The sequence below is a fragment of the Phoenix dactylifera genome, chromosome 9 (genome assembly GCF_009389715.1).
Source record: "Phoenix dactylifera cultivar Barhee BC4 chromosome 9, palm_55x_up_171113_PBpolish2nd_filt_p, whole genome shotgun sequence".
Lineage (NCBI taxonomy): Eukaryota > Viridiplantae > Streptophyta > Magnoliopsida > Arecales > Arecaceae > Phoenix > Phoenix dactylifera.
This window is the reverse complement of record NC_052400.1, coordinates 18,104,084-18,216,515: the sequence shown is the minus strand read 5'-3', so window position 1 is coordinate 18,216,515 and position 112,432 is coordinate 18,104,084. Positions and strand designations below refer to the sequence as shown.

The 112,432-nt window shown below is 38.1% G+C and overlaps 7 protein-coding genes across 23 annotated transcripts in view; 5 read left to right on the top strand and 2 right to left on the bottom strand.

Moving 5' to 3' along the window:
• The first annotated feature begins 9,246 nt into the window (after positions 1-9,246).
• Positions 9,247-14,430, top strand: LOC103706088. Of its 2 annotated transcripts, XM_026805758.2 has the most exons (7): positions 9,247-9,350; positions 9,433-9,570; positions 9,985-10,048; positions 10,168-10,249; positions 12,285-13,179; positions 13,436-13,864; positions 14,043-14,430. In XM_026805758.2, exons 1-5 carry the CDS (start codon positions 9,264-9,266, stop codon positions 12,610-12,612), a joined length of 699 nt encoding a protein of 232 aa, XP_026661559.1. In that variant the 5' UTR covers positions 9,247-9,263; the 3' UTR covers positions 12,613-13,179; positions 13,436-13,864; positions 14,043-14,430. The 2 variants fall into 2 exon arrangements, with proteins under 2 accessions (XP_026661559.1, XP_026661579.1); XM_026805778.2 differs by lacking the exons at positions 12,285-13,179; positions 13,436-13,864; positions 14,043-14,430 and adding an exon at positions 10,340-11,622.
• Positions 14,431-14,812: 382 nt separating this feature from the next.
• Positions 14,813-31,704, top strand: LOC103706399 (long chain acyl-CoA synthetase 4-like). 2 transcript variants are annotated; one of them, XM_008790523.4, is made up of 20 exons: positions 14,814-16,282; positions 16,431-17,379; positions 17,656-17,719; positions 17,809-17,898; positions 19,998-20,054; positions 20,340-20,388; positions 20,929-21,005; positions 22,934-22,973; positions 23,058-23,152; positions 25,452-25,619; positions 25,791-25,901; positions 25,972-26,059; positions 27,025-27,091; positions 27,450-27,525; positions 27,635-27,752; positions 28,126-28,371; positions 28,761-28,900; positions 30,713-30,895; positions 31,030-31,149; positions 31,375-31,704. In XM_008790523.4, exons 2-20 carry the CDS (start codon positions 17,237-17,239, stop codon positions 31,408-31,410), a joined length of 1,968 nt encoding a protein of 655 aa, XP_008788745.2. In that variant the 5' UTR covers positions 14,814-16,282; positions 16,431-17,236; the 3' UTR covers positions 31,411-31,704. The 2 variants fall into 2 exon arrangements, with proteins under 2 accessions (XP_038986238.1, XP_008788745.2); XM_039130310.1 differs by lacking the exons at positions 22,934-22,973; positions 23,058-23,152 and having other exon boundaries at positions 14,813-16,282.
• A 3,434-nt stretch (positions 31,705-35,138) lies between these two features.
• Positions 35,139-43,877, top strand: LOC103706194 (plastidial pyruvate kinase 4, chloroplastic). 4 transcript variants are annotated; one of them, XM_039130308.1, is made up of 5 exons: positions 35,139-35,379; positions 37,256-37,349; positions 39,863-40,344; positions 40,463-42,109; positions 43,375-43,511. In XM_039130308.1, the coding sequence occupies exons 2-5, from the start codon at positions 37,290-37,292 to the stop codon at positions 43,382-43,384; spliced, it is 2,199 nt and encodes a 732-aa protein (XP_038986236.1). In that variant the 5' UTR covers positions 35,139-35,379; positions 37,256-37,289; the 3' UTR covers positions 43,385-43,511. The 4 variants fall into 4 exon arrangements, with proteins under 4 accessions (XP_038986236.1, XP_008788492.2, XP_038986237.1 ...); XM_008790270.4 differs by having other exon boundaries at positions 35,150-35,379; positions 43,393-43,877; XM_026805190.2 differs by having other exon boundaries at positions 35,376-35,490; positions 43,393-43,877.
• A 1,376-nt stretch (positions 43,878-45,253) lies between these two features.
• On the bottom strand, positions 45,254-66,081 carry LOC103706485 (cyclic nucleotide-gated ion channel 1). 5 transcript variants are annotated; one of them, XM_008790855.3, is made up of 9 exons: positions 65,858-66,080; positions 65,369-65,693; positions 63,639-63,763; positions 62,507-63,038; positions 60,274-60,486; positions 51,554-51,831; positions 48,462-48,573; positions 47,602-47,838; positions 45,254-46,319 (listed from the first exon to the last, which is right to left on the bottom strand). In XM_008790855.3, the coding sequence occupies exons 3-9, from the start codon at positions 63,665-63,667 to the stop codon at positions 45,621-45,623; spliced, it is 2,100 nt and encodes a 699-aa protein (XP_008789077.1). In that variant the 5' UTR covers positions 63,668-63,763; positions 65,369-65,693; positions 65,858-66,080; the 3' UTR covers positions 45,254-45,620. The 5 variants fall into 5 exon arrangements, with proteins under 5 accessions (XP_008789077.1, XP_008788996.1, XP_008788928.1 ...); XM_008790774.4 differs by lacking the exon at positions 65,369-65,693 and having other exon boundaries at positions 63,639-63,805; positions 65,858-66,078; XM_008790706.4 differs by lacking the exon at positions 65,369-65,693 and having other exon boundaries at positions 63,639-63,790; positions 65,858-66,078.
• A 4,723-nt stretch (positions 66,082-70,804) lies between these two features.
• Positions 70,805-78,352, top strand: LOC103706780 (probable protein phosphatase 2C 52). Of its 4 annotated transcripts, XM_026805623.2 has the most exons (10): positions 70,805-71,922; positions 72,421-72,548; positions 72,627-72,725; positions 72,844-73,002; positions 73,870-73,956; positions 74,445-74,536; positions 76,975-77,049; positions 77,407-77,456; positions 77,629-77,697; positions 77,877-78,352. In XM_026805623.2, the coding sequence occupies exons 1-9, from the start codon at positions 71,648-71,650 to the stop codon at positions 77,690-77,692; spliced, it is 1,029 nt and encodes a 342-aa protein (XP_026661424.1). In that variant the 5' UTR covers positions 70,805-71,647; the 3' UTR covers positions 77,693-77,697; positions 77,877-78,352. The 4 variants fall into 4 exon arrangements, with proteins under 4 accessions (XP_026661424.1, XP_008789334.1, XP_038986234.1 ...); XM_008791112.3 differs by lacking the exons at positions 77,407-77,456; positions 77,629-77,697 and having other exon boundaries at positions 70,809-71,239; positions 71,401-71,922; XM_039130306.1 differs by lacking the exons at positions 77,407-77,456; positions 77,629-77,697 and having other exon boundaries at positions 70,809-71,315; positions 71,401-71,922.
• A 3,645-nt stretch (positions 78,353-81,997) lies between these two features.
• On the bottom strand, positions 81,998-92,763 carry LOC103706913. 5 transcript variants are annotated; one of them, XM_039130304.1, is made up of 9 exons: positions 92,487-92,757; positions 88,090-88,732; positions 87,799-87,963; positions 87,609-87,714; positions 87,121-87,303; positions 84,183-84,348; positions 83,008-83,327; positions 82,607-82,696; positions 81,998-82,402 (listed from the first exon to the last, which is right to left on the bottom strand). In XM_039130304.1, exons 2-9 carry the CDS (start codon positions 88,123-88,125, stop codon positions 82,326-82,328), a joined length of 1,143 nt encoding a protein of 380 aa, XP_038986232.1. In that variant the 5' UTR covers positions 88,126-88,732; positions 92,487-92,757; the 3' UTR covers positions 81,998-82,325. The 5 variants fall into 5 exon arrangements, with proteins under 5 accessions (XP_038986232.1, XP_038986229.1, XP_038986230.1 ...); XM_039130301.1 differs by having other exon boundaries at positions 87,609-87,963; positions 92,487-92,763; XM_039130302.1 differs by having other exon boundaries at positions 87,609-87,963; positions 88,565-88,732; positions 92,487-92,762.
• Positions 92,764-105,822: 13,059 nt separating this feature from the next.
• LOC103706986 (DEAD-box ATP-dependent RNA helicase 31-like) overlaps positions 105,823-112,432 on the top strand; it is a 9,731-nt gene continuing 3,121 nt past the window's right edge. The window contains exons 1-8 of the mRNA XM_008791334.4: positions 105,823-106,974; positions 108,881-108,987; positions 109,536-109,591; positions 109,731-109,955; positions 110,049-110,255; positions 110,328-110,414; positions 110,499-110,594; positions 110,689-110,904. Of these exons, the coding sequence (XP_008789556.2) occupies positions 106,010-106,974; positions 108,881-108,987; positions 109,536-109,591; positions 109,731-109,955; positions 110,049-110,255; positions 110,328-110,414; positions 110,499-110,594; positions 110,689-110,904 (1,959 nt within the window). The 5' untranslated portion in view covers positions 105,823-106,009. The remainder of the gene's footprint in view (positions 106,975-108,880; positions 108,988-109,535; positions 109,592-109,730; positions 109,956-110,048; positions 110,256-110,327; positions 110,415-110,498; positions 110,595-110,688; positions 110,905-112,432) is intronic.

Genomic DNA, 112,432 nt, shown 5'->3' with positions numbered 1-112,432 from the left:
CTTAGAGCCTTTGAGGTGAATCTCAATAAAGGAATAAAACAGGGTGAAGAATCTATCCTTTGATTTTGTGTAACACCTATGTATCATTCATTGATTTTTGCAGGATTGCACAAGTATGGAAGCTCTTAGAGGCTTTGAGATGAATCTCGATACAGGAAGAAAATAGGATGGAGAATCTGTCCTCCTTAGATTTTGATATTACGACTATGTATCAGCTTCGTGTTATCAAGAACGTAATGCCATAGGACTTCTTTTCTGATGTAAGGTATGTCGCAAGATATCCCTTCTGACATACGGTGGGTAAGGCTGCATTCCATTTTTTAAAGGAGAAGATTATCTTTGTTTTAATGGTTCTTTCTTTAAGCATTGGTTTCATAGTTCCATAGCTTCTGGCGTGTACTTAATGGAAAGTAGAAATGTCTCATATGTTTCAACATCTTGAGTGGCATGACTATGACACATGCCTAACATGGTACCATCTGATCAGATACAGCTTGCTAAGGACATTCATAATATCAAATGTTGCCGCCAAATTCTGAACTAAGATTGTTGTCTACATGTTGTGTACTAAGGTTGGTGTGACCTCAGGAGAATAGAGGCTGGGTGAGACCGAGGAGAATTAGGATTGGTTGTAGCTGAGACTAACTTGCAAAAAGTCTGCTTGCCGAAAGGTTTTCAGTGGAAGATTTTCCGATGCTTTCATATATAGGGATGACCCGAGGATCCTCAGATAAGTTCTCATAGACGTCTCTCAAGTCTATCAACACTATTGCTTTAGGTTAGTCTATATTTTGATCATAGACTATTACTTTAATCTCTCATAGACTCCAAGAAAGAAATTTCTCACTGCAAAACAAAAACTCTATATTTTGATCATCTGGTATTCGCCACTTGTACAGAAAGCCACCGAGTTGTTGGTGGCCATCTGGTATATAAACCAAACTAGATTTGCAACCACCTAGAAGTTAAAATAGAGTTTTCGTTGTATAACCCACCCACCCGCCCCCCCAAAAAAAAACCCCGAAGAGCTCTCCTTCTGTTAGCTCCATAACGGGCTATAAATTTTTAGCAAGGGATGAGTAGCTCAAAGCCGACAAGTCATACCCCTCTTTCACTCTTTGGGAACAAGGGCATATCAAAATAAATAGAGTCAATTCAATATATTAACATTTTTCCTACAACAAATCTATAGACAGCCTCATAGTTATATCCACTAGAATTCCTGACATGCTATTAAGATTTCAATTTGATGGTGAAATTGGTTGGCTGCTAACAATGTGAACTAAAACCATGGAGAAAAGGTTTTGGGCCATCTCCTCCTCTAGGGTGGAGGCTTGCTTGAACGACATGGTAGAGTGGCACTCAAACCTAACCGACGTACTTCCCTGAGCTTGACTGAGACGTGAAAGAAAACTATACAACATACCAATATTTTCAGTAAAGTAGAAATGCCAAAAAGATGCGGGCCTAAACATAGGCCCGAATGAGTCTTTATATATTTTCTCCGTTTAAGGCTTTGATATTATCATCAGGCAAAGAGGCCAAATCTATTTAAATATAAGCACAAGCACCATAATCAACTTATGTCAGCCTTTATGAACCTATGCCGCAATATCCCATAGTTTATATAAGCTATGAGTTCGGTTTGCTCTAATATTATTTGTAGTAATCTACGGCCTCACTTAAAAATACTAGCTGAAAAATGTTATATGAGTTCTTTAGTATTGTACAAATATTCTAAATCTACTTAGTGTATAACTAATGAGGGACTAAATATATGCCCGCATAGGTTCTCACACCATGAACTTTCGGTCACCCACATCCCATTCAGAAGCTCCCAGGCATGGTTGACCTCATAATGGCCTGGTGTGAGAGTCGACCCAAACTCGTATTTCAATTTTAGAAAGGCAAATGATAACCATCGCCCCCGGGGCGATGGTTAAGAAATATTAATTGCTTCAAAAAAAAAAGCTTGTTCCAAGAATATTAATTGCTTCCAAAAGGCAGCTTGTTTCAAGAATATTAATTGCTTCCAAAAGACATCTTATTCTAAAGATATTAATTGCTTTTAAAAAGCAGCTGGGAGAAAATGTAATAAAGGTGGTTGGAGATTAATTATTATCCCTTAACTCGGGATGATTAGCGGGATTCAAATTATATTACACATAGTTGCCTGGGATGATTAGTGGGATTTTAATTGATTCTGCTTTTTGATTGAAATTTTAAAGTGGAAAAATTATTAGTACAGTATTTATTGGCTATAATGGTGTATCTCCATTTGTTAATCGAAAATTACTAAAATAGCATCATGTCACCATGGGCAGAGTAGGCACAAAAGTAGTCATAATAGTATGCACCGAACCTTGCCATTTCATTTTTATTCTCTCTTAATGGGTAGAGTAGGAAATGGAAAAAAGATGGAAGTATTTCTTTATTCTCTTTTAATAACTAGTTACTTTTATGATTATTATTTTTATTTTCTCTCTCCATCTAATATAATATTTGAAGGATATATTACATTAATTGAAGATTCTACTTTATTTCTTGAAAAAAAAAATGTAGTCAAGGTAGTTAGAGGCTAATTAATATTCCTTAACTATCGCCCCCGGGGCGATGGTTAGCGGGATCCTTTTAGAAATAATGACAGTGGTTGAAATCTGTGACGCTCAAATAATAACAGTGGTCGAAATCTATAACGTTCAAATAATGACAGCGATTGACATATGTAACGGTTGATAAAGACAGTGGTTTACATCTGTAACGTAAATCGCGGTTGAAATATTTAATGCTTGCCTCACAGATTCGAGAAGTAAAATAAATCTCGTTGCGCATGACGCATTGACACGGTGACAACTATTGAATTCTGTAATGCTCGAATAAACAACGGTTAAATTTGTAATGCTTATGTTACATGTTCGAGGTAACTCTTCCTGTGGAAACAGTTTGATGATATATATATATATATATATATATATATATATATATATATATATATATATATATATATATATATATATATATATATATATATATATATATATATATATAAAGAAGATTGATAATCTACTCATTTTGTAGGTTATCAATCTATCAATTTTTTATGGACAAAAAATATCTTTACATTTTATAACTCTTAAAAATATTTTATATTTTTTTACAATTCCATATTAACTCACACTCTCAATCCTCAATTAATACTTTCTCTTAAATATTACTAAGCAATTGATGATCTAAAATATTTGGCAACCAATGTACTCCTTGGCTGCCTACAATATTTCCTATAATATTATATCAATGCTATCAATTATGTGACAAAAAAAGCTAGCCACATCAATGTTCCCTTGCACTCAAATTAGATTATAATAAATGCAAATTTATTTATATGTAAATATTTAATACAAAATTTCTAAACATAAAAGTTAAAATTCAAATCTTTTCAAAATACATTAAAAAAATTTAATATCATTGATTACCACCAATTTTTTCAACAAGACTGCCTACATATAAATAGAAGCACCACCCCCTCTTTCAAAAATGTCTTTCTTGAATTCCCTTGCATTGCCACCTCGTTAGCAAAAACTATGGCTCGCCTTATGCTACTTCTAGCTCTCCTATCAGTAGCCTTGGCATTGGTCTTAGCCGAGACGCACTCGAATTGCGGGGTGGCACAGACAGCGTTCGCCGAGTGCATTCCTTATCTGAGAGGCACCGAAATGCAACTTAATCCTACGTGCTGCGATGCCATCCGGTCTGTGAACAACCTGGCACCCTACGTAAAGGACCGACGGGGTATCTGTGACTGCCTTCGCAATATGATGCTTCAGTTCAACAATCTAAAATGGGGCCGAGTTGCTAGCCTTTCGGGCAAGTGTCACATTAGTACTGTCGTTATCCCACCTAGCCCCACCTTTGATTGCTCCAAGTAAATCTCTCTCTTCCTTCTTTTCTTTCTCTGTGTATGGACTTAGGATCCTTTGCAGTATGCCTTATAGGGAGCGATAATATCCTGGATGCCTGCTACATCATCTGATCATGAAGATAAGCGGCAATCAAACAAGCTGTGGTGTATGGCCACAAAATATGCCATGAATAGCATGCAATGTCTATCCTGTTTGATAGCCATCCATCTCCATAATCAAATGATATGGGGCCATCCAAGATCGTGTCGCTTTCTACGGTGCAAACGATGCACCACAAATGACTCTTTGCTAGACCCGACTTTTTTGGTGGATGTCGGTGCAATATGTAGGATATTAGGAGGTGTTTTCCGGATCATGATGCCAATTTAACCTCCAAAGATTCAAGAGAGTAATCTGATGTCCGCTCTTTTCGAGTATGCACTGAGTACATGAAGCATTTTTTATAATTTGAGAATGTTGCAGTGAGATATGAAAGCTAATGAGATTACCACATGATTTGTTAGACAAGTTAAGGTTGGGGCCGTCTTGCTTTTCAATCTATTAGGACTATGTTTGTCTCTGTGAAGGAGATTTTGGCTAGGCATCTTGCCTCTTGTATCTTCTTCTACCCTCTTTTTTTTTTTCTTCTTTTCGTTTCTTTATTCTCCGATCATTTCTTTAAAAAATCTTTCTAGGCACTTTTTGATCTTTGTTTCTTGCTTATTTTATTTGCCAAGAAACGATGGTAGATCTTTCGACCAGTTTTCTCTAAAAAGAAACTGGTGGCTAAATGATGCATCTCTAACCCTTCTAATACATCATTTTAGTTGAACTGATCAGCACAAATTTTTGCAGCGGGTATCATTGCCTATTGCTCAGATTTTCTTTTCTCTTCTTTTTTTCATTTCTCTACTCTGTCTTCAAGTTTCATATATTGATGCTGATTTTGGTCATTTACTTATTTTTGCAGGCTTGAATAACTATGGAAGCTCTTAGAACCTTTGAGGTGAATCTCAATAAAGGAATAAAACAGGGTGAGGAATCTGTCCTTAGATTTTGTAAACACCTATGCATCACAAGTATGGAAGCTCAGCTTCGTGTAATCAATTAAGTCATAGGACTTCTTTTCCTTTTTTTCGGATGTAAGGTATGTCACTAGACATATCTATCCCTTCTGACATCTGGTGGGTAAGGATGCATTCCATTTCTTAAAGGAGAAGATTATCTTTGTTTTAATGGTTCTTTCTTTAAACATTGGTTTCATAGTTCCGCAGCTGCTGATGTGTACTTAATGGAAAGTAGAAATGTCTCATATGTTTCTACATGCCGAGTGGCATGACTATGATACCATGTAGAATCGTATGCTGCCCAGAGTAGATCAATTGTGTCGGCCCAAGATCCATAACAAACATTAAACACAACAAAAATTACAAAGACTTGCAAGAAGAAAATAATAGTGAAAGAAAAAATTAAAAAAAAATAAATTTATTCAAAAATAAATAAAGGCTTCTGGTTCCTCCTACAAAGACACCTCATTAAAGAGGCTCAACAGAGAAAAGAACTCTTCCTTAACTCTTCATGTTTATAAAACTATAATCTCTCTCTCACTGCAAACAAAAACATCATTATCTTGTCCCAACTAGAAAACAAACTCAAATATATTAAACTTAAAGCTCAATTTAACTAAAATGGACTGGCACTAAAAGGCAAACTAATTCAACTAGTACTGGAATACAAAACAAAGATAAATTAGAAATAGAATTCAAGTACAGTTAGGGCAAGCAATAGACTTCTAATAATAACTTAGGATTATATTGCCGCCCTCTAAATATGAGTAATTAGATCGGATGCAGCACTTTCCCTTTTCAAATGATACTATGTACAAACAAGCACGAGTTTGGGTGAAAGCAATGTGGAGGGCATATATTATTGCATACACAACCTAATTTTGATATACCTTTTGGACCCACTATTTGAGTTGCACTCGTATTAAGAACAATCGGATGGCTTTCTCTAGCCAATGTTCTTTCATTTGCCACACGAGCGATGGCATCTGTCAACTGAATACTATAACTTTGGCCTCCCATCATGTAAAGACCTGAAATTGGGCCCGTCCTTGGCCCCAATGAACTGAAGTCGGCAATGGATGCTGACTTCAGTCTGTTCATCGTGGTCTTCCCACGATGACCACGCCGGCCGAACGGCCAGCAGATTTCTCCCCCTCCCCTGCAAATCTCTCTCTCTCTCCCTCTTTCTCTTCTCCGAGAACCCCATCCCAGCCCATCCCTTCCCCCCCATCCCTCTAAAAAAAAATCCAACCTTTCCTCCCCTCCTCTTTCCCCTTTCTTGAGAGGATTGCCGGAGCCGTAGTCATCGCCGGAGCCACCATCGCCGCCGGAAACCCACTTGTCGACGACCGGAGGTGAGAAAGGCAACATATGTATTATTTTTTTTGGATCTAAGGGGGGAGAGAAATGAGGGATGCCAACCGGTTTTCATTCCCCTGTTTCGGAGGATTTTTTTTATGGGATTCGACCGGCCGACGGTGGCCGGCCGGGGTCAATCCGGCCGAAATGAGTTCGACCGAAGGTGGGCGTACAGGGGGGCGGGCTTCCCAGCCCCAGTCTCTCTCTTCCTCCCTTTCTTCCTCTCCTTCTCCTCTTCTTCTTCTTCTTCTTCTCTTCCGCCGCTCGTGACAGTGGGGTAGCCGACAGCGGCTAGCCGAGCGCCGCCGCCGAGGGCCACGGTCGACCGCCGAGGGCCGACCGGAACCACCAGCCACCTCCCCTTCTTCCTCTTTTTCTTGTTCTTCTTCTTCTTTTTTATTCGTCCTGGGTTTTTCCTTGCTTTGAAATCCGTGCCTTATTTGTGAACCAGACCTTGAACCGGATTAAATTTTGAACCGGTTCCACCTATTTCGTGAATTGGGTTTGATCCGAGTTTGAGTGAATGGGTTTTGGTTAGGGCCTGAATCTGAGTCAGGAATTTGGGTTAGCCTGATGTGAGTATAATCTGGTTCGTCAAGATTTGATCTGATCTGGTCTGATCAGATCTGGTTTGGGTTGGGTTGGGGGTCTGTGTTGGGCTGAGTTGGACCTAATTGGATCTGTGGGCTGGGTTGGTTTGGGTCTGAGATCTGATCTGGACCTGTAATCTGGTTTGGTTCATTTGGGCCTAATCTGTGTTGGGCCACAATTGGTTTTGGGTTTAAAGGATTCTGATTTTTGGGATTTAGTTTACTTGTTCTTAGGATCTATGTTTGATTTTGGGGACCCATTCTTGGATCTATGAACTTAGGAGTTTAAGAGGTTGGAATTAGTTTAAATTATGTTTCTTAATTAATTAAATAATTAATATTTATGTTTAATCAGGGGTTCGTGATATCTGTGGCAGGGATTTTTAAGCGAGCCCAGGTAGGTGACCTATTGCTTTAAAGTAGAATTTTAACATGTATCTTGCATATGTTGATGTTATGATTTATTATTGGCATTATGTGTTAGAATTAGAATTAAGTATTTAATTTCATAAACTGTTAATTTATTATTGGCATTATGTGTTAGAATTAAAATTTAATATTTAATTTCATAAACTGTTATGTACTTTACTATTGGGAGTATGATCATGACTTGATTTGGAAAGTTGATTATTGATTTTTAAAATCCGCGTGACTATAGTCTAGGCCCCGCCAATGGGATGATACGTTGGCCCTGTCGACTTGTACTGAGGAACTAGTTCCGACACCGCGACCACCGGTGATAGAATAGTGGCGGCACAGGGGTGCATTTTTGCTCTTCGGAGCGGCTCGGTGGAGCGTGAGATTGGCACCAGGGGGTGCAGCACAGTGGTGCATTGGCTCAGTGGAGCGGCTCTTCGGAGAGTTGTATTGGCACTACGGTGTAACCATGCCACTGGGTGATGTGGCTGTAGTCATGTGGTTGAGTTATTTTGAGTCTCGGATTGGGTTTACGGGTTATCGTGTGGATTTTGAATTTATGAGTTTTAGCCGCTTTTCATATGTATCATGACATGTTATATGATGACTTTATTGCATGATGTTGCCTATTGAGCTCTTAGCTCACTCCTACTATTTACATTTTGCCGGTGATGACATATGATTATGGGGATTACAGGATGGAGTGATCAGGATGTAGTTAGCTAGTAGATGTTGACTTTTTCTTTTGACTTATGTATATATGGACATTTGATATGAAAACTGGAATTTATCTTTAATTAGTTATTGATGCTTGATCTGATTTATCTGCCTTGCGTGCCTGCGGGGTCCGCCCTGCGTGCCTGCGGGTGCGCGGCGTCTGCTCGCGCCCCGGGCCCCGGGTTCGGGGCGTGGCACATCATTTGACCAATGCATGATATATAAGGACGTGCTGGCTTAGAACAAGTAAAAGGACTTCTTACTAATTCTTCAAATTAACAAACCTAGCTAAGGAAGGAAAGAGGTAGCTATTTGCACATATATGCCTCCTACTAGTACACTGATTTAAATTAATTAAGGCCAATCCAAGAGATGACATGAGATAGAGATATTCACTAACCTTTAGCCTAAACAACAATCAATCCTTATCCAATCCACAAGTTCATTATTTTTGCATGGTTGCAATACAGTCCAACCTAGCCAATATCATTTCTAGCATACAATCCATATAAATAAAAGGGAAGGCTATTTGGATAGGATTTTGAAGAAATGAGATGACAATAGAAAAATATGTGCATTAGAGTTGACAAGATTTTTTAGATTTTCCACCCTCTTTATAGGGTGTTATTTTGATTCACAATTTTTGCTACGGTACAATTTAGGTCTTTGCTAGGGTTAAGTAGATTTTAAAATTCATATCCATGCCCAAAAGGTTGTACATGGATGAATTATTCTCCGATTATAATTTTCAAGATGCATATATCCTGTGGTTTTTATTATATAGCATATTTAACTATCCCGTAATCTACCTTACTTAAAAAATTCAAGATAGTCGTTACAAGATTGGAAAGAGAAATCTATCAAGATTACAATACTGAAAACTAAAATAGTAACCAAAACAATAGCCATTATTTACTATTACAATGAAAAGCAGCAATACTTATTATTTATCAAACAACTTAATTTTTAGCTAGTGTAAATATTTGATTTCAAAAGTAATATCTTTTTTAGGTGGATGATGCAAATATTAAATAATAGGTGCTATTTTGTTAAAAAAAAACAGAGAATGTTATTATTTGAATATCTGATTATAAATATCACAGCCGACTTTCTCCGAAACTGTTATCATCCTGGTGGTTGTAACTATATAAACGGCCGTTATTTTAAACTCCGCCTCCATAAGATTTTGCCTCGGGCCCTTAGCGAGTTTTAAGATGACCGAGGGATGGAAATCTTCTCCCAAGTTCCAAGAACCCGCCCGTCTTCTCCTCTCCTTTTCTTCCGCCTCACGAGCAGAAAAGGTCCCGGCAAAATCCTTCCGCTCTGTTTCATAGGTCTTCGCTCGCTTCTCTGTTTTTAAAACTAAAACTCTTGTAGGATTAGGCGTGGAGGGACGGCGGAGATGAAGCACTTGATGGAGGTGGAGGAGGGCCATGGAGGGCGGCGACGGCGAGGCGTCTTCGCCAGGGGTGGCAGCCCGCCGCCTATCCTCGGCTTCGTGAGCTGTTGGGACGTTTTCCGGTTTGTTTCTTCTGATCTCTTCTTCTATCAAGAAACCTCGCGCTACATGTATTCTCTGAGACGATGGGTGTCGATAATTATTTTTTTTCCGTTTCTTCTTCGTCGTCTTGGGGTTCGTCGTTCTTCTTGATCTGGATTTCTGATTCGAAAATATGGTTCTTGTTTTGTGGGGTCCTGATGGATGGTCCAGATCGGTTTTAGACACTCAAATGTTTCTTTAATTCGATATGTTTCGAGGATTAGCTATGTTTCTTTTTTTTTTTGTTTTTTTAATTGTTATTAAATCTTGATTGGGTGTTTCGCCGGGAAGTTATTCAAAATAATATGGTAAAGGTAGCCTCGGAATTAATTCCAAGAAGAAGATTTTGGTGGGGTCGGTTATCGGTTTGAACATGTTCCTTTTTTCTGGTTCAGCATCTCTGTGGAGAGAAATCCCAAGAACCGAATACTTGGCCGTCGCAAGATTGTAGACGGGTTGGTGAGTTCTTTCTATCATTAAGGCCACTGGACATGGTTTCTTGATATCGAATTGTTCTTTCTTTTCTTTTGAGAGAATTTTGTTCACTCTTCTTTCTTTCTTTCTTTCTTTTGATGCAGCCAAGTATTTTTGGTTGACTTACAAAGAAAACGATATCATGATGAAATTGGGGCCTCCATCCGCAGTTGTGGAGTTGTGCAGGTATAGTTATTATTATTAATTTTTAAATATGTAGGGCTAACTGTGATGTATTTGTTTTCTGTAGTTTTAAAACTTTGGTTTTATTTCTAGTTGGTCATCTTGATTGTGCGTGGAATGGTGCTGTAAAAACAGTTATTGGTATGTGAATCAAAGAGTTGGTTAAAGCTTTTCTAATATAAAATTTTCTGTTGTTGTTATGAGTTTCTAATGGCACAATAAAGTTTGTATCCATTCATCGATGAACTGCAGGAAGGATTTGCAAGAATGAAGAAGAAAAATAAAAAGGACAAAACTTGACAAGATCTTAATTCAGAAAGCCAAACAATAAACGTATATATACATATATATATTTATACATACACACACATGTAGTATTTATCTAGACACATCACGGTAACTGCAATTGGCTAAAATATCATATACTAGGTTGTGAGGCAGTAGAAAGTCAGGAGTTCAGTCCAAAAAGTATGTATACACCTCTCTCTATCCTGCAAGAGAGAGATTTATGCAACCTTCCTTCGAGCTTGCAAAAGCTACTAGTTGCATGAGCTAAATTATGAACTCTGCAAAGCTAAGCAAATCCTTAAACCATCAGGCCATAGTTCAAGTAGTTAATGAGGACTAGACAAAGAAGCATGCTATGGGTTAGGATTAGGTGCTTGGATCTTCCAATAAACGAGCTGATTGAATTTCATGATAAGATGGTCAATGACAGATTTCCTTCATCAAAATCCCTGATGAAAAAATAAATCAAATACTTGCCCTGCTGGAAGCAGCTGAAAGAGCATGAAATTGGGGATACTCTTGAGAGGTCTTGGAGCTTGGTCCTATGCCATTTGCCTTCTGAGCCAGCTTTCAAACATAGAGAAGTGTTTGCTAATTTCAAGTTTCTAAGGCCACTTTAAAGACAACTTGTGTTTGTATTGAAATTGTCTTAATTATGAAGCAAATATATAGTGTTTACTGAATATTAAGTCAGACTCCTTCACAATTATTACAATATTTTAAGAAACTTTTATTGTTTCTTTGTGTCCATGTGGTTACTTTGATTTTATCTTGGATTGATACTTCGCTGATATTGATTAATATTTAAATTATTTTAGGAGCTGTTTCAATCTTCTGAGATTGTTCTGAAGATCTTTCCAATCTAACACTTTTTACATTAAAAAAAAAGATCTCATTGCTTTTATTAAATTTGAATCGTGACTTCCAATTTATTGAAACTGAGGATGGGTTTGTCCATGTTGCTTGTGGCAGAGTTATTCCGTATTTCTTGAATAGAAGTATCTTTCCATGTAGGCTGTTTTCATATATTAAGAAGAACATATATTGAAAAATATAGTGAAACTCCGATTTGATTTCTTTAATTGCTTGTCCCAGGGTTGTCCTTGTGTTATCTATGGTGCCAGCTGTCCTGAGTGGGTTTTCAGTATGGAGATACTCTTTGTTTATTTTATTATTATCTTTGTTTAAAGCAAATTTCATTCTTGGAACTTTCAACTAGCACTATCACATAAGTGTGTTTTTTTTTTGCTGTTTCAGACTATATTTGTTTCATTGAAAAATTATCTTTAACATTCATTATTTCACGTGGTTTCATGATGCAGTCAAAACTAATGTGCTGATGTATATTGCTGTTCTCTCATATTTCTGGTGTGAATGTTATATGACTTATGTTGGCTTGAAATGCTCATGTGTGTTCCCTTGTATGATACTCTAGGTATGTGGTTACACAAGCTTAATGGATTTGTAATGCATGTGAAGTTAACTACAATTATGATCTGCGAACATTCTCTTTTTGAATTGGCCCTTGAACTTTGGGAAAATGTTGGTTTCAGTTTGTCCTCCTTGGCTGTGGAAATTGAAGTTAAACTTGATCTTGATTTTTGTTGAGTCATACTCTCTCTCTCTCTCTCTCTCTGTGTGTGTGTGTCTGTTTCTGTGTCTGTGTTTGTGTTATCTCTTTTCTTGGGTGCTTTCTGTGATATTCTGATATGGGATTTTTTTGGCATGTTAAATATTTTTTTCTTTTCAGAAGGATGAACCCTGACAGTGGAAGCAAGTTACTTGGAGGTTTCAATTTGCTCTACTTTATGCTGATAATTGCTGCATATAATGATTCAACTCTGTCATATCTTTGTCTTGATGTAGGTGCAGGTGCTATAGAATTCATTATATGCCATGCAGAGATTCAGGTCGCTTTTGTGGAGGAAAAAAATGGAGATTGTTGGACTTCAATCTTACGCCCTTCATGGGTACTGTACCTTAGGTGCTGGCCCACGCTATCAACTCTTTTAACTCCCAAAAGATTAGAGTCCCTCAGTAGTAGCAACTGCCATCTTCAGACTAAACACCGCAACTGAATTGGTCAGGTTAACTATTTTTCCTGACTAAGCACAATAATCAGCAATTACCTTTCTCAAGGTAGTGCAATCACATGCCTTTGTTCGTGAAAGAAGCAAGCAGTCATCAACAAATAGAACGTGAGTAACATATGGGCTAGCATGATTGGGTCTGTATCCCTGAATAGAACCACCTGTAATCTCCTCCGTAATGGCTCTTGACATCATCTTTGTGCAAAGGATGAAAAGGAAAAGCGAAAGGGGCCCCCTTTCGCAGCCCCATAACTGAATGAAAGAAATTTGTTGGGGTTCCATTGACAAGGATAGCGAATGAAGGGCCTTTGATGCAGCCATTTATTCATCTAATCTAAATCTCTGAAAATTGGAAGTGTCTCATGGCAGCTTCAAGATAGATCCATCCGACATGATCATAGGTCTGCTCCATTATCTAAGTTGATGGCCATCAGAGGTTGGTTACCAGAAACATGACGCATAGAGTGGATGGCTTCTTGAGCCAGGACAATGCTGTCGGAGATACTTCTCCCAACAATAAAAGCACTCTGTTCCTAAGGCTAGAGTCCATTCGAGGTAAAATACGTTCTCAAGACATTATGGGGATATAGTGAAAGCTTAAACTGGTCTTGTTTGTCTATTATATATTATTATGTGGTGCCTGGTAATGTAATTTCCAAGATAAGCACTTTACGTTGCAAGCTCATAAATCTCTCTCATAGATTTAAAATATCTAGTCCTAACTTAGATATGTCAAATTGGTCTTATTTTCATATTTTCACTTTGATTTGATTATCTTTAAAAAATCTGATAACACTTGTTTTCATTTTAGGGCTAACAGAATGTTGTGGGAACATTTGTCTCTCCATCAAATGACTTCTCAATGATTGGAACTGTGGGCCCTTCAGTACCAAATGTTGATGTGGCCCTGAGTCTGTTCTTGAAATGGGATATGATTCCCTCGCAAGCACAGCCACGTGGAGAAAGGAAAAACCCTGTTCTCAGGATACGACAAATGGGAAGGGCCGATGGGTGTTTTCGAACGGGTTTTTTATTCTTATAATGCACCTGTCATTTCTATGCACATGATATAGCATGCCTGCAACTAGCCATTGATATAAATGCTCTCTAGATTAAGGTTAATATCTGCTTATCAACTTTTTGCTTGACAAGGTTGATCTGGTTGGGCATTTGTCAAACTGTTTCCCTTTCTATCAAAATCAAGCATCAACTGAGCATATTCGTACTTGGATAAATTAAGGTACCTATTTATATGGTTAGCGTTAATGGATAAACATATATATGCATATTTTAACATTTGATATCATACTATGTGTTTAATTTCATGCTTGGATCTTATCACAAAATCTACATGCACTACTTTTGTGTGCATCCATTTTTTAGTGCATTATTATCAACTTGGTACTGTTTTACTGCAGGGGACATTGACGAATGGCATTTAGATGGAAGCATCAAAATGATTGATAGGAAGAACAATATTTTCAAACTTATGCAAGAAGAGGATGTTGCAGTTGAAAATCTGGAGAACATCTATATTCTATAGTCTTATTTCTGATAGAGACTCGATATTTCTTGTGAACAAATATCTTGTAGAAGAAACTATGTTCGTTATTTCCAGTTTTCTGGGGCACGTTATTGTGTCAATTTTTTTTTCAATTATATCTTCTTCTTTTTTTGATATATAGACTGCCTATATAAACATGTCCCAGATTATCTTGTTAAGGGTATGGTGTAATAAGTTATGTGTTATTTTCAGTAAAATTCTATCATTTTCACTTCATGTGGAACATGATTGACTTTCATATTCATTTATGTCATTTATCTAATAAACTCCTTGTATCAGGGGAAAAAGATACAGACATATCTAATAAGTAGATACAGTTATTTAGTTGAAAATATGCTTCTAGAGTATTTTGTGATCATTGCATGCAATGGATTCTTAGAAGAATTTTTTGTCTAATATTTAAATAAAGAATTGCAAATTTTGCTTGGATTGAAATGTTTGGTCATAGTATAATATTTAAAAATGAACTGCTAATTTTGTTTGGGTTGAAATGTCTGGTCATAAAGCGAGGTTTTGAAAGATAGTGCGGGCACTAACCATGAGGGTGGTAAATATGTGGATGCCACTATATACTGGATCAGTAAGGATGGTAAAGGCAAGGAGTATTTAGCAAGTGTACTGAACCTGTGAGAATTCTGGGTGGAAGGGGAAAAAGAAGTTGTCGGTGTTGTTTCTCTTATGAGCCTTTTGAATGCATCTATGAATTTTTTTTTTCATAAAATACAATTTGTGTGCTTGTTAAGAAAGGAAAACTTGTCGATGATATAGGCTTCACATCATGTAAGAAGGCTTCATCCTTGGTGCATGACAATGTAATGCAAGTATGGAGCATGCGCAGGGCCAGCCATGCAATGGTGAAACCTGATATTTTTTCCCTAGAAGTGCTTTTGGATTAAATAAATTCACTGCCGTGAAAGCAAAATAGACTTTGCCTATGTCTCTGTGAAAGTAGCCAATTCCTACTATCGAGTGTATCTATCAATAAAAGGGTAGTTTCAAGTGTTTTTATCAAGTAGATAAGCTTCTTGGATGGTGCAGGACAAAGACATTCTGGTTATATATAGGAGAGAGGGGCTGCATTGAAGCAAACTCAGACATCACATTGGTAGAAGGTAAAGCAAATAAAAATGGCATTATGAAGTGCAAGAGACACCAAAGGTGGCTTTTGAGATATTGAGGAATTTGGAGTCATGTTAAAGCGCCTACCTGGAAATGTAGTTGGAGGAGAGGGAAAATTGAATCATTCAGCAAGGAAAGATTTCAAGAGCTTGCTTTGATATGTATAAGTTGTAAAGAATTTTCTGAAGATCCAGATCCCAGATAAGGCTTATTTTCTAGTTTGGGCAATTATTATTTCTCCGCTTAGATTATGACAAGTTGAAACATTGAACAGCATTTTCCTGCTCAAATTACAGGTTGTTTCATGTAGTCATTAGTGCATGGCTACCTACAAAGAAAGAACTAACGACCAGTCATGATTCTTTTGGAAGTCCCAATATTAAAGATTCATTCACAATTTTAGTTTCTTCTTTTGAGTTGTTATTTCCCTCAAATATTGAAAGCCAGCTTCTGTGTAAGCTGCCATTGAATTTTAGAAATGTTGCTTGGAGGTGCAAGCAGGGGTGGCAATGGATTGCTCTATGGGCTCAAAGTGCAAGGTGCCACTGGGTTGTGGAATGATAATAACTGATGCATTATAATGACTTTATATGTTGACGTGTTTAGCATGTAGCAACTACAATAGTACATTTTGCATGTGGCAACTACAATAGTAAACTTAACATGTGGCAACTACAATGGTAAATTATGATGGAATAGGGTAATATAAATCCTCAGAATATGTGGTTCTGTTATTTATATTTCCTCATAATTGATCTCTCTGAATCCTTTGTCTCATTGAGTAATTGAGATGATTCTGTTCCAGTATATGGGAGTAACGTCTAGTCTTCCTTGTTGCCAATGCAAATCCCAAACAAACAGGCTCTTGAGCATTGGGCTGAAGAGAATGGAATGAGTGGAGATTATCCTGTCCTCTTTAGAATCCAGAGCCGAAGAAATATTGGCGGGCTATCAAAGATTGCAAAAGCAAAGAAGGTCCAAATTCATAATTCACACTTAGTTTGCTTATTTCTTCACTTTTTTTTTTTTTTTTTGAATTAAGAATCATTCCCTTTTGCTGGCTTAAGTGGTTTTCAAGCTCCTGGAACTCAGACTATATTGTTTCTTATATATGTTCTTGCAGTTGAAAGGTTTTGAGTCCATAAAAGCTGTTCACCTTGAACCAGTAGCATTTGAAGCGGCCACATTTGCTCGAGTACTGCCATTATTTGTAGCAAGAGGATGTTGTCCAACTCCCTGTTGTCTGGGATTTTTTGCTTGTGTTGCCTGCTTAATGATGGTTTTGCAGCAATCTGATTGTCTGTTAAACCGCTCATGATTCTTCCAAGACAAAAGAAGCTGTCTTTTTTTTTAGAGAATCTGATTGTCTGGTGGAAGCCTTAATTTGCGAGAAGCCTTGTGCCGCCCATTCCATACAATTTATTTTGTAAAGTACGTCTTTTTAACTGTGCCGAGGTTCTTCAGAAAAATCCCACCCGTCTGTTTCAGTCATTAGTTTTATTTTATTTTATTTTATTTTGTGTTATCATATCGGAACTCATCCAGATCCCGCGTTTTTTCACGCATCTCCTGTCCATGATTTTATCCATCTGTATGCAAAACGCTTGATAAAAACTCCAAACTCAGCTCATTAGTCTTGTGCCCCATTTTGCTTCTCCGTCAAGCCGCCCATCAGATCTCGGTCTTCGCCCTTAAGAACTTGGGCTAAAACGCCAGGCGTTGGACCAACAGTCCAACACCTGCTTTCCTTCATCCCGTACGTAGTAATGGAAAAAACCAACGGCCCTTTCCGCCAACAAGAAGGAGAAAAGCGGTGGGCATATCTCCGCAACTGCGGTATGCTTCAAATCCGTAACTGCCTTCGCTTGTGTCTCCCTGAGTTTGATTCGGGAATCAGGCGTGGACAATCGGAGAGAGTTCGTGTTGGAGATGAAGCACCTCGTGGAGGTGGAGGAGGGGCGGGAGGGCAGCGACGGTGGGCCCTCCGTCGGCCCCGTCTACCGAAGCGTCTTCGCCAAGGACGGCTTCCCACCGCCCAACCCGGGCTTGGAGAGCTGTTGGGATGTTTTCCGGTATGGTTCTCCTCCTCTCTACCGTTCGTTCTTGTTGAGACGAGAAACCAGTTCTTTTCTTTTCTTAGTTTTCGTTGTTCGGTGCTTTCTGTTTGGAAATTCATCGATCTTCGAAGATTTTCTCTTTTTTTTTTCTCGGGAAAAATATGTGTGAAACTAATTAGGACAACAAGAAACCGGGATTTTAGCGTCCATATATCTTGTTCCCCCCCGCCCCCTGCTCCCAATATGATGTTATTGATTGTTGATGCTGACTTGTCTGTAATTGTGGTTCAGCATGTCTGTGGAGAGGAATCCAAAGAATCGAATGCTTGGGCGTCGCGAGTTCATCGATGGGAAGGTTAGTCCTCTTTATCAGTAGTATATGCCCCTTATATAATTTCTTTGCATTGGATTTGTTCACTTTGTTTGTTTATTTGTGGCTGGCAGGCGGGTAAATATATCTGGTTGACTTACCAAGAAGTATATGACATTGTGATGAAAGTTGGGGCTTCCATTCTCTACTGTGGAGTAAAGCAGGTAATTTTTTTTCTTCTTAAAGAGATATTGTTTGTTATATTTGTGCGTGCATGCGCGTATCAAATTAAGTACATGGCTCAAACAAGTTCTAGCAATGAGCAGGAAAAACTTTTCAATACACAAAGTTATGTATGTATTACGATATTGAAAATTCTAAAAAATAAGCATGTGGTCGGTCCCTCTCGCATGGAATTTCCATTTAATTTGGAAATCTACTATCATCTTTTTCTCTTTATGAGCTTGTTATTTCTAGGACGCGAGTAACAGTACATCTGTAGGGGAGGAAATGAAGGAATAAGAAGCGAGGGTAGCATAGTATATACGCTTCATGATGGGTAGCTCATTTTCATAATCAGTTGTAGGTGATATGTTCTCATACTGTGCTAAAAGTGCTTGTACCTTCCTTGTTGCAGTTTGTACGTGTGTTTGATTCTGTAGAACTTGCTTGATGCTGATATATGCAACCACAAATTTATGATGCATGTATGAAGGGATACTGGCAACTTGTGGATGTAAATTTATAAAATCTAAAAAACTACTTCAGCTCTACTGAATTTCTCTACTTGCTTAAAACTACTGGGCTATAACAGCTTGCTAAATATAGAAACATTGAAGTCTGTAGTTCCTTGATAATGTCTAACCAAGAAGTGACATCTTCTGGTACAAGTTCTTTGTTATCTGCTTTTGCCTTAGGATAGTTGTCTTCTGTGTATCAGTAGAATTTTCTTTCTTGTTATCTATCAATGTTTAAGTTAGAAACACCTAGATTGTTCTTGAGGACTAACAAACATAAATAAATGGAATAAGTATAGGGATTTAATATGTAGAGATCTTACAAAAAGAATTTCATATTTGTAAAATTTCTTTACAATGCTTAATGGAGAGTTTTTAGTTTTTTTGAGAAAAGATGCTCATTAGATAGTTTTCTAATGAAAAATTAAAGATTTATCTATGGTTATGGTGTAAGAAAAAGATATTGAGGAGAAGGAGAACTACATCAGGGGTAAAAGACTACCATTTGGATCCCATGGATAGTGAAACTTCAGAAAGCCGAAAATTTGAGAGAAATAAACGAAAGTCTGTTAAGCCTGTATTATCCATCTAGGCAGGTGATGGAAACAACAATTAATTAATGTATCGATACATAAGGTTGAAAAGTGATTGCATGGTAACAACCACTTCAAATGGATATATGCATATTTCCAGCTGGTGCAAGAGAGATGTACCCAGCCTATCCTCAAGCTTGCACTAGCTAAATTCTGATCTGTGCAGCTATTAACACTGAGGACATAAAACCATCAAACTGCATTTCAAGTAATCAATATGTGTTGAGAAGGAGGAAAAAAACAACGGGCTTAGGTGCATGGATCTCCCGGTAGTTGATCCAATTGAAGTTCTTGATAAGACAGCACTTGATGGATTTATCTTTTCAGAGCATGTGATGCCATAAATTATTGCCCCAATTTCAGCAGCCAAAAATGTATGGAGCTGGGGCTATGCTAGAGAGGTTGGGAAGTTGGCCCTACATCATCTGCCTTCTCAGTCAGACTTCCAAAGGGACCACTCAATTTCAAGTTTTGAGAGCCAGCTGACACACCTGCAGCTATATTGAAACAATGGTGTTTCTCAGACACATATAAGATGATCATTAAATGTCAAATCATGTTCTTGTACCTTTTTTTTCCTGTGAGTGGTTATTTTGAGTTTGGCTTGGTCTAATTCATTTTGGGATGTTTAATAAGTAGTTGAGCTATTCCATGAGTTCTTTTAGTTTTAGAGCTTGCTTAAAAGAGGTTCCCCTTGGTTATTTTTATGTAAAAAAGGCTGCATAAGCAAATCACTTTTATATTGGCATTCCAAATTATATAAACTGAGTATGACTCTGTCTATGTGTTTCTCCCTTTTTTATTCACATTCTTGAAACTTCTTTTGGTATGTATGACAAAATTTTATTCATTGTGAAGATTCTTTTCTGTATTTCTTGTAAGACATTGTCCTTCATCTAAACTGTTTTGATAAATTAACATTATGAAATATTCTTATTAAAAATAAGAATACTGTGAAAAGCACTGTTAATCATTATAGTTTGGCTGTTCCAGGGTGGTCGTTGTGGCATCTATGGTGCCAACTGTCCTGAGTGGGTCATCGCTATGGAGGTATTCTGCTTTTAATTACTTGGTGATTGTTGTTTTAAAGCTAATGCCATTTATATTGATTCTTGAATATTTCAGCTACCAATATCAAATAGTGAGGCTTTAAAAGTATTTTTGCACTTCCATAGACAAATTTTGTTTTCATGGAGTCCTAATCTTTTGACATTCGCTGTCAAGCATGCTCTATATAATATTTTTATGAAAGGTTTAGATGCAGAAAAATTATTGCGTTGATGTGTTTTGCAATTTATTTCTGTTTATCTTATGAATTTTGTATGACTTACACAGGCTTGCAATGCTCATGGAATTTACTGTGTTCCCCTGTATGATACCCTTGGTATGTAGTTTTACTGTTCTTTATGGATTTGAATGAGCATGAATGCATTAGTGCTGACAGCCACAACCATGGTGGGTATTGGGAAAGCATCCTCTCTTTCTCCTCAAGTTAAGCAGAATGCTGACTTCAGTGGATCCTTTTGATTCAAGGGAGCTGAAATAAAAGTTAATATCGTTTTAAATTGGGACATTCTGCCTTTTCTGTTCCCGTCTTTTTTTATCTTACTTGAGTTTCTTTCACCCTTTCTCATTGTGACAAGGAGTTAGAAATCAACAGCTCATTATTTTTCCTTCTTCTTTGCCTGATTATAAAGAAGAAAGTATCCTCCCATATTCTGACATAGACTCTTTCAGCATATCCCAGTCTTTCAAGGAAGCAGCCTGATGCTTGCCAGCAGCTAATGTGCTTATGATTCATTCAGATCCTTAGTTATGACTGTGGATGCAATTTACTTGGAAAATTCAATTTCCTTCAACTTTCTTCTGATAAGTGCTATGTATTAGATTCAGCTTCACTTGTTATTTCTTTATCTTGACTCAGGCGCTGGTGCGGTAGAATTCATTATATGTCACGCTGAGATTCAGATTGCTTTTGTTGAAGAAAAGAAGATTGTGGAGGTATCTTATCCTTTTCACATGCCTGTGAACAAATTTGTTAGTTTTTCTACTCATTTTATATAATTTATTATTAAGATATTTTATGAAGTATTGGAAATTCTTCATTACCTTCCAAGAACAACTTCTAAAGTGAAATGTCGAGAATGTTATAAAATAAGTCTGTATTGTATAATTAATATCAATTTATTAGTATATATCTTTTTAATTTCGCCAACCTGTAATGCCATTCAGCAGTTTGCTCATCTTTCTGTAACCATGTCCTCATGTGAACATCCATGATTTTTTAAAGTTCTGTTCCTCTTAAGCATGTCAAACCATCATATGGGCATGTATTGGTCATGGGTTGGTACACATGCACTGCAAAGCAGGCCTGTACATATCTGCTTGTGGTTTGGCCATTATGGGATACCCATATCAGAACCGATCGCTTTGAGGTCAATACAGGCTGGTACAGGCATTACCTACCGGTCGTGTACTGCAGTTTTTGAATCCTTTATACTCATATTTTTTCATGATTTCTTTCGTATATGCCACTATTCTTAGCTACCTTCCATCTCATATTTTGTTTTATATCTAAAAACTATATTCTTTTAAAGTTCAGGTCATTCTGGTATCTTGTTATTTCTTCCATGGTTTACTGTTACTTTTTCGTCTTATAAATCCAAATATCAGTTATTAAAATCTACATAGCCTTCTAGATTGATGATAATCTGGGATTGCATATGGACAATTACATTATAGTATAAGGCCAATCATAAAGGATATTGAAATTAATTTAAATCTAGAGACTAAAAAATCTAATTCGAACTAATTGTTCTGTCTATTCTATATAACTATATTATATGATTTTTTCAACCTTTTCAATCCCATGATCTGAAATTAGATTTTCATATTTTTGTCACCAGATCATTGTCTTGGACTGTCTTACTTTTTTGAGTATGAAAAGACGCTGGATGCTAGCTTCAGTTCTCATTTAATCTAGCTGTCTTCCAAAGCAAATAGAAAATCTATGCCTAAGTTCTTTAACATGCTAAATTTCAGTTAGAATCTTTGTTATTTATTGGACCCAGATCCTAGAATACATGTTTGATATGTATCTGAATCAGATATGCATTAGACACCTGGAAACTTGCCAAAATTTTTTTTGCTTACAGCTTTTAGAAATTTCTGGACTCTTCGAGCAATGAATTCGCCCCAATATAACAATGTTAAATTAGGTTTTGTTCTTTTTAGAGATTGGTAAAGAAAGTAGGTACTAGAGTAACTATGCAAAATTTTATTTTTCATAATATCCTTTAGCTTATCAGAGAGTTTGAATGAGAAACAAGTGTACTGTAAGACCTTAACAAATAATATCTTTTAATATTTTCTTCATATATATTTACTTAGATTTTTTTTTTTACTTAGTAGAAATTTTCTGCATATCCTCGTGTCTTCTTTTTTTATCTTACCCAAGTCAAACACTTGGACATGTATCTGAATCCGAATCTCATGCCAGTGTCCAAGAAAGGCATTAGCTCTTTGATGTGTGAGTGGTAGAGTAGCAAGACTGCTAAGTTTTTGTTCAGGCAACTTTTGAGTTTTCCTTAATTTATACAATCTTGTTTGGTTTCAAGATTTTTATATCCCTGATTTTCAACATTTTTAGCCAGATTAAAAAAACACTCCACATTCTAGCAGTAGATGTGTGAAGGACAGGGTGATGCTTTAAAGGTTGCTCTGGTGGGTTGTTATACAAGTTTATACTTATTTCCCTTATTTCAGTTTAAAGCATTTAAAAATGTGAATCAGCTATTCTTGCATTTAATAGGAAAAGTACTTTCACATTGTTGTTACCAGTCATGACAATATTGGTTTTATATTGAAATATTTGCACACCATTAGAATTTACTGCGTATACTTTGACCAACTTTTTGTGATTCTTTCAGTTGTTGAAAACCTTACCCAATTCAACCAAGTTCCTGAAAAGTGAGTATTATATGTTCCTCCCTTCTATTCCAGATCTATTGGTGCACCATCTATGTTGTCTTGATACTACCATTTAGTTTACAGCAATTGTAAGTTTTGGGAAAGTCTCTCATGAGCAGCGAGAAGAGGTTGAAAAGTTTGGTTTAGCAATATATTCTTGGGAGGAATTTTTGCTTGTGGTATGTCCATTGCTTTGACTCCTGAGATTTATTGTGTAAAATAATTTGTCATGCTTACTATTTCTTGAGCAAATAATCTGTGACAAACTTCAATATTTTGCACCGGTTACTTAGATGCACTATTCTTGTTATCCGGAAATCATGTTCAACACCAAGTTAATTCATATAATAATATTTCCATGGGAATCAAAATTTTTGTCGACTTTTTCATGTTTGGCTCCAATTAGTGGCTCTAAACATTCTAAGATAGGTTTTAAAAACAACTGTTTAGAAGCTGTGTAAAAATCAAATGGGACCCTTTGTATAGCTACTCCTTGTATTGGCTCCAAATGCTTATTAGGTACATTTGTCTTGCATATGTTTATTTTCTTTGTTTCTTCCATCTTCAATGTGATAATAAGTTGATGTGAGCTTTATCACACCAATTTATGACCTACTTTAGTCCGTAACTATCCTGAACCGCCCGGTTCAGAGCGTACCGAGCCATACCGGCGGTGGACTGGAATGGTTCCAGCAACCAAAATGAGAAACCGGCGACGAAGGAGGAGGAGAAGGAAAGAGAGGAAAAGAGAGAGAGAGAGAGAGCGGGGGAGGAAGGGAGAGGGAGAAGGAAGAGAGAGGAAGGTGGAGGCTGGCCGACAGAGGGTCGCGGAGCTGTGCGGAGGGGCAGAAGAGTGGCTCCACCTCCAGTTTGCTTGTTTCATTTGAAATAGGAGTTTCGAAGTAAGAAGTTTGCCGACTTCACTTAAAAATCTCGAAAATAAAAAGGAGATCCCTCAAGGACCCTTGTTTTGAACGAAACAAAAAAACCGGAGGCTCCGGCCCCCGCCGGCCCTCCGTCGGCCTTCGCCACCCTCCTCTCTCCCTCCCTTTCTCCCCCTTCTCTCTCTTCCTTTCTCCTGTCATGCTGACCCCATGCCATTGCTCTCCCATCTCCTCTACTGTATTGGTACAAGCCCGGCATGCAACGACATGGGGGTGTACTGACCCGTGCCGCCGGACAATCGGTCTAGGCCCTAGTTTTGGTACAATAGTCTTTGGTCCATTATGACTTTCATAGAAGAATCTTAAGTTGACTGCACACAACTATTAATAAAATAAAATTGACAAAAGCAAAATTGTCATCATGGAAGTTATTTGACCAGATGCAGTGAGTAATTTAGGAACTGGTAAATGGCCTTTGTTGTGCAACACTAAACTGTGGATGCTGAGAGTTAACATAGACATATAGGAAATTGATATCTGGAAGAGAGAGTCCTAGAAGGATAGTCGGATACTTCAGATTGCATTCTGTGGCCATGTTTATACATATCAGATATTAATATGCATCAAAAAGAATACGGTTAGGAAACATGTTGAATTTTCCCCCCTTTTATACCCTATCTGTTAGTACTTGAAGAAGGGCTTTGGATACTTAACAAATGTGTTTGAGGATGGTGAGATGGGCCTTTTTTTAAAAAAGAAATGATGAATGCGAACCTCTTAATGATGGACATGCAGGATGGTCAATTTTAGAATGTGATGTTGATGACTTGATGTTACCTTATGGAGTATGGACTATGTTACCATGGAAACACATTATGCTTTATGGGTGCTTTTCTAAGTATTTACAAAAAAAGAGAGCATATTTTGTATTACTGGAACCAGCCATGTGCTGCTTCATACTTTTTAAAGATTCTTGTATTGGAATGCCTATATTATTGTATATTTGTATCCATGTTTTGTGGGAGTCGTAGACATCCGAGAACAAAACTTATTTGTCATCAGTTATAATTTGGTGAGATGTAATGGTCAAGCTCAAACTTGGTAATATGCACTTGAACACTTTAAGCTCTATCAGATGACGCAATGCAGCCTCTTTAGCCTATTCTGCGCTAACTTGTGAAAATTGTGGAACGTTGTGTTCTTTTGGAAGATGATATTACCTAATCAGATGTGAAATGCAGAGTTTATTTGATGCCGACATCCTAGATAGATGTGTTGAAGGAATCACTGGGTTTTCCTTATGATGGTTTCTTTTAGTAAAAGAATCTTGTTGAGATTTATCTAAGGGGGTGAATAAGCTATACAAGTTATCAGAAATATATATATGTGGAAACAAAGGCATCCTATAAGCAAGATGCAATGTTGGAGAGATCGTAATAACATTGTATCTCTCTCTCTATCCATTGTTCTCTTTTTCTAAGTTGGCAGAAATGCCCATAATCTTTTTCGAACTTTTAGTAAATATGGCTTTTTAATTATTATCCGAAAGATATATTGTCACCTTATAAACAGAATTTATGCATTTTACCTACAGGGAGAAAATCAACAACTTGATCTTCCAGTGCATGAAAAACAAGATATATGTACAATAATGTACACCAGTGGAACAACAGGCGACCCTAAGGGTGTAATGATATCCAATGAAAGCATTATTACGCTTATTGTTGGTGTGGATTGGCTGCTTCATTGTGTAAAACAGCAGGTATTATCATTTTAATTATTTTGTAACTTCATTGCTCCATTATAGATGCCTCTGCAAAATGAGGCCTCAAAGCTTATAGCACAATTTTAGGTATTTACTGTATTTTTTATCTGTGATAAATTACTCAGTACCTCGAATTTATGTAACTTATTGTTCTTTAATTTGTTACAGTTGAATGATAGGGATGTTTATCTATCATATCTGCCTTTGGCGCATTCTTTTGATCGAGTGATTGAGGAATTGTTTATTTTTCATGGGGCCTCAATTGGATTTTGGCATGGGGTAAGCCAATCAACTAGATTTTTTTATAATGAATAAAAATCATTACTGAATACTTAGTTTTCTTCTTCAGGATGTCAAACTATTAGTTGAAGATATCGGAGAGCTCAAACCAACTGTCTTTTGTGCCGTTCCACGTGTACTGGATCGAATCTATTCAGGTGGTATTTAAAATGGAAGTTTTTGAGTGTGTTGCTACCCCTGCATGTTCTAGGACATCTGCATGTAGTTTTGTAGGTAGATGTTGATAGATTTTGAAATATGTCAACAATCTGTGAGAGTATGGAGGTGTGCATAATCACTCAAATGTGTAGGCTTATTTGTTCATGCTTTATCTCTATTATACTTTTGGCCCGTGCAATGCTAAAAATCAAGTTAACTGAGTCCACTTGAAGTATGAGAAGAAAGAATACTGGTGATATAAGGCGCTTATAAGTGCTTTACAAATTAATGAGATAATGTCATAGATATTTTCTAAATGCAACGTATAGGGCATACATGCTAATATGTACATAAATGTGTGATTTTGTTATAGTATGAAAGTATTGGATATTTGTATTGGATAGTGGCATCTGCGTGCCTCTGGACTGGATGTTTCTCACTGAATCTTAATTTTCCATTCTTTTCCAAAGAATTTGATGACAATTAAGATAAACAATTTGCATTTAATGAATTTATTTGTATCTGTATTAGTATTAAAATGCTTGTCTTCATTCACAAATTTTCCAGAGTTTCTTATGTTGTTTTCATTGCAAAATTCTGGATTTCTATCCACAAAATTCCAATTACGAGAATTAAAACAAATTAGAATTCTCAATTCTCTACGATGTCTAGGAGATAGAATATTTTCAGGAACAAAGAAATCATAATTACTTTTGTCTCCATACACAAGCATATTGCCGTGTCTTGCAACGGATTTATCAAAATTCTTCGGATGCTGTGACTCTTGCGGACAAATCATAGTTCATTTTATTTCCTTTTTTTTTCTTTTTTACCTAGTTGTTTGATCTTTGAAAATTTTTGTTTGCCTGCAAGAGACCACTGACAGAGAACAACCCCCCTTTTTTGTTCATGGGTACATTTTTCGTGCATAATGAAACTATATCTAAATTCTACTTATTTCCAGGTCTGCAAGATAAGATTTCTTCAGGCGGCTTTCTGAAGCAAGCTTTGTTCCATTTTGCTTACAAATAGTAAGTTCTTGTATAATGACTAATTTCCGAACCATGATCGATTTATCTCTTGTTCGATCACTTCTTTTAGCTGCCATGTATTGGTTTTTCTTTTTATCTCCATTTAAATTCTGCATGTGATACTTCCTAAATTTTGATGTTGATAGTCAGATCCTTTTTAAGTTTCAAAGTAATATTATGTCATGAATCATTTATCTCCATCTTACTTAGATCCAGAAACTATGATTCTGGATTTTTCATACTGTCTATCTTTTCTTTCCTTGTTTTCACTTTTTAAAGTGTGCTAATTCCATTTACCTATTAAATAGTTTATCAATGTTGCTGCATCTATTTTAATACATGAGATGGAATTTTGCAGCAAACTACATAACATGAAGAGGGGAAGTAAACATGATGAGGCATCTCCAGTTTTTGATAAAATAGTTTTTAATAAGGTGGCTTTAGATTTTTATGAAGATATTACTTGTATGTTGTTGTTTTCAAACTGGAGGCCCTTAATAGTTTTTATATTGCTTTATGAATTTGTACCTCTTTTGCACTTAGGTGAAACAAGCGTTTGGTGGGAATGTACGACTCATCCTGTCTGGAGCAGCTCCTTTAGCTACCCATGTTGAAGCCTTTTTACGGGTGGTAACATGTGCGCATGTTTTACAGGGCTACGGTATGCAACTATGCATCTCTGATAAACTGCATACTGTTTTCATTTAATTTGTTTACCTAAACATTAAGGGACACTGCAAAAAACATTAAGTCCTTGATAAACTTACTGCAACTACGGAAGTGGCTCATTGGTTTTCAATAACCAGTTAAGGTATCACAAAAGGTTGTCTTAGTGAACTTTGCTTGGGACCTACCCTTCCTTTCACTTAAAAAAATTATTGTCCATCAGTGTGAATCTGTTATGTATATCTACAAGATTGGTCCCTATTATAGTTTTTATGAAATGACAGCAAGTAAATGTTCTATTTACACTCAGTTTAGAGATTTGTTTTGGGTTTATCATAAACAGCTGATTACGCTTGTTCTTATTTTAGGTCTGACGGAAACTTGTGCGGGAACATTTGTGTCACTACCAAATGACTTTGCAATGGTTGGAACTGTGGGTCCTCCAGTGCCAAATGTTGATGTGCGCCTTGAGTCTGTTCCTGAAATGGGATATGATGCCCTCTCAAGCATACCCCGTGGAGAAATCTGCATCAGGGGAAAAACCTTGTTCTCAGGATATTATAAAAGAGAAGACCTTACAAATGAAGTTATGATTGATGGGTGGTTTCATACAGGTTTGTTTGTCACATAGAAACCTGTCTTGTATACATGCATGATGAAACAAGCTTGTAACTCGGTGCTTATGTGAAATCTCTCTAGGTTAAGGTGATGATTTGCTTGTCACCTTTGCTTGGCTTGGTTAACCTTGTTGAACAATGACTCTTTTTAGCCCCATTTCTATTTGAACAAGCATTTGCTTAGATCTCACATTGGTAAAGTTGGATACCTATTAGGTACTGTCAAAATCCTGATGTAGAAACTTTAACTTCTGGTGATATTTAAACTCTGCGCATTTGGTTTCATGTTTGACACTTTTCAAACTTAGATTTACTATTCTTGTGCGACCAATTTATTTTGAGGCCATTTTTTCACTACTGATGTTTACAATGATTGTTGTATGCAGGAGATATTGGAGAATGGCAACCAGATGGAAACTTAAAGATTATTGATAGGAAGAAAAATATCTTTAAACTTTCGCAAGGAGAGTATGTTGCAGCTGAAAATCTGGAGAACATCTATGGTCTTGTTCCCGATATAGACTTTGTATGTCATGTGAACAAGTAATTTAAGAAATAATCATTTATTATTTTCAATTTACTGTGATATACTATGGTAGAATACATGGCTTAGTTTCCTTCTTGTCTTCTTTTGGTTATTTATAATGTCTCTAAAGTGTTCATAAGCTGACCACCTTATTAAGGACATGGCGTAAGGGAAGTTACTGGAAGGATAAAATTTGTGCAATTTGTGATTACTACAAAACAAGGTTAACCTTTGAATTCTTTTAATTCAATTCACCTAATTGAACTTCAAATCGGAGAATAGATTAAGATGTTACTGATATTGGTTATTGAAGTCAATCTCTGCTTCCATAATATTTGGTGATCGTTGCATGCAATGAATTCTTAAAGAAAAATTTGTTATCAGATAATGTACCTACTATATGGTGTTATATGTTTGGCACAAAGCCAGGTCTTAAAGATGATGCAAACATTAAAGTTGAGGGTCGCAAACATGAGAATGCAAAAATCGATATGCTGGATTAATGGGGACAGCTAGAGTAATGAGTATATAGCAAGTGAAGTGAGGTTGTGAAAGTTGCAAGTAGAATCACTGTGGGAAGCTTATCGTTATAAAAAGGTGTCTTTAAGGATTCACGTAATGCACTTTTTTATAGATATATAATAGAAAAATATGGAAACATGGAGGGCATGTTCTGGTAAAAAGAGTTCTATTGATGTTCTTTTTCTTTATGGTATTTTGAATTCGTAAATGCCCTTCATTTTTATTATATATAATCATGTGCTTGTTAAGAAGGTTTTCAATTGCATGATTGAGAAATTTCTTGTTATATGTTGTGGGAGTATTGAGCATATGCAGGGCAGATGAGATGTCAGGATAGGAAACTTAGGATTTTTTTTCTGAAAGTACTGTTTTGGATCATAAATGTACTTGTACATTAGCACTGCATAGACATTGCCAGTGTATCTCTTAATCATGGTTGGGAAGTGAAACCAAACAGGTGTGTATCTATCTAAAAAGATGCAGAGTGAAGCATGTTTATAAGTAAGGTACGCTTTGTGCTAGGTTTCATGGCTGGGGAATGGCCAGGGCATTCTGGTTATATGGTAGACATGGTTTTATTGATGGAATATAGATGCCAAAACAATGAAATTAAAACTTAAAATGCTTGTTGAAGGTGATATTCTCAGATTGTCATGAACAAGAGAGACAAAAGGAGGCTTTTGATATATATTGGGATTTGAATTTATAAGGAAGAACTCACATGGAAACATACGTAAATAGTGAAGAAATTCTGTTCTGTAGAGCCAGCTCCAAACAGTTAAGTGATATTCCTCGCAGATATGTTTTCTTTCCCGCAATTGACTTTAACCAGCCTCTCTAATGGGATTTTATCTGCGCATATGCAGCAAAGCACGACTAAGCAAGAATGGAAGGGCCAGTCATTTTGTATTTGCAAGCGCTGTTGTTTAAAGATCTCTTTGCAAGTTTATTTACTTTATTGAAAGTATTATTTTTCATAACCATTAGAAGGGGGCTTCTGAATCTTTGACTGCTAAGGCTGTCACATAATTTTCTTGCTGCACTGTGGTGCAAGCAAAGGTGGCAAGAGAATTGCTTTATAAACTGAACGCTGGAGGGTCTGCTGGCTGGTAGAATGATAATATGTGATGTTGACTTGACCTTTTTAATAGTTTAGCAACAAATAGTAAATTATAATTGCCCACAAGTACTGAATCAAAATAAATTTGAATAAATAAAGTATTCTCTACCTCATCATTGAGTTTTATAAGTTCTTTTATTAATTAACCAGCATAATTGATTTTGTTTCAGATATGGATATATGGGAATAGCTTTGAGTCTTTCCTTGTTGCCATTGTAAATCCCAATAAACAAGCTCTGGAGAATTGGGCTGGAGAAAATGGTATCAGTGAAGATTTTCCTGCCCTCTGTGAAAATCCCAAAGCTAAAGAATACATCCTTGGGGAACTTACAAAGATTGCCAAAGCAAAGAAGGTAAACTTTCCTGACTCATATTCGGTTTTGTTGGTTTTGCTATCATTATCCAATAACTGTCACTGTATACTAGCTGAATGATTTTTTGGCCCCTGGAATTTGATGTCATGTGCTGCTTTTTAATGTTCTGGCAGTTGAAAGGTTTCGAGTTCATAAAAGCTGTTCACCTTGATCCTGTACCATTTGACATGGAACGTGATCTGCTTACCCCAACCTACAAGAAGAAGCGGCCACAGTTGCTCAAGTACTACCAGGTTAGTCATCTTGTCATAAAAGCTGTTCTCTTTAAACTTGATCTCCCTGGTGTGTGGATCTTTGCACTTGCTGATTGCTTGTACGACAGTTTGGTCGTGTTGAACATCTTCCAGCTTTGTCAGAGAAAAACGGAAGGGGGGAACAACCCTTGAATTGTTCATTCCTCGTATTCCAACCCTTTTGAATGTTGATTATGTTCTTGACATGGTAATTGTTCTTTTCAGACGGTTATTAACAGCTTGTACAAGAGCACCAAGTGATCAACCAGCTGATCAGACAGGAGTATATGATCAACAGATCTGCTGCTGCTGCTGTCTCTTTGGTTTTAGCGTGTATAGACTATCAGTTGGTTTATTAATATTCTTGAACTTGTTTATTTCATATTTCCAAACAGTTGTTTATTAACCTACGTGTACATGCTTGGATGAAAGCACTCTCCTTTTGAGGGTTTTGAAGATTATGTGCATGTTGATGATCTAAATAACTGTTCTTGGTGAACAAAATGTGATGGATTGCTGCCATTGAGAATTCATATTCATCCTTCTGTTGGATCATATTTCATCAGCTGTTCATCTAGGACATTTGTCTTTTACCTGTTATTTTATTGATAATTAGCGATAGCAAAGCCCAAAACGTTGGAGTGACCAATGAATCATTATTCCCTGCGCTCAAAGTATGCCACCGGAATTTAAGGAGTAAAACCAATCCTGGTTGTTCTGCACCTGAAACAGTGATGCCTATACTTTTAGCCGAGTGCTGGAGTTGGGGCAAGTGAAGCATGCAGTTAGTTCTTCATGCAAATTCACTGTATTATTTCTTATCATTCTTGTTCGTCACTTTGTCACCCTCATGGTTGTGATATTATTATCTCTCTTAATCGTTTTGTTGTTTGATAGTTTATAAAATTTTGGGCCATTCATATAAAATATCATGACAGGTGATACTGATGCAACTTTAGCCACCTTTATTACTGTTCATTTTTATTCTCGGCCTTCGTTATTCGTATTCGGAAGATTGTCCCTTTCCTAATCCTCTTAATAACCCATAGCTTTTGGTGTAATCATAGCTTTTTATTATTACTGTTCATTTTTACCTCTTAACCCATCCAAATATTAAATGCTCACATACCGGCATTGCTCCATGGCTATTTATCACTTTCCTAAGAACTTTGGTGCGAGGAAGCTCGGCTGAAATCAGGCAAGGGACATGAACCTAGGTCGTTGGTAAGAACATTCAATGACTTTACCAACTACACTAGTTGACACCCTTCTGTACGTATTTTTTTCATTTTGTTCTTCAATTTTTATTATGGGAGTAGGTAGTGGGGTATAACACTTTATATCATGTGATCCACTTCATTAATTTAAAAAAAAATAAATGAAAAGCTATGATCATACCAACTGATGAACTTTAGCACGCGTATGCCAGAAGATCAAAGCCATCCAAGGGATCATAAATATTTCAAACAAAACCCGTTTGTGAGATGAAACCCCAGGGTATTAGATTGGGATTATACAAACAAAATACTTTAAAATTTGATCCTCTTTGAAAGTCATTATGGCAACACTTCAAAGTTAAAACTGCCTAGTCCTATAATGAGCATTGGGCCAACTAATTGGGATATTGAACAACATGTTGAGCCCATAAAAAATATTAGTAGATCAAAAAAAAACCTATACTATAGACTCACTAATTTAATTTCCATAGTCTATTAACCACGGTCTATCTCTTGCGTAATTGTTTCTATGTTTTATTCTACAATGTTATACCCCTTTTTTTTTTTTTGGTGAATCGGCTGCTCACACTACCCTAGCATGAGCACAGCCAGCTACATCAGAGTCAAGCAAGCAATGCAAAGCAAAAGGAATGGAAGACTGCTGAGTCCAAAAAAACTCTCCGGAGTGGTGCGCAGCGAAGGAGGTGACCCAGTTAGCTGCCTAGTTTGCCTCCCAAAGAACATGCCTAACCTGGAGAACCCGACACTCATGTAGCATCCGACGAATGTCGCCCAGAAGCGGATGCTCTACCTCCTCCTGCCCCTCTTCCCTAAGGTGTGCCATCAGGGAAGTTGAGTCTCCCTCCAGAATAATACAACTAGCCTACAAAACATATCTCATATAAGAAAGCCCTTCCTATGCTGCTCTAAGCTCCGCCCCAAAAGCCGAGGCCTCGAAGGAGCGACATCTCCCTACTGCAATCAGTCTAGCACCATGGTCTCTGATGACAAATGCCACTCCCGCCCAATCGGCATCGCCGGGCAGACTTTCATCGAAGTTCACCTTTAGATGGCCAGGGAGTGGGGGCTCCCAAAAAACAAAGACCAACCTGGGCACTGTGGTAGCGAAGAGAGGGTCCCAGATGTCCCTAGCTATCGCAGATGCATCCAACTCAGCTGCCTCCATAATCTCCACTGTCTGACGGAGAGCCCGTTCTACAACAGACCTCGAGGAGCCCTCCTCACCTCAAAGACCCTGACGTTCCTATCCAACCAAATGTGATACGCCAGGTAGACAGCAGCCAAACCCCACCCTGCAGTGCACGGTGATCGTAGAGCAATCCTTACTTGCCGCAAAAAATCCCCCATACCAAATGTAGGCCCCAGTAAGGGGAAAGATGCCCTCCTCCAAACCTGAGCTGCTCGTGGGCACTCAAACAGCACATGGCTAACAATCTCCACCAACTCCGGGTAGTCCACACACATCCCAGAAACTCCCATCCCCCTCCGAGCCAGTAAAATCCTAGTCGGCATGCAGTCCTAGACCACCTTCCAAATGAACAGTGTCACCCGTGGGTGAGCCCGCATCCATCAAATCCACCTGCCATTACAATAAGGCACATGGGATAATTTTATGAAAGAGAAGCACGACATGAATTGCTTTACCTTTTCAAAATAAGGCTGCAGCTTAGGCTTTCGAACTTTGTAGATTCCCGTGAATTGGTGTATGGCTAATTGTGAGTCTCCGAAGACGTATAAGAAGATAATTCCAATATCAGGAGCTATTGTCAATCCTATTATCAGGGCGGTTTTTCCCTAAGTATTTTATAATTTCTATTATCCTCCTAATTTATTTGAAAATAAAAATAGAGTATCAACAATGAAGATGCAAGGTATCAAGTTTCAAGTATATGGCATTTTTGCTATCTTTCTAATTTTTATATTTTCTAATGCTACCATATTCTTTTTTATATTTTCTAATGCTACAATATTCTTTCCTCCATGTTTATCCATTTTTTTTTTTTGTTTTCCACTGTTGGCACTATAAGGATTTTTTTTGGTGGGTAAATATTTTGAAAAGGCTGATCAATTTTTCTATTGATCAACTTATCCATATTTTCATGCTTCTCTAGGTGAGTAAGTTCTTTTTCTATAGATAGTATTTGCCCATGAAATGGGAGAAAAATCTTAGCCACTTGAGAGGTGGGTGAGTTATCTTCCCATCAGCCGATAACAAAATATTTATTTTATTTCTGAAATGCCCTTGACCCTAATATTATGTTATATAATCAATATATTATATACAGTTTTCTATGTTTCCAACCTGTAATACTGACGTTATAATGGAACAACCTTATTGTTGCACATTAAACATCTGTAATCAACAATTGAAAATAATTAAGTTAATATATGAATGTTATATTTTAATTTGATGAATTTGAGGAAGTCATTTTTGTCAAAAACATAACATTCAATGAATTATGAATTTTATGTTTTCAATTTGACGAATAGTGCTAGTTAACATTTCTTGAAAATCATTGAATTAATATTAAAATAGAAATGGTTCCCCAAGGATTTTCTAGGATTAATTTTCTACAGTCCATCAAATCTGAAAGCATATCTAGAACATAACATGCGAGTTTATGCTGGTTGTCCACGTTATTGATTCTTGATTCATGCTTGAGAGTTCCTCCGATAACCAAAAAAGCTTTTAAGCACACCAATCAGTTTGCGAGCCATCGCCAGACACCAGTTCGCAGACGGCCGAGACCGTGTAATTCCCTCGGACGATGGCGTGTAGACCGTCCGATAAATAGGATCTCTCGCGCGTGGTCCATCCAAGAGCCGCCATTACAAGGCCGCTCCTTCGGCAATGACGTCCTCCCACGTGGCAACCCAGAACGTCCCTTCCATGCTCCCGTTCCTGTATCCATCGAGATACCCAGCATTTTGACTACTTTCGTGGCTCCCAGGGGCGCCGCCGCCGTGGAGATTCTCCCTCATCCGATCATCGGTAATTGCTCTCCTCCTATCCCGATTGTTAGAATTATTAGTGTTTTCGAAATCTTTGCACCGGTCTGTGGTGCTTGGTTTGTCGAAATCTTCGTTTCGAAGAGGGCGATAGGTGAGCTCTTCTTTCGGAATCTTTTTGCCCTTCCGGTCTTCTTGATGTGATTAAACTTGGTGGTTTTACTGTAAGTTTTTACCGGGCATAATTTTCCCCTAGTGAAGAAAACTTTGGCTTATTTCTCCATGTAGAAATTAGAATCTCGGGGGGCATTTTGGTGGGAAAACCACCGGGTTTCTCACGACTGGGGAGATCAAAGTTTTCTTTTTCAGGAGTTAGGAGCTTTGTTTGAAAAGATTTTTGTGGACGAAGTTGGTTTCTGTGTTATAAGGTTTTCTTTTAATGCGTTCCTGTGAGGAAAGAATGTGAATACGTTCTAAATTCTTCTTTGTAAGCGTAGCGACCTTTTAGTCAGTCGAGAATTCTTCATTGTAATTATTGGATCTCCAATTTTTTTTTTAAATATTGTGTTTCAAGAAACCAGTAAACAGAATAAACCTGGTAGATTATAAAACTAAATTTTTAATTGCTGTTGCACTACTAACCAATTAAAGATTCAGGCATTCGCTTTGAGGACTTTTGCCCCAGTTATGTTTCTACAAGGGCCTCCATATTAGATCTTCTGTTAATAATGAGTTACGTGAAGAAAATTAGAAGTCAGAGTTGATCCAGATGTTGTGTGAATTATATAGCAAAAACTCATTCTCAAGGTTTTAGTGCTTGAAACCTTTTCATTACTTATCCAAATGTTCTCTAGTTCCAAGGGGCCAAGGGATTCATAATTTCGAAAGTAAAGACCATAATTCACCAGATAAGCAAGTTTCAACTTGTGAAGGACTTCATAAATTCTTTGATATCAATAAGTTGAATCACTTGAACTTGCTTTATCAGATCTATAAAAAACCTGGGACATTCTATAATTGCTCAAGAAGACTATAGATTAAATAAAATCCTTTTTTTGGCTTAGAAAGAATTTACAAAGCGTTAATTGCTAAAGTAATTTGCGGACTTGTAGACCAGGTATAAATCTTGAGGCCTTTCTGAAATTACACCTCTAAGAAAAAATTGAAAAGTGAATAGAATAAAAATTTTGTAAGACTGCAGTTGTCTCATGTCCATGAGTTCTTGAAACTTGTGTGCCAAGGTGTGAGCATATTAACCATTCAAGTATCATGCATGCTTGTTATGCATTCTTTACTGCACCTGTAGAGCTATTAATTCTCAAGTCATAGAATCTGAAGATACCATTCTCTATAATATTACAGCTATTAAAATTAAAGAAAAAACTCATGAATGCTTTAATTTTCTCCATCTAGTTTCTCATCTTATTAAACTTTTGCTCTCTCTACATGCAAACATATGCATATGCATGCCTGCATTATATGTGTACAACATCTATGGATAAATATGTACATTGCACCATCGTCCTTTCATTTTGCATTTGACAACACAAAATGCAAACTGGATTGCATATTATGTTCCCTGATCATATCATTAAATTCAAATGTGAAGTTATTATACTTGCATAAGGTTTATGGATGTCAATCTATTTGCAGATTTATATACTTATCATAAGTAGCGTTAACAGTATGAATTTTGAACTGCACAGGTTTGTCATCAGCAAAATACCTTTTATTTTATTAAAAATAAAATCCTATTTCTGGTGTCCAGTGAACCTGATCCGGAACTGAATGCTCAATTTAGATACATTTTCTTTCTTAAATATGTTGGCTTCTAGTATAACTTGATCACCATACACGTCATTTCCTTTTTGTATTATTCTTGTCTCTGTTGTTTCACTTCTGTTGTTGATCTTTTCCAGGTCTTTTGACATGTTATTTAACGAAAGCCTTTAGATGAAGCTACCTGCAGTTTCATTCCACTTGATTGTCTGTCATGGATCCCTTCCAAATCATGTAATACTCCTCTTATACATGTCATGTTTGTACAGTAATATGTGCTATAGTTAAGATGTATGTCTTACATCATGACCAAATTGTTGTAGAACTTCAACTTTCGATCTATCTTTTTAATGCCTTTTTAAATTATTTCTTACTATTTGAAGGATGGGTGTTCAGTTCATTGATTTGTATTGGCACTATCTAGCACATACTGCGAATTTATAGCAGCAGAGGGAGGATGCACTATGTTGTCTCATTTCCTCAAACTTTTTGACATTTTCAACATCCAAAAAGTATATCTATCAAAAACTAGGATAGTGAAGCTACATGACTTATGTCTGAGATCCTTTTGCTTATATCCCTTTTCTAATCTGTGACATCTTCGGTTTATACTTTGATACGTTGAGATAGGTCCAAGACCCCCTTGTGGATATTTCTTGGTATTTTCAGCATCCAGAAAATATATCTAAGAAAAACTAGGATATTGAAGCTACATGACTTATGTCCAAGATCCTTTTGCTTATATCCCTTTTCTAATCTTTGACCTCTTTGATTTACACTTTGATACTTTGACATAGGTCCTCGATCCCTTTCTGTGTATATTTCTTGCATAGACTATGGGTATCCAATAATCCCTTTTTTCAGGCTTCCATGTGCGAATCAACAATATAAGACAACTTTAGAATAACCACATGGAAAGTGTATATAATGGCATTTTAGGTAGCTTTTGTTTACACTTTTCCCCTTTCCCGTCCCCTGCTCTTTTAGTAGATTTTTCAAATTGGAATTCGACTAAAATAGGTCTCCTAGTCTAAGAATTTCAAGGAATCTCTTTTTAGGAAAAGATGTGCGCTGAGATTAATGTTTCTAACTTAGGACTCCCGTGGAGATAAATAAAATTTGTAGAAATTTGTTTAAAGGAAAAACTATTGTTACAATTTGTGCAACTCAACATGCTCGTGAGAGGAACAGAAGGCAGACTTTCTGATTATCGTAGTGTTTAACTTTGCGAAACTCAGACATGGAAAAATCAATTTTTCATATTTTTCTGTGCAGAAATTTTATGAGTATGAACCATATATTTTTTGGGGAAACATTGAGTTTACCCTGGATCAGTCAATATTAGCTCGCTTACATGCATTGTGACTGCTGTAATGGTGAATAGTAGCCAACACCCAATAAATGATGTATTCACTTTGGTCTTTTTAATTAATATTATTACATCATGATAAGTAATTTTTATTATTATAATTCATATCCAAATGTCATTACATCGCTGTCTCGCATTGTTAAAATGGCTGCTAGCAACTATCATAAAAGGGCCATTTTGCACTTTTGCTTAAAAAATATATATCGTAAAATTATATTAGACAGCTAGAGCTGTTATGAAGTTTATAAAGTAAAGTTTCTGGCCATGGTTATTATATATATACAATGACATTATAGATTCCTTAGACTCCATAGAATCTTACTGCAATTGCTATGGTAACAAAATCATATTTTCCATGCCACGTTAGGACTGAAGACACAATCAGCAAAAGCAAAAATCTATACTCTTCCCCCTTCTTAGATAACCTCAATCTCGATGACCAAGAATAAGCCTGATCTGAGGGTTAAAATTAATAGTTGTATGGACTTCGACTAAACTCCACCCACTCCATTGTGCACGATTGTGCAGCTTCATGATGCAAGAGCTTATGGCTCTACCATCCGGCATACTTGCATACGAGCACAGACCCTTGAAAAAAGGATTAGTAGGCTAGATGTACTTAGAGAAGATTTCTGGGAACTTTGAGAGGTGTGCTTAAAAACTTACAGATCAAAAGAAGCGGAAATTTTACTGAAGCTTTAGAGCCAGTATGTGCTGGAGGAATTTTTGTTATATACACTCCATTGGAACATTTTCTATCTCATGATGCAAGAGCTTATGGCTCTACCATCCGGCATACTTGCGTACAAGCACAAACCCTTGAAAAAAGGACTAGTAGGCTAGATGTACTTAGAGAAGATTTCTGGGAACTTTGAGAAGTGTGCTTAAAAACTTACAAATGAAAAATAGTGGAAATTTTACTGAAGCTTTAGCGCCAATATATGTCAGAGGAATTTTTGTTATTTACACTCCAGTGGAACATTTTCTATCCCATGATGCAAGTGCTTATGACTCTACCATCTGGCATATTCGCATACAAGCCCAAAACCTTGAAAAAAGGATTGGAGTCTAGATGTCCTTAGAGAAGATTTCTGGGAACTTTGAGAGGCGTGCTTAAAAACTTACAAATCAAAAGCAGTGGAAATTAATTGAAGCTTTGGATCCAGTATGTGCCAGAGGAATATTTGTTATTTACACTCCAGTGGAACATTTTTTATCATTTTTTTTGACTTGGTTGCTGGAAACCCCGTGCAGCATTACATCTATAGGTAAACTGTAGTTCTTTACCAGCTTTGTTAACGTCATAGATAAATATGCACACTATTTATTATAAAATAACTCAGCATATATTTAATGTTTTTTACTTTCACTGTTCCAGGCAATATGTAAAGTTCATCTTGCAGATTTGACGTCTTCCAAACCAAATGTACAGCTTTCTCCATCAACACTTAGAGTTCCTTTAAACAATGCATTTTCTGGACATTACCATCTCCGAATTCAGGGGATATCAAAGGAACACCAAAGAAAGTATATTAAAGTTTTTGCCAAGCTACAGGAAAATGATGACTCTGAAAGCAACAGTAGAAAAACTTATGAGGATATGCTTGATGCTATTACACACAAATCAGAAAGTGATGATAGGTCTGAGAAATCAGCTTTAGGATCAACTGAATCAAGTTCTCATGTGGAAGAATCAAGTTCTCATGTGGAAGAGGTCTCAAACTGTCTGTCCTTTCCTAGGCAAGAGCTTTCACAGTATCTGTTTGACCCTGAGGTTTACCTTCACAAATTAAGGGCTGTGAACTTGCATGTGTTGGCATCAGAGCAATGGAATGCTTCTTCTCTGAAAACATGCCACAGGTATGATATTTTTCTTCTTGTCATGTTTCCTTGACCCTTCTGATCTGTTTATTAACCCCCTCCCCCCACTCCTTCATGCATTCGGGTTTGCATCATAAGACTGGAATTTTCATGGCAGAACCTACTTGGCGAGTGCAACAAACTTGATTCATTATTTGGCATTACACTGCCTTGATGTAGACCAACTTAAAGAAGACCTTTGTTCAGTAGGTTTTTTGAATTTGGAATATGCGAATACCAATGTTCTTGCAAGCATTACAGCCAGTATTCAGCTGTTGGAAAACCTGAAATCTGATTTTTCTTGCAAGAGAACATGGCCTACGGACATGAGAAATTATCTCGCTCTCCAGGAGGGTGAAAAGGTAATGGATTTGGGCACCAGTGCCATGAGGAAAAGGGCATCAATGCATGCAACAGCACTATTTGGACCTCTTCAAGAGAAGAAAAATGTCCACATAATGGTAACAGTTGGGAGAGAAGCGCTCGCCAATGAAATGCTTCTTAGCGATCTTCTCAAAGCAGGAGCAAATATTGTACGGATTAATTGCGCACATGATGGCCCGAGTGTTTGGAGTGAGATAATCAGACTTGCAAAAAACAGCTCACAGATGTTGGAAAAACCATGTCGAATTCTTATGGATTTAGCTGGACCGAAGCTGAGGACAGGGCCACTGAAGACTGGCCCGGATGTGATGAAAATAGCCCCGAAAAGAGCTGCTCAGGGTGATGTGATTTCCCCAGCTCAAGTTTGGTTGTCTCGTACAGGATGTAGGCCTCCTGCTCACCTATCATTGGATGCTACCCTGTTTGTAGAAGGTGACCGATTTTTCAAAGAACTTGAGGTCGGTGATGTCCTAAAATTTATTGATGTTAGAGGAAAACGGAGATCATTGACAATTTCCAAAAAAATTTCTGTTTTCAGTTGTTGTGGCTATGTTGCAGAGTCTTTGAAGACTGCTTATCTTGAATCAGGAACCAAATTGTGCATTCAGAGGAAGAAGGGTAAAGTTTCTATTGGAGAAGTGGTGAATGTTCCAGCCATGGAGCACTTTATTAGACTGAGGGTGGGAGATCTGCTAACTATTACGAGAGACCCCAGATTATCTTTGGAAGAAATAGATGGTACAACATATGGTGCTCCGAGGATAACATGTGATTCTGGTCGTCTTTTTAACTCTGTCAAGCCTGGGGACCCCATTGCATTTGATGATGGAAGGATTTGGGGAGTTGTCAAAGGAACTAGTATCAATGAGATTGTGGTTTCAATCACTCAAGCTAGTCCAAAGGGTTCCAAACTTGGTGCTGAGAAATCCATAAACATTCCCAATAGTGACATGCATTTTGAAGGCCTTACTTCAAAAGATCTTGTGGATCTTGACTTTATTGCTAGTAATGCTGATATGGTAGGCATTTCATTCATTAGGAAATTAAGTGATATGGTTATTGTTCTGCAAGAACTGGAGAAGCGAAATCTACGAGGGCTGGGGATTGTGATGAAAATAGAAACTCGTGGTGCCTTCGAAAATCTGCCTCTTTTGCTGCTTCTGGCAATGCAATCCCCAAACCCCCTGGGTGTTATGATTGCTAGAGGAGATCTCGCAGTGGAGTGTGGTTGGGATCAAATGGCCGGTATTCAGGAACAGATCTTGTCCATCTGCAGTGCTGCACATGTGCCTGTTATTTGGGCAACCCAGGTTCTAGAATCGCTTACAAAATCTGGCATTCCTACTAGAGCAGAGATCACAGATGTGGCCAGCGGAATGAGGTAAAATAGAAATCTGACCTTTCATATATTGCATGATACGGTGATTCATTTTGACTTGTGATTATGGTTTAGCAGTACAAGTACAATTTTTATGCAGTATGGTACAATGGTCTGGATTCTCAACTTATGTAAACTACCATGTATTGTAACATCAAACTAAATGACATCATTTCAGTTGATAGAATTCATGTTTAGATTCTCTGGACAGGATTATGGCCCAGTACACACTTCTATCTCCCTAAGTTGAGATAGAATTTAATTCACCGTACCACCTCAAACCATCTGGTTCGGGTTGTACCTAACCAAACCGATAGGGAACCAGAACAATTCCTCCTGTCAGCTCGGTAAATTGGTCGAACTGGCTCTAATTAATTAACAACCCCCCCCCCCCCCCCCTTCGCCTAGCTTGGTTCAATTAAACCCTCAGGTTGACTAAACCATCCCTCCAGCTCGCTAAATAGCCTTCCTCACACCCTTCAGCTCGCGATGCTTTGAGAACCTCCCTCCCTTTGGCGCTCGTGACCGCTCAACGCATGCCCCACCAAGACAACACTCACCCTTTCCCCCTCCTTTGGCATCATAGGTAAGCATCTTCCCCGTCCCCCCTCCTTCCCGCTCTTTTTCTTTCTAGCGCTAACCCTATAGCCTAGGGTTCTGTCCCGCTGATGATGATGAGGGCTTTCGATCCCTCTCTCCCCCCCCCCCTCTCCCTCTCTCTCCCTTCCTTTTTCTCCCTCTCCCTCCCTCTTTGATTCTCTGTCTCTTTTCCTCTCTCTCTCCTCCTCTTCCCCTTGCTCTCCAGCTCTCCCTATGTTGGTACGTCCTAGAATGGCCATGCTGAATTGATCATTGGCTGGTACCCCTTCCGGTACTGGTTTGGCCAATCTTGCTTGTTAATGGGGTTTCCTATCAATGCAAAATCAACAATGGAACATTTGAATTGAAGATATATCATTAAATAGGGTGCATGACATCTAAATGTCTATACATGAAAAAATCAAATGTTTTTGGAGATTCCCGACTAATGCAATCAAAAGGGAATGGGCACTTTAGTTGGCATTCTGTGAGATACATAAATCTCACCTCAATAACCACCCGTACCTGCCCCTCTTTTCTATGATATACATATATGGCTATATAACCATCCACATCCAAAATCCTACTTCATGAGCAGAACATTTTAGAATTATTGTTGTGCTATGTTTATCAAGTGGTAGTTAGATTTGATTAACTTGGAATCCTATCATAACAGTAATGCTTGATAGATTCTGTTGAATATGCAGGGCAAGTTGCATAATGCTGAACAAGGGCAAATACATTGTAGAAGCTGTTGCAATGTTGAACTCTATTTTGCACAACTGTACTGCAAAGAAGAACGTGAAGACTTTACCGAAACCGCTTTTCCCATCAAGCTGCTAAATCAGTTGCTTCGCCATTGTGCTTTTACCCTGACCTATCTTGCAATCTGAATCCCTTAATGCCTCCATGATGGCGGCTGCTGTTTTATATTTATGCAGTAGATTTCAGGCTCTGTGTAGAGCTGTCTACATCGGTCTTGCATCAATGTGTGGTGTTACATGCTTCACTATCTAAATCAACACAATTTGATTGTTGTATATATAAACCATAATCTTGTTGCATGGTTATGTATATAATTCCATGTCAGATGGTTTTGCTGCCATGACAGATTCAAGAGGTCACCATATTATGTCAAAAACCATCAACTTCACTCAATGACATGCATGGTTATGTATATAATTTCATGTCAGATGGTTTTGCTGCCATGACAGATTCAAGACGTTACCATATTATGGCAAAAACCATCGACTTCGTTCAATGACATGTGACTAAACTGGTGTAATGATAGATAAAATTTGAGCTAATGATTGTCAATTGGTGTTTGTGGGCATGTATGTGATGGATTGAGGTTTTTTGATTGGATGGTCGCCATAAATACTTTTTTTGAATGTGGGTCAATTCCTTCCTCGCCTATCCTTAATAACTTACTGGGGAAAAAGGAGAATGTCAAGAGGATCGTAGGAAGCTTCTTTTTGTTTCCAATTTATCCTAAATTGCATGGATGGTGGTGCCTTAACCTGTATGCACTGTAACAATCAGTTTATTCGTAAGCTAGAGTTTAACAATAATTCTTCAATTTCAAATATTTCACTTTTCTGTGTGCCCGATGATTCCCCAGATTATTCCAAAATGATCAGATCGTTCATGGATCCTTCAATGCATCACAATTTTTGACTTATTCATACTTGTTCATGAAATGTCCGGGGCTTGGAGATATGTCATCTGCTTGATGTTGCACTGTTACTGTTGTTCTGTCTTACAAAAATCCAGCTTCCAGACCGCGACATGCTTTCTTTTTTAGCTGGCATACTGACGTGCCGTTTCAGGTTATAGTTTTGTCTGGTATGGTCATTATTTGCTATCCAAACGTAGACAGAAAATGTAAGTTGGGTTATTGAAGGTATTGAGGTGGAGAAAGAGGAATCCAACAGAACTGAGAAGGCGGTGAGCTTAAATGCTATATAAATCTTGCAATCCAATTATTTTTGGGGATGGAAGATTCCATCTCTAACTCAACAAATTCTGAGTAGCCTCCTCTAACATAGCTTTTTCGTAGTTTATCGCTGCTTTCCTAGCCTATGGATCCTCTAAGAAGACAAGAAAATTGAGAGGCAAAAGAGGGGTAGGCTGTAGATCCCAAGAAGGCACTGATAAACCATGAACACTAAATTTCTGAGCGACACCGTTATCATGATAACGAGCATCCCTAAGCCCTCAAAGAAGGCATTCAATTAGGCAGTTATCAAATCCAACTTCATGATAGCACGAATCACCTAAAACTTTGCATCATGGTGGCGGTAATGTTGTGATTCTTTAGTTGCAGAAGAAGTGGAACAACTGCAATAAATACAGGTGCCACGAACAGCCAGCTTGGTGATTGGCAGTTGGCACCAACCTGTTCCTGCTCCTGAGCTCCTTAGTTAGGCTCATTGGTCACAACCAGAAGGTCAGGTGTCACCACAATGTCTTTGCCAAATAATAATGCAATGCAAACTGAACTAACAGAAATGAAAGAAAGCAACCCCTACATTCATTCCACTGCCCGGACTGGATACCAAACACTACTGAATCTGGAATGCAGGCATACTTTAATCCATCAATTAATTCTCCTCATGTAACTCATAATTTACAAATAGCATTAGTCTATAATCTATATTCCTGTTCTGGGATCTTTGTCGCACAACAATTTGTACGCCACCAATGTTAAAACATAAAATGTATGAACAGACTAACGCAGGTTAAACAACGGTGTCATGGGTCATGACATTGAAAATTTAATGATACAAACCAAATCCTCGTCAACTTGTTATGTACAACTTGTTGCATCCTCTCACATTTACTTCTGGACCATACAATCAAAGCACTTGTGATGGGATCAATGCCTTCAAGATGCATTATAGCAAAATGTGGTACCAAGTCACAAAACTTCGCATTAATGCTCTTCGGCAGAAAAATCAGGCTCTGCTGGCTTCTGCAATAACATCACTGGAAGTCTTTCCTGCAACCGAGCCTTGCGCGTTCCACTTCGCCGCAAAGTCCGTAGGACATTTGCCGCAAATCTTGAAGCATATAATGTGGCACCAAGGCTTGGTGAACTTGTACCACTACTTGCCATTGCGGCCTGCAACCTTTCCTCTTCTTCATGTAAAGCATCCTCAAGTTTCTTTCTTGAGTACCTGCGCCAAGCTGCTTGTATGAAACAAGCAGCCCACGTCCTCCACTGCTGTGAATAGAACCTGAAAGTATGCTGGAGTTGCTTGCTGTGGAGCCTCCGGAATTGCGATGCAACAAACTTCAAGTCATCAGCCATTAGAGCAAAAGCTTCAACCTCAGACAATGTCTTCACTGTCCTCGTTGAGATGGGGAAGCTAGAGGATGAGTGAGGGTCCAGAGCCCAGGTGAGCAGCTCTTCTCCACAGAAGTCCCCAGCCTTGAGAATATCTGAATTAAAGAAACCAGTTCTTCCACCATTTGTGGTCATACTCTCTAGCTTTCCCCGCATGATAAAGAGCATCTCAGTCACTGGATCCCCTTCACGAACAATGAAGCTGTCTTCAGTGTATAAAACTGGTTCCAAACGGTCACACATAGCATCCATAAGTTGATCATCCATCTGTTCAAACATTGGAACCTAACAGGAGGATGAAAAGATGAATGAAAACTTCACCACTTTTCCCATACAAGGCATGCTTTCAAAATGATCAAGTTTTGACTGGGTTGAAAGAGAAATGCTATATATCTGGAATCCCCTTATGAAGAATGCTGAATACTCTCTGGTCTTTATGGAAATCAAATCTCTCGATGTGAGGTACATAATAAATGAGGCAACTTTAACAGTTCATAAATTTTACACCATATATTGTGGGATTGCCTGGAGGAGTCCTCTGCAAATACTTGCATGTAAGTACATGACTGCAAGTATACATAGAGGTCTACCATGGAACCATTTGATTGCTTGTGCCTCACTGCTTGCGGCATGAAATGTCATCAGCATTCCAATATACAAAGCTGATCCTCCCCACCCCACCCCCACCCCCAAAACACCCCCTCAACATCTAAGGTTACATGAATGCTGTGAGGACCCATACAAGCATGTATTTAGTCTCACATAGGTTATTCACCGGAAGATCTTGGGTACTTATACAGGACTAAAGTATCCAAATAATAACATCTAGCTAGCCTTTTTGGGTGAGGTCTTGGGTTGTGACAACAGCATCAGAGCAGATCCAACCCATGACTTATGTGGACTAGAAAATACTACAACATGGGTCCATTCAGGTTGACCATAAGCTGATCATGATGTTTGTGATTGGATTTTGATGAATTTAGACCCTCAGCCTGGCGAGGATGCCAAAATTTAAATAAGGAGAGTATGTGAAGACTCATGCAAGCATATGTTTAGTTCTACATCAGTTATTTACCGGAGAGATCTTGGATACTTATATAAGACTAAGAAGCCCATATAATACCATCTAGCTAGTCTTTTTGGGTAAGGTCTTGGATTGTGACAAATGTAGCTGTAACTAAGTCGCATAGTATGACCATTTACACACATATGCATGCATCAAAAAAATAATAAAAGAATACAAATGATGAATATAGTAATCTCAGTGTCATCTCTCCTGCAAGACAAAGTTTTAACTACTAATGTATTATGTGCATCTATTTTGGGGATCAGAACTACCTAAGAAGCTCTTAGAAGTATAAATGGCATTGTTATAGGAAGCTGCAACTGGTCTTTGCTCCTTTAGTGTTAGCAAGAAACAAAATAAAAATGACTTAAGAGAAAAACAGTGAACACACCCTAAATGTCACCAAATATTTATTATGATTCCTTGGAAGAAATGTGGCGAATTAACGAATCTCATTGGAGCAGTAAAATTCAGCATGGATATCAGTGAAAAATGACCTACCCTCATGAGGAGTGACAAACAGAGATGACGCTTTATATCCCTACGAAGGTCTTTAGGAAGGTTCCGGAGAAGATTCTCTTCATCAACCCCTCTTGTTTCTTGCCATCTGTACTGTTCGTGACGGCGTATTCGCTCCCTCAGGGTCTCTGGAAGCAAGCGGTGAGACATCCACTGCTCTGTATCTCTCCTTCTCACTCTCATTTCTTCTATCCTCACAGTGGTGGACTGTAGATATGTCTGTAACAGGGACATGCAATTTACTTGGCTTGCAACCAGGATAAATCTTGGTATACTTTGCTTCTTTATCAACAGCAAATATATAATTGCATAGCAATATGTTCCATAAGATAGTAAATCCCTATTAATGACCCTTCGATATTTATCGCTATTTAACCTTTGATCACACGAAGACACCTTACACAAGATTTTATGACCTACATAAAACCCTTGAATTTTGTGACGCTACACTTAAGGTGGAAACAATGGCATTTATTTGAAAGGGAACTATGCTCATAGCTAATAAGATGCGAACAAAGTGATATACAACAATAGGAAGGAAAATATGTTTTACCTTCTTGTGGAGACACAACTGAAAAGCATTCTTGGTTAAAAATCTAAGGTTATCTTACAAGTACAGCATATATGTACTAGACATACATATGGGGAAAAATCCATCTCATGATTGATAGAATAGATTGGTCTGATTGATAGAATAGATTGGTCAGCACAAGAGAGTTGCAGTGGAGAAATATAGTCCAGGAGAGTCAGCATTCTAATTTAAGTATTTAGCCCTTCATTAAGAATTGCAACAGCCAACAGTAGTCCGAATATATTCAGACTTATTGTGATAGTACAATAACCTGCATATTGCCGATGAGAAGTGCAAACAGAACTAAACCAGAGATGGAAACAAAAACTGCAAACAGGATCTCCCAGGTGTAAGTACTTGTTTCCAGATTTTGGCCCAGAGAACTGCAAAGAAACCTGAATGTTAGATCCAATTATCCAAAAGTAAAACAACGAAATACAATGCGGTCACATCTAAGTAGTTTCACTTAGGATAAAGTATAAGCATTATGTGATCAGTAAATATAACCAGAAACAATAAAATGAAATTTCATTTACAGCAGAAGTCAAGATGAGCCATCTAATTGGGAATCCAAGGTGTTAGATATAACATAAAATATTTAAAATGCCTAGAATCCAAAAAATTATATGTTTTAGAGGTTGATTGTTAGTGCATTGCACGATTATCAATAGGATAGTACCAATCAAACGATCAAAGTATGCACACTGGGCACTATAAATTATGAATTCATACTATTGATCATAATCCTTAAATCTAAAAACTTATATGAACCAATATTAAATGGGCTGGATGCTATTAAACTACCAATAAAATCAAACCAAAATCAGTGAGTTTTTCCTTTAAACTATTCATTTTATTAATATTCATGGATTAAAACACCTCTAAAACAGTTGAGCGAAACTTTTTTAAGGTGCTTTATTGGACATAAGTTCAATTTTGTCAACCTTACTTGTTCTCATGAAGCTCACTAACAGAAAATTAAATGAATATCTTAGGACTTAGTCTCCTTTTAGGTGGGTTGACATGGTCAGTAGTAAATGTCTTCTAAGTTATTAAAGAAGGCAGCAATCACTAAATAATTTTGTACATATATATGTGTAAAGAACTATGAAACTTCATGTAATTGGGATCTAAGATCCATGTCATCAAAAAGTGGTAAGACATGAGAAGCCAGCACACATACGCGAACAACAGTATACACATGCATGCACACGTGGATGTACACATGCACACCCACAAACATGCACAGACACACATGCACACACATAAAAGAAAAAATAAACTCAACAAATTTCGGGCTTCTTCATCTCAAAGATCTGCTTTGCAGTAGTGATGTGCCCTAGTGTGATACTTGGCTACCTATTGCTGCAACTTGTTTCAACAAATTTGTCCCTTTTTTTATCAAAACTGACTCTCCTTACATCCTCTTGACAAAGGGACAGAGATCCCTTCATGGAACTTCAATCACTTCTGATGAAAGTACTGTTACCACTTTTTTAAAATTAGGAATGGCCTGATATGGATTTTGGAATCCTCTAGTTCATGTAATCTCCATATACAAACACCATGGTTCTGAACAGGTTCAACCATACAGTATGGCTTTTCAGGAAACTTACAGCAATTACAGTACACAACTTCTACTTCAACACTAGGACATGATTGAGTGCACTTGTTCTTGGTTATTGTTCCCATGGTAGACCCTAGAGTCACAAGTCACACAACATAGGTTTCCTCATCATTATTTTGATATTACTTTCTAATAAACTGATCTAACTTGTAATCATCAATGTTGAACTGATAAAGAGTATTGATAAAGTTTGTAATTTGTTTTGGATATTGGGATTAAATAACAGATTGACATCAAAAAAAGAGATACCTCTTAAACATTTCCTTGGCCAGATTAACCATGCGTTAAGCCTACTATCTTATAAATTTATTAATACAGAAGATGATGTTAAAACTGCATGAATATTATTTCTTGAATTTGGCCAACAACAGTAGAATCAATAACTATGTACAATGAATTCAAGTAGGGAGATGGGAGAAGAAAAGGGTAATGATGATGAAATTCTTCTTTTGCAATCTTCCTAACTTGTGGAATATGCTTCCTTGCCTTGAGGCTTTTGTTGGTTATTAACCATGAAAATTTCTTGAGCATTGAGCATCTATCAAATTATGAAATAGTGTTTGTAATGAAAATTTGGATGCAATGATATGGCATCTACAATTGGCTATGGTTTCGGTTTGTATCATGAAAGACAAACATGCCAGCTAGGCATATTTCAACATTCTCCAAGTCCATAAGGGAAACTTTTCTTGCAACATTCGCCTGATCATCTACAAGTGCATGGCTTGATTGCATGGGATTGCATCCCTTAACATTGGGGATGTGATGGGAAAAAGAATACTGGACTATTTGATACCATGAAGGAAATTTTATTTGCAAGTTAAATAGGAAATTCACTCTTCTTTTTGGCTATCAGATTTACTGAGATTTTCATAGCAAATCATCTTTGAGAGCCCTGCTGCAAATTTGGTCAATTTCTAAAAACAGCTAATAGCATTTTGTATACTTTATTCCACAATTGTCCTTGTAACCTTGGTTTCATAGTACCTTGTTATCCCCCATCATTGTTTTCTTAGCAAAGAGAGGTCATCCTTAGCAAAGAGAAGTCATCCATGACAAAAGCAATTATGACAACTTGGCTTGATATATCTGGACCTTTTTCATATGCAAGATATTATAAAGTTTCAATTGGTTTTAAAGGAGGCTCAGACTTATCTTTCTAAACTAATTATAAAAGCACTAGATGTTGCTTCTCAATGTAAGACCCAATTGTGCATATTACATGCAGATACTTTTTCACCCATAGGCATCTTTTAACAAAAGAAAGAGCTTTCAGTCTTTTAAACCTCAAGATACGAAGCACTTATGCGACTCTTAAATGTGATTTCTTTAAATCTTCTTATGTAACTTGCATCTCCAATAAACATCTCTTTGACTGCACAAAGTTTGATTCTCAAAGATTAAATAAGAAATCACTAAAAAGAAGCCTCAAACAGCATGAGATACTTATTCTCTTTCCCTGCCAAAATGCAGTAGAGGTGCTCTCCAATAACAGAACAACTTTATCAAAGTTCTACACTTTACATGTATTCAAGTAATAGCACAAAAAAACGGTGAGCCACAAACAAATATTATTGAAAGAAATCATTTCTCTGATACTTGATAACATTTACATATGCTTACAGACAGCATCTAAGACAAGAAAAATTAAAGAATTCATGTTACCATCATGGTATAAAACATACGGCCTGAATGTTTTTTGATAAGAAAAAAAGATGATATTTCAACGAACAAACCTCAGGTTTTGGAGCCCCCACCAAAAGCAATAAAACAACTTCTCTAAGAAGTTCCTTGACTGGACAACATTTTGAAGAGCAAATATATATATTCCAAAGTCAAAGGCACTTGCATTTGCAACACTTACAGGGCAAGCTGCCAACAAGAAATCATTATTTCCTTTATTTTCTCCACCACAGTACAAAGAGGTGGCAGTGCATTTATTTTTGCTACAGGCATATCTCCAGCATGTGTCTTGTCGTTCAATAGCAAGTAAGTACCACAATGCTCCAAGTACCTATGGAAATCAAAGCAAATGAGTCCAAATAACAACAATCTTACTTTAAGTGTAAAGAAGAATTAGGTGGCTCTATATAAGTTACTGCGTGAATTCCATGTCATACATATGGCCGATGACCAAGCAAAATTTTATTTTGTACTGCTTACATTGACGTAGTGATGGGGACATCAGAGCCCTTCATTCAGATGATCCTGAGCTCCCGGATTGAGTCAGACCCGGATTAGGTCCATTTGAGTCCAAGTCATTTTCTTTTATTGCATTATTTGCTTTTGTCTTAGTTAAGTCAATTTGGTCGGTTGTTTTGTTATTAGACTAGTCAGTTGGGTTTATGTAATTGAGTCAATTTAGTGGACCAATTTTGTTAAGAGTTTAATTGGTGTAAGGACCCAAATTTAGTCAGTGTCAATTGATTGATTTGATCAATTGATTACTTGACTTGGTCAAAATGTAAGGTCTATATAAAGACCACCCCTCTCATGCATGAGGCAATTGATGATTGAATGGAAAAACCCTAGCCTCCTTCTTGTTCTTCTTCTTCCTCCTCTCTCTTCTTCCTACGTCTCTATAACCTCTTCTTCCTTCTCCTTCCCTTCTTCTTCTTCTTTCTCTCTTCCATCCTGTAGTGGTCCGCCATCATCTTGGTATCAGAGCCTCGGATTTGCCTCTGTTGCCAAAGCCCCGAGATCCTGTTCTGGATGGACCACCTCCGATTTCTTTTCCACGTCTGCCTGCCGCTGCTGCCGCATGAATCCACCGCTGCCCGCCTTCAGCCCTGCTGCACAGCCTCACCCCACCACACCGCAGGACCCTCAGTTCATCAGGCCCTCACCCAAAGCCTGTCGCCACCCTCACTTCATCCTCCCCATCACCAGAACCCCCCTCCTCCACGCCCACACCCACCACCGCCTCCCACCGTCGCCTTCGCATCATTGCGCTGCGGCACCCACCGCTGTGCGCCCTAGACCTCCGAGGTCCTCCACCGCATCCCGCCGCCGCTTCCCCTCTCTCTCACGAACCCAGAAAGGTTCGGCTAATCCGCTCCCATACGACGACTCCCTCTGCCGCACGCCGCACCCCCATCGACCGCACCCCCGAAAGCTCCACCATGTCTGGTATTCAAAGGAGATTGCCATCCGTGCCCGTGACCGCTCGCCCGAGGTCGGCCACCCCCGTCACCGCAGAGCCGCTATTAGGATCTCCGCTCCGCCCGCAAGCGCCGCCACGGAGAGCGGCACGCCCTCTCGAATCCGTCGAGAGATTGAAGAAGACCGGCGTTAACGGGTAAGAGCCAAACCCATTAGCCCGTTACCCGCTAGCCCGAGTCCGGCTCCAAAAAAAAAACTGACATGTCGTCTTCCTCCTCCGCGGCCGTCCGCAACGCCGCGATCGCCACCACGCTGCCCATCCGTCGTCGTTCCTCCAGTTGGGTCCCCGTCGCCGTTGAGCCCCGACGTCTTCCCGCCGCCATGCCACCAGTCGCAGCGCCGCACCGCCCTAGTTCCACCGCCCGAGCCGCCGTCGCCGCATCCTCGTCGTCACATCCCCCGAGCGCCACCTCCTTCCCTGCAACCGACTGCAGACGACCCAGGTCGACCACTGCCGAGCCCAACGACGTCTTCCCCCGTCGAGTTGTAGCCGCCAAACTTCGCCAGCTGCCGCCCCTTTTCTGCTACCACCCGCTCGCCGCTCCCCTCTTCCATTTGCGACCGCTAACCCCACCCGCCACCTTCTCCTCCGTTCCCCTCCCATTTTGTGGCTCCCAGGGTTTCGATCGAAACCCTTTCGCTGCCCCCCTTCCACCCACCATCGGCCCAGCAGACCACGCCCGAGCCCAACACTAAGAAACCCCCCTCCTATCCAGACCGCACCTGACTCCCTTCCCACAGGCCGAGCCAGCAGGCCCGAATCCCCACTGTAGGGGGCCGCCCCGCCTCCCTCCTTACGGGCCCGAGCCAGCAGGCTCGTACCCCATTGCAGGAGCCCACCCCGACTCCTCACGAGCCCAAATCAACAAGCTCGTGCCACTACTGCAGAGCCCCTTTCAAAGGGCCTTTCTTCTCCAAGGGGCTACACCACCCCTCCCTCCTCTCTATTCAAGCCCATCAGCTGCACTGCATCCCTGATCTGCGCCCTAGCCCACGAGCACACATTCTTGTCGTCTGCTTTCCGACAAGTGATAGATTTCTTTTTTTTGGGGGCTTGTTCATTTAATTATGTTCTAGTTCTCTTGCATGATAGCCATATTCTTGAAACTTACTTTTGCTGTTGTAATTCAGAACATAAAAATCCCTACTTTCCAAACCCATCCTATCAACTATTAAATCTTAATATTAAATTAGCACATCCTAATAACAGGACGTTTCTCAACATTCTTCGATCAGATTACTTTAGGATCAGAACAACCGTAATACTTGATTGCAACCTGATTTCTTAACTTGATTAATCTCATACCCTAACTCTAAAATAACCGAAGTAAAAAATCAGCAACATTTAAACTTTAAGTTATTCTTGTGAAAACTTGCTGATACTGAAATCATAATAGATTACATTAATAGGTTGTCCTGCATCATATTTATTAGGATTTCATTAGTGACATTGCATTTTACATCATCATACATAGTGTTAATATTACATGTCAACCCGTAGTGATAGGAAGTACCAAGCCGACCAACCTAAAGTTCCCTTAGCTACCATGGATTCCGAAGTCCTAAAATTCCTCATGGACCAGTTCGCTGCTATACGAGCTCAAAGAAAAGAAATCATGCAAGAGGTCCGTGAGTTCATGTGGAATTCTAGGACCCCTAAACTGCCAACCTCTGTTGCAGCCCAACCTAAAATCGATTTAGCCGCACCACCTATAGTCCTTCCCCATTCTCATCGGAACCAAATCCGCTGCTCTAGGTATCAACAATTCGGCCACATAGCGTCTCAATGTTCCACTAAGGCCTATATGATTACTGAACCAAAAATTGGAAACCAAGGGGCCGAATATGTCAAAAAAGTCTACGAACCAAGTATAGAAGATTATGTAGAAAACTTTGAAAACGAACCCACTGGATTAGAATTTGTCCAGAATGATCCCCAAAAAAAAACTGTCGATCTAAGCACAAACACACCACTTCACATCACTACTTCGAAAGAGGTAGTAAAAGATATCATGAGCCAGTCTCCTATGTTGGCACATATGGCTAAAGCTATCAATGAGGAATCCAACCCTGATCATTCTCCTGTGATAGCTCCCCTTCTAGAGGAGTTTTATTCTATAATCCCTGATGATCTTCTAGATGCACTTCCTCCGATGCGTGATATCCATCACGCAATTGAGTTAGTCCCCCGAGCACCTCTGCATACCCTTCCTTATCATAGGCTCAACCCAAATGCATGTGATGAGTTGAAGTATCAAGTTGACGAACTCTTCGCAAGAGGGTATGATTGTGAGAGCCTAAGCCCCTAAAATGTGTCTGCACTCCTCAACCCGACAAAAGATAGTTTCTGGAGGATGTGCGTTGATAACCGTGTCATCAACAAACTCATGGTTAAGTATCGCTTTTCCATTCCTAGACTAAACGACCTTTTAGATTCTATGTCTGGTGTCACGATCTTTACTAAGATTGATTTGAAGAGTTGGTACCACCAGATTCGGATTCGTCCTGAATGCCCATGGCCAGATGTCATTATAAATTTCGTGTTAGAGCTTCCACGTACTTCTACCAAGCATGATTTCATTTTTGTGGTTGTGAACCGATTTTCAGAGATGGCTCATTTTCTTTTCTATTCTAAGACTTCTGATGCTTCCAGAATTGCCAAACTTTATGTCAATGAAGTCGTTAGACCCCCTGACCCTCCAAAATCTATTATGCCTGATAGGGATGTTAGATTCATAAGCTACTTTAGAAAAATCCTGTGGTACATGATAGACACCAAACTGAAATTTTTTTCTGCCTATCATCCTCAAACCGGCAGCCATACTGAAGTTGTCAACCGTAGCCTTAAAAACCTGTTAAAATGTCTGGTAGGTGAACATAATAGGACCTAAAATTTAGTGTTATCAACCATTGAGTTTGCATATAATAGTTCGGTCAATAAGTTCATAGGCATGAGTCCATTCGAAGTGGTACATGGTTACAAACCTAGGCAGCCCATAGACCTGCTCTTCATGTCTTATCAGTATAGAGTGTTTGAGTCTGCATAGTCATTCGCATCGCACCCACATTTATTGCATCAAATGGTCAGCCATCGCATTCACTTCAATAAATTAAAATACAAATCTCTTGCTGATTTACACAGACGTTATAAAGAGTTAAGTGAAAGAGATTACTTCATGATAAGAATTAGGCTTACACGACTTTCTTCAGAAACGTTAAAGAAATTGCAAGCTTGTAGTGCGGAACCGTTCGAATTTCTATGAAAAATCAGTTCGAATGTTTATGTTGTGGATCTTTCTGAGGATTATGAAATTAGTGCGACATTTAATATTGAAGATTTAGTCTCATACAAAAAGACAGCATTCATGTCTTCTGACCCCTTTGTTGATATATCTACCCATGTTGAACATCCTGACCTATTACCTGTTGTTGAGCCACCACCTCTCAAATTTCATGCACGCAGAGAATAAATACATATATTGGATGAGCAGGTTATGTCAACCAGGAACGGTGGTTACCAACATTACCTTGTTTGGTGAAAAAATCGACCAAAGTCTGATGTGACGTGGATTTTCAGAGCCAAGTTGTAGCGCCTTGACCTCGATCTCCTAGAGCAGTACGACAGCCGGCCAGACCTGTACTCGACGGGATCGAGTTTTTCCCATCCGGAAGGAGTTGATGGAGACATCAGAGCCCTTTATTCAGATGATCCTGAGCTCTAGATTGAGTCAGACCCGGATTGGATCCATTTGAATCCGAGTCATTTTCTTTTATTGCATTATTTGCTTTTGTCTAAGTCAATTTGGTTAGTTGTTTTGTTATTAAACTAGTCAATTGGGTTTATGTAATTGGGTCAATTTAGTGGACCAATTTTGGTAAGAAATTAATTGATGTAAGAGTCCAAATTTAGTCAGTGTCAATTGATTGATTTAGTCAACTGATTACTTGACTTGGTCAAGATGTAAGGTCTATATAAAGACCACCCCTCTCATGTATGAAGCAATTGATGATTGAATGAAAAAACTCTAGCCTCCTTCTTGTTCTTCTTCTTCCTCCTCTTCTCTTCTTCCTGCGTCTTTATAACCTCTTCTTCCTTCTCCTTCCCTTCTTCTTCTTCCTCTTTCTCTCTTCCTCCCTGCAGTGGTCCGCCATCACGTAGCGCATGATGGGCATTGTTGAGCATGATTGCCATCAGATTGCCAACTAATAGAAATACATAAATAGATAGAGTGGTACATCATCATGTATCACTACCGACCATATCATTAAAGAGATCTTTTTATTCCTTTACTTTGAAGCAAATACAAGATGATGATTATGAGAGTACAATATTATTGGATTTACAGAAAGGAAAACTTAAAATCTTACTTTTTACCCTGTGAGGAAGAATTAGTTAGGCCCAATAAGCTATTGGTGGTGCATGTGGAAGGGTTGGCTGAATAAAGTTATTTGCTCTGCTTAGCTTTCTTTTCTATAAAGAAGATTATGTGGCTTCCTTAAGGGTGTATTTTTACTTGATCTTCTCAGCTCCATATGCACATGGAAAACATTGCTAGAAATGATTGCAGTAGTGTATCAACAACTAGAAAATGCATGTAAGACAATTATGTGCAAAACAATGTTTTAAACACTCCTGACCAATTTCTATAGAGGAACATATTTTTCTTTCTTATTTTCTTAAGCACATGTTTAAAACAAATGAGATGTGAAGCAAGGTTTGCTGAACTGGACTTAATCGAGCAGTACACCCCATACCAGCCAGCCAAGAACCAGGACAAAACTACTTGTCAGTTCAATCCTAGGTCCAAATCGGCCCAAACTGGTTCTGCATGGTTCAAGGCGATATTGACCCACATTTGCCAGTTTGCCTATATCCAAAGTCCAAGGCAAGAAAAAGGGTCTCCCGACCACTTTTCTCCTTTGATTTGAGTTTGAGCTTGGAAAGGGAGAGAGTGATCTAGGAGAGGATTTGGATCCATTCTAGCCTAATTCAAACAACAAAGAGGTAAGATCACTCTTCTTCCTTCTTTTTTTCATTGTCAAAAATGGCCAAAAATTAGAAAAATAAGGGAAAATCATGCCAAATTTTATAGTTTTTACTCTAATCTACACATTAGGACAAAAGGTTTTTTCCCTTCTTTTCAATCTTTTCCTTGGAATTTTCAGGAAAAAAGTTAAAAATTAAAAATGCTAGTCAAGAACAAAAATGCTAGCATGCTTACGGGGATGTCTACAATTGATGTCTTACACTTGGTGTTTAAGTCCAGCTGAACAAATGCCTAAAATTGAATACATGTGAAAAATAAACCTAGTAAAACACCTTCTCATGGGTGAATATATATATATATATATATATATATATAGTACCCCTTATAGGTAACTATAATAGCCTAAACTAGAACCTGGTTTTCAAACTTTTTTAATATAATAAGATTTTTTAATTGAAAATATTTTAAAATAATTATTAATTATGAAAAATTAGTAGTGCATGGAGATGATTGGGATATATCTTTTGGAGAAACTGGCATATAAATTATCCAAATTAATTAGTGATTAATAATCGAAAAATTACTAAGTAAACAAAAAAATTGGAAAAGGGTACATCCTTGAATATGTTTTTTCACATATAGCCCCTCCTAGTCCTAGAAGATAGCTTCAGTTCAATGTTTACAGCCTTGGTCATACCACAGTCAGAAGTGGTCCCTACCATCAACCAGTTCATAAGCTGTAAGGACATTTTCAATTGTCTCACTTAAGTGTTCTTTGATAAGAGTTAAGAAGCTAGAAGTAAATATTCTGGGGGAACACTTAAAAGTTAATATTAGGTATGACCAAGGGTCGTCGTACCAGTACCGGTCGTCGTACCAGTACCGATCGGCGTATCGGTGGCGGCTTGGACCGGTCCTGTACCGGTTCCGTACCGGTTCTCCAATGATAAGCTACCGGTACTGGATTCCATGCTGATCCGGTACCGGTCCCAGGCCGGACCGGTACGGCAGACAATGGGTGTGACCATTCAAAAATAAAGGCTCTGACCTCATCTTACACTATCTTCACACTAAGAGGGCACAGATGTATTGTCTAATTTGCATAAGCTTTTAGTCTTTTAAGGACCTTATCCTTAAGATTATTTTCCATTATTATTTTATGGTACTTTCTCCTAGACTCATCCATCATGATTCAAAAAATAAAAAAAAAAGTATAACTTCTAAAATTATAGCAATCAGATATTATAACAAGTTAACAATTGTAAAGAGATCGAACTAAATGTCAGGACTGGTGATGCATGCTAGGAATTGTAAATTTAATAATGTCTTTTTTTGGGTAAGTAATATAATAATCTCTTTGAACAATATCTCATAAAAACAACAACAAAATGTCGTTTTCTTCAAATATTTAATGAAGCCTTGTTAATGCCTCAACACATGTTATTCTAGGAAATTTGTTGCATCCTTTCTCCAACGAAAAATCTTTTGTAAGGTTTTTCCGAATGTCCTCGATTAACTAAAGAATAAACTTGATAATTGATCTTCCTAGCTAAGGCCCAATTATTCCTCCAATCATCACTTGCCCAAACCCATTTTCATCTCCATCCATAACTTCATAATGTGACATCTGAGATTGATTACATAAGGGTGCAATTATCTACACTAGGCTACACCAAAGTTACATACTAGCATATAGCCCAATTGTACTCCATTCTTCATTCTTGCCAAAGCTCGCTTGATATATTCTTACTCAACTCTTTTCAATTTTCATGAAAAAAATATCAGCAATTGACAGTGGTGGTAGCACCTTAGTTGCCAGAATCGGAAGCGGATGCAGGTGCACAGAAGTAGATATTTTTGAAACACTTCTAGTAAGAAAGCGCTCAGGAAACATGTGCAGGTTCAAGATTTTGGAAAGATTCCAAAGTGGGTACATTACCCCAGGTAGAAGATTCCAGCTACCAGGGTAGCACAGGGCTTCAATAGGACAAGATCCATAAGAGGAATAAAAAGTATGATATAATCATGGCACTTATTTAACATATGCATATAATATGGTTTCTTTTTTCTGGTTGGTGTGAGGGGGTATTCTTGTATACATTGTAACTTCCAATAAATAGATTACATTATAGTTTATTCATGGACTGCAGAAGATTAAAAAATAATCATAACTTAAACAAGCAAACTGGCACTAGGCAGGAATTGGAATAAGTAGAGACATGTACTTTCAAAAAAAAAAAAAAAAGCAAAAATAAAATTGTATTTGATAAAATTACAAAAGAAAGAGCCAGGATATGTGGGCTTACATGACTCGCAAGCATATAAAGTAAAAGGTTAAAAGCAGCCCCAGCCCATGCTGTTTCAGTAATTATGCCAGCAGTTCTTGTAACTTCAAGATACAAAGGTATGATCCTAACAAGTCTTGGCACATACTGGCATATAACAATAAACATCAAAACATTTTTTGCATCTAGGAGCGCTGACCCTTTCAGTTTGGGTATTATGATCAAGACAACCACCTGAGCAGAAAGACATGTAATTAACAATCATTAGCACCTCTCAAGGAAACAAACAGTATTCGCACCACAACAAGATGAGTAAGCCTAACTAGATTATGATATCTTAAGTCAGGGGTCGGGCGGCGGCGGGGGGGCGGGGTGAGAAATCAAACAATGTTGAAGTGATTATCTATAAGCAAATTATGAATGTAATAAACAAAAGGAAGCAGATGAGACAGCATGGACCGGAAAAGAAGTTTGAGAATCACAATCAGAGCCAGACTAGAAGGATATCTATATTCACAACATACAGACCAATATAATAAGAAACTGCATGAAAGCAATCAAAGCTCCAAATTCTTCCAGCCCTATAAACCAAATAAGCAGGTTGGCAGCGATGGCACGATTTTGAGGGGAAAAGAATTGAAAACATTGCTCAAACATTTGAGCTTTCTTTTTTTGTAGCATCAGCTGAGACTCATAGATTGACAGAAAATCAATCTCAAAAATAACCTCCTGCAAAAAGAACCTTATATAATCACTTCACTGCATGCACCTAATCATTCTAAGCCATATCCTTCGACTCATTGCATCTGCTTTAAAATATTATATGAAAGAACAAGATATCGCCTTTTTAATCTAATGACCTACAACCATTCTTCTTATTCTTAACAAAACAGAGAGTAAAGAAATTCTGCTTTTACTCTTTCTGCTTTCATAGACATGCCTAATTTCCAAAGATATAAATTGCAGACAATTGTGACTAAAATTAGTAAACAGAAGGTCATCAAAAGAACTCTTTATAGGACTCTTATGAGGACTTGTACAAGAAGATGGAACTCTAAAGCCAATAACTCCTTCATGTACAACTCATACATAGAGGACTCCTATGTTGTGAAGAATTATCATTCTGGAGTCCCCACACTTCAAATGGTGATCCAACAAGCATGCAACTTCCACTCATTGCAAGGGGGGGGGAAGACAGATTCTCAATAGTTTGTAGTTTGTACACAAGATAGAAACTTAAAACCAAAAGAAGCTAAATACGAATGGTCATAATTTGTAATTTCTCAAAAGATAACCCTTTGCTGCAGATTCATAATTTAGGGAATATGCAGGAAATAAAAAAGCTCGAAGAAGCAAAACAAGAAAAGGGGGCAGACAGCATAACAAAACCACTTTTTCATGGAAGATTGTGATCTTCGGATCAGTCTCTCAAGCATGGCATTAGCTATACAGGCTTCCTGCATAGGTTCACTGATGCACAAGACATTAGTGGTTTGATAAACAGTGCAATGATGGATCTGTGGAAGGGTAAACATCAGAATTCGATACAATTTTGGACTTCTTTAACAAACTTGATATTGCAAAGAAATAAGCTGACCATTCGGCAATTGCTTAAGCTGGATTTCACTTTGTTTAATGAATGAGAATGGTTAACAGAGATTTACTTCAGAGGAAGTGGTCAAGAAAATAGTGAATCAAGAAAAACGAAAGTTATAAGCTTTAATGCTATCCTACTTTCTTTCAACTAAGAAAAGGAATTGATTGATAACCCAGCAATTAAATCACAGAAGTCTATGGTTGCATACTAACTTTCATTGGTTTAGTAAAAAACCAAACTAAGGACATTTGGGAGTCACTGGAGACATGACATTGGAAATTTATTAATTACTACTAAAGGGGGATCACCATGTTATATGTAAGAAATGTAGCATCACATAGTAACTATTTTAAAGTCATTTGGAAGTTTAATTTAGTTTCATCATGAAGGTTCGGACGTATGCCCAGCAATATTTCAGTACAAATGATTATGTGATTTTAAAGCGATCAAAAGTTTAAGTTAGATTCAATTACTAGGTGCACTTACAATAATATGATGTTTCACAACTTATTCAAAATATTAGTCTTTAATCTCAAAATATGTTTGTTACAAGAAAAGAAATCCAGTATAAATTAATCAGATAGTAGCCTGTAACTAAATAGGTTGGTTGCAATATATAGGAATACATAGAATAACACAGAAGAGTAAGTCTAATACCTGAGGGAGGGGAAGCACAGCAAGAATGTCAATTAGGAAGTATGATGATATGTATCGTTTCGCTATTGCTGATGGATCTTTCACCAAGACACCCCTTCCAAATACCCTTGATGGAGGAGCAATAAAACCAGTTCGAAATTGAAAAATGATGTGAAGTATATAGAAAATATCTGTGAAGAAACGCAAGACACTTGCTGTGATTTCCAACTTTCTATCCAATTCAAGGCAATTGTCTGTATCATTGATTACTGGGATATAAAAGAACAACGGGTCAACAGACACTGCAATTACACAGGATATGACAAATACTTTGTTCCACCTTTGAAGAAATGGTCCTTGAGGATCAAGAATTTTCTTTCTAGGCTTTACCTCGTCTGTAGATGAATTACTTAAAGACTGAGAGTGAAAAATGTTTCTAATCCATTCAAATCCTCTCCGAAAAATCGCTGTTACTGAACCAAATGTTATCTGTTTTTTCCCTGAAAATATCCTCTCCGAACACAGGGGTCGGTCTGAATTCCAGTCCTGAAACCTGCACATAGATGAGTCAGTACAACAAGAGGCCCACTACAAGCTAGGGAAAACATATGGCAAAGACTGGAATATGAATATAACTGCCATCAATTTATAATTTATGAGAAAAACAATGTGTGTTGGCATCCTCTGCATGTAAGCATATCTGATAGCAGCATGGAATATGGAAAAGTAGAGTGAGTACCGTGAAATTAATAAAGCTTCACAATTCTCACAAAAGGTGGGATTGCTGTTTAATAAGCAAAAATTTTTCATGGCTAAAATAAACTCTCTCCAAAGTGCAAAATTGAGTTTGCAAATTGAGGTCTAGTGGTCCACCAACAAAAAAGGATTTCAATTCCAGAAATTTCAGTTTGCTGAATTGAGGTCTTGTGGTCCACCAATATCGACCTAATGTCTTCAATGCAAAAGGGAGGAATAAAACTCTGTAGTCTGCTATCTATGCTCTAAACACTAGCAGCAAGCAAAATACCAGTTATTTCCTTATTAGCGATGTGGGATAGCTTTTTTCTTGTGTTACTCAGTAGGTAGGGTATTGAAATCCATAAGAGAGCCAAGAGATGGACATGCATTGACACTGGGGGAGAAAAAGACTAACCTCACAAATTTCTCTTCCTGATGATTCATTACTTCAGTTTCTTATTGCAATGCACTGCCTGCTACAAAGAACCAATCTGTAGGTCTTCAAATATGACAATGTTCCATATTGTGGATGTTGTCTGACTGCCAACAGAAATCGCTCACATCAACCTTGAGAAAGAACAACTAAAAACTAGTAATGTCATAGAGTTGTAATCAGGTAATACATGAATGCTACAAATTAAACGGGATAGAGCATATCAACATGGCCTGCATAAAGATTAAGTGCTGTGAAATCAACATGTAATGAAGTATAATTTTTCAGCTCTATGCATATTCAGTTTGACAGAATTATGCAACACTTTAATGCATGAGGGTCGATAAAAGAAAAGGAAGGAGGCCAGTATGACAGCTATGAATTATACATGCCGCATAATTAACCATCATAAAAGCATGACAAATGTACTATATGGAAGCAAATATGAATTCTTGAATATCTATAGGCAGGGGTTGAGTAGACGCTTTTCCTTCACGCTGGGATCAATGATTCTGACTTTTACTAATATGTAAATTATCATTACTCACCACAAATTCAACAAAATTAACTATACTTGTTTAAAAAGAAAACAAAATCCAGTCAAAGTTCTAGTTCAAACAACTCACATGGGCCAACAAGGCATAGCAAGCCACTTGGCTCAGGATTGTGCATAAGAGTGAAAAAACATGTTAAATTTTCTTTCATGTCAATAGTATGATTTCTGCCATTGGCCAGCATCTTTAGAGCATGCTACCCATATAAAGCATATGCAATTTCAAGGACAAGTTTCCATTTGCCAAAAAAATTGTTCAATTTTTTTGCAAGAGACTTCTTGATCTAAAGTCTTGCACTGTATGAGATGCCATAGCAGTCCCCATCATTTGCAAAGTTGTCTTTTTTTAATTTCTTTGTTCAGATAAGTCTTTCTTTTTTGTAGACCTTATCTTTTATTTGGGTAAGTTATTTGAGTCCAAAATTAAATAATTCTCTCTAGGTTCTTGTGGGAAATTTTGTTGCAAGAAACCATTACGTGCCTCGACAGGCCCATAAGCTGAAAAGATTTTCTGCTAAACACAAGACAATAGAACTTTGCCACAAAACAGTGCCATTGTAATACATAAATGTGTAGGAATAGGAAACATCCTGAATCACTGAGGGCGAAGTAACCAAAAAGCTGCAGATGTGCAAATAATATCATGCTGTGTTCTACATGATGCATTTGAAAGTTGGAGCAATTGCATGCCAGACATGAAGCATCAAAATCCTTGAATTTGGAAAGCACCCAGATATTCAAGATTACATGTTTCATCTTTATGATTAGGCTAGGTAATCAACATAGCGGTCAACACATTGAATTTAGCCTCCTTTCATTACCCATATTCTCTCTCACACCAATCAGTTTTGGCAGAGCCAATGGAAACTAAAAGGATAATTCTTATCTCGGACACTATTTGCAAGTCACATGTTCATTTTGGAATTCCCTTCATAACTTTCCTTTTTAAGTGAGCTAGTCTCTTGGGTATTGTTTATGCGTTTCCTATAATTCTCTTGACTATTATGTTCTTATTAAGTAAAGTGATGGAAGTTTAAAAGGAAACCTAATCAATCAATGCTTTAGGATTTTGACCAGAATTGGAAAGAAGCCATGACATCAAGCAATCAAAACCATCAGATAAATTTACCGGGCAATTCAAGTCTTTATACTCATTCACCTGTCCAACAGGGTCCATGGACTATGTGCTGAAGCAGCTATTTTGCCAGTAAATAGAGCTAGCGAGAGGGGCTTGGGCCATAGCTCGGAGACAATTTAGGAACAAACTAGAGAACCATAAGGACGAAGTGAACTCTGAACATAATGGAGTTCCTTTTCTTTTCTTTTCTTTTTTGTAGGTATCAATCCACTTCCCTTATACCTCAAAATCCCAACTTTGGAACGGACTTCTTTAAATCTTGCTACAAATCCTCTTTAGGCATGCCATAAACAAAGAATTTATTCGGACACCAGCAGTTCACATACCATAAGAACAACCAGCAAAACTGTAAAACAAACAGCGCAAGAAGAAATCAAAAGAAAGACCGAAAACGGAAAAGGAAAAAGATCGAATCACTTCTTATTATGCCCAAGAAAATATCCCAAGAAGGTCGTGGATCGGGAGACGAAACCCTAGCAGAGTACTAGATGAAAGGCGAGACGACTTTACCTGCTATCCCTCGCCGATCGATGGAGAGACCAAGAGGAAGAAATCTCGCGATCGCTCGCCGAAATGGAGGGTTTTGCTACTTCCCTCACCTCTCCGCCAAAAGGAGGTATTTTATCTATGATTTTTTGATCCGTCGTAATGGTTAAGCGAAAGATGGAAGTTTCGCTGAAGCTTCTTGGGGCGTGAACTCGCCGTCAGAGAGATAGATGGCAGAACGGACAGATGGGAAAGTCCAACGGGACCTGAAAACTGATGCCTGAGGCGGGGCCCACACACTCACTGCTGCAACGTCGCCGTCCACCGCCGTCAACGCCCGGTCGAAAGAGGAGAGCCGCAGGGCTGATGGATCCCGGATATGCTATCCCGGATATGTTATCTCGGCGGACTTGCAACGATCGACTTGTGCCACGGCAGCATGAACTGGGATATTAAGTTTAGCACGGTGGAGTCAATCATTTGGTGCTTGACTTTATAAAGCTATTCGCCTAACATACGTAGCGTCGGACAACTTGCGATGCCTTCCGGTCATAATAATCATTCTCTTAACATATATCATAATATTTATTTTTTTAACTGCTGTTTTAAGATACTGCTCATGTTAATTGCAGTCAATGATGATAATTCTGATGGCATTACCACTTGTATCAAGGAGCTATCCTAAAATCTTTATTAGTTTCATAATAAATTACTAGGTCCCTTGAAAACAGCTGCAAGGGCCTTGGATTATAGCCATTATAAAATTATAAATGAATGGGTTGTCGGTGAGAATTGAAATTATGGCTTATTTGGTTCGGACAGGGGAAGAAAAAAAGTGGTCAACGAAAAATTACAAAAATGCCCCATATTTAGTTAAAGTTTTCAGGGAGATAGAGATGAAAAAATAACTTTTTAATAAAAATAATTTTTTTTATATTTTATGAAAAAGAAAGATTCATACAAGATATAAGAAAGTTCAACTTCCATCAACTTCGATTTTTTCCAAATGTGTCATTAAATTTTTAGATAGAACGAGGAAAGATTTATCTTTTTATTAAAAGTATAATACATATTTTACATAACTTTCTCAAAAAAGTAGATACTCAACCAAATATAAACCACTCTAAAATATACCATTTTTCATAATTAATTAAATATTAAAAAATAATTTTTTTAGCATCATATATTGCATTGCAGAAAAAAATATTTTAGTAACAAAAAATTATTCTCGCGAACCAAACAAATTCTTAATTATGATACCTTGCAGAGATGGCAAATGGAAAAAGAAAAGAGACTTGATCATTTCTGTAACATGGAAGCTATGCTGGCTTTTGGCATACTAAATAGCACTAATAAAACTTGTGAGGAATATTAGATCGAACTATTCTATTGGGTCTGTGATTTTAAGATTAATTATTATTGTAATTATAAAAGTGTGATATTTAAATCATTGTCGTAAAAGAAATTGAAAGCACACCATGACTAATTCTACCTTTAGTTTTAAGATGATGTTAGATGAGATTATTATTATTTGATTTAAAGTGAGGCAAAAAGGAGCCATCCGACTTTTATTAAAGAGCTAAAAAGAGTTTATATCAGGATGATATATGAGAGATTTACAAGGATATGGAGGAAAAGAAAACTAGTAGAATCGAGATTATCACTGATAGTTAAGATCATCAATTATAACATATGAACATAGCATTACGTTCTGCTTCAAAAGCACTAACTTCTTGTCCTTTCCTTTTTTTATATATATTTTTTCAGGTTAAGGTGGGAGCCTCGTGAGCCTCTGGAACGTGGAAAACAGCACGGGAATGGAAACAGCAACCATACATATCTAATAACAAGAAGAGCCAAAGGAGGGCGGAGTACCGGCATGGGAATGGAAATCACTATCAGCATGAGATCCGGCCCAGCCAATTAGTTTTGAGAGCATCCATGATAAAACCTATGACTAAAGTTAGATATGGTGATAGTAATATTTCTCACTTATAATGTTTTTCAGAAGATAGTCTTGTGAAATTCATAAACTTGAAGGAATTCATGTAATCACAAGAGAGCATAGGAATAAGGATGCAAAAATATGTGTTTATTTTATACTAGCAAAGGAAATAGTTAGATTAAAAATGTTTGCCCTTGTTGTTGTAACAAGATAAATGTATAAGTTGCTTCGAAGAAAATACATCCTAACACATCCACTGAATAAGAATATGGAGATGTACAAAAAAATATTCGGAAAAAAATAATAATAATAATAAAAAAGAAAACCATTTTCATGATGAGATAGCGCGCATATTAGCTAAAAATATGTGAAAAGTACGCCATCTCCACCACACACCCATCTCACTTTGTGGTACTCAATAATCAACACAAGAGGCTAACTAGGTTATCATAATAAAGTAAGCAATTTTAAAATAAAAAACCCAACACATCTGAAGTTATCCGATCAGGAGTCCATCAAGGAGAGGAATCTAGCAACCTAGCGAATGCTAAACACATTCATGGTGCATTCACTTCCTAATTAGGTTGCATGGACATGATGCCACTACTAGATAGCTCGTCATCCTTCGGTCCAATTCACATTAGCATTTACACCTTACTAAGACTAATAGCCTCCTGAATTTGGTTAACCTAGTCTTATGACTTAGCAAGGAAGAAGTTGCAATATAGGTAAAAGAAAAGGGAGCTTCAAAGATGACGGAGTGGTAACCAAACTAGTTTGACTTGCAACTTTTTTGGAGAGGTGTAAAAGCTTTGATCATACAATAAACTAGGAATCGTATAGATTGTTTGAGGATCACATACAATGGTCCTTATGCCCTTAGCAATTAACTTTGTTTCATCTGATAAGATGGAGTGTTGAGGTAGTTGGTCACGGTGAAAGTAAGGCCTCGCAAATACCCGAGTAGAAATGTTCTTAAAAAAGGTTGAGAATTTCTAAAATAGGGACTATAAATGTATCCAGCCTCAAGAAATACAAGAAAACCCACGAGTAAAGAGAAGTTCTAGAATTACTAAGATCATTAAGTAACATGCTGGTTGTGCTAAAGATACTTTAGTCATTAATGATCAAGGAGTATCGATGATCTTAAAGTACCAAGAGAATAAGAATAAGCGAGGCATATAACAAGATGCCGTTTGTTCGATGCAAAGCTATAAAGAGAGACATACCAAGATGGAGCTTCAAATTTTCTGAAAAGCCACCATGGTATGATATTCCTCATGGCTGATATCATAGAATACCAAGGCACCGCACTTTTATGTGCCTACTGCAAAGAGAACTTCGGGCCTGGGTCGAAGACACTTGCTAATAATGAAAGGCATGGGGAGCATGAAAAAGGAACACTAAATGAAGCGCATAACCTTTGATGTGTGTTGAGCCTGCAGGATTGGGGCAAGCATTAAAGTGACAAAGACATTTGTTAAAAAAGTGTGGCACAAATATATGCAACAATAAGTATGTAAGTGATTGGAAGGATGACATCCATGCACTAATATATTGCAAAGCATGTACATGAGTGGTTAGATATATTGAGATTTCTTCATGAAAGCAAATATAATGTGGATCATGTTCTGTAGTCCACATGGCATGCATGGCTATTGATTTTTTTTCCCCTTGTACTTAGCAAGTGATGAGGGAAAAAAGTGGATCACCCAACGCATATGGTGAAAATATCTAAATTCGACAGTAAACCTAGCCTCGTCGAACGTGATTTCGGTAAGCATGGTCTCGGCGGACATGGTCTTGGCAAGCGTGATCTTGGTAAGCATGGTCTCGATAGGCGTGATCTTGGTAAGCATGGTCTCGGCGGATATGGTTTTCGGCAAACGTGATCTCAGTAAGCATAGTCTCGGCGGGCATGGTCTCAATGAGCATGGTCCCGGCTAAGCAAAGCTTGATTGACCTCAAGGCCAAGAAAGATATAGTCAAAAATTGAGACCAACCCCAACTCCACCAAAAGTCAAGTTGGTCTCTAAATCGAAGCATCTGCATAAAGAAGGGGTCACCAAATCCTCCATGTTCAGGATCAAATCTCACAGTCTCTGCCACAACAGCTGTCAAACCTGAATCCTTGCAATCTCAACTGATTGCCAGCTAGCCTGAAATTTCGTATCATCTAAAGTAATCTATTTAACCCAAGATTTGCGCAATCACAGCCGATGGCGAATAACAGCCACACCCCCTTCTATAAAAAGGAGAAAACTTCGAGGAGAGAGAGACTTCTCCTCCTCGACAAAAAGATTTCTTTATTAAAATATTTACAAATCCTCTCTAATTTAAGCATCGAAGGGCCTTCTTCGGATCTCTCGGCCTAGGCTTCTTGCAGGTCTGCCGAAGACAGTCGTCCGCCACCGCCTACAGCAAAAGCTCCTCCTCCTGGTTCGCGATCACCCCCAAATCCGATTTCCAACAATAACAACAAGTGCTGCAAATCTTAATGAAGTGCTCGGAATGCAGTTTTAATATTTATTTTTATTTTTTATGCTAGCTAAATATAAAATTTTGTATAAATATTATCCTAAAATTAATATTTACATATATATATATTATAAAATTCTTATTTTGTTATTTTATTTTTTATTTTTATTTTTGTATATATACTGGCACGGTTAAAAAAATTAACGATTTTAAATTAAAATAATTAAATATTTTTAATGAGTAGATGTAAAAAAAATATTTATAAAACAATCGTAAGAAAAAAAAGTAATTACAAAATTTTATTTTATTTTTAATTAAAATAAATATGATTTTTATTAAAAAAGAAGCGATATATTAGGAGTATATGTGTAAAAATAATATTTTATAAAAAATATAAATAAATATAAATTTTAAGAAGGTATTCATAAAAATTTAAATTTTTAAAAAGATATTTAGTCAAAAAAAAACTTTTTATTTTTTTTAAAATTTAATTTCGAGTCCTTGAACATCCAGCTAAGAAGTCTATATCGGTCGTTAAAATCCCAGAAGAGGATACGGAATCCCTCCTTAAGCTTCGCCGGCCGCACCGAGAGCGAGCGGTTCCACGCTCGCCCTACTGCCCCGTGCCAGCCCCGCAACGGCTCTTCGCTCGCCGCCTTCCGTCTCCCACGCTTACCTCCCCCACTGCCCCTTCGTCCCCTCCCTCCTCTCTCTCCCTTTCTCAAAGTACCCTCTCTTCCCGAGCCTGATTTCGTCCAAGGCAACGACGCCTGGAGAGGGGATATAGCCCCCCTTTCCACTTAGGGTTTACGTTGCCCTTATACCCTCCTCGATTCCCACCGCCTCAGAATCTTCCTTCTCTCTCGTTCCCCTCTCAGAGACGCAGGATTACCCGAGCTTTTCTCCGCTACCGCTTCTTTCTCCAATTCCGATTCCTGGGAGGATCTTTACGGTGTAGTTCGTGCTTTGCCTTTCTTCGTTTTGTAAGTGATACTGAAATCATAAGGTCCCTTTGTCCGATTCGAATCAATGAGGTTTTAATCGCTGGAAAGATAAAAGGTTTTTTAGTCCCAGGGTTCTGGTTTTGTTTAAGGTCTCTTCCTTTTTGCGAAAAGATCTTTTGTTGACGCTCTTTATACTTCAGTTACAGTTTGGAATTTGGACGATCCGTGGAGATTTCACCGTGGTCCGAGTAGGGATCATGACGAAAATCCCATGTCTGATTTAGCTTCTGAAGACGTTCGATTCGGAGACGCTCAAAACAGAATCTTTTCTAGTTCTACTAGATCATTTGCCGATAAGATTTGACCTTTGTGAACGGATTTTCTTTATCTTCTTTTATTTATCAAGTGTACTAGCCTGGCATTGTAGGCCAGTATAAAGCTACTTAGATGGTATGCATCACCAGCTTAAGGAATTTCGTCGTTCGGGCAACAAATCTGAGGGGTTTCTCTACCAGTAGGCAGGGGCATCTGAAGGTTTGGGGGAGCAATCTGGATGCGAAACTAGAGGTGAATTATCCTAAAAGACACCGCATGTTCAGGGCAATCACAAAGATGGTGGTGGATTCGAGTGCGACGCCAGAACCACCTCGTGCCATTATCAATGTGCTGCCCAAAAAGGATCGCGAGGATGATGGCAGTTATTTCAGCGGTGGATGGAAAAGGTAGAATCTGCAATTTGTTGGTTCTTGTTGTTTTTTTAGCAATCAATTCTGAATCTGGCTTACTGCATGTTCTGACACTTGTTTATGCTTCTCTACCGTTAGTTTATTCATAGGAAATCTGTTAAATTTACTTCACTATGTTATGTCAGAAAGAATGGCATGCAGGTCTGCTTTGATCTCGGCCAACGTTATGTTATCAGACCTGCTTGATGCTCTTCTACTTTCATTTGGTACCAGAAGTTTGCTATCCATTTGGTACCAGAAGTTTGCTATCCATTTGGTACCAGAAGTTTGATCTATTGTTGATTAAATTTAGTATATCATTTTTCTAATTGCCTCAAAGATCCGACTTAAATTGCTGGGATATGGCTATTTAATCTTCTTTATAATTTCTGGCAGATGGAAAATCATTAAAATCATTATCGATGCTTTTACATTAATACATTTGAAATGCCATAATTAATTTATGGCTTTATGGATTCCTTGGCTGACTAACAGTGCGGATGGAAAATTGAGTTATGGATATTCAAGCTTTAGAGGGAGGAGAGCAACCATGGAGGACTTCTATGATGTAAAAATATCCAAGATCGATGGACAAACAGTTAGTCTTTTCGGGATATTTGATGGTCTGATTTCAACCAATCTCTTATTTAAACTTGTTCAATGCATTCATTTCATTTCATGTTGACAACTTGGCAACACAGGTCATGGCGGTTCACGTGCTGCTGAATATTTAAAGGAGCACTTATTTGAAAATCTGATGATGCATCCACAGTTCATGACAGACACAAAATTGGCTATTAGTACGTTTAGTTTTGTTAATATAGTTGTTTGGTAAGTCTTTTATGGTTTTATTTCTTGATAGTTAATTGTTTATTTAACTTTTCTATCTGTTTGTTATATGTCTTTGACAAACTTCAGGTGAAACATATCAACAAACTGATTCAGACTTTCTGGATGCTGAAAGGCATACCTATAGAGATGATGGTTCTACAGCTTCAACAGCAGTTTTGGTTGGCAACCACTTATATGTAGCAAATGTTGGAGATTCACGTGCTGTAATATCAAAGGCAGGCAAAGGTACTTGCCGATCTAAATCTTGTGCCTCCCCACTCGCCTCCCTCTCTGAATATGCATTTTTTTTTACATTTAGGAGATGTTAAATAGTTATTTCATTTCATCTGTTGCACTGATAGGTTCTTGCGTTCATATCCATATGGGCTGGCTTGCTTTCTTGGCATTATATTTATGTTGCTGAATGGCTCGTTGATTGAGTTGCATAATAGTCAACCGCCAGTTGTATCATCTGTCATGTAAAAGACGTCTGCTTCAAGTAGTATTTGTATTGTTGTAGCCGTATGCAAAAAATTCCATGCATCATTGATCACTCGGTTATCAATAGTGGCATATCTGTGATGATGTATTGTATAATTATTAAATGTTAACAGACACTCCTATAAGACTCGTTGTGGAACAAACATTCTTTATTTTGTGTTTACAGGAGAAAAGCTTCATTTTCTATTCACCATAATTGTTTTCCTTTTTTTTTGGTGGGGTTTTTTTTTAGGGGGGGGGGGGGGGGGGTAATGAAAATAAGTTTGTAGTTTAATAAGAATTGTAAACAAAACGAAAAAAAGTTTTGTTGTTGATGGAAGCACTTTAAGCAAGATAAAGTAGGGAAAAGGTATCTTAGTTTACATTCTAATCCTACTTCTCAAATTTCAAGACTTTCAGAACTGTATGTTCTTCTGTGCTTTGATGGGTTGTAGTCCTGCAAGCCTATGGATGTACAGGTACTGTACTATAATTGTTATCTGTATTCTTGAGCATTCATTCTGCATCAATTTTCTCTTTCTGATCTATATGTTTGTAACTTTTTGGATCTTCTCACAGTTTTTGTTAGTCTTCCACTGCCATGAATAGTAATATTATTTCTCTTCCTGGCAGCAATCCCTCTTTCTGATGATCACAAGCCAAACAGAAGTGATGAGCGCAAGAGAATTGAGGATGCTGGAGGAGTTGTTTTGTGGGCTGGTAAGTCTCCTTTTGTTCCAGAAGATGCATATACTTTCCCATAATTCTGGTAGATTGGAATCTGCAGATTGGAGAAGGATCCATACTGCTGTGTTACATATATATTCAAAACCACATTGGAAAAAAATATTTATAAGAACATGCCAAAGAAGCTAGCAAACAAGAGGCTTGGATTAATTTTTCCCCTCTTCTTGTGAGGCTGTTTTGTTTGGTATAGTGACCTTCCAGTTGCATATGCGTGGATTGCTGGGTAATCAGGGAGAATCCATGTTCCATGTGCTGAAAATCTCACAGATAGTGAGACATAAAGCAAGGTTGAAAAGTTAGCTCATATTGGAAATTTGAAAAAGTGAATAAGATCTTTTATGTCCGAAGCATTGGGTAGTTTATATGAATGGTTATAGCTCATTACCCCTGTAACAACAGTCTCTAGGATGCCACATTAAAGGACCAGTTTATATTGAATGCTGGGCATTTTGATCTTGCAGGTACTTGGAGGGTTGGAGGCATCTTGGCAATGTCGCGTGCATTTGGCAACCGCCTATTGAAACAATTTGTAGTGGCAGAGCCTGAGATTCAGGTGCCTTACTTTAATAACAAACTCTGCATCAAATTTTGGAGCTGTAGGGTAGTCCACATGGATGTTAATGAACTTATGCAGTATTCTATCCTGTCATTTTCTCTACTTTTGTATATGCTAAGTTCCAATTAAGAAGCACTTATATAGTTCATCAATGTTGTATCTATTTCAACTTTCAAGTTGCAATTCAATTTACACATATCATAATGTTCAGGTCGTAGCATAAACAACTGTATTGTCCTGAATCATCCAGCAAGGGATGTACCATACCGTACCGGTTCAAAACCAGTACAAAACTCATATTCAGGTCGGTACGGGCCCCATACCGATCTATACTGATCTATACCGAGGCGTACCGAGGTGCTCGCCAATATGTACTGAGACATACTGAGATAAAAATGAGAAAATAGCTCAAGAGCTGTTTTGGTATAGGGTGCGTACCATACTGTACTGACTCATAATATACTGGTATGGTACCCAGTCCTGAGATTGCGGACCTTAGGTCATAACACACTATAATGTTGTAATAGGCCATAAGTAGGAAGAAATATACATGCTAGTTCTTGGTATTCAGATGTTTCTTGGTTTGCATATGCACAAACAGAGAGAGAGATACACATAGATATACAAACATGCACACAGATACATAAATATACATGTAGACATACACATACATATAGGCACACATACCTACAGACATACAGACACACATGTACACATACATACATATATACATACACATCTATGAGATCAATGGGGTTGTTGGTTCTAGCTTAAAATTAACTCAATCTTATGTTCAACCGGATTATCATTTCTGGGTATGCACATTCCAGACATATCTGAGGGAAGTTTGTTATCTTTGAGCTATAGGGCATGTATTTACCAGGCCTTACTCTCAGTTGATGTAGTGCCAAAAGGAAACAAGTTATCTGATTTGAAATGCAGATTGACATTGGAGACTATTGAAGCTGACTATGGAGAAGCCTGGTTTATGAGTTACATGAAGATCATGAGCTATATTAATTTTATTTGATTCATGACTAGTTAATAGTTTCATATCTGTATATCCATTAAAATGTCCTGTCCTCCTAATCCTTAATTTGTTTTGCTATGATTTTTGACCTTTGTAAGGCAGCTGTGACTTAAGTAATTATCAAAACAGAATAGAACTCAACTCCAGTTAGAGATGCAAGTGTTACATAAGGCTGCTCTTGATTAGATCAGCAGGTTACATGACTGCAAGTGTTTAATGTTAAAAGTTCTTCAAGATCAGATTCGTTGTGATTTCTTAGCTTTCTAGTAGCATCGTTGATTGAGAAATACTCTAAATCACTATCTTACCTTTAACACTCTATTTATGAGCTTTGGACTCATAGATGTCTCTTCTTAACATGTTGTCTTTGGTATTTTTATTAATTACATTTCTGAGATTGTGTCTGCACTCAGCAGGGAGGACCATTGGTATGGTGAGCACTGAAAACAACTACAAGTTTAGCAAAATCACCTAAAAGATTCGACTGAACCTCTTCAAACATGCTGCCTCTTAATATAAGTTTAGACATCCTTCAGCCTTTAAAAGTCTGAAAGTCGGTTTCTGCTGCCAATTTAAAGTGCAATAGAAGGAGAAGATGGATAGAGAATGTTAACTACACATTAATTGTTTATTGTAAATAATGATATTGGATTTTGGCATGGGATGCATCTATACATCAAGGAGTCTCTGTAGATAGCTTATCGTCCTAGATCATCACCATTGAATTTCTGTATCCCATCCCACCTTATTTTTGAGATTGGATGGTAAAGTAAAATCCAAATCAAGGAATATTACACAATTTGAATCACAGTTTATGTTAAATCTCGCCCTTTGCTACCCGTCAACAAATGCACACTATCTTCGTGTCTTCAGGTGCTGCTCAGGTTTGGGAGTGATGGGTTTGCTGCTAGACAGTTTGACTTCAGCAGTGATAGACTGGTCGACATACACCTATCTTGTTGGTGAATGCAAATCTTGCAATATGTCATTTTGGAGTCTGGAAGACCCTAGAAATGTAGAATACTGTTCTAGGTACAGTTTCTAAATATCAATGTGCTGGTAGTCGTACATAAGTCAACAGGTTTTCATCCCACGAAAGAGAATTGCGTTTTTATGTAGACTTAGTAAAAAACATCTCGTGCCTGTCTTATTCCTCATACATTTCAAGTCATATTTACAAATAGAATCGAGTTAGATATCTTGCATCTCAGTTGTAAATATTTCTGTCCTGATTTTGCTGCATCAAAAGTTCTACCTTCAGAACAACTTAATAAAGTTCTTCGTGATGTTGTTTTATTGTATAATCATATGTGAAGAACGATTAATCTCTGCCTACAGTATGCACTTGTTATGGCTATTGCAATATGCTTTAGACGACTGGTTTCATTTCAAGCTTCTTTTGCAGGAGCAAGAGGTCCATGAAGAGTTGGAATTGCTGGTTCTTGCAAGTGATGGATTGTGGGATGTAGTGCCAAATGAGGTTAGTTTTCTTTTGCTCCAAATCTGTTGTACTATAATATATGATATATCATATTTTTTGATATTGTTTTTCATGGGTTTTGGTATGTGATACTATCTGAGATATGATGATAGAAGTGCATTGTGCAAAGGATGTGCCTGGTTGATAATTGAATCATCCATCTTAACAATTAACATTAGTGGTGTTTCATCACTGACAGCTGCACGCTCCAAACTTGCAAATAATTAAAGGATTTACCTCATTGAGATAAATAGACATATTTTAATGTTAGACGTACAGGTATCTCATGCTTTTGACCTAAAGATACATATATGGCAGCACAATTTGTGAGTAATCTCCTGTCTTTGAATTGGACAGTTCAAATTTACCACTGAAGGTGTATCTTGCACTCTGGTGTTTCCAAATCTGTAAGGTCCAAATCTATAGTTCACTATGGATGTTCTCTGTTGCTAAATCATGTCTGAGATCCTACCTGCTACCTGATCACTGAGTTGGGCTGCTTCACTCCTTATGAGAGTTTGAAGTTGAAAGTTATCCTCTGAGTCTCTGACCTTAATATCTTTTATTGTCATCATTGAGGCTACACTATCACATTTCGCATTACTATCTTTTCAAGAGCAAATTCTCTCTCGGTATAATATAATCCAGGTAATATAAATATGTTTCAATTAGTCATATGACTTTGATCAAGTAGTTCAGTTTTCATGAAGGTTACGCCTGTCCTGTTCATACTTTAAGACTTTAGACATGATAGCCATGGTATGCACTTTGAGAAGTGTTTCATTTAAGTGGCTGATCTTTTTTTTTTCCTCAATATGTCCGACAAGGATGCTGTTTCCCTTGCAAGAATGGAAGAAGAACCAGAGGCAGCTGCTCGAAAGTTGACAGAGGCAGCCTTCTCTCGTGGCAGTGCAGACAACATCACATGTATTGTGGTGAGATTTCACCATGACAAAAGCGATGCAGATTCTTCTCTCACCGCTGGTGACAAAAATTAACTAACTTCAATGTTTCGATCACTTTTTGGACCTATAGGCAGATGGCTGCAGTCTTTTTCCTTGGCAGATGCAGGTTATATGTCCGCTGTTATTTTTGTAGGTTAGATAATAAATTTCTGTGTGGAAACCTGTCAATAAAATTCCCTCGTCAGCCCAATAACTGACTGTGCTTTCCTCGATTTAATTTAAAATTCACAGCAGCTCGTAACTTTGGTAGTGTTGCAATACAAAGACTTACGTGCTTGTATCGGACTCTGATGACGACATGATGTGTTGAGCTAACAGATATCCTCCTTGGACTACAATCACTGAAAGACCAAAATGTCTTATATGTTTGATGAATGTGCATCAAGATATTCATGTCTACTTTCTTTAAAAATGAATTTCTCCTGGATCCCATTTGATCAGTATATCTGCCAGGTCGCTGCCATACTTCCTAGATACCCGATGGAGTACTGTGCTGCATCTGCTCATCTTGGTTTGAGAACATGTAACCGGATATAGGAATCGTAATTTTGTCTCATGTTGTTGTACAATGTTCTGCTTGTTTCTTTAGTCCTTATGAGCTCTAAGTTAATGAATTTAGGGCATGTTTGGTCAGAGAAAATTCGGCACGATTTTTATGTTAGCCATTGAGTGAAAAGAAGTTTTATTTTCATTCTGATTTTAAAAAAAAAATAAAATTACTTTAATCCTTCAAAATTTAATCCAACTCAATTTTAATATTTAAATTTTATTTGATTCCGATTCTATGCACAACCTAACCTAAATGCATTGAGAAATATGATTATTTTAATTTATATTTTAATCAGATTTCGGTCGTATACCAAACATAATCTCATCTTGGCAATCTGAAGAAGCTGGGGAAGTGTCGTCCCATCCAATGGGGCTCCTTGTTTTAATCACGGTTGCGAGGTGACCGAGCGTATATGTTTCTGTCAAGTTGGGGAAAGCCATCTTCCAGGAACTGATGAAGTGATGACGGTCTGGTGCTTCCTAGTTGGGTTCCCTGGCCTTCCACGGCCGGGACGCTCCCTCCTCTCTTCCTCTCTTTCTCCTCTCTCTCTCTCTCGCACGGAGCGTAGAGAAGCCCCGGTGGTGGGTGTATTGCAGCTTGGTGCCGAGAGCTACAGGCTATAGCCTAGCCATGGAGCAGGCGGAGCCCGACGATGAAAGCTAGAGCGAGCGGCGGGTCCCTCGCGAGGATGAAACAGAGCTCGAAGGAGCGGAGGCGAGCGGTTTACGGCACGACGGAGGAGGTGTTAAGGCGGTGGCGAGAAGCAGAGGCGGCGCGGTTGGAGGAGACGGGCAAATTAACAAGGGGAGGTGGCGGCGGCTGAGCAGGAGCAGCTGTGCAGCGTGCGGCTAGCTGGATTTTTCTTTTTCAAAGTTCTTTTTGAATTTTCAATTTTGGACAAGCGAGGCTCGAGCGTTCCCGGGTTGTATCTTTCGCGAAAAGAAGGTGGTAGCTCAGTTGAAACGGGGCGTTTGCTTCCAACCAAATAGTTTCAGGTTTAAAACGCATAAGCGTCGATTAAATTTGGAGACCGAATGTCCCATGCTTGGACATAGGGTTTAGAAGCGCTACTGATCGGTTGGTACCAAGGTGGCGCCGGGATGACGTACTTACCTGTGAGAAGATTGCCACGTAGGTGGAGCCGCTCGCGAGATGGAGAGGATATGAGAAATATAAGTATGCCTTTGCCTTCGAGGAGGTACGGGGTGCTTTCTATCTATATCGGACATGTCCCGGTGGGAGAGGTGCCCAGTATAGGGTTGTTACGCGGGAAGGTCCTCCCCCCCTCAGTCTCCACCCTTTCGTTTCAGCAAAAAAAAAAAAATCCAGCCACCAACCGTTGGACTGCACCTTACACAAATCTCAAAGGCACCCCAATTTTTTTTTAAGATCTCAAAGTGGCTATTGTGTCCTCTAATGATTGACGTTGTGGCTGCTTCCTTTAAGAACCAATCCCTTTCTTTAAATACTCCTTCTTCCGGTGTTGCCGAAGATGGTTTTAGGGAAGAGAGAAATTTGCTTTCCGGCTTCCAGTACTCGCCCAAGGCGGGTTCCATTAGTTTAGCTAGTGAGGTAAGTCAGTACAGCCAGTCCAGTGAGAGCACCGTAGATCAAACCTTCAGTGTGTGTGTCTATATATATATATATATATATATATATATATATGATCCATCTTATTTGGCACAGTCAACTGTTGGATTACATTTTACACAGATCTCAAAGCATCTCGATATTTTATAGAACTTATGGCTATCGCGCCGTCTAATGGTTAGTGTTACAAAAGGAGGTGAATCATTTTACCACGTGGAAGATACAACCCGAACCTGTCTTGAGCCTGAGCGGGTGGCCCACGGCTGTGGAATTTGCATTAGAGTTGTGCCTTGAGCCTGAGCGGGTGGCCCACGGCTGTGGAATTTGCATTAGAGTTGTGCTGCTGGGCTCTAGTATTTCTTTTCCTTCTTTTTTTTTCCTAAAATAGAAGGGAATTCAACCATAGTGTTGATACGAGTTGTGGTTCTTGTTGGAATGACCGTGACCGTTCCCCCTTTTATGAAGAACTTGTCCCCATTTGTACTTGTTGCAGAGTTTTTTTTGGCCCATGCAACAACATAGCCCCAAACGAACCGAGCAGAGAAAGAGACTGTGCCCCTCATGAGGTATTGTCCGCTTTGGACGCTCCGGCCCGCGCGTCCAGCGCTACGGAGGGAGATATTTCCGGCCTGCGCATCCAGCGCTGGCGGGGGATGCTCGTACGGTTTTGTCCCACAAAAGGGTCCTCGTAAGAAAAGGTTTTCAACTTTCCCATTATAAGGCACATACCTTTTCACTGAACGGTCGATATGGGACTAAATTCGGACCCTCCCACAACACAGCCCCCCAGCGGGAAGGTCCTGTGCCGGTTTTATCCGAGCAGCCCCCCGGGCCTGAGAGGGGGGTGGGGGAGCATACCCCTACCTGGCGCGCCATCTGTTGCGGAGTTTTTTGGGCCCACGCGACAGCATAGTCCCAATTGAGCCGAGCAGAGAAAGAGACTGCGTCTCTCACAAGGTATTGTCCGCTTTGGGCGCTCCGGCCCGTGCGTCCAGCGCCACGGAGGGAGACATTTCCGGCCCGCGCGTCCAGCGCTGACGGAGGATGCCCGCACGGTTTTGTCCCACAAAAGGGCCCTCATGAGGAAAGATTTTCAACCTCCCCATTATAAGGCACAGACCTTTCCGCTGAACGATCGTCATGGGACTAAATTCAGGCCCTCCCACAACAGTACTCATTTCATCTCTAATGAAATGTCCGATAGTTTCTTCCACTGTTTTGCTCAAATAGATGGTGGTCTTCCAGTATTTGCTGCATTCTTCAAGAGGAATTCAGCTACAGTGCTGCTACTGATTTTATCCAATATGGTTATTTGATACGGCCATTCCCATTTTATGAAAAACATAGGATGCGGTTGCAACAGCCGCTGCTGGTTGCTGGTCATCACCCGGATTAGTTGTTTGATCAATGAGCTGAAAGAATATTTAACTATAGCTTACATTCCATAGCTCTTTATGAGGATCTATATAAATATGTGTTTAGTCTTACATCGATTGTTCATCGAAAAAATTTTGAATATTTATACAGACCTAACGAATCCAAAAAAATATCTTTCATCTAGCACCTTTTTTTTTTTTTTTTTTTTGATAAGGTCTTAGGTTGTGACACTTCTAAAGCTTTCCAACCATGTGAAGATACTAAAAGGATGCAGCAGTGAACAACCATAGTGGTAGAACGGGATCATAATGGACCAATATTTCCAAACAAACTAGGACAGGGCCAGATCGGAACTGTACGACTTCTGCCAAAATGCCAACTCATTAACATGCCTATATAGAGACACAGATTATATATATATACACACACACACATGTGTGTGTATGTGTATATATTGATCATGACACAGGCAAGAACTCAATTATTAATTGTTACTCAAGGCCCTAATGCCACTAACCTATTATTTCAGAGGTGGTTATTTGATTGTTCCAACAATAGTGAAGCAATTGATTCTTTGATCTTCTCTCTACTGTTGTTCAGAAGCTCCACTGCAAAATTTGATAACATTATTGGAAGACCAGCAACTGCCTTCCGCCATAAACCAAGACATGATACTACGACCCACCAAGGCACACTGAAAATCGTTCAACTTTAACGTCTCATATATAGATATGGCCAAGCCATCTACTTGTAATCAGTCTATCCTAGAAAGTGAAGTCGGCAAAATGGCAGGGTCAATTCAGTTCCGTATGATTCTCTTCATCTGACTGAGAGCAGGGCTCAGTGATGGCATCGGCAAAGTATTCCTCAACTGAAAAGAAAAGATCAAGCATGGATAGCATCAGTATTCCCTTGAGTTAGGTGCCACTTTCTGAGAACAAGAAATAGCCTCTCAAAGATCTTTGTTTCAGACACCACATCGACACCCCATGAAATTAGAAGATTGGCACAAGACACAGATCCTCAAATTGCATGAAAAAGATGAAATCAAGAAGAAATGATAGGTTGAGCTTACCTATATCTTCTTGTTCTGGAGAGTCAAGCAGGATGTCAGAGTCTGATGGCAGGAACGGTGAGCCAGTGTAGCTTCCCAGAGCCCCAAGATCTACAATGAATCATGGGACTCAGATATTAACAGAAGCGGGGAAAATAGCATGATTTAGAAAACAGCTAGCAAGATAATCATATTTCTTATAAGGTCGGCATTAGGCTCCAAGCATGCAAGCCACTGTTTTTGATATCTGAATTCATCTCAGCTGAACACATAGAGTTGCTCCCAACACCCAAGCTCAAATGCATGCTCACACTAATTCACATTTTAGGCTACTGCGATATACATGTAGTGAAGGCCTGTTGCTAAGGTTTTTAAAATTAAATGTGAATCAGTATATATTAATATGAAAGCAGCAAGTTCACCTCTCAGATTTGTGAAATCTGCAGTTAGATCTGTAAGATTGAAATTCCAAAGTTGTCCTACTGATCTGAGGGAGTCCCTGGAGGATCCAACCTCACCATCTGGTCCTAGCTGCAACATTCCTGTGTTTGCTACGTCAGATGTGAAATTGGTATCGAGTGTAGATGCATCCATGCTCATTCCTGATAACTCAGATGGAGTGAAAGGAAAATGATTTCTCAATGCCACTGATGCAGGACCCGCTGCAGTCTCTGAGACCGACAACGTAGCACGACATGGAACAGCAGGAGCTGCTTCAGGTGCACCACTGTCCGTCGCAATGCTTCAACAAAATCCAAAAGAAAAATTTATTGGAAATGTCACCCTATGCAAAAGATATATTGAAATGAAAAGACAACTATGATTAAACTTGAGTACAAATGAAATTAGAAAGATGATTTTAAATTGAAATACCATCTTCTAAAATTATAGGCGCCATCAGAAGAACCTAAGTTTTAGGGAAGAAAATGAGACCCTAATCTCCTATACTAGATGTGAATATAGACTTAAAGGCCTATACCACTATACCAGACAAGCTGATGACTGGGCCAGGATGTTAGATCTAACGTACCTAGCCCATACATTATGAGCTGACTTGACCAGAAGCTAGGCCAAGTATATCAAATTTTTCGGTAGAGCTTTTATTGTAAGGACAGACATATACCACAAATGTCCATAAATTTGTTTACAAGCTAAGCTACATACTTGAAAACAAATAAGTCAAGGGGCGGACCTCCATCTTCTAGCCTTTTAAAAGCTTAAGATGTAATGGCTAATGTCTTTTTGCTCGTTTAGGAAGGGTTTTGATATGAACCCTTGCAACCGAGTTGGAGGTAGGAAAACTGTGATTGCTTCTGTTTTCCTATATAAAGAAAAGAGATTGCACTTCAAATAACAAATAAATATTTAAATAAAAAAAAATCAAGGATAGTAGAAGACTTATGTGTAAAGATTTATTATGGTACTAGATATTAGTAAAAAGACCTAGAGAGATTTTTAATACTAGCCAAACCTCAGAACGTCCCTCCAATCCCAATTCTGAAGAGGTTTACAAACTTTATTGTATCATTATATAAATAAGTCCAGGCTGTAAAACATAATTCTATATTGTCACAAGAAAATGAGACAATGCACTTACCCTTTGCCGGAATTCATATGAATTGGATGAAAACTGCCTGAAGCTGGAACTCCATTAACTACATGACAGCTGGACAGTCCACAACCCATAGGATCAACATGAGGCTGGCCAATAGTTGGCATTGGAGGTTGCCAAAGAACTGGGTACCCCATAGGTAAATTGTTAACTGCACTGCAAACAGGTTGGCATTGAATAAGAATGGTAACAGTGATAGGCTAACATGTTTTTATATTATGATGACTGCTGAAAATAGCCTAGGTAGATGCATAGCCAAGAAATATTCTTGTGTTTTTCAGGAAAACGGGAAACGATAAGCTGGATAGCTTTAATACTTTTGAAATAACATTATTGACTTTTTATCTCATAGGCAAACATTTTCATGAAGTTATAACACACTGACGAAAATGGCATATTGCGATCTTCTCCAAGCTGATAGGAAACTAACCAAGTTGCTACGGTAATAGAAATTAAAATTAGGGTGTGCAACCAAACCGGTCAAACTGCAAAACTGATCTGAACTGCTAATTTTGGTTCCATTTGGGTCGAGTTTTCCAAATTCGGTTTGGTTTCGGTTTAAAATTGGAAACCAAAAAAAAACCAATTCGATTTTCGCTTAAGTTTTAAAAAATCCAATTTAAACCGAACCGACCCATACACACACAGAGAGAGAGAGAGAGAGATGGAGAGAGATAAATGATAGGCTGGTTCATTAATCATGATCCCAATTCACTTCACTTTTCCCTACATTGTGCCCTAGCCGCCCCAAGGCCCGCATCCCCAAATTCACCATCATGTTCGTGCCTCCCCTCTCCTCCCACTCCGACTCCTACTCGTGCCTCCCCTCTCCTCCCTCTCCGGCTCTGGCTCGTGCTCCCCGTCGAACCCCTCTCCTCCCACTTCGGCTCCACCTATGACCTATTCCAGCTCCACCCACCTGCCACATGAGGTCACTATTCATGTATCATGCCTCCCCTCTCCTCCACTGCAGCTCCACCCGTTTCGGTTCCGCTCGTCCACCGCATGAGGTCGCTCTTCGTGCCCGTCAAGGCCTTGACTCTTCTTGCCTGCTCCATTGAGACCCCTCCTCGCCTGCTCTGTGAGTCACTCTCACTCATATTTACGATTTACAAACCATGTTTACAGAAAGATGTTAGCTGCACCTATTAGTTGGAAAGTGATTTTCTTTGCTATTTTTGACCGAATATGCTGGTAGATTGTGTTATTACTTTATAAAGAACCTTGTTTGCCTATTTAGTGGAGTAATTCTCTATTAGAAGTACAATCAATTCATTTCTGGTACAGTTTTGCTTCAAATTCTCCGAGCCTCCTTTGATAGAGATGGGTTATGTGAGCTTTGGTCTTGTTTGTAATTGAAGTTTGAAAAAGATATGTAATACTCTAGTTCATTTTTTTTTGTTTCATCCATAACAACCCGATAAACCAAACCAATTTTTTCGGAACAATTTGAACTGGTTTTTTCATGTGGTCGGTTCGGTTTTGGTTTTAGGAAACCGATTCAAGTTGGTTCAGTTTGTAGATTGTCCCCAAACCGACCCGAACCGAACCGTGCACACCCCTAATAAGAATGCATTTGTTGTGGAATATATGCAATCAAGTTGCTATAGTAATATGAATATGAACATGGGTGCGAGCAGGCATATATGAGGTGATTTTCAAAGGGTAAATATGCAATTGTGTATGTAATGATCTAGAACCTAATCCAAAAAGACTAGCCACAATGTATTATTTGATTCCTTAGTCCAATATAAGTCAGATAGCCCGTGTATGACTAGGGAACACTATAGCATGGAACCTTTGAGGCTGATCATATGGTGTCAATCATGATGTTTGTGATTGGACTTGGACCATTAGCTTGGCAAGGATGCCAAGGTTTAAACGGCAGAAGGAGGTGGGATATGTGAGGACATGTGTGGGCATGCATTTAATCCCACATCAATTGTCCATTGTGGAGATCTTGGATACTTATTTACGGTTAAGGAACTACAATACCACCTTCTGAGTAGCCTTTTAGGGTGAGATCCTTGATCGTTGAAAATGCCATTCGAGCAAACCTAGGCCATAGTCCAAGTGTGACTAGAGGACATTGCAACATAGGTCCTTGTAAGGCTGACTACGGGCTAATCATGATGTTTGTGATTGAAATTGACTGAATTTGGACCCTTAGCCACTTAAATGAGTGTAAGGACGATATAGGCGCGTGTTTGGTCCTATATCAATTGTATGCTGGAGAGATCTTGGATACTTATAAAGGGCCAATGGATCCAAAAAATAACACATTTTGGCTAGCCTTTTTGGATAAGGTTTTGAGTTGTTAAAATGGCATCGAAATGAACCTAGCCTATTCCCTATGTGTGACTAGGGAACACTGCAGCATAGGTCCTTTCAAGACTGACCATGGTGATTATGGTGTTTGCAATTGAATTTAATTGGATTTAGACTCAACCTAGTGAGGATGCTTGGATTTAAATAAGAAAAATACGTGACGACTCGTGCTAGTGTGTGTATAATCCCACATCAGTCATACACCGTGGAGATTTTGGGTATTTGTACTGGGCCAAGGAAATCCAAATAAAACTTTCTAGCTAGCCTATTTAGATGAGGTCTTTGGTTGTTACAGTATATAAGCAAAAATCCAAAAAAGAATAAAAAAAGTTGACACTGGCATATGATTGGGCTCTTGATATTATTATGAGAATGTAAAATCATAAAGTTGATGCAAATAAACAGGCAAAATATGCCATACTGATCATGATTACATAATTTGTAATAAAACAATATCTTATAAAGTTCAATATTTTGTGAACAAGAAAATTACAAAAAATGAAAGATATTCAATTCACTTGCTAGCTTGCAAATTTCATAGCAATCTTTGTAATTACTAGATACTATCATGCTCAAAAATATTAAGAGAAATTACCCTGCATAGGGTGAATCCCATTTTGTACTGGAACCAGTGGAACCTTAGGTGACACAGGGTACTTCATCAGATGGTACTGGTGCTCCAATAAATAATTGAACAAGATGATCTGTTTTTTCAGTTTAAGCCTTATATAATAAGCTCTGAAAAACTCAGAGTTTTCTTCTTCCAGTTTCTTCCATACTGAAAAGAAATGGGATATCAGACCAAAACAAGATGCATATTGTACTGCCATGTTGAATGCATCCAAACACCCACAAATAAAATAAAATAAAAAATCCCTTAACTGTTTTGGCAGTCTTCAGACACCCATCTGACATGCATGTCCAACAAGCAGAGGATGGCAATTAATCATAAACACATTATATTATATACACACAGATGCATGCACTTTCAAATGCTTGAAAATTGAGAACTTTAGATAGCATATAGTTGTTCAATCTTGGGTAACATCACAAGAATAAAATTTCCTATGATAAAAGGCATACCTAGTGTTGTAAAACCAGGTTCTATTCTAGCACGATCGGAAAGGGTCCTAACCACTTCCTCTCTGTTCATATACAATTGCAAACAACGCTCTATCAAATTCTGAACCTGCAATAAAGAGATAGAGTAACAAGGCAAGCATGTAAAATAATGAGAGAACGGAAAAGTGAAACTTATAATGGGCCATCTCACAAGTTCAATATCTTCACAAGAAACTTTTCTGTTATCACTGCTTGCAATGGATGCTGAACCTGAGTCCACTCCAGAAGCCTCCATAGTTGGAGGGTTTTGCTGGTTACCTTGGAATTCATATGAAACTTGTGATGCTGGCTGTACTTCTGCCATGCTTTGAGGATCCTGCAGAGATTGCCTTTCATGTATTAAGAGGACAAAAAATGCAGAAAGTAAAAGTAGAAAGATGAAACAACAAAGCCATAACAAATCAAGAATAGTTATCAATTAGAGGTAAAATGTAGCACAGACCATAAAGTACTGTTTGCATATGTGAAGCGAATTCATTGAAGCACAAAATCAGACTTGTTCTCATTGTATAAGATGTATGTTAGAAAGAATAAAAACTGCCAGTCGCTTCAATCACTTTCTGTTGAGATAGCACTGATCAGGCTACTCATGATTCCACTTCTTCTGAGAGTTGGTGAAGCAGTCATACCAGCAAAATCACACCAAAAGGAGATATAGGTGTCTCTAGGAACCTATAAAGTGGTAACTTGAATCATTATTTTACAAAATTGTGGTGAACAAGTTGTATGTGTGCCTTATTATTTTTTCAACATATCAGCTTGTCCATATGTGCATGTGCTATACAATATATACGGTACTTGCCTTCTCAACAATCCATATGTTATATGAATATGGGATCACAGATGTTCCACACACGGTTTAAAATGCCAGTAAATAGCACTCTGGCTCGACATTAGCATGGTACAGCGATACATACCCCAGTTCCATGCATATCAGACTATGCTGGCCCAATACAGAATAGCATAAAGTAACATAGACCGTAAGAGCCCCCTTTGTGTTTTCTTTGACCGTTCATGTTTCCTCTTTTTAACTGTGAAGCTTCCCCATGATATTTTTAAGGTATATCTGAGGAATGGACGTATTCCTGATGCAAAAGCATCTCACATCATTAAGGACTCCAATTGCAATGTCGATCAAACAAATGAATGTTAGAACCTAGACTTTAGCTTTGAAGATCAAAAATGAGAAAGACACAACTATCCATATTAACATCTTAACCAACAGCCTCTCAAAAACACTGCAAAGTTATAATTGTTGTTCTTCAATTAGTATCAATGGATAATATGTAGTTGTACATTACATGGATATATTCTTTTCTTGTTCCAATGGGATTCACAAGAGTAAAGAATAAAGCCTCATAGAAGTCATGGAGCTTCTTCCAAATATTAAGTTAAAGTTCTTGAATTTCTGTTAGTAAACAACATGATGGCAACAACTTCTTGCACAGACTTAGTCCTGGATAGACATATTACAAGTTCTGATGCAAAGGCAGGTATTGAGACTGAAGACTCCACTATAAGCTGATCTTTCTTAATATTAGAAAACTGCAGGGGAGGGAACATATGATTAGATGCAGTTCCAGTATCATATTCTAACATGTTTGATCTTGTCATGATGCATTTGTGGCTCCGTGGCATACTATTATGTGCTTTTTTTATGAAATCTTGAGGGCTAAAACATGAATGCATGCATGGGAGTTGTTTATCAAGGTGATTCAGAAAAAAAAAGGAGCATTTTGCAATTGGACCTGTGGCAATGTAAAGAGAGTAATAGGAAGGAATTGGAATTCTTACACATTTAGATTTTAAATTACAGACAATTTACAATTATACTGTCCAATTATTCTATGCATTGAAATATGGTTTCTTAGCAAATATGGATGCACAACAGAAGTGAGAATTGCTGAACTATATAAGTGCAAGAAACATTCACACAAGCAGTAGATCTCACAACCACCTCACCTGTGAGGCCTTCATTTTATTTCATCACATTAGTTTAGTTGAGATCATCGAATACACCAATATAGATATACTAAGCTATCTGCGATACAGCAGGACATATTTCAGATTATTAAATGCTCCAAATTGATTGTGTCTTTCTCCTGAGAAAGACAGTAAGGGAAAAGAAAGCAGTAGCTGTATGAAAATTAAGTAGGCTGACAGATCGGTGAAATTCGAACCAAAATTTGTTAAAATCAAAATTTATCATTCAACAGAACTGCAAGGATCCATATGGGCATGTGTGTAGTTGCACATCGGCTATGCATTGGATAGATCTTGGTTACTTATACAGAACTAAGAAACCCAAATAACACCTTTCGGTTAGCCTTTTTGGGTAAAGTTCTGAATAGGGGACACTGCAATACGGGCCCATATGGATCGACCACATGTTAATCATAATGTTTGTGATTGGATTTATAGTACTTGTGAATGGATTTAAATAGATTTGGATTCTTAGCCTAGCAAAGACGCCAAGGCTTAATCAAAGAAGTATGTAAGGACCCATGTAGCATGTATTTAGTCGCAAAATTAGCTATGGCCAGGTAGATCTTGGATACTTATACATTAAGAAGTCTAAATAACGCCTTCCGACTAGCCTTTTTGGTGAGGTCCTGGGTTGTCCTCTCACGTATGCAAAATAAATATGAGAAAATTAAAATCATCACATAGAATATATTTAGAGTATCTCAATATAAATCAAGAATGCCAATAGTAATGTAATTGATAACTAACGGTCTTTGGATAAGAGGCCAAAATAGTAATGTAATTGATAACTCAATAGTGAGATGTTTCTTTATTAGGCAGAACATCTAAAGACTATCTAAATTACCGAACCCTTTGATCCATTTCCAATTGACCTGCTCTTTTCCAGCTGGGTCAGTCTTTCATCATTGAGATTTGTGCAATAACCAACAACAGATTTTCCATATATTTATGTATTTTGTTCCTTGAATATTATTATTTTGCAGAAAGCACAGTTCCACTCAACTTATTCTCATTACTTATATAGCTGAAAATATGCATGTACCTACATATAACAAATCTTGTGTATGACCGTGCAAAGAATTTGATTTTGTGGACTCAATAGGAAAAAAAAATACTCTAGATGTGTTGCCAATCAACATGAATGACACATTATAGAAGTTCAAACAGTCTATACCAGGTCATGGCTCGTGATAGAAAATGGTATCAACAAAAATATGCTTGATGGCAAAGAAGGACAAAAACATTCACAGTTATTAAGGTTCAACATATAGAGAGGGTTTACTTCTAGATATTCATGAAGCTAAGAACATTACTAAGACCACTAATGCAATCAACGAATTAGTTCAACATTCATAATCCTCCTTATGGCCGCTTCCCCAATCATTAATTTCCAATGCCCGCATGCTCTATAATTGCAGCAAGCTACATGGGCTGAGATTGATTTCCATTTATCTCATTCACTAGCATAACTGCCAGCATAATTAATACGATAAAAATCAAGGAGAGCAGAACAAATGGGCAGTTCTATGAACAGGAGATAATGATAAACAATCACATAAAGAAAGCAGAAACATCTACCATAGCACATCTCATTCATAAAACATGATGTTGGGAAGGTAAATCGAATGATCTAATTTAGAACATCACTATCCACACTTGACTACTGACATGGTGATATATAAGCAAAATAAAGGGATTATGTGCAGCTCAATGTTTCACTAATCCAAGAAAAAAGAACCCTGTTCACACCCCAGTTAGATTATTGAGAAATCCTAGTTCTATGTACAGATTTCAAATTTTCTCTTCCTCATTCTCTTTATTTGTGAATTGATAAGATGCCTCTCTGCAGAACCCCTGCCAGATGAAAAGAGAGTTGAGTTTTTCTAGTAATATGATACATACTCTGAGAGACATACTGAGGTTTATGATGGAGAAATCTTCATCTTTATGAATTTACAGATCTACAAGCTAAAGGATGTAACACTTGGATAGATGGACAAGGCATCCTATTAAATGAAGTACGCCACTCGACACTGTGTGGTGAATAATTAGTGGGGCCGAAAGCATTTAAAGATCTACACAGACTAACGTACTCCTTTGAAGAAGATTACTACTGCATAAACAGGGATGAAATAGTGGTAATCAATTATTAATCATGATAACAGTGTTACTGGTTGAAGCACTTCAGCAAGCTCCCATCTACATCTCTAACAAGCTACTTAGCTCCAGTGAAAGAAAAAAAAAATCAAATCCCAGTTGTAAACTAGAACTATATTGTTTTCTTTAGTAGACACAATAGATGTTCAAAACCACAAAAGACCATTAAAAGTCGGGAAATTGGAGCAAATAAAAATCAAAATAAAAGCCATTTTTAGCTCAATTACGCGTCCCACTTCTACAAACTTCCATCGGACGTATTCTCTCGTTTATTGTGAGACCCAAATCATCAGGTTCTGAATCCAACCCAACTATCTAACCTTCTCTGAACCAAGAAGAAGAAAAGAACTTGAAATCATCCAAAAGAAGAAGAAAAAAGTCGACTAATCTCAACTTCTTTATACAGGGGCATCTCATCTAGCGGAAAAAACAAAAACAACAAAAAAAAGAAGAAAATCAAATACAAAAGGGAAAGAATAGGGAAAAAACAGGACAAAAATGTCGGTTTAAAACAGTAAGCCATCCCACACTTCATACTGCGCAACTCAATGGCATTCTTGCTCCCGATCATTCTTCCACTAAACGTAGTGATTCATACACCCAAAAGAACCCAGAAAACCAAAGATTTGGAGACTACAACAGAAAAAAGCAAAAAAAAAAAACGATTCCTAAAGATTTTCTCGTATCTAAGCATACCATGGAGTCGAGAGAAAGAACGCGGAAAAGAAGAGGCAAGATTTCCAGGGTTTCTTTAGGCCAAACACCGCCCAGAGTCCTCTCTCTTTCTCGCTCTCTCCAGCTGCGGAGGATGACCGGAAAGAGACGGACGAGAGAGATGGTGGGAAAAGTTGGGAGGAGGAAAAAGTGTGGGAAAAATGCCTTTCCGCCGCAGGGATTTATATATACGCCATAGTTTTCTTTTCTTACACCAAGGTAAGAGGTTAGATTTTGTTTTTTTCCCTAAAGAGGAGGCGTACTTTGGTTTTGCGAACGACGAGGAGATACCGGGAGTGGTATAGAAGCAGTCGTAGAAACTGGAATACGGCGCGGAGCGGGGCGGCTCGGCTCCGCTCCGCTCGGCTCAGGAACAGGAGAAGGTGGCTAGATTTTTGGAAGTCACGGGTTGTGGGTGGTGGACCAAAGGCGAGGGGGAGGAGTGGTCGGTTTCGGCGTCAACGGTTCGACGCGCTGGCTCGGGCCGGACGACCACCTGGGTACCCGGTAGATCTAATTATACTCTTAATTCATTTATCGCTAGATTGGATTGATTTTCTCTTTCTTTTTTTAATCTTGAAGTTGGATCAGTTTGAATTTTGTGAGCTAAATGGTGGGGATCACCCCATATACATGCCAAACTTGATCTGGCGTTTGATAAAATCAATTAATATTGCTGTATACTCTTAGTTCTTTGGAACCAAAGTTACTTAAAAGTTATGTACTCTAGGGTTCAAAGTTTTAAAATGTCAAAAAATAGACAATTTTGATTCTTGATCAATGCCAAGATGAATTTAGATCTTTTTTTATTTTGGCAAGAATTGAAAACTTTTTAGAATGAACCCAGTTGTCAAAATATCAACTGATTTATTGCATTAAGATCTCAATATTGGCAATTTTGATCAATGGCCGATGCTAAGATGAATTAACATCTTGATTTATTTTGACGAGTATGGAAAAATTCTAGAAAGAACCAACATATTTCAAAATATTAACCAATATATTGGATCCAAATTTTGATGCGGTGTCCAAAGTGGATAAACCAAGATTTAATTCAAAAAATAATTGATTCTAGCAAATATATGTCAATATATGATAGTAAAGAATAATAAATTTAAATTAATCAAAAAAATACCTTATTTGAGAGAAACATGGGGGAGATCTACCACGTATTTAGGATGCACCATCCAAGACTTAAACCCAAAATCTCTAGTTATTAAGCATAGTGGTTCGTTTTGATGGCCAAAGGGAATTAAGCAAAAGGGTGTGACTATGGAATAAGCGAAGCACATACTAAAAAATGTGCACGCATCCAATGCTATTTGTTCCAAGTCAGAATAACTCAAATGGTTTGATGATCCCAAACAAATCAAAACTAAATTATAGTGGGTTCTGGGTTTGGGTCGAGTCTTTTGTCACATTCCCTGTAAGTTTTCCTGAACTTATGGATTATATCATATACAATGCTTAACTACCTCTGCGTAGGTCAGGCAAGCCTTTCTCCTTAGCTTTTAATGGATCTTGTGCCCTACCCCTATCTGTCATGTGAGCCCTTCACCGAAAATACCAGGGTCTGAGTAAATTCTAATAGAGTTGAGCAGGACTAAGGCCATGGATATCCTCCTCTTTGGAGAGTGAATAGGGCCAATATCCGATGAGTGAACGAAGTCTATACAGTCTACCTGAATGCTTAAGCATTTGGACTACGAGTTTGTAGTAAACTGCTAGTGGATGCAAGTCCCAGGAATTATGAGACCTACGCATTGGTCCTGACGAGGAATGATCAAAGTATGACAGTATATCCAGACAAGATAGAGCATGGGTCATCAGAAATTTAAGTTTCAGAGCATGGCCACAAAGGGGAGGCTACGTTTTCGTCTTTGTTTGGATCTGGACTCATTAGGTAAAATAATTTGTGGGCCCTCCCAACGAGAAATTTTGTGCATAATTCCGCCTACAAAAAAGCTAGTCGAATTAAACAGCACAGGAGATGGATCTTTTCACATTATTATGCATGATTGGACTTGGCAGTCATGCGATAATGATTCCATGCTGTACTAGTAATCATGGTGGACGATGAGGGAACATGCAATTAATGCACACGTAAAGGACTACAAATGGCTGTTGTGCTCCCAATTATTGTTTTCTAAGTAACTTAATTTAATAGATAGAGTCTATGCTCTTGTCTGTGTACTTTTGTTCATTTCTTAGTGACACAAAAGATGTGTTTATGAAAAGGAAATGTTTAAATGAAAAAGAAGAGGCGCGCACCAGATGTTATTAGGATAAACATCGACGGTTTCGTCCAATCAAACTCCTTGTTAGAGTGGCGGACCTTACACATCACAGATAAGGCCTTAGAAGCCAGCCTTGTATGCCAATTAGTGATTTTGTGGTGTATATTTTTTTCTCTCTTTTGATGATTTATTATATGTAAAAGATGAATGTATGAACACACGAACTAATATGAAATATAATCTAATGCTAGTTTGCGATGAATGATCTTTACAATTCATTTCGTTTTTAATAAACAATATGTCACACTCCAGGATCTCATCCAAAAAGATTAGTCTCGGAAGATATTTTTTTATGTTCCTTAGTCATATATAAGTACCTAATATATTCTCGACGAATAACCGATGTGGGACTAAACATACGCCCGCATGGTCCTCACACAATAATTTTCTGTTCTCAGCATATATATCCCCTAAATCACCTCATTCAACTATACTGCAAGCACAGGTTGCATGCTCATGATGTGAAGGATAATGAGGCAGGAGCTTGTCGGTCCCTTAGCCCTAAAAGGTTATTGAAGTCAATCATTTTTCCCTTTTCCCCCTCTTTTGATGCAAAGATTCCATAAATGATTTCATTAAATCATCCATCAGAACTGGTTACACACACACACACACACACACACACACACACACAGATATATATATATATATATATATATATATATATATATATATATATATATATATATATATATATATATATAGGTGTAAAGAGAACAATTTTGAGTTGTTTAACATCCACCATCTCTCTTGTTCAAAATCTCTAAAACAAGTACTTAAGAAAATATATGATATTCCCCTGTAAATATATATGTGTGTGTGTGTTTGTATGTATGTATGTATGTATGTATTAGCAAACATTTGTTCTTTTTTCTTTTTTTTTTCTAAGAACAAACTTTTGCTTTGGATAAACCAACCTTTCTATGAAGAAGTTAACAAGATCATGTCCGGCACCACATGGCACATGGTTTGCATCTAGATTATGTGATAATTTAAATTATTTAAATCATCTTTATATTCTTCAGAAAAAATTAATGAATGCACTCTAAGCACCCAGGCCTGGCCCAAACTTTTCCCTCTCTAGAAAAAGGGGCAAAAAATCTTATTACGTTGAGCATACAAAGTGCTGTTCCATATTTCATGCTCCGTTTCAACAATTAACGTTTTGTATCTGGCGCTCATTGTATCAAACTCTCTTCACCAGTCCACGTTCAGTTTGTATTTTTGGTTCTCCTTGTGTTATGTGGTGTTAAAAGCTTTTTTTTCTTCTTTTGATTTCAGATTCTCTCCCGCAAAAATCCACCTAGTCCAACCATACACCACTCAACTCATTTCAGTGAAAGATTAGTGAGAGGGATGGTACTGAGCCCGAAGAAAATCCGTTTTAGTGCACGTTTGATTGCGGGGAGCTGGACTCTAGAAAAGAGATGGGAATAAATAATTTCCATTACAGCAGTTTGGTTGGAACTTGAGAGGAGTCTCATTTCCATTCTCAATCTTGGCTCACTTTTAGTATTAAAATCTCATTCTAATTTTTATTACAGTCATGAACCAAATACATGGGAGCAATAACTCAATCAATTAGTCAATCTTCTTTCGACGCAATTTTCTCCTATACAGACCTTGTCATATGCCGTCTTAGTCCTGCACTATCATGCCACTCATAATTAGAAAGTTCACATGAATAAATGTATGGATTAGCTCCATCTCAGTTCGAGTTCCTAGCTTTTCACATTTTTAGGATATGTTTGGTTCGTGAAAAAAAATTTTCTTACTGAAATATTTTTTCTAAAAAGTTGAAATTTGATATCTGAAAAAATAGTTTTTGCATGTTTAATTGATTATCAAAAAGTGACACGTTCAAGAAGGTCGTATTTTTGATTAAGCATCTATTTTCTTGAAAAAATTATGTAGAATACATGTTATATCCTTAATATAGAAAAAGATCTAACTCTATTCTATTTAAAAGCTTAAGGCCATTTTTGAAAAAAAATTGCTCCAATTTTTAGACGTAGAAATTGGACTTTACTATATACCCATATGAATTTTTATTTTTTTAAAATATAAAAATTTTATTTCTATAAAAAATATTTTTTAAAAATTCCAACCAAATAAAAAATATTTTTTATTATTTTTTATTTACTATATATATATATATATATTACGAACCAAATGAGTTTTTTTTTTTTTTGGTAAAAGCCAAATGAGTTCTTCAGGATCCATGCAAGCAGAACTTCTGTGTACCCTATTGCGCAAAAAAACATGGTGTGTTCGATCGACCCGAAAAGGATACATTTGGGGTGGAAGAGTAGAAAAGACTCACCTCCCCACCCAACCAATATGTGCGGTTGCCGGCCACTTTCTCTATCTGATATTGATGCCCAACCCTGTTTCTGCTTTAAATTCCATACAAATATCTAGGGCTCGTTTGGTTCACGAGAAGTATTTTTCTTTCTAGAAATATAATTCCTGAGAAATAGATTTCTAGAAAGAAGATGCCTAGAAAAGTACTTTTGGCATATTTGGTTGACTATGGAAAAGTGACAGATTTCAAAAGTGTTTATGTTTAGTTGACCATCCACTTTCTTGTAATAGTTATGTATAATTTATATTATATCCTTAATAAAAATTAGGTATTTAATGTTTTTTTAATGCTGAAGGGTATTTTTGGAAAAAAAAATAAAAATGAAATGATTTTCGCCTCATGGAAAAGTAACTTTCTCATCTTTTTCATGGGAAAGACTTTTCCATGAAATGTGGGAATCATATTTTTATAGAAATATAATTTTTCCATTTTCTTTCTTTAAAAACTCCAATCAAATAAGAGGCATCTTATTACTTTCTCGTTGACCATACTTTCCTCCTTTCTTTTTTGCGAACCAAACGAGCCCATGTTAACTGAAAAAGTTAGTGTACTGTTTACCGTCCACAAATTAAAACAAATAAAGAGAGAGAAGAGCATAATGGAGAAGCCCCCAGACCTTGGAAGCGAGATGAGTCCCAAAGAGCTCACTACAGGTGGGCGTTTTTGGGCTGTCAGGACTCCACCTTCCCTTCGGTCCCCGCCAAACGGAAGCACGCATTAGTGACGATGGGAAAGCCGTTAGAGAGAGGGGCCCACGCGGCTGTGCGTCGTGCCGCGAGGGAGAGGATGGTGAACTGGTAAAGGGAATACGTTGGAGAGGGACAGCTGATGCGGATTTTGTCGTAAATAGAACGAGGATATATACAATGGTTTTATGGTAGAAAAATATAAACTTACTGATACCGCGAATACTTGATCAGACTTCAAAGTCATCCTATTCTTGGTAATATCCTAAGTGAAAATTACCTGAGGAGTCGTATATTTCGCACCATAGACCGTTAATATCTACTGAAAATATGACGGCAATCTCAGCAACAATTACACTAGCCCGTCCATCATTACATGATTGGCATAATTGCCACAATCTACACAATATGGGATTCATTACTCGGAACTTTGTGCATTCCAATGTCACTTTATACGAAAGAATGGTCGGAGGACCTCAATATATATTCTTTTGGTTTTTTTCTTTCGAACTCTCTATTTTTTAAAATCGAGTTGCCTATATTCTTTGTTGGACAAATTTTAATTATTTTTTTTTTCTATTTTCATATCAACTAAATATCATTCTACTTGAGCTCAAATTTATTAGCCATCAACGGCTTCCACCAAGTCTCTAGTTTAATATTCAAGCTCGGTGTATTGGTACCGATCTCAACTTTTCATCTCAGTCATTTATCGACCTCAGCTCTATAATTCAAATTTTAGTGGCAACCCTTATATTTAGCTCCTCTTATTAGCATGTTTTTGCGTTGTATCTATATTCGTCTCTAACAAAATCTCAAAAACTTTTATAGTTTTATTTTATTATAAATCGACACCCTTCTCACTTTTGCTCGCTATTGATGCCATTGCCAGGCGTATCTAAAACAAAAATTTTTTCCTTTTTCTTCGAGACTGTTGCCCTCGTCGTGTCCGGCTCCTCAATTTTTTATATTTATGGCACGGCTTGATGCTTTGGAGATTTTTTTACTTCCATCTTAGTATAAATCGTAATCTAAAATTCATCTCGGTATCAGCTGTTTACCCGAGATTGCAAATACCTAATAAATTGTCTAAAAAGAAAAATAGAATAGAAAAAGATAGAATCGGGTTAAACCGGTCAGGATCAGTCTTTTTTACTATTTATAGAAAAACTTGAATGCGTTGACTTGTGTTCCGATTAGAGGCCTAACCGGAGCCGGCTAAGGAAGCCGTCTCACGAGCCCCATGCCAGCTCACGTGACTCGAGGAACTTTATCCGACAATTATTACTCGAGCAGAGGAAAGCAAGGGAAGTTGTTCCGCCCAGTCTCACTCCTTACCTAATTAAGAAATAAATGTGCATCGGGACCACCAGGAACGTGGCTTTCCAGGTAACTTTGTGAATGATTTCTTTTAAACTGACAAATCTATATCTAAATAAATAATTTTATTATTTTTGGTTTCAGTATTTTATATAAAATAATAAAAATGATAAAAATAAGTATGCCGTATTAATGTTGAATGCTGATGACGTAACTTCAATCCTATCCTCACCTTATTTTCCGCTAGACTTCAGATTAGAAGAGAGAAAGGGAGATTTAGCCGATATCTACAGATATATTAATTCATATTAGCTAATATAATAATTTTTTCCTTTTTTTTAATAGAAGTTGATGCTTTGTATATATTGTACTATTTCATGGATACGAATGGATATGAAGCAGTACGTACTCGCTCCAGAGCCAGCTCAATTCTTAGACGACTAAGGCGGTCGCCTAAAGTTCCGGCCCCCAAATGTATTTATTATAATGAGTTCCAAGATAAGTGTTCAAGAAAAAATCCCAATGCATTTGGGGCCTCAAATACTACAAATCTTTATAGTTATAAATGCATTAAGGTCTTTAAATACATTAATGTTGGGACGTATCTTTTATGTAAAGAAATTTATTATCTCTTTCTATATTTATGCATTGAGGCCCCTAAATGTATTTATGTTGGGCCTTTAAATTCGTCTTAGGCTTCCAAATGCATTAAGCCGCTCCTGATCAGGGACGGCTCAATCTTTAGGGGACTGATACAGTTGTATAAGGCTTCGACTCTTAAATGCATTTATTATGATGAGTTCCAAGATAAGCATCCAAATATATTGAGGCCCTCAAATGTATTTATGTTGGGGCTTTTAAATACTTTTTAGGCCTCCAAATGTATTAAGCTGTTCCTGACTTGCTCTACGTCATGGCTAATGGTATGAGCATGGTCGTTTAGGCCAGACTACTTTCCCATTGATCTTCTTACTGTTGTGTTTCCTAGGCCTTGAGAAGCTACTCAATGGGCTGGTACATTAAGAGTTATAATTTTTTGGGTTACTAGAAAATAACTATTTTGAGTTTCACCAAGATATATCATATATGCTAAGCACCTCAAGCCCATCAAGACATACCACAAATTGAGTGATGTCCAGCTATAATTTGCTGACAATATACTCTTCTACTGCAAGGCTTCTCAGCAACCGGCGCTTGCGTGCGATACTGTAGAATTGCGATAATGGCGCGTGGATAAAAAGAAATATAGGGGCAGCAACCCAAAAAAAAAAAAGGGAGGATAAGAAGACCACCTCGGGTCTGGTCCACGCTCCAGAGGTGGACGGCATTAAATAGATAGACATAAAGAGTTTGTTTACTGACACATACAAAGCGGCTCAAATGGACGCCTATATATGAATGCAAGCTATTGGATCACCAAGTAAAATGATGTTCCATCCTAATTGAGGGAAAAGCAAGATTCACCTTGTGCCAGTATCGATATAATTATGATACATATTTTTTTTGACATACCAAATATCAATATGTCATCCATACTAGATATCGATATCGAACCAATATGATACGGTATGTCCGATTCAAACTAGTATAATATATTATGAGTGGAAAAGTGATGTAATCCAAAAATGTGGTATTTTAGCATGTCTCAATTCTTAGCTGTACATAAAAAAGATAGAAGATTATGACCTGAGGCATGCCTTAGTTCAAGACTAAACCATTAAGTTTTGATTTCATCTGACCGTCGGTGATGAAACCAAGCATGCGCTGTAAGCACACCGGGTTGTGAAATGAAATTAAGAGGCTTCTAAACATAGAGATGATAGTTAAACTTCATAGTTTATATCCAGCTGTTGCCGTGTTCTTCAACCTTTTGCAACCTTACTCGCAGAGTTGTTGCTCTCAGTGCAAGTATTCATGTGGTTATCGGATGTCAAGATTTGGATTACCAAAAGCCATGACAATAATAACACTATGCAGAAAGCTAAGTAATAACAATCGTTCAGCAGGAAATAATGAGAAACTCGATAGAAAAAATGCTATACTTCTCGCTATTCCCTAAGAAAAATGCTAACCCCTACCGATCGAATATGGACCGCATGTTCGACACATGGAACATCTTGCATGCCGCAACATATTTATTTGATGTATCCAATATGAGAGAACAAGATCACGACCGTCTGATTGTAATGCCGGGTGTAATTATGAGGCCGATGAGGAACAACCATCAAAACAGTTGAATTAGGACCACAGTTGCTTCCATAATTACATGCTTTGATGATCATTCGTAGTTGTGGGAGAAGAAACTCAACGTGATAAGAATGTGAAATACATAGAAGTGCACAAGATTGCAGCCAGGATCAGACACAAATTTCAGACATTACTCAAGCCGCTCGATGCATCAGGTTCAAGAAGCCTGCCTCCAGGATCGCTAGCAAAACAGTGGAAATCCACCACTCATTTCATTAAAATGAAATGGAAATAGGGCTGAGGGTGCAATGCAAGAGAGAACTGATGGAAGGTCCCTCAGCTAAGCCTTCGAATCAATCTCTGTAAGGATTGCATGGTTGCCGACCTGGCTTAATTCCAGGTAGCTCCACACCACTGATCAGAACCCCAACTCATGTCAAGTCCAAGCATTGGAGCATACAAAAAAACCACCCAATATTTCAAAGATCCCTACAAAGGCGCAGACAATCAAAAAACCAATCGAAGAGTTTGCAATTGAAACACCACCTAGTTCATGAAGGCTATTCCTGCTGCTTCTCTGCAGTGCCCACTGCAGCTAGTTCCTCCTTCTAAGCCTTGATAAAAAGAGTACGTGGATTGGATAAAATCTTAAGAGCTGGTCATTCCTTGTGAGCAACTAACCTGGAGTTCCTTTTCTTTTCTTTACGAACTCCCGCTGACACTAGCTAATAGACTTCCACGAGGATCTCACAAATGAACAATGTAAAATAGATGGCTAATCGTTTCTGGAAAGCCCCGGCCATCCCCGCTTGCAAAGATTCTCACACTACCTCGCCATTGATCACCTGTAACCAGGCGAACATTTTGACCTTCAGTGGCTCCACTCCTTTCCACAAACACTTTGCAATGGGACACGGAGCACCCCTATTCCAAAGAAATTTGTGTAAGCTCTTAACAGACAATACGCAGCTCAGTTCCATCTCCGAGTCGATGGCATGACAGATGAAGTCCCTAGCATTATATGAAGCCATACATTTGCTCAAGAAAGCTTTTCGTATGTTTTCTTTCCTTTGGCAGCACTAATTGCACCATCCAAAAAAAAAGAAGGATTTCACCTTCGAGCTCTTAATAACTAAAGCAGATTATACCATGTTTCTCATCATACAACACAATATTCTACAGTGCCTGCTAATCTGTCAATCTTGCCTAGTTCGTGCAAAGTATGCAGGTTTGAAAATCAAACAATAATGTTAGGTACATATGGTGCACTCCAGAGAAAGCATGAATGGCCATATTTCCATTTTCTTCACTGCATTTCGTTTGTCTCTCTTTAATGGAGTAGGCAAAACTAAACTATGTGGTGCACTTGTTAAAAAGGAGAGATCTGCTTCCCTAAATAACTTGCATCTAATATCTACATAGTATAGGGGGTTAAAATATTAAAGTGCTTATGGTAGGTTTACACACTAGTCCCTGCATTCAGCCAGACTGAAAACAAGCGCTTATGGTAGGTTTGCAGGTAACCGAGGGCTTGCATTCAATAGTTATGAGTTACATGTTATGGTGCCTATTTGAAGTTTGAATTAGTCTGGCATGTGAGAGGCTAGTTCAAGTTGTACAAACCTTTTTAGAGAGAATTTATATGCTAAAGCATATATTTTAAGTTTGAATTAGTCCCTAAACCTGACATGCCGGAGCTAGTTCAAAATTGAGACAAGAATTTTTACAAATAGTCATTTAAATAAAAGGCTAAAAAAACCCACTATATTTTGTATGAATTTGCAAATAGCTCTCTACATATCTAATTGTTGCGATGCCAATCCTGTATTTTTCACATTGTTGTAATGTGACCAATCCTCCTTTCAATTGGGATCAAAACTCAATAGTGGTGCCTTCTTGTCAGGTAAAGTGCACATAGTTTGTCAAAAGTGCCTACTTATCAGCCGATGTGAAAGTTTTATATGATAGGGATCTGTCATTACTCTCACTCCCATTAACAAAACCCACCCCTAACCCCATCTCCTTCTTCAACCCTAACCTCCAACTCTCCTCCCTACACAACCTGCCCCGCTGACCCCTTGGCTGCCGCTGCCATGGCCCTTGGCCCCCATCGTCACCCCCGGCCTCCATACAGAAGATATAGTTCCCATCAACCGACTAATCTTTAAGGAATCATATGCTTCAAAAACTGTTTTTTTTTGAAGTGGGTGATTGTCTGAAGGCTATTGGAATAGTTGGTATGGGTGGCATGGGGAAAAGTACCATTGCGCAGAATGTATTTTGTGATAGCATGGTAGAAGACTAATTCGAGAAGAGGATGTGGATATCTATTTCACAAACTTTCACAAAGCAAAAGATCATGAGAAATATGCCGAAAAAATTGGAAGATGTGATTATTGGAGATAATGAAGGCAAGCTATTGAAGAAGATTCACACTATTTATTGGGCAAGGGTTATTTACTAGTTTTGGATGTTTTACTGGTTATTTACACGCTTGAATGGTGAGCTACCAAAGAAAATGGTAGTGGAGTCATAATAACAATAAGGTGTGAATTGATTGCTAAATAGATGGGAGTCGCTAGCAAGCGAGCGACTCCATCGACCCAAATTCCTTGCAGATGAAGAGGATTACTCTTTTTTGTTCTCAGGGATTGCTTTTGCTGGGATTCGTGAAAGCGGTCTAGATTTCAAGCTGAATGAAGTTGGGATGGAAATTGTGGGAAAATGTGATGGGCTTCCATTAGCAATTGAGGTTGTTGGAGGGATGATGTTTTGTAAACCTACTACTTTATTAAATGGAGATGGATAGCTAACAATTTTTATGACGAATTGGCCCCAAACAATAACTCTATTATGGCTTCATTGCAGTTTAAGTTATGATAACTTTCCTCTCATCTGAAACAATGTTTTATTTATCTCTCTATTTACCCTAAAGGCTATATCATTCTTACGGATCAACTAATCCATTGGTGGATTGTAACTGAAGGATTTGTCACTGCAACATTAACCATAGAATTTGTGCTCTCATATTTTCTTAGCATGAATCATGGAATTAAAGAAAGGACCAGCTCATGTTTTGTTCTCTTAGTTCTAATTTGTTCTCTTATTATTTTTTTAACTTCTGGGCCAGCTCATGTTTTGTACATCACGTCCGTAAGCATCCTATCTTTCAAATGTTCAAGTGAGTGCCACAGGTATTGTAAACGGAAGCAATCAAGCATATTGCAGCCACTCCTCGTAATTGCTCGTAAGTTAAATTAGAATATTCAACATATGTGAGGACCCGCGCGGACGTGTGTTTAGTCCCACATTGGTTATTCGCTGAGTAGATCTTGGGTACTTATACAACATCAAGAAATCCAAATAATACCTTTCGGCTAGCCATTTTAGGAGAGGTTCTGGATTGTTACAAATGGTATCAGAGCGGACCCGACCCATAACCTCTGTGGGCCAGGAGACACTGCAGCACAGATCTATTGGAGCTGACCACGGGCTGATCGTGGTGTTTGTGATTATATTTGAATGGATTTGAATCCTTAGCCTGACGAGGACGTCAGAGCTTGAACGGAGGAAGTATATGAGCATCCATGCGGGAGTGTGTTTAGTCCCATATCGGTTACTCGCTAGGTAGATCTTGGGTACTTATAGCTAGTCATTTTGGTTGAGGTTATGGATTGTTACAACATATGAGTTTATATTTGGCATCATTAGCATGCCATTTTTTTGCATAAAAAAGTGTCTTTGATTATTATAGATTCGATTTTGGATAGTGACAGTAAATCTAATATTGTTAAATTCTTAGGATTGTTGGCGGGGCCTATGTGACCGCTTTGGGGAGAAGGGTTAGGGGAGGAGATGGGGTTAGAGTTTAAGGGTGGGTTTTGTTGATAGGGTGACAGTGCTGACACATCTATATCACTATATTACCTCTACATTAGTTGACAAGTGGCACTTCTGGCAAACTACCTCCACGTCTCCTGCCATGTAGACACCACCGACAAGCTTTGACCCTAATTGAGAGAAGAGTAGATAACATTATAATAATCTAAAAATGTAAAGTTGGTATTACAGCAATTAGATATATGAGTGGGTATATACAAATTTATGAAAAATGCAAGGTATTTTATGTAACCCATATTTACTAATTAACTTATGTTTAATTTTTACGTACAATAGGGAGCTTGTTAGAAGTCATTATTCTAACCTAAACAAGCCTCCGCGAATGCCATGCCGAGATTCGTTCAGAATTAACGCAATGGACGACGTTACAAAGGATTTATTTCTAATATTTACATGATAGGAGTTTACATATTAAAGTACCTACTTTAAGTTTGAACGAGTCCCCGCACTGGTGATGCCGAGTCTAGCTCAAAATTGATTCTAACTTTTTTTACATATGACCCCTTAGTCGATGTCATATTTCCATATACGTTTCTCCGTTAAACCCCCTTCGCGACTGCTCACAATATGCGAGTGCCTAAAACCCTACACGAAACAAACAATAAAACCCTCTCCTACGGTCGGCCGACCTCCCGGACCCGTCGCCTCCCGCCTCCAGTCCCGCTCCTGGAAGCTCCCAACTTTTCTTCCCCGTAAACCCTCTTCGGCGCTAGGGCTAGGGTCTACCGTCGACGCTTGGAGTCTCCGGCGATGCCGGGCCAGCTCCTCCCTCTTCGCCTCCTTCTCGCCGCCGGAGCCCGTTGCTCCGCCTGCGGCGCCTCTTCCTGGGGCTCAGCCCTCTCATTCCGCCTCAAGAACTGTTCTTTCCAGTCGAATCGTCGCTCCTTCTACTCCCCTGGAGATGATTATCTTGGTACCCGGTTCTTTTCCAGCCGTCCGGCGAGCTCCAGGTTCCGCGCCGGCGCCGGCGCACGGGACCACCGGAGGGGGGACTTCCGGGCAGAGAGTGCCGCCAGCCAGGGGAAGAGCTTGATCGAGGACGAGGCCGAGCTCAGCGATTGGGTCGATGACCTGAAGACGGATTCTTTCCGACTGGGACGGAGCAGCGATAGCGAGGATTCCTACCATGATCGGTCCAGGAGTGGTAAAAGAAATAACGCAGATGGGGATAGGGTTAGAGAAAGGGGAAGGAATTCTTTGTCGTCGAGGAGGAATCCGGCCTCTTCAAGGCGTCAGTGGGACAGTGATTTTTCTGCATTCTCTAATAGGGGAAAGTCTCGGAGTTCGAGCGATTCCTTCTCAAAGAGACGGTTTGATAGCGATCTGGAGGTGGATGAGGACGAGGATGAAGAGGAGGTCGTTCTTTCTTCTAGGCAGAGGAGGGAACGTGGGAGTCAAGGTACGATGTCTTCGACATTGGCGAGGAGAGGAGGAAGGGATCTTGACTCGAGATATAAACGGGGACAAGGTGTGAGGAGTTCGGTTCTCGAGTTATCGGAGGAAGAAGAGGAAGATGATGATGATGACGACGGCGACGACACTGATGATATGTCTAACTTTGAAGATGATTTTTTTGGTGACAAGCAAGATAAGAAAGAAGGGTCTGTGAAAGATGCTTTCAGAATTTCTGGTTCACCTGAGTTAGCTGAAGGAGATGCAGAATCATTGCCAAAAAGATCAGTGGGAGAACATGATTCTTACCTGAGCCAGACTAGGTAATTTCCATTTCGAATTTCACATGCCAAACATTAAACCACTACACTTGGTACTTGTTGAAGTTAGGATATGGAAACATTGAGTTTTTTCTTTTTTTAACTTGTAATTATGTGATGCTAACTGCCTCGCTGTTTATGTCACCTATCTATATGAACTTCTTAGGTGACGGTTCTCTTCAGGTGTAAATTGATTTGCAAATAGGAGATTGGAAAGGGACTTTTAGCTGGTAGACTTTCATCCTGCTAAATGCACATGTAGATGGGAAATAGCACATTAGCTGTTCATGGTCTAACAGGACTATCCCTTTACTACATAAAAAAGAATGGCCTCAAAACACAATATTAATTTGTGGTTGTAGGTTCATCACCTGTCAATGGTTCTTCACGTTTGGATTTGATGCAGTTTCCCAAGTTTGTAATTCCGTGCAACTTTTAACAAGCATAGCTAGTGCTGTTAGATATTGAATCATATGTTTCTTTAAATTCGTTGCAGTGACCATGGACCAAATCACAAGGCTAAAATTGTTCTTGAAATTGTTCTTGAACTTAGTAAAGCTAGAGTTACAGGGAAACAAGAGAATCTGTAACAAGCATGTGAAAGTAAAAATCAGAGATACGAAGAAAAGATATGGTAGAGAACATAAGAAATTTGAGTGAACTGACAAGTAAAGAAGAAGAAATTCTATGATTATCTTTCATAAATGAAAAGTGTATTTACTCAAACTCGCCAGCAACATGAATTTTGACTAGATATATAAATATTATTGCAACCTTAAACATCAATTTGTAAAAGAAAACGGTCTTAACCATATGGAGGAGAGGCATGCTAGTGCATGCACCAATACAAGAAACTAAATTTGGCTAAAAAGTCACTGCAATTGTATATAATGTAACAAAAAAGGGAGATTTTTGGATAAGACCATATGAATACAGAGAACATGCTAAAGCCCTTTCCACAAGTTTCACTGTAATTTTTCACAAATTAATGTCATTGCTTATTTTTATATGAATTCTCATTTGGTGTTCATAATTCTTCGACATAGTTTCCATTTTTAAGCAAATAAAAATAAATCAATTTCCTTATCACAATTTTCAGTAAGCATGTGGTAGCATTTGTAACATGGTTCCTGGTAACCATGCTTCTATAGCTGTTGGCAGGGGAGCATGCAGAAGCACTGGCATACTTGAATAATTCTGTATGCTGTCTGTGTTATGATTAATCTAGTAAGTTTGTGTTAGATCTTCCTCATGCTTTGATGAGGTAGCCATAGTCCATCCAAAAGGGCACATATGGTGATCATAGGAATGTTGTTGACTGAACTTACAATTAGAAGTGAGTGGAGCATTTTGCTATAATGCCAGTTAGTGTGCTCCTTTAGTTACAATTTGAGGTATAACTTTTCCATAATTCTTTCCATAACTTTCTTTTTCTGAGGTTGCCTCGAGCCAAAATCAGGTTGTATACAAAGACTCCCTGATGCTACATATTGTTTTTCTTTGCTCTGATGATATTTCTCAAAATCTTTTAAGGGAAAGAAGGATTAGTGATTCATGCTGCATAAGTGGTCTACTTCCGTTGATACTCTATTTTGTCATTAATTGTGCTTTTATGTGCTCTATTTTGTCATTAATTGTGCTTTTATGTGCTCTATTTTGTCATTAATTGTGCTTTTATGCACACCTACAACTCACACTATGCATATGTATCTGCAAGCACATATGTGTGCATATGCCCAGGTGGGCGGCCATGCACCATAAGAGCATAAGTTGAAAAGGACTGTTGAATTATTTTGGGGCATCTCATCTATAAATTTCATTCCATTTTGTTTTATGAAGTCGGTTGTTTTTTTCCATTACCTTCTTGACTTGTTCTCATCCATTCAACCTTGCATGTTGGATACTACAGGTTTGATCAATTCTCTCTTTCTCCTTTGACATTGAAAGGGATAAAAGCTGCTGGGTATGAAAGGATGACTGTAGTGCAGGAAGCTACCCTTCCCATCATCCTCAAAGGTTGATTATCTCATAATATCTTTTATTTTCTCATTAATTTCTGGCAAAATTGAACAAATGCAGGTTTTAAAAAGTATACACTATATAATTGGCACCTTTTGGTTTTGGTGATATCACTAGACATTGCCATATTTGGATATTTTAAGTTCATATAATGGTAGGCCTGACTTGTTTCTAGTTTGCTTAATAGACATTTTATTTGTATTAGAGGGCTATACAATTTTACTTTATCAATATTATAAAAGCATCATTTCATTAATCATATTTAGATAAAGTCACTCTCCATGTCAGATTTGTGGAAAATCCTTCATTTTGCCAATTGCATGCCCTTTATCTAGAGCATTGAATAAAAGCGTAATAATTGAATTCTTTGCCCTTGCCCATTGTTGGACACCTATAGGTTGTTTTCATTCGAAGCTCGTTCATTTTTAAATAGCATATATAGATTCACTGTATGTTGAATTTTAGGGCTAAAAGTTAATCTGCATGTCAAGTTTTCATTTTTTGTGATGACCACAGCAATGTGTACCATTTGTTTTGTGCTTCAGGTAAAGATGTTCTTGCAAGAGCAAAGACAGGAACTGGAAAAACTGTAGCATTTCTGGTAAATATCTACATCTATTTTACCATACATGAGGGTTGTGGAAGTTTGCAGCCTACAACGATTTATTTTTGTAAGCTCATGCACTTTGTTGAAGTTTTTTCTACATCTACAAATAACAATAAAAATTGTTTGGTCATAGCTTCCAGCAATTGAGCTTGTAGTGAAATTACCTCCTGTTGATCGTGATCAAAAAAGGCATCCAATCAATGTTCTTGTTATATGCCCAACTCGCGAGCTTGCAGATCAAGCTGCTACTGAGGCTAACAAGCTATTAAAATATCACCCCACAATTGGTGTGCAAGTTGTAATGGGTGGCACAAGATTAGCTCTAGAACAAAAACGAATGCAAGCTAACCCTTGCCAGGTGAAATATCAAACTTGTATTTGCAAGGGGTGGATTATATAGTTTCCATTACATTGTTCATGGTCTATTCTAATGAAAGCATCAAATTCACAGGTTCTTGTAGCCACACCTGGAAGGCTTAGAGATCACATTGAGAACACACCAGGATTTGCTACTCGGTTGATGGGTGTGAAGGTCCTTGTTCTTGATGAAGCTGATCGTTTGTTAGATATGGGATTTCGAAAAGATATTGAGAAAATTGTAGCTGCTGTTCCAAAACAACGACAAACACTTCTTTTTTCCGCTACAGTTCCAGATGAGGTATCTCATCATATCAAATTGTGAAATTTTATTAACTTGAGATTTTCTTGAATGGTTATACTTGATGCCTAGGTCCGTCAAATTTGTTACATTGCTATGAAAAGAGACCTTGAATTTATTAATACCGTTGAAGAGGGGAGTGAAGAGACACACTCACAGGTATTTTTCATCATGCATGCCAAATATTGATCCAGATAAAGTTCCAAGTATTACATGAGTTTTTGATGTAGGTCTATGATTCAGGTTAAACAAATGCATTTGGTTGCACCACTAGAGAAACACTTCTCGATACTGTATGGCATTCTGACAGACCATATTTCAGAAAATGTTGACTATAAGGTAATTGGGATCATTAGGCCCATATCTCATTTCTATTCTTTTCTTCTTTTCCAGTATTGAGTCTGCAATATTGTTTATAATGAGACAAATGCAGGTTATTGTATTTTGTACAACTGCAATGGTGACAAAGCTTGTTGCTGACCTTCTTGCTGAGTTAAAGTTGAATGTGCGAGAGATCCATTCTAGAAAGCCACAGACTTATAGAACCAGGGTATCTAAAGAGTTTAAGGATTCAAAAGGTCTTATTCTTGTGAGTTCTGATGTATCTGCACGAGGAGTTGATTACCCAAATGTCACGCTTGTTATACAGGTGAATTCTGTTACTCAATTTTATTTATCTTATTGAGACAGCTAACTTTATTTTGTCTGCTATGTATCCCTTTATTATCATGTCTTTGTTTTTTTAAAGAAGTTCCAAAAGGAGCCAGAAATTCATCCTTTTGTTATTAATGTGTATGCATTATCACAATTCAAGTGCAGGAATTATGTTTCATGACTATATTATGTTACATTTATGTTGTAGTCTTTATTTTACTTCATCTTTTACAGCAGAAAAATAAAAAATTCAAGGCACGAAACATAGAGAAGAAGCTATTGCAAGATATTCAGACTCTCTATTGCAAGAAAGTGAACATTTTTGGTTGGCCAGATAATTCTAGAGATTCCAAGTCATGTTGCATAAATCGGTCAAAGTTAAGAATAGCTAGAACCGATATGTTGCATGTTTTAACTTCATAGTTTTACTACCCTCTATCTCAATGTCTGCACCGTTCATGTGCTTGAAGCCGTGGACCCATTTTTGTCAACAATATGATCTATAGTCTATACAACTTTGCAAAAATTGGTAAAATATTCAAGATGACAGAGAAGCATGAAAAAAGCCATACAACACCATAAACAATTTTATCATAGGAAGAATTGCCTTCTTATGACACTATGAGGGATCAGGTAGCTCGGTAAGGCTATCAAGTTTATATTCACAGACTGAAGGCTCTATAACTTGCCCTCCCATGTCTAGAAGTGCTTATTGGGAAAGGATTTTCATTTGTAATTCTAGTAAAGGACTGATGCATGGAGACAAAGATGAAGTAGGAACTGAAAACCAACTTTATTTTGATGGATAAGGCTTGATGTATATGTTTGCATAGTGACTTCCTTTTGTATTAAGATGTTGGATCAGCATTCCAACTACATGTATAGTTCGATTAGTTAATCTTTTGAGTGTTTGGCACCAAAATTTTGTCATTATGAAGTCTTACTAAATGAGTTTAGAAGTGGGAGAAGGGGGTAGCATATTTATTCCTATTTATATAGGTTTCTGATTCTTGACTAGGGCCATCAGTGATGAGCTATACCAGGGCTGAGGCCTGTGTAAGCACCACTTCAATCACCAAGCCAATGGAACAACCATTGTATATAGGCCCAAATATGACCTTTATGTAGGTGCTCTGTTGGATTGGTTTTGCTTGAATTTGGGCATTCTTCAAGCCCTTATCCAGAAGTCATCTCAGTTTTAACTATATAACCTGGATTGACCTAATTTATTAACCTGAGCCTGAAAACTTCTGCTGCTAGGCCTGTTTTTTGTCTATATTGAGGATGTTGTAGGTTTTTCCTGTTTAGATCAAATAAAATGATTGTAGCGGAAGAGCATATATGAGCTTGCAAGTAAAGGATCTAAAGTAATCTTTTCAAGCCCATTTCTGCTCTGGCTTTATTTCGGATAGAGTAATTAATCATCCATGGGAAACATAGTGTCAAAATTTTTAGTGAACTCCAAAATTTGAGCCTTTCTGTGAGTTTATAATGGTTTCTGATACATAATAACCACAAAATGG

Bases quoted from the DNA above. Each gene is read 5' to 3' on its own strand.
- LOC103706088 (XM_026805758.2), top strand. From the start codon at position 9,264: ATGACCGAGGGATGGAAATCTTCTCCCAAGTTCCAAGAACCCGCCCGT. The intron at 9,351-9,432 runs GTCCCGGCAAAA...TTGTAGGATTAG, and splicing joins CCGCCTCACGAGCAGAAAAG to GCGTGGAGGGACGGCGGAGA. The intron at 10,049-10,167 runs GTGAGTTCTTTC...CTTTTGATGCAG, and splicing joins GCAAGATTGTAGACGGGTTG to CCAAGTATTTTTGGTTGACT.
- LOC103706399 (XM_008790523.4), top strand. From the start codon at position 17,237: ATGAAGCACCTCGTGGAGGTGGAGGAGGGGCGGGAGGGCAGCGACGGT. The intron at 17,899-19,997 runs GTAATTTTTTTT...TGGCTGTTCCAG, and splicing joins TCTACTGTGGAGTAAAGCAG to GGTGGTCGTTGTGGCATCTA. The intron at 30,896-31,029 runs GTAAACTTTCCT...ATGTTCTGGCAG, and splicing joins AGATTGCCAAAGCAAAGAAG to TTGAAAGGTTTCGAGTTCAT.
- LOC103706194 (XM_008790270.4), top strand. From the start codon at position 37,290: ATGAAGCTACCTGCAGTTTCATTCCACTTGATTGTCTGTCATGGATCC. The intron at 37,350-39,862 runs GTAATACTCCTC...TCACTGTTCCAG, and splicing joins ATGGATCCCTTCCAAATCAT to GCAATATGTAAAGTTCATCT. The intron at 42,110-43,392 runs GTAAAATAGAAA...TTGAATATGCAG, and splicing joins GATGTGGCCAGCGGAATGAG to GGCAAGTTGCATAATGCTGA.
- LOC103706485 (XM_008790855.3), bottom strand. From the start codon at position 63,667: ATGAATCATCAGGAAGAGAAATTTGTGAG. The intron at 60,487-62,506 runs GTATTAGACTTA...CTTTCTGCTCAG, and splicing joins CTGTGCTTCCCCTCCCTCAG to GTGGTTGTCTTGATCATAAT. The intron at 48,574-51,553 runs GTTTGTTCGTTG...GTTTCTTTGCAG, and splicing joins TGGGGGCTCCAAAACCTGAG to TTCTCTGGGCCAAAATCTGG.
- LOC103706780 (XM_008791112.3), top strand. From the start codon at position 71,648: ATGGTATGCATCACCAGCTTAAGGAATTTCGTCGTTCGGGCAACAAAT. The intron at 71,923-72,420 runs GTAGAATCTGCA...GCTGACTAACAG, and splicing joins TTCAGCGGTGGATGGAAAAG to TGCGGATGGAAAATTGAGTT. The intron at 72,726-72,843 runs GTACGTTTAGTT...GACAAACTTCAG, and splicing joins AGACACAAAATTGGCTATTA to GTGAAACATATCAACAAACT.
- LOC103706913 (XM_039130301.1), bottom strand. From the start codon at position 88,125: ATGAATTCGCTTCACATATGCAAACAGTACTTTATG. The intron at 83,328-84,182 runs GTAAGTGCATTG...ATTTTGTTGAAG, and splicing joins CATATGAATTCCGGCAAAGG to CATTGCGACGGACAGTGGTG. The intron at 82,403-82,606 runs GTAAGCTCAACC...TTTTCTTTTCAG, and splicing joins TCCAGAACAAGAAGATATAG to TTGAGGAATACTTTGCCGAT.